Source organism: Rattus norvegicus, chromosome 5 (assembly GCF_036323735.1).
Source record: "Rattus norvegicus strain BN/NHsdMcwi chromosome 5, GRCr8, whole genome shotgun sequence".
NCBI classification, from domain to species: Eukaryota; Metazoa; Chordata; class Mammalia; order Rodentia; family Muridae; genus Rattus; species Rattus norvegicus.
Window position 1 is genome coordinate 120,209,316 of NC_086023.1, and position 144,179 is coordinate 120,353,494.

General features: G+C 41.4%; 1 protein-coding gene and 1 non-coding gene across 6 annotated transcripts; both read left to right on the forward strand.

Annotated features, from left to right (window-relative positions):
• Window positions 1–3,553: 3,553 nt before the first annotated feature.
• On the forward strand, window positions 3,554–3,656 carry LOC120103197 (U6 spliceosomal RNA). Its single transcript, XR_005505291.1, has one exon. It is a non-coding gene; the product is annotated as a U6 spliceosomal RNA (small nuclear RNA).
• Window positions 3,657–24,433: 20,777 nt separating this feature from the next.
• On the forward strand, window positions 24,434–92,199 carry Ube2u (ubiquitin conjugating enzyme E2 U). Of its 5 annotated transcripts, none has more exons than XM_006238443.5 (10): window positions 24,434–25,082; window positions 27,226–27,307; window positions 28,435–28,527; window positions 31,165–31,262; window positions 34,694–34,814; window positions 55,942–55,990; window positions 66,176–66,264; window positions 73,800–73,881; window positions 89,347–89,441; window positions 91,853–92,199. In XM_006238443.5, exons 1-10 carry the CDS (start codon window positions 24,987–24,989, stop codon window positions 92,059–92,061), a joined length of 1,014 nt encoding a protein of 337 aa, XP_006238505.1. In that variant the 5' UTR covers window positions 24,434–24,986; the 3' UTR covers window positions 92,062–92,199. The 5 variants fall into 5 exon arrangements, with proteins under 5 accessions (XP_006238505.1, XP_038967042.1, XP_063117384.1 ...); XM_039111114.2 differs by having other exon boundaries at window positions 24,493–24,860; XM_063261314.1 differs by lacking the exon at window positions 27,226–27,307 and having other exon boundaries at window positions 24,945–25,082.
• The last annotated feature ends 51,980 nt before the right edge of the window (window positions 92,200–144,179 follow it).

Consider the following 144,179-nt stretch of genomic DNA (forward strand, 5'->3'; position numbering starts at 1 on the left):
ATTCCCTTGGTGGTTCTTCCTCCCTTCCCAGTAGTTCTCTTCCCCCCAAATGGCTCCCTTTCTGATTTTAGACTTATGATAGTTGATAGATAATAGATTATGAATGGGTAGATAAATGATAGATAGATAGATAGATAGATAGATAGATAGATAGATAGATAGATGACACACATATACACATGCACACTTCTGAGAAGTATGTAGTGTTTGTAATCCTTTCTTCACATTTCCCTTTCATGTCTTCCCTCTATGCCTTCTATTTTAATGTACTAACAGGTTTTGTGTGTCAACTTGACACAAGCTGGAGTTATCACAGAGAAAGTAGCCTCCCTTGAGGAAATGCCTCCATGAGATCCAGCTGTAAGGCATTTTCTCAATTAGTGATCAAGGAGGGAGGACCCAGCCCACTGTAGGTAATGCTGTCCCTGGGCGGGTGGTCTTGGGTTCTATAAGAGAGCAAGCTGAACAAGCCAGGGGAAGCCGGCCAGTAAGTAACATCCCTCCGTGGCCTCTGCAACAGCTCCTGCTTCCTGACCTGCTTGAGTTCCAGTCCTGACTTCCTTTGGTGATGAACAGCAATGTGGAAGTTTAAGCTGAAAAAACCCTTTCCTCCTTCTCAACTTGTTTCTTGGTCATGATGTTTTGTGCAGGAATAGAAACCCTGACTAAGACACTTAATGTCATTAGTATGTCATATAATCATATATTTAAATCTAAATTTTACATATAAAGAAAGTTTGATATTTGTCTTTTTGGGTCTTTGTTTCACTTAGTGTGATGATAAATCCAATTCCTGCTAAGAACATAATTTCCCTTTTTAATGGCTAAATAAAACTCAATGGTATACATACACTACATTTTCTTTATACATTCCCTGTGGATGGGCATTTGGACTGATTGCATGTTTTTAGGAATTATGAACTGTGCAGCAATCAGCATGGCAGTGCAAACATCTCTGTGGCATGCTGATGCATATTCCTTTGGAGATACAAGTAGGAGTGCCATTTAGCTGGAGTGTAGGGTCACTCCATTTGTAGTTCTACAAGGAACCTCCATTTCAACTTCCACAGTAGAAGCGCTAGACTGCGCTCACACCAGCAAAGTCTGAGCGTTCCTCTTTCCCTAATTCTCACCAGCATTTGTCTTCTTAACAAGAGCCATTCTCACTAAGGTGAGGTGAAATTTCAGAGTAGTTTCATCTCCATTTCCCTGGTGGCCAAGGAAGCTGAACATTTTTCATTGGTTTATCGGCCATTTCTACTTCTCATATTTTTATTCCGTTTCTTCTTTGAACCACACATTTTATTTTCACTCGTTGATTGAGTCTTTGGTCTTTTTGTATTTAGTTTTTGGAAGTTTAATACAGTTAAGATACTAATCCCCTATCAGATGTATATGGTTAATAAAGATTTTCTCCCATTATGTAGGCTCTCTCTTCATAGGGTGAATATTTCCTGTATTGTGCAAAAGCTTTGTAATTTCATGAAATCCCATATCAATTCTTGTAATTTCTTGAGCTGTCTGAATCCTTCCAGAAAGTTCTTGCCTATGGTTATATTCTTTTAACTTTTGAGATTATAATTACATCATTTTCTTTCACTTTCCTTCCTCCAAACCCTTCACAGACCCACCTTGCTCTGTTTCTAATTCACAATCTCTTTTTTCATTAATTTGTGTTTTATACACACACACACACACACACACACACACACACACATTCCTAAGTACATAAGTACAACCTGTACAATATACATCACGGTAATTGACTGACCGTTTAGTATTAGTCCCTAGAGAAGATTATTTCTCCCATTCACAGCAGTCCTTAGTTGTCTGTAGTTCTTACATAGATTGAGGCTTCATGGGATTTTTTTATCCACTTTGGCATTTCTACTGCCCTTGTTCACCTTGTATGTAGGCAGTCACATTGGTAAGATTTTTATGGCTGTAACATCTGACACTCCTACAACACACAATCTCATAATAAACTCTCCAATCCTCTGGCTCTTAAAATTTTTATCCCCTAAATTTCTATATGTGTGGAAATTGGTTTATACACTGGGCTGAGCTGTACAACTCTGCATTTTGATTGGTTGTGGTTTCCTGTAGTAGTTAGTCTGTTTCAAGGAGAAGTTTCCTTGATGAGGGGACAAGACAACACTAGTCTGTGAGGATAAGAGTAACTAGCATGTAGGTAGGGATTGTGCTGATTTAGTATAGTGGCAGGTTTAGATTCTCCTCCAAGATCCGTGACATCTCTTGCCCTGAGTAGTTGGATAGATATGATTTTTCTCTTATTGAGTAGCTCTTTTAGTTCAGCTATTGGTTACTACCAGGATATGCATGCCACTGTTGCACACTTATGGCTATGGCGCCATGCTGATGGTAGTTGTGGTTTATGACTGTTGTAAGAGGGGAAGACTGTCAGTTGTTTCCTCCCTTTGGAAAGCTTGGACGGTGCTTCCTGGTATCATAAAAGCAAGTCATGAGGATGGAAGCTTTTGAGTTCAGCTCAGTGGCCTCTGGGTTCTGTTTCTGAAGTGCATAGTGTCTTCTGCAATAGAGACTTACCTTCTACCTGACACGGGGGACAGGCTACCAAGGAAAACCACCCGTGGCCTGTGATGTTTTAGGAATCTCTTCAACAACAATTGAAACAAGGGTTTCTCAAGCTCCATGGTGGGGAGTTTGTTAAACAGAAAACTTGAGAAAGAGGAGTGCTAGTTCTATTTTAAAGGTTGATAGAATTTATCTGTGAACTCATCTGGTCCTGGGCTTTTACTTACTGGAAGACTCTGTTACCACTCCCAACCTCATTGCCTGTTACAGAACTATATATGTTAAGTTATATCTTGATTTAAATTTTGATTGACTAGAGTTGTCTGGGAGGTTTTATCCATTTCTTCCAGATTTTTCATATTTTGGGAATATAAACATTAAAAGTACTCCCTGCTAAATCTCTATATTTCATTGGAATCTATAGTTCTGTCCCCTTTCACCTAATTTTATTAATTTAGATCTCTTTCTTTTGGTTAAGGGTCATTCGACCTTGTCTATTTTTTCCAAGCACTAAATATTCCGATTCCTTGTGTTACTCTTTTAGTGTGCATTTCACTAATTTCTATTCTTATACTTTTTTTTTCTGTCTACTGCTTTTAGGCCTCCCTTTTCTTATTTTCCTAACACCTCAAGGGACATGATTACAATATTTGAAACGGCCCTGGTTTTTTAACATAAATAGACATGCCTTTACTTTTCCCCTAGAATTACCTTCACTGTATCCTAAATGTTTTGATAAGTTGTACTTTTTGGTTTCATTTGATTCTAGGGTGCTTTCTAAAAATGTATCCCCCAAATTGAAATAATACCCTGCATCCTCCCTGACAATCATGAATTAAAGTTGGATTTCAACAACAACAGAAAAGGCATAAATATGCAAACTCATGGAAACTAAAGAACTCACTACTGGCTAAACAATGACAACAAAAATGTGTAAAAATAGAAAATAAGAAGGAAATTAAAACCTCTTTCAAGCAGAATGAAAATACAAATATCCATGCTCGCTTCGGCAGCACATATACTAAAATTGGAAAGATACAGAGATTAGCATGGCCCCTGCAAAAGGATGACACACAAAGCGTGAAGCGTTCCATATTTTTTAAACCACTACTGAAAGACTATACATGGACTGACCCAGGGCTCCAACTGCATAGGTAGCAGAGAATAGCCTTGTTGGGGCACCAATGGAAGGGGAAGCCCTTGGTGCTGCCAAGGTTGGACCCCCAATGCAGGAGAAGGGGGACCAGTAAGGAGGATGGATGGAGGAATACCCATATGTGGGAGGGGGAGGGGATGGGGGGAGTCTATGGACAGGAAACTGGGTAAGGGAATAACATTTGAAATAACATTGAGTAAAGAAATATATCTAATAAAAAAGAAAGAAAGAAAGAAAGAAAGAAAAATATTGATGTTAGCAGTGGGTTGAACTAAAAAAAAAAGAAGAAGAAGAAAGAAAAAGAAAAGAAAATACAAATATCCAAGCCAATGGAGCACAATGAAAGTGTTTCACTAAATGCCTATATAAAAAAAATTGGAGAGATCTCATATTAGCAACTTAATGGCACACCTGTAAGCTCCAGAACAAAAAGAAAATAGCGCACAAAAAGAATAGATGGCAAGAATTAATAAAACGGTGCTGAAATCAATAAATCAATAAAATCAATAAATCAAGAGTTGGTGCTTTGAGAAAATCAATAAGATTGATAAACCTTTAGACAAATGAATTAAAAGACACAGAATATCCAAGTTAATAAAATCAGAGATTAAAAAGAGGACATCGGACAAAGAGAACTCTACAGAATCATAAAGACATACTAAAAAAAGTCTGTATTCTACTAAACTGTAAGACCTAAAAGAAATGGATTAACTTCTTGATAACAACCTACCAAAGTTAAATCAGGGAGATGAGCTATTTAAGTAGTCTCATAACCCCTAGTAAAATAAAACCAGTCATTAAAATCTCTCAATCAGAAAAAAAGCCAGGGCCAGATGGATACAGTGCAGATTCCTGCTAAACCTTTGAAGAATTAACACCAGTACTGATGAACTTTCTCTATAAAATAAAACTGAAGAAATATTTTCTAATACTCTTTACATGGCAATAATTGATCTGATACCAAAACTACACAAAGGTCTAACAAAGAAAAAGAATTAAAGAACATTTTTATGCAAACAAGTTATATGGATGCAAAAATTCTCACTAAAATACTTGCAAAGTGAATCCAAGAACACATCAAAAAGATCAACTATGACCAAGTAGGCTTCATCCAGGAGATGTAGAGGTAGTTCAATATTCATAAGTCACTAAATGTAATCTACCAGGAAAAGGGGCTGACGAGACAAAGTCATAAGATAGTCTTGTTAAATAAAGAAATGTCCTTTGACAAAACCCAACAAACACCCTTTCATAATGAAATGAGAGATACAGAGAACAAGGGACATATCTCGACATAATAAAGATGATTTACAGCAAGCCTACATATAGCATTAACTTAAATGGAGAGAAACGCAAAGCATTTCAGTAAAAAAAGGAACAAAACAAGGCTTTTCACTCTCTCCATACCTAGTCAATATAATACTTGAGTCTTAGCTAGAGCAATAAGACAACTGAAGGAGATCAAGGGGAATCAAATAGGAAAGGAATAAGCCAATGTGTCTTATTTGCTGATGATATATAATATATGTGTGTATAATTTATACACATATGCATAAAAAACAGGGAACTTCTGCAGCTGATGAACACTTTTAGCAAAGTAGCAGAATATAAAATTAACACAAAAAAATCAGTAGCCTTCCTATGACAAATGACAGACTGAGAAATAAATCAGGGAAACAAAATACTTTTCAAAATAGCATCCAAAAAATTAAAATATCTTGGGATAACTCTAAGGAAGCAAGTGAAAGCCTTGTATAATAAAAATTGTAAGTCTCTGAAGAAAGAAACTGAAAAAGACATCATCGGAAGCTGTCAAGCTTTCCTATGCTCATGGATTGGTAGGACTAACAGTGAAAATGGCCATCCTATCAAAAGCAGTCTACAGGGTCAACACAGTACCCATCAAATTCCAACATAATTCTCTTCCCCAGACTTGAAAGAACGATTTTCAGTGTCATATGGAAAGACCAAAAAACAAACAAACAAACAAACAAACCAACCAACCAACCAACCCGGATAACTAAAATAATCCTGAATAATAAAAGAACCACCACCCCTCATTTCAAATTATACTACAGAACTATAGTAATAAAAACAGCAAGGAATTTTCATTAAAACATTTATCAGCAGAATCAAATTGAAGACCCATATATAAGTCTACACATCCATGAGCACCTGCTTTTTTGACAAGAAAGCCAAAAATATGCAGTTTTTTTTAAAAAAAGAAAAAACCCCAGCATCTTCAACAAATGGTATTAGTCAAGCTGGATGACTGCACACGGTAGAGTCCAAATGCATCTGTATTTATCACCTGCAAAAACTCAAGTCCAAATGAATCGAGCACCAACATAAAACCAGATACACTGAATCTAACGGAAGAGAAATTTGCAAATAGTCTTGAACTCTGACACAGGAAAAGACCTGATCAGGACACTGGACACAGGAATTAAGAACAACAAATAATAAATGGACTGTACGAAATGGAAAATCATTTTATGGCAAAGAATTCTGTTATTCAAAGAAAGCAGCAGGCTACAGAAGGGAAAATATTTTTTACCAGCTACATATCTCAGAGAGGGCTCATATGCAAAATATATAAAGACCCTTTAAAAACTGCAAATCAAGACAAATAACCTTATTTTAAAATGGGATGCAGACATAAAGTATTCTCAAAAGAGGAAACACAAAAATCTCTTAAAGAAATATTCAACATCCTCAGCCATCAGAGAAATGCCAATCAAAACTACCTTGAGATTTCATCCTACAGCAGTTATGACAGCCAAGATCAATAAAACACATGGCAGCTCTGCTGGCAAGGATGTGGGGGAAGGAGAATACTCAGCCATTGCTGGCGACAGTGCAAACTTGTATGTCGACTGTGGAAATGTGGTTGATTGCTTAGGAAGATGGGCACAGATTTACCTCAAAATCCAGCCATTCCACTCTTGAGCATATACCCAAATGATTCTATATTCGACTACAGAGATACTTTGTCATCCGTGTCCATTGCTGCTCTACTCACAATAGCTAGATATTGGACACAGCCTTGTGTCTATTAATGGATGAATAGATAATACAAATAGGCTACGTTTACATAATAGAGTATTATTTGGATGTTGAAAAATGAAATTCGCAGGTAAATGTATAGAAGTAGGAATAATCATCTAAGGTAACCCATCCCCAAAGGACAAATATTGTAATGTGCTCACTTATATGCGGACACTAGCTTTCAAGCTTTCAATAGGCATGCTACAATCCATGTTACCATAGAAGTTATGGGAATATAGGTATAGAGTTAGGTAGAGATTAAGAAACTGGTGTGGAAGAGAGGATCTCCCAAGGAGTTGGAAATAGAATACGTAGTTATGGAGACAGAGGAGAAGCTGGAGCAGGTACACAAAAGAAGGGAAAGTGGCGGAAGAGAGGGGAGGGAAAGGGAAATACAGAGAGGAGCAACTAATGCTAAGGGCCACTTAAGGGCTCATATGGAAACCTGCTGTAGTAGAAGCTTCTTAAAATATTTACATTTATGTAAGAAATATAAATGGAGTCACCAAATAATGGGGGAGACAATGCCTCAACTAGGCACCTTTTGCCACCAAGTGCAACCTCTAGTGACAGAAATAGATGACATCTTATTGAGTTGTTGGCTAAAGGGGATCCATGCAACACCCCCCCAATACCAACCAAAGCAAAGCTCTTGGTTGCTCTCTACAAACTGATGGTAAGGCCTTATTGCGGAAGACATCACATAAATATCTTCTCCGAATACAGAGAAGTCAAGCTGGTGCCTTCGTGGAGCCTTCATCCCTACTGTACTGCTCATGGTACTGGAAGGTCCTCGGAATGCTACCAGAGGAGAGAGGCAAACACCAGCCCATCTACAAAACCTGTGATCTGTAGTGGTGACCTGCCTTTGTGACATGCTGGGGCAATAGTGGCACTAATGTGAGAGTAACAAACTACTCTCCAGTTGGATTTAAGGCCAACTGCACAAGGTGGAACCCATGCCTGACACTGCCCGGATGGCCAAAAGCCTGAGATGGATAGGCCACGGGCCCAAGGAAAGAGCGAAAAGCTATTGTTCTGTTAAAGGATCATAACAATAAAACATCTCCCGATGACATAATCATAGGTGAGTATCTGACTCAGTCACCATCAGAGAAGCTTCTCCTTCCAGTAGACAGGAACTAACACAGAAGCCCACAACCAAACCAACGAATGTACAGAGAGAGAAGTTGAACACTCAGGCCTAAACCGGATGCCTTCATCAAACCGCTCCTCTAGGGGGCTATGCAGAAGAGGAGGCAACTGTGTGAGACAGATGGGAAGGATGCCAAACACGAACAAACAAAAACCCAGTGTCTTTCAGACCCAATGGGACAGACGTACATATGAACTGACAGAGACTGTGGCCTGCGCAGGGCTATGTAGGCTCAAGTCAGAGGAAGTCCCAGGGTGGAGATGAGCTCCCATCCCTGACCAAGAAGCTGTCTCCAACTGCCATGCACTTGCAAAGAAAAAATTAATTTTCCCCAATGGAGTCTCTCTGCGTTTATTAATCACACTTGGAAGAGTGAGCCCCAGGCCCAGCAGTAGATGGATGGAGAACACAAAATGAACTCGATGATATTTTTGTAGACTTTTGGTCTCATATTGCTCCATTTAGGTAATTTTTTGGGGGTCTCAGTGGTCTTTTATTTGTATGTTATGTTTCTTTTTTGTGTTTTGTTTTTGTGTGTGTGTGTGTGTGTGTGTGTGTTTCTTGTGTTATTTCTTTTTAAATTCTGATTTGCTTCCCCCCTTTTTTGCTGCTTGTTTTCTAAGTGGAGAGAGAAGTAAAGGACTTGGCATTGGGGAGGTGGGGAGGTGGGAAGGATCTGGGAGGGATTTAGGAGGGAAAACCATGATCAAAGTATATTTTATGCCAAAAACATCAATGAAAGTATTTTAAAATAAGTAATTTAAAAATAAAGAACTTCAGCGTACTAGACAGCCTGTAACTCAGTCAGGAAAGCCTAATGGTCAGGGGCACGTGATGGACGCGCCTGCGTATAGCAATCTTTGTTCAGTTTGGTTATCATCACAGTCACCTCAAAATTCCAGTCCATCACGACCTCTGCAGAATGTATCATCAAGGTGTCTGAGACTAAGTCCTCAGGTGTGGCATGGAGCACTGTATCCAGGCTTCCCTCTTCTTAATGAAAGAATAGAAGCCTATGCTTTTGACTACAGCAGCACAGGAGCTGCTCGCTGGTCCTGAATAGTTACGTCACCCTATTGCCTTACCTAAGAAATGGCCTAAGTACAGCATCGCGGCTAAAAGGATTCTGGGCTGAGAGTACAGCTGAGTGGTAAGGTGCATGCTTAGTGTGCTTAGGGACCTGGCTCAATCACCAATGCCACCAAAGAAAAACGAGGCTCGTGTTACCCTGTCACTCATTCACAGACTATGAACTTCCATTCGCTACTGAACCACTGCCTCTTTGCCTGAGCCTGTAATTGCATCACTGGGTCCTTAAAGTGAGCTAATCGTGACAATTGTAGAGAAAAGTCCTGGCATCAAATTCAGTCTATACAATTTTAGAGCCCTTCTCTTGTAATGATCTTCCAAAAACATTTAGTGAGAATTTATCTGCATATGCCCATGTATATATATATATATATATATATATATATATATATATATATGTATATATATGTATATATATATATATGTATATATGTATATATGTATATATGTATATATATACACACACACATATATATATATGAACAAAGGAGTGTCTGGGATGTGGTAGTTGCTCAAAAATAGTAATATCACACACAAATTCCTCGTGTTTTACAGTTTTATAAAGGGATACATTATCCTCAAGTAAAGTTAGTAGAGCTCTGTTGCGGTTTGCCCTGGAGTTATCTGTATGTTGATGCTAATTCCACTGCCCCAAGGATGGCTGCCTAGTCAAGTACTCAGGACTCAGGTGACTTCACCAGAACCTTCTCCCCATTGAATTTGTAAAATACAGGTGAGGGGCAGGTACAGGATAGGAGGAGGCCTGTCATTGGATGAGAAGGAAGGATGGGTGGGAGAGAAGTATGAATGAAGAGGAGGAGATGGGAACGGAAGAGAGGAGGAGACAGAGTAGCCTCGGGACAACACGCAAGCTGACGTTAAGATTCCATGCTGCACCTTTACAGGTTGTTATAAATGTTCTTAAGGGATGGGTGTGTACAGGGCTTTGCATGTTTATCTGGACAATTATATCTTATCAACTGGATCAAAGGTTATTGTGTTGTGTGTTCTTTCATGTAGCTATTTAAGTGCAATAAAGTGTGCAGTGGCAGGAGACACTGGGCCACCGTGGAGTTGGGACGTGTGTTTCTGGCATGGAAACCTGCCTTGGGAACTAGAGAGGTAGAGAGACTGCTGCCAGGCTCAGAGAGAGGCCTTCAGCAGTGTGATTTGGGATGGAGCAAAGTGGGTGAGAGGCTTTGCTGACTGAGACTTAAGATATCTAGCAGACAACTTGGGGCACCGTGGTGCCGGACCTAGTGGGGGATAAAAGACAGCAATTTAATTTTTATATTTATACAACAACAGAGCTCAAAATATTCTACTTATCCATGCTTATGTTATAATGTAGAACACCCAGCACTGACACTGGAGAGGTGGGGGTGGGCTTCACCCATCAATAGTCCTCACAAGCGCATAATAAGTAAAAACAGCTTTGAGAAGCACCGCTAAGCCATCCCTAAACCATATGCTATCCCTGGCTGCCCCCTCAAAGCCTCACCAAGGCTGAGTTTCTAGAACTACCCCTGGAGGGTGACTAAAAACACCAAGGAAAGGTATATTAAAGTGACACACATGAAGGAAGCCTGGAATAATTGTGCCTTTTAAATGCCCATCCACAGCGGCACTCAAACATTATAAATGCCGTGTCTCTCAACAGATGGTGTTTTCCGGTGGGAAAATGAAAGAAGACCGAGTTCTCCAAAAACACCTCAGCACATGTAGTGCTCCTGGCGGACCCTGCATACCTTCGTCACAGACACCTCCAGCATCTTTCCCGAACATGATTTTGAGCATGACTTTCATAACTTCCATTGTGGGGGTTTGAGTGCCAGCCTGTCATGGGAAACAAATTGGGTGCTTTTTTAATAGCCAAGTTCCAAAACAAGTGAATGGCTTTTATCGAGTTATTACACAATTCCCACTTTAAAAAATAAAAAAGAAAAAAAGACGGAAAAAGTACTTTGGTGCTGAAGAAGCCACCATGACAAGTTTGCAAGGGACTCTTCCAGCCTAGCACTGCCAAGTCCTTTGTCACATGCACACCAGGGCTGTTAGTCACACTAACCAAAGCAAAGATGGGAAAATAAAAGCCAGTGTGTACTGGTTCTGAGCAGCTCTAAATAAAGATTAGTGGCCTTGCATCTCAGGTGCCTCACAGGGAGAGATCAAATTATTTTGTTAAATAATTCTGAAATCCGGGGTCTCCCAACTTTGAGAGCAGGGACCAAGCGCATCTTCGACTGAGGCTTTTATTAGTGAAAATAAATTTTTTAAATGAGAAATTTCAGGAATTCAAGCCACTGAGCTCGTCTGCCCACCTCTTTCTTCCTGTTTGATCTTTGAAGATTAGCGTTTGGTACTTTTCGTGACATTTATATTGAGGAAGGAATATAAGATTATTAAAAGCAGAGAAACTCAATATTGGGAACGCACATCAAAAGGTCTTCAAGACAAAGAAGAGATCATGTGATTTGAAGCCCGTGACTAGAAGCATGTGTGCTGTGTGCTGCCCCGAGTTTTCTGGTTAACAGCGTAACGTACGTCAAAACATGATTTAAAACACTTCTCGCAGCTGAGCTGACACTTGGCGAGCGTCCACCTCCTTTTGCTCTTGAGGATGGGGGTTCAAATCCAAACGAGGTTAGCACTTTGTACTGGGACATATTCCTGGTGGATGAGGAAAACAGTCTTTTCGTTGGAGTAAAATGAAAACATCTGTTCAGGTCCCGAGGGAAAGAATTATTTTTAAAAAGAAGGGGGTGGGGAATGGGACGCCTGGTTTCAAAGTTGGAGACAGCTTCAGTAACATCGCATACGTCAAACAATTACACTGTCTGTTGCTCACCAAGGATGATGAGGATTTGTATGTGAGCTGCAGCTGATCTTGAATTTTAAAGATTTCTCATCCATATTTATCCCCCTTCCTTGTCTGAGGCCAAGTGGGAATAGCTACTCACAGGGTTTCAGGTTATTTTTGCAGTACAGCGGGATAAACACAGGTTTTTCATGATATGGTGTGTCTTAGTCAGCAGTTGTGATAGAAGCTGTGTTTGTTCCAGATATTTTATCCAGACAGCCTCTGGATAGAAGCTGTATTTGTTCGATATTGATACACTATGAAAGAAAGCTGAGTACCCTTAATACAAACACCCAAAATACGAAGGGCTTCAAAATCTGAAACTTTCTGAGTAACTAGCAGATCTGCTTCAGGTCTTGGTGCATTTTGGACTTCAGACTTGGGAGCTACGAGTGCTTACCCAGCAGAGGACATATAAGTGTGCCAATGTCAGGGAAACTTGGAAAACAGTTCTAGTCCTAAAAATTTCAGATGAAGCAAACTTGAAACTACATTTAACTTACCAGCTTAACATAGCATCCATTGAGCCAGACTCATGGAAGTGTGACAGAATTCCATGTCTTGCCGCTGGTGGGCGATGGCTCTGATTCTCTTGCTGCTCCCAGTTGCTCCCTGAGATTCTTGGATGCTGCCCACACCATCGCTCCGACCTCTTCCATTTCCAGTGCTAGCAATAGAGAATCTGTTGCGTGATTCCCCTGCGTCTTCTGGACCACTGATTTCTGGAAGACCCTAGTCCCATTAGGGCTGACTTGAGTCAATTATGGTCACACCACAAAAATTCTTCCTCTCAAAGGCAAGTGTTCCCTTTAACTTAACCACACAACAAAACCCATCATGTTCACAACCCTGAAAATAGCACAAGGATTGTGTGTGTGTGTGTGTGTGTGTGTGTGTGTGTCTATGCCTGTTATAAAAGTAAAATATAAACCTTACCTTTCAAACATGGAGGCTCATTTATAGGAGGATAAGAGAAGGTCCTACTTAAATCTCCTTTCCACACAATGGGATGAAAATACCAAAGTACAACATATGACGAACTATTTCCCAATGGCCAAGCATGCTGAGCAATATGTAAGATAATATATATGTATGGTTCTTAATGAATGGACAATGTGTAATCAGGACATACCTTTAGTACCAAGTTAGGGATGGACACTGTTCCACACGGTGAGGGTTTGTCTTTCCTGAATGGGCAATTTAACAATAAGCGAGAACTATGAAAGCTAACAGGCTGATTCTACCTGCTTTTCCTGCCCCCAGCCAACCTCTAGGCTTCTACCAAAGCCTGGCTCCAGACCTCCAACCACCCATAGGTCTCATTCAATACCCAAATTTCCTACATTCTCCTCCAGGGTCTAGCCTGACAAGTACCCCATACCACTAAAATCTCATTTTTCCACAGCCATTAGGATTTATCCTAGGTCCCATAGCCTTCCCTGCCTTCATTGCAGGAGAACTTCAGGCTTGGTCAGGATCTTCCCTGACTACCTGCCAAACCAGAAGACTCAACCTAGTCACCCTCATACTCCCATCTAAGAACAGGAAGCACATCCAGTACACCAGGCTGGTCAGTCCCTCTGTCCATCTGACTTCAATCCACCCAAGCCATTTCCAACCTCTGGACCCAGCACATTTTCTCTTTTTTTACAACATGCTTCATCCATAACAAACTCAGAACTAACAAAGGAAGTCTCCATGCCCAGATCTCACTGTAAGAATACAAAACGACATCAACTATCGAGCCAGCATCTTCTGTCCACATCCTACCAGCCCTGTAGAAATGCTTGCCAATGGTAATTACCTAGATGAATTCCAGGATATGGAATTTAAAAGAATCATAATCCTCATCAAAGAATTCACGGAGTTTAAAGAAAACAGAGAGCAGCAGCTCATGGAATCAAGGAGGAAGAGCTTAAGGAGAGTAACCGCCTGAGTGGAGCCCAAGAAAACATAAGCACGGGGCATGGAAATGACAAAACCAATCCAAGACTTGAGAATGGAATTCAGTTAGGAGAGGGAAGCACTGAAGGGGACTCAAACTGAACTGAACATAGAATTTAAAAACCCAACATCCCATCTAGGAAGTTCAAAGGAAAGCCTTACGAGTTGAAGAGATCACAGGAGAGACAGCATATCAAGTATCAGGGATAAAATACAGGGTCTAAACCAGGATTTCTCAACCTCTTTTGGGGGTCTGAATGGCCCTTTCCCAGGAGTCACCTGAGACTATCAGAAAACACATATTTTCGATAGTCGGAGCCGAGACACCAGTCCTCTATTGATCTCCAGGCAGGGTTACCCACATGCAGATACTCCCACATAAGAGTTCCTGGCATGACAGTCTCATCCCAGCAACCCATCTCATGCCGCTGAAACAAATACAGGTGTGTGCGACAGTGCTGGTGCCACAATGTACTTACGCAGACCAGTCACACATGTGTACAGCACAGCTACTGTGCTGAAGGCAGCAGCACTGGAGGTAAGAACAGCACCACGTGAATTATAAGTACTGTGTAGATGTAAAATCATGCACTGTAAAATCATCGACCACTGCAGTGTGCGTGTGTGTGTGTGTGTGTGTGTGTGTCTGTGTCTGTGTCTGTGTGTGTGTGTGTGTGTGTGCTCGTGCACATGTGTGCATGTGCATGTGAGTGTGTATACCAACCATTCTTACTTAATCTGGATGCTGCTTTTTGGTCTTTTTATAATTATCTGTGGTTGGTGTGAATACTGCCCTCATGTGATAGTAACAGGTATGTTTTTAAAAAAAAACATATCATTGGAAATGTTAATGAACAATGCTGACTGAACTCTGCCTTGTATCATCTGTCATTTTATTAAGGCTATTGTTAGATATTCTTTTCATTAGGAAAAAAATCCCGTGACAATAGATCAAGTAGGAAAAAATGTTAAGAAAAATATAGTAAGGTTTTACCTCAATAATTACAGGGGGGATTGAGAAACCACAATGTGTTCTTTGTTGTGAAATTCTGTCAGCCAAATATATGAAACCAAGCAAACTAAAACCCATTTTGATAACGAGCATCCACACTTTGCCAGCAAGGACATCAACGATTTTAGAAGCAAAACTGATGGACTCAAGAAAGCCAGATTGACACAGGTGGCCAGTACCACAAACAAAAAGTAGCAGCCATTTTTAGTGGCACTCAGAATCATTAGGGCTATGAAAACTCATATCATTGCTGAGGACTTATTATTGCCAGAAGCCAAAAACATTGTTTGAGTCATGATCAGAGATGAATTTGTTACAGAATTGAGTGCAGGTTTCTTATCTAACTGCACTTATCTAACCTTATCTAACTGTGTTCACAGAAGAATACATGACATGTCTGCTGATATTCTTGGTCAGGTAATCCAGGAAATTAGATTCACTCCACTTCCAATATTTAGTATCCAGCTCAATGAATCTGCAGACATTGCAAACTGTTCACAGTTACTGGCTTACATGGCTAACAACTTTAAAGATGAGTTTCTTTTTTTGCAAACCTCTTGAGACAACTACTGCCCATGATACACGTGATACAGTTGGTTCATTTCTGAAAGCATACGATCTCCTAGAAAAAGGTTTGTGGTGTTTATACAGACAATGCTCCAGCTATGCTAGGATGGCCATCTGGATTTCAAGGTCTGGTTGAGTCAATGAAAGTCATCAGAACTCACTGTATGAATCATCAGCAAATATTAGCAATGAAGACGCTGACACAAGTGTTACTGGAAGTACTGAAAAGTATTGTGATTTTGTAAAGGCAAGCACTTTAAACTGTCAACTCTTTCGAAACTGTACAATTAGTTGTGTTTGGCAAACAAGCATCTATTATTTCACAATCACAATCAAGTAAGCCTGTTGTCAAGAGGAAAAGTTTTAAAACATTCTTTGAGGTTTATGATGAACTCAAAACACCTTTTATTCTGAAAGCACAATCATAGGTTAGAAGTACTTTTCAGTGATGTGATGGTTTGTATATGCTCAGGCCAGGGGGTGGTACTATTAAGAGGTGTGGGCTTGTTGGAGTAAGTGTGTCACTGTGGGTGTGGGCTTAAGACCCTCATCCTAGCTGCCTGGAAGTCAGTATTCTGTTAGCAGCCTTTAGATGAAAATGTAGAACCGTCAGCTCCTCCTGCACCATGCCTGCCTGGATGCTGCCATGTTCCTGCCTTGATGATAATGGACTGAACCTCTGAACCTATAGGCCATCCCCAATTAAATGTTGTCCTTATGAGAGTTGTCTTGGTCATGATATCTGTTCACTGTAGTAAAATCCTAAGTGATAAAAGTAAGTTGCAGAAAATAGCTTACTTGTTTGATACCTTTGCTGTTTTGAATGAGTTAAATTTAAAGTTGCAAGGACTAAATGCAACATGCTTCGTTTTGTCTGAAAAGATCTGATCATTCTAAATGAAGCTTCAGCTTTAGAAAAAGGAGAGTTGGGGTACCTTATCTGCAATCTTTGAGGAACATGATCTTGGGCCAGACAAAAGGATTACAATGATAATTTCTGTGTTTGTTCACAGAAATTTCCTTACAGTCAAAATTTCATCAAACTTTTCAAGACTACCTGATGTCCCATTTGCACTTTCCAGAAACCCATTCACAGTCAAAGCTGGAGATGTTACCAAGACAATGCAAGAGGAGTCCTCTGGGCATACTAACAGTGATACAATGAGAGCTGATTTCTCCACAAAGTCAGTTACACAATTCTGGATCAGGAACTTGCATTCGGACCCTGTTGTGCCCAAGTCTATGTTGAACCTCTTTCTTCCATTTCCAACAGCATATCTCTGTGGAACAAGCTTTTCCAGCTTGCTGGTTATCAAATCAAAATACAGAAGTAAACATGTAGAAGATGATCTTTGTTGTGTCCTTGCAAAGGCTGCCCAGAGAATCCAATCTAGCGAGAAAGAAGCAATCTCATCCTTCTCAGTAATGTTGGCTTTTTACACATAATGTTGCAGAATGTAGCAATGCAATTTACTGTTTTATAGTGATACTGTTACCCATGCTACACCATGCTGCAAGACAAAATTTCATTTATTTGTAATTAGAAATAAATATTAAAATTCAAACTTACATATTGTTTTTGGAATCAATCACTATGCTTTAATTATATTCAATTTGTATCAATGAAGATACATTTTGCATATTAGATATTTATATTTATAATTCATGACAATAGCAAAATTGAAGTTACGAAGTAGCAACAAAAATAATTTTATGGTTAGCGTTCACAACATGAAGAACTGTATTAAAGGATCAGGAAGTTTGAGGTGTAGGAAGGTTGAAAACCACTGCTCTAGATCAAATAAGCTAGGAACAAGAAAAAAATAACACAGGAAAAGAACACACGAGAAATATGAGACAGCATGTGGGAGAGGGGTGACCAATCAAATTATAGGCTTAGATAAGGGAGAAGAATCCCAAATCAATGACATGGACCAGATCTTTAACAAGATCATAGAAATTTCCCCAAACTAATAAAAGATATACTCATACAAATACTAGCATATAGAACACCAAACAAACAAGACCAGAAAAGAAATTCCCTATGGTTTGTTATAGTTAAGATTCTAAGTATACAGAACAAAGACAGTGTATTGAAAACTACAAGAGAAAAAAAGCTAAACAAAAGAACAAATGAAACACAAGTCCCATATAAAAGAAAACCCATCAGAATAGCAATTGATTTTGCAATGAAAATCTAAAAGTCTGAGGAGCCTGGAGCAAGTCATTTTAAGTCCTAAAGACTGTGGCAATTAATCTCAAATACTATACCCAGCAAAACTATCTGCAATGATTAAAGGAGACAGAATTTTTTCGATGGCATAAACAGTCTAAAGAAAATTATGTTCAAACCTAAGGAAAATGAAAGCAGCATTATGTCATGCTTAAGAGGGGCAAGGGAAGCACAAGAGAGAGAGAGAGAGAGAGAGAGAGAGAGAGAGAGAGAGAGAGAGAGAGAGAGAGAAAGAGAGAGAGAGAGAGAATGGAAAAAATACAAAGCCATAATTATTAAAATGCAAATTACCACCAAGAGCAAAAACAACACACCATTCTAGTAATAATTCTAAATATTAATGGCCTCAATTCTTTAACCAAAGACATAGACTGACCAGATAGATTAAGAAACCAAATGCTGCTGGGCAATATGGTGTATGCCGTTAATCTTGGGTTTGGGAGTCAGAGCCCTGTGAGTCTCTGAGTTCAAGGTCAGCCTCCTCTACAGTGAGTTCCAGAGCAGCAGGGCTATGCAGAGTAACCCTGTCTCAAAATACAAAACAAAACAAAATAAACCAAGTCCATCTATCTGCTGCCTACAAGAAACACATCAAAGTTTTAGAGATAGGCACCACCTTAGAGCAAAAGAATACAAAAACAAAAACAAACAAACAAAAAAAAAAACCCCCACCTTATTGGATCTGGGAAGCAAGTACTTGTCACGCTTCTAATATCTAACAAAACAGACTTCACACTAGAACTAATCAGAACAGATAAAGAGGGATACAGGACACTTTACTCTAACCAGGGGAAAAATTAACCAAGACAACATTGCTTTCCTAAACATATATGCACAAAACTCCGGGGAGTCCAATTTCATAAAAAAAATCTACTACTGGAATTATAGACACAGATTAACATTAATCTATTAATAGTAAATGATTTCAACACCCTACTTTCTCCAATAGACAGATCATATGGACAAAACAACAACAACAAAAAATAACGAACAAAAAAAAAAGCAAAAAAACCCAGAAACACCAAAATTAATTGACATTCTACATCAAATCAACTTAATAGATGCCAAAAGTGTGCTGTATTCAAACACCAAAGACTATTCATTCTACCCAGCAGCACATGTGAGCTTTCCTAAAATAAACCACATCCTGGGACATGAAGCAAATCTTACAAATTCAAAAAGATTGAAATGACTCCTTGTATTCTACCTGACAATGTAATATAATTTCGAATTGAAAATAAATAAGAAACCTTCCAGTAAATACACAAACTCCTGGAGATTAAACAACTCATTACTAAATAATGAATTTCTCAAAGGGAAAATCAAGAAAATAAAAAATTTCCTGGAACTAAATAAAAAATGAAAACATAACACATTATAAGGAAAGGGACACATTGAAAGCAGTCCTACAAGAGGAACTTATAGTTCTAAATGTCTACATTTTAAAAAAAGCCCAAATAAATGGCTTAATGGTTCAACTAATAAAGCTGAAAAAAGCAATAACAGACAAAATTCAAGCCCAGTCAAAGGCAATAAGATAAAATAAAAAACAAAGAATAAATAAAATACAAAAAAAAACAAAAATAATACAAAGAATCAACAAATCTAAGAGCTGGTTCTTTGAGAAAATAAAGTTGAGAGGCCTGTGTGATCCAACTAACCTAACCAAAACAAAACAAAACAAACAAAATCAACAACAACAACAAAAACAGAATCAGAAAAGAACAGGGAAGCATTACAACAGGCACCAAATAAAATCAGAATATTGTAAGGCAATATTTTAAAAACCATCAAGCTGGAAAACACAAAAGAAATTAATGATTTTTCTAGAGTCAGCCAAATTAAACTAAGATGTCAACAACCTAAACAGATTCCTAACAAGTGAGGAGATTGAACAGTAATAGAAAAGCATTCTAGCTTTTTTTAAAAAAGCCCAAGAATAGATTGATTGACAGCAAAATATACTAGACTTTCAAAGAAGATCTATATTTAGTCTTTCTTAAATGAATCAAATAAAAAGAAAAGAAACAGAAAAGGAAGAGGAGAGAAGACAAGAATAGACAAGAGAAGCAAGAAAGGAAAGGAAAAAGGACTCCCAACTCCTTCTGTGAAGCCAGTGCCACTCAAATACCAAAACCAGGTAAAAGCACAGCAAAAAAGGCCGCAGACCAATATCTGATGAACATAAACTTAATATCTAGAATACACAAAGAACTCAGAAAACAAAGCTCAATAAAATTTTAAACAGAATACACATATACATCAAAAAGATTACGTATGCACCTTGACCAAGCTGGCTTTATCCCGGAAGTCCAGAGTTGGTTCAAGATACAGAAGTCAATAGACATAATAAACCAGATATTACAAAAATCACGCGGTCATTTCAATAAATGCAGGAAAGGCCTTTGACAAAATCCAATATGCTTTTATGATAAAAGTTCTAGAGAATATATTTAGGGCTAAAGGGGACATACCTCGGAACAATAAAAGCTATATCCAAGAAAGGCATATCTAATACTTTCCTAAAGAAGCAAACCTTGAAGTAATCCCACCGACATCAGAAGTAAGGCAGACATGTCCACTATCCTGCACTCCTTTTTCAACATTGTGCTCAAATTAGTAGCTGGAGCAAAAGGACAAGAGGAGAAAATTAAAGGGATACAAACAGGAAAAAAAAATAAGAAGTTTAATTATTCCTATTTGTAGGCGTCATGATACTATGCATTAGTGATCCCTAAAATTCTACCAGAAACCTTCAACAACTGACAAATTGAGCAATGTGGCAGGATTCAGAATCAAGTTTGGGAATCAATATCGCTTCTATACCTCAACAACAAACACACAGAGAAGGGATCATGGACACATTCCCAGTCATAATAGCCTCAAAGAAAATCAAATATCCAGGAATAAACCGGAACAAGGAAGGGAAGGACTCTACAATGAAGGCTTTACACCTCTAAAGAAAGAGATAAAGACACTAAAAATTGGAAAGATACCCCATGCTCATGAGTTGATAGAATTAACATTGCAAAAATGACTGTTCTACTAAAATCTATTTCCAGATTCAGTGCAATCTCAAACAAAACCCCCAACTCATTCTGCAGAAATAGAAAAAAAAACTACCCTAAAATTGACATGGATTACCATGCAGGGCACTGCTCAAGTTTTCTTCTAGTAGTTTCAGTATTTCAGGCTTAGGTCTTCGATCTGATTTGGAGTTAGTTTTTTACGTGAGAAGGTAGATCTAGGTCTAAAACCATCCTTTTGCACATGGACATTCAGTTTTCCTGACACCATTTGTTGAAGATCTTTCTTTTCTCTGGTGTATGTTTTTGATGTCCTTGTCAAATATTAAGTGGCTGAAGACACGTGTGCTTATGTTTGGGTCTTCAGCTTCGTTCCATTAGTCTATTTGTCTATTTTTGTGCCAATACCACATTTTTTTTACTGTGACTTAGTAATATATCTTAAGATCTGGAGTTGGAATCCCTCTAACATTGGTTTATTTTGTTTGTTTGTTTTGTTTTTGTTTCCCCCATCAAAATTGTTTTGGCTAGTTGTGTGTGTGCGTGTGTGTGTGTGTTTGTGTGTGCGTGTATGTGTGTGTGTGTTTGTGTGTGTGTATGTGTGTGTGTTTGTGTGTGTCTGTGCGTGTGTGTGTGTGCATGTGTGTGTGTGTGTGCGCACAGAAGCACAGCTAAAGGAACAGTCACTTTAGTAAATAATCGAACAAAATGGGAAGGAATCATTGCCAGCTATATATCCGACAAAGACAATATTTAGAATACACAAAGAACTCAAAAAACAAAGATTTAAAGGTTGGGCTAAGAAATATCCAATAAAAAAACCTTGCAATTTCATCTTGCCCCATTCAGAACAGCAAAGATCAATGGAACAACTGACAACAAATGCTGGACAGGGTGTAGACAAAAAGGGAACCCTCATTTACTGTTGGGATTACAAACTGATGCAGCCAGTGCTGAAAGCAGGGCAGTGGATTCTCTAAAATAAATGAACCTTGGGCTCCACCTCTCTGCCTCCTAGCATATGTCCCAAGGCCTTGAAACACCCTCCACAGACACTTGCTCAGCCATGCACATTATTGCTTTATTCCCAGCATCTAGGAATTAGAAACAACCTACAAGCCCTACCACCAGTGAACTGATAATGAAATGTCATATGTATACACTGTGGGATATTACTCAGCTGTAAAGGAAAATGAAATCATGAATGTCCCAGGTACATGGATAGAAGTAGAAAAGACTATATGATGTAAGGCAGTCCAAACTCAGAAAGACAAATGTCTCACGTTTTCTCTCATTGGAGGTTCCTAGTGTTAGCATGTCTGACCTGGCGACAGCCAGGTATGTCTGACTTGCTCTAAAAGGGGTCACTTGCCCCCTCCTCACTAGCTTCTCTTGCTCTCTTCCTGCTCTGTCCCTTCTCTCCCCATTCCCTTCCCCCTCCCTTTCTTCATGTGCTCATGGCCAGCCCCTACTCCTCTTCTCTCTCTCTCTCTCTCTCTCTCTCTCTCTCTCTCTCTCTCTCTCTCTCTCTCTACCTTACTCTCTCTGCCTTTCTCTGTCTCTACTACTCCCTCAACTTCCTTCCACATGCCCTAAATAAACTCTGTTCTACATTACACTGTCATGTGGCTGTCACCTGAGGGGGAAACAGACGCCTCAGCATGGGCCCACAGAGGCACCCCCTTCTCCTGCACCATATCTTGCCTCCACCAAACACATCCCTGGCTTCTTTTTCTTTTGTTAAAACACAACGCCTAGCTTCAAATCTTCAGGTATGAGTCCATAGATAGCGTGCAATTAACTACAAAAACCAGGTAAGTGGGACTGTTGCCAGGATAGGGTGGTTAGGAAGTAATAGAGGGGAAGACAAGTGATCTGGTCAGAGAATGGAAAAACAGGGGCTAATTGGTTGGTCTCATGTCCATCATCAGCCCTAAAAACATATATACAACTAACATCATATAGACTCGATAGGTTATAGTTAGGAATATGCATATATATATATATATATATATATATATATATATATATACACACACATATAGCAATTGGCCATGAATTTGGAAAGGAATGGGTGGGGAGGGGGTATATGGAAAGTTTCAGAGGGAGGATAGGGTGATAAATATTCTGCCTAAAAACAACTTGAGGTAGAAGGGGATATTTCATCTTACGGATCTTACAGTTTATAGTCTCCCACTGAGGGGATTCAGACCAGGAACTCAAGACAGGAATCTGGAGGCAAGAATAGATGCAGAAGTCATGGAGGAGTGCAGCTTACTTGGCCATTCATCAAGCAAACGCCCTACAGTCTTACCCACAGGCAATCTGATGGCAGCTGTTTTTTCAGATGAGGTTCCCTTCTCTCAGATGATCCTAGCTTGTGTCAGGTTGACAGAAACAAAATCAAACCTCTCGACTCAGGAAAAGCCCCACACAAAGCCACCTCAAGAAATCTGACGCATACAACAGAGAAGACCATAGCTTACGAGATGCAGCACAATCGTGACATCGATGATCCGTGTGAAACGTATATTAACACTACCATTTGGGGGCTGGAGATCTTTCTCAGTGGTTAAAAACACTGGCTGCCCTTCCCAAAGACCAGGGTTCGATTCCCAATATACACGCCGCAGCTCGCATGTAACTTAAGCTCCGGTAGATCCAACGCCGCCTTCTGGATGTGGGCACTGCACAAATACAGTGCACATGCCTACACACAGAAACGTATAAAATAATAATATTTAATAATAATAATAATTATTATTATTATTAAATACAAACATAGCAGTGTCATGTAGATGGGACTATCTTCAGATTGGCCTCTTCTAGTAAGTTTTCAATTTCAAGTGATTTGTGTGTATGAAGAGCCAATGTTAATTATTGTAGCAAACGTAGGTAATAGCTACAGCTTTATCAGCTGCTAAACACACAGGCTCACACACACACACACACACACACACACACACACACACACACGAACATAGGTGTATATACACATGCATATACTTTTTCTTACTGGCTCTCATCACTAAAGCCCCAGTCCTCTCTCCCATCAGAAGCCTTCATAACTAAAGCACATCTCCCAGAAGCCAGAAGCTAAGTGAGTTATAAAGCTGCTAGATGCCCTGCGTGACCAGTTAGTAGACCGTGGCTCGGCTGTAACAGCACCTCCAACGAAAATGTAAGAACTGGTCATCAGAAACTAGGAAGGAAATCTAGGTGGAGGGGATGGCTGGAGTCAGACAGACCGTAACACATGGGAAAACGGCATGGTAGCTTCGTAACCCGGGTGTGACGCAGGATGGGAAAAACACTAGCAAAGAAATTACTCGACCTTTAAAATGCTCAAGATGGAGGCAAAATGATCTTCAGTGGTAGTTGGGACCCGTTCAGTACCTAGAGCAGGAACCACATGCTCCCATACTAGTTTAAACCTATGACAGGCGATCCTATGAGAGCGAATAGTCTGTGTCTAGACAAGTGGCAAGGCTGTTAGCTTGAGTGAAGTTTGGTGAGTGCGTGTAAACTCTGAAGAGGAAGAGAGCCAGGGATGCTTTCAGCTATCCAGCCTGGAAAGAGGATGAATAAATTGGGGTAGAAGCCTAGTTGGGAAGCAAGAACGATTTTAGCTTTAGAAATTGGAATTCCAACTTCAGAAATTTGGAAGGGTTCTAAAAAAGGGCAGCCGGATGGTGGGCTTTGGGTACCAGTCATCATATTTTTATTACCTGACAGTCAAAGAGAAAGATTCATGGTGGTTAGGCACGCGTGAGAAGCTTCTGTGATTACAGTCCAAGTCCTGGAGCGCAGGGAAGACTCTCTATGCTAGCCCTTTGGGTGCACTGAGGGGTGGAGGATGTCGTCCTGAATGCTGACTTCCTTGGCCTTCCCCACTGAAACTGTTCACTGATTGGCTAAGAGGTCCTACAGTCCCGTTGCTGATTAGATGAGAATCAACCACCTCGCACTGCCTCTAGAGGACTGTTGCTTGGCAACGGGTTTGCTTTGTCTAGCTGAACTGACACAGCCTTCACTTGTCAGGTAGAGAGAACTTGGCAGTGCTGCTTCGGGATTTGCCTTTTCCTTTTGGCCTGTCAACAACACCGGCTTCTCTCAAGTGGTCCCCTAGTTTGTCTTGGGGTGGAAGCTGAGACAACACAGATAGGAAGGACCCCAGTCTTCCTTCAGGAGTTCCCTTCTGGAGGAGTCAGAGGTAGAAAAGAAAGTCATTATTAAATCCTAAACGTAGTAGTCATTTGACAGGGAGTGAGTAACCGTTAACCAGGGGTCAGAGGATAATCAGAGACCTCAGTCAAGAGCTCTGCCCTGAGTAAACGTGATGAGTTACAAGACAGATAGCAAGCTCGCTGGGTATTCCAAAGCTTATAGCTTGCTAGAAAGAGAGTTCAAGGAATTACAAAACAGCAGAAGCAAGGTAAGTACAGTTGCATGGGGGGAGGGGGGATCTGTTTCATCCAGTGACGCTGTTTAAGAAGCACATTAGTCTGTGTTTATTCTGTAAACCATGATTTAGTTACACCAACTTTTCAACTACTGTAGTCTAATAACTACTGTAGTTTAACAACTATTCTTTCAAATAATGATGGGTCACAATTTTAAATACATTGTGCAGGGCAATTTCTAGCTAGAGTATCAGAGTGTGTCAAGTGTTGACTGACAGGTTCAGGTTGTAATCATTACTATTGTAAACTAAGTTGTGTTTTGTTTTCTGACCAGTAAACTTTATGCTTAGAAAGATTCAGTATAAATGTGTCTCCAGGATCTTCCTCTCCCTCTTCTTCTTCCTCCTTCTCCTTCCCCTCTTCCTTGTTTGTTTTGTTTTTTCAAAACATGGTTTCTCTGAATAACCGCCCTGGCCCCTCCTGGAACTCCCTTTATAGATTAGGCTGACCTTGAACTCAGAGATCCTCTGCCTCCTGACACCACCACCCAGCACACTACATCATCTTCTGATCCTTTGTTTTTAATTTTTGTGTTCTAGTTCTACTGCATGTTCTCCTGTACCTTTTTTCTTATGTCTTTGGCTTCTAATTTTAATGCAGAAGAAAAAAAAACTACCATCTGTTCCAATGTCACTGGTGATGTTATTGGCATTCATTTGTGCTGTGGACTAATATTTGGAAAATGAAAACTAGAGAATGAGGCGAAAGGGAGAAGAACAGAAAAAAGCAAACTTAGGAACAAAGCCATTAATAGAGGAGGTGTGCAGAGGTGCTAACAAGAGCTCTGTTGGTGGTAGTTCATAGCACATGCTCTATTTCACTCCTTACTAGAAACACATTAAAAGAGAAAAAAGTCCCTCCTCGGAGATGCTTAGGATAGGCTCTATAAACATCGCAGATGCATGATCTCATGTCCAATAACACTTCTGTTCAGTCTAGACATTCTTGTTCTCTGGCATAATAGAATTCAGTGATGGGTTGAATCAGAACAGATAATGCATACAGATAAGTGCAGTGCTCGCCTTGACACTTACCTAGCATAGGTATTCACTATGCTGGCCCAGAAAGAAGTTGCTGAATTAAGTACACTCAGCATAGCTGTTTAAGGTTTTCTGTGAAGCTCGTTCTTGTCTCTCCATAGAGACAACACTTGAATGGAGGGAAAGTTTGTTTTTATGTACAAGAGTAATCTTGAAATTTTAATTTTATTTTCTTAAATAAGTTTTATTAAGTTTAATATGAAATGAATTTTTAAAACATTTTTTTAACATCACACATCAGAATCAACCAGACCGAAAGTAAATACAATGAACGTCCACACAGGTAGAATGGTGTTTGGGACAGGCCCTACAGAGCTTCAGGCTGGACTTTACCCTTTCACTATTGAGCATATATTTCTGCACTTATCCATTACCCAAACTGAGCAAAATCCATGCCAGAGTTAGAACTAGAAAAAGTTGGTTTTATATTCCCTTTCGTAGCACAAGAAAAAAATCCAGGGGCTGGGGATTTAGCTCAGTGGTAGAGCGCTTACCTAGGAAGTGCAAGGCCCTGGATTCGGTCCCCAGCTCCGAAAAAAAGAACCAAAAAAAAAAAAAAAAAAAAAAAGAAAAAAGGAAAAAAATCCAACTCATAAACATAGGTAATGGAGTTGAGTTCGGAAGGTTTTAAGGAAAATGTTCCTACATCGTGACCTCCGTGTGACAGCAAATCAACTTAAGAAACCTCCAGAAAACACACATGTTTTTTGAATTTCCAACTATTCCTTTCTTTTCTAATTGGGATCATAAATGGCCACCCCCTGCACACATACTGCATACGCATAGCCCAGCCTTCCTTCCCACCCCACCAGTGATTTCTACTCTTAGGGGTTTGCTTTTAACTTACTATTATTTCATGTGTTTCCTGACATCTAACTTAAGGCATACAGTACCTCCCTATTTCAAGAAATGAACTATTAATAAAACAGTCAAATTTTGAAACTCAGTGTAACCCAGTATCTGATTTTCAAAACTGTGATAAATATTCAGTCTGCTTATTTATTTATTTATTTATTTATTTATTTATTTATTTATTTATTATGTATTTATTTATTTTTATTTATTTATATGACAGGGCATTAATGCTTATCCTGTAAGTAGTGACCTGATGAGTTGGAAAGCTGAGATTGAAGGACTTAAGTATTCAGTTTGCGAAGGTTCGTGTTTTTAAAATCTATCTGTCTTATACAGAGAGCAAGAGAGAGGGAGGAGAGAGGAAGATAGGGGGAAGGATAGAGGGGAGAAGGAAAGAGATAGAGACAGAGAGTAGGGATCAAGTCCAGGGCCTCACTCCCATCCCTAATGTTAGTGTATTTTTAAGAAGCAAACACAATAAATACATTTATCAAGAATGTCTGCCAACAATCTCCAGGAGATCAGAGAACACCAATCAAAATTTCTGTTACTTCAGCTTTCCACGGTGATTTCTTGGTTTCCCCATTATGATTTCCCCCTATACTTCCAGAAGTCAAATCCTCAAGGAAATGGCCCACTATAAATTTTAATAGTCATGAGTTATTTTAGCTATTTATTTGAAAGAGATTCTTTGAGTGACGGGTGAGACAAGCACATAAAGCAACAATGACAACAATATGGATACTGCTATGGATTTTGGAGAGAATCCCAGAGGCAAGAGAAAGATCAGCAGTCCCACGCGCAGAAGTCAGGAAGGCTTTCTAAGAAGCAACTTCCGAGCGGATATGAGAGCATTTGCCAAGTTCAAAAGGAGAACAACACCCATGCTCCAGGCAGATTCTGGGAAAGGTGGGGTCAGCCAGTATGGGAGGAGGCAGTGTGAAGGAGACAGAGGTAGTGAATGGACAGAGCTGTGAGGAGACTGAAACTCAATCTGGTTGGATGGTAAAGGGTCTAGTCCACAACACACATGGATCTATGCACCGTGTAGGAATTTAAGAAAACCACGGGGAAACATCTGGTGAGACAGCTCAGCAAAAACACTTGCTGCCAGGCCTGATGACACGAGGGCCATCTCTGGACCCCGTGTAGTAGGAAGTGAGAGCTAACTCTAGCAAGTTAGTTCCCTACACACACACACACACACACACACACACACACACACACACACACACTCACACACACACACACAAACACACACATGCACGCACACACACACGCACAAGTACATGTGCCATAGAGAGAAATAAACATAAAGTAAAAATAAATTTAATGAAGAAAATGACATTTAAGAAAAATAAATTATGACTGGGTTTAATCATAGAAAGAACTCCCATGTTCAATAGCACCCTTCACTTCTGTATTACAGGGCTTGTTTTCCACCTGACAATAGATTTTTCACAAGACTACAACCTTGTTCCTCCAGTTGTGAAATTTGTAACAATTCCTTTTCATCCAAATGGTAAGGACTGAGAGTCTCCTTATTTTGCCTTTTTTGACTTTGTCTATGCAATCCTGTGCGTGTGTGTGTGTGTGTGTGTGTGTGTGTGTGTGTGTGTGTGTGTGTGTGTGTTTAACAACCATGTTCTTTCCCTATTGGCAACTTATAATTAAAGTAAGAATACTCATTGGGGGAAACTTTAAAAGGCAGAAAAACTGACACTCTCTTTGAATCCTAATAGTTACTAAATCCATTTTCAATATTTTACTTAATCCATTCTCATTTTTCTGTGCACACATTTCCCTACATAGTTGAGATGTAGTTTTGAATCCAGCTTTACTTTAAATGGTCTGGTCTTTTGCCTGCATTTCAACGTTTTTGTTTTCAATTAAGTATGTATGTGAAGAGGGGTGGTTGTGCACACCAGTGTGGTGCCTATGGAAACTAGAAGAGGGTTTTTGGATCCCCTGGCGCCAGAGTCGCATGTAGTTATGAGACGCTCTGTGTGATTGCTGGGAACTACACGCTGCAATGCTCTTCACTGAGGAGCCCAGCTCCCTGGCCCCTCTCCTGCATTTGTGTGCATTCTGTAAATGATCACTTTAAACAGCTGAAAAATGCATTTAGCCATGCATCATTTATTATTTTAGTTGAATGTAATTGTTCACATTATAAAAACGATACACCAGCCCACTTAACCTTTGAGAGTGAAAATGTGGTAGCTTGTTGTGCTGAATTATCTATACGTGAAACAATCTCCTGAAGCATTGTGTTGTTTTTAATTGGATTCTAAGGAAGGCAACAATGTAATTGTAGCTGTTTGTGGGTTTGCATGGACATCTTTCCATGAAACTACTGAAAACCACGACGTTTAAATGATATAAACTTAAAAAAACTCTGTAGCTACACCCATTATAAGCAAACTAAAAAAATAGCACTGCATTCTACAAACTTGGGGAACAGGTATGGTACACAGGACATACTAGCTATACCACATTTAAAAAACCTCTTGTGAACTAGCAGAAAATGGCATGGAATCTACAACAAAACAATCTCATTATGAAGAAAACATGAAAATTAAAACACAAAATATTGTGATTTGTCACGTTTGTTTATAAAATGTTAAAAGACATTAAAACTCAATTTTAGTAGACTCAGGCAGACTTGACATCAGGGTGACCTGTTAGGGAAATGATTTGACAATATCTAATCAGATATAACACATATATCCCTCTAGGCTAACATTCCAGGTTTATAGATTATTCATAGTCCATACATAGTAGCACAAGAGTCTGTTTTATTGAAGGATGCTTGTTCCCAGTACACTTAACCCATAGCCTTGTTGCAGCCTCTCCTATGTACTTCAAATCATCTCTGAATTATGGAACAATGAAAATGCTATGATTAACATGCCATATTGTTTCAAAGATAATGACAAGAAAATGCCTGTACGAGTCAGTATGAATGTATTTTTTAAATATTTTTAATCCTCAGTTGAACCCATGGGTTCTGAACCTATGTATACAGGGAGCACAGTGTAACCACACCGTCTATTAATGTAGGAATTTTTTTACATAGGAAAATATTAAGTGAAACTTCCTTCATACTTCGTCTTTCCCCTACAAAGAAAAAGTGAGACCTATGAAAGCTGGATCTTCTTGGTCACTGTAGTGTCCCTAGAATCATCATTGCTTTGCACATAGTAGGTACATAAATCTCTTTTTAGTAAGCATATCTGAAGGGTCAGTGTTGCTGACCAGCCTGACAGTCCCCAAAACCCACATGGTGGGAGGAGAAATCCAACTCCCACAAGTTATCTTCTGACCTCTGACCTCTGACCATGCATTGCACATGCATACACACACCAATAAATGAATGTAAGTAAACTTTGATAAATACATCTAGAAATATGTTATAAATTTATTTTAAATGAAAAAAAAACACCTTGAAAACAAAGTGTAAAAATATCACTTTATGGGGTAAGCGCAAGAGCACTTATGAGCATTTATACAGATGGACTCGAGTAGAATTATGAGGTTGGGAACATCCATATTTTACTTTGTATTTTCCTGTATACTTTTTTCCTCCCAAGTGTTATTTTTATAATGAAAATGTGGTTTTTGAAGCTAAGTAAACAGCCCATGCAAGCATCAGGACCTGACTTTGGCTCTGAGTACCAGTGTAAAGTTCCAGTCACAGTTACACATGCGTATTATACCATAGTTACACACGCGTATTACACCAGCACTGAGGGGGCTCCCAGCAAGAGGATTGCTGAGGTCTGCCAACCACCAGCCAACCACCAGGCTCAATGAGAGACCCTTCCTCACAGAAGTAAGATGAAGACAGGTTAGACAGGATACCTGGACTCCTCTTCTGGTTTCTGGGCATTCGCAGGCATGCATACCCATATGCGTGCACACACATGTACAATTGAATCACACACATACATATAAGTCTCACAAAACACCCTAAAGTTGAAATTTATAGTATGAAATTATTACACAGGAGCCTATAAGCTAAGCATAAATGCTGGTAGATCCTGAATATCATCCAGTGTTTATCATTGTAAGATATAGGAAAAAAGAAAGGAGAGTAGAAGCGCTAATTCTCTTGATGTGTTTTGAATAATAATATTAATATGTCATTTTAATACAGTACACCCGTATACCGGTCAACCCAGTCTAGGCATTTTGGACAAGCCAGACATGTGGGACACTAGTTATACAATACTCAGGATCTTATTTGATCTACAGGTAAGAATACAGTTATCATAAAGGCGTGTGTACATGTGTGTATGTATGTATACATGTGATTCTCTTTAATATGTACTCCCAGGCTGGCTTTGAACTCCTGATCCTGCTGCTTCCCCCCTCCTGTGGGCACCACCATGCCTAACTTAACACTCTAACATATTTACTTCTCCCACTTGCCCATCACATAAGGGTTAACACATACAGAGCATATTTAAATGCTCAAAGGATGGGAGCGAGTTGTGTCAATCAAACTTTCTCCATCAGGACCTAGAGAGTGGACCTTTGCCTGCAGACTTATTTTGAAATTGATAGTTAAAGCCCTTCGCAATCAAAGAATGCACATTTTATGAAAAAGGGGAGAAGCATCAAGATGTTTTCAATTGCGGAGAAACAGTCAGGCTTTATTTTGGCTTCTAACACTGAACATGGCTCCTCATGAGTGTTTCATAATTGTCTGACTTCCCCTGCCTCATAGGTGAGCCATTGGCTACACCGTAGCATATTCAACTTTCTTCTGTGGTCCACACAGTGCTAGCCGCTCTCTCCTGTATGATCACATCAAACCCGATGAACAATGAAACCAAATGTACCCTCTCCGTCAGGCCAATGTCTGGTTCTCAGATGTTATAACCACCATGGGGCCCACATCCTTAGAAGCATAGACCTCCATCTTCTGTTAGCCCCTCACACACCAGTTAATGAGAAAATACGAAATAACATTGGCCAGGCCTGCCCCGATGACTAAGATTCTCCCCGCAGCCTGAGACCAAGAGCTTGCTCCTGAGAAGAAGTTTCTTCTGCTTTCTACCCCCTTGGAAAGGTATGGTGGGATCCGCACTGAATCCTTACTTAGGCAATTATTATGATCCTGGAAATGTAGCTTGAATGTGCTTCCCAAAGAGAAAACTCCAGTAGTAACAGAATTCTTGCTGGTTTTGAAATATTGGATATCAAATGATTACTTTGTTTAGTGAAAGACTGCTATGAATTCCATATTTTTTTGTTTGTGCTTGTGGTTTTCTGTGTGTGTGTTTATTGTTTACTGTGTGAATGTGCTACAGTGTGCATGTGGAGGTCAAAAGACTACTTGCTGGAGAAGTTTCTTTCACTATGTGGGCCTGGGGATCAAACTCAAGTAGCTTGACAGCAAGCACCTTTACCCATGAGCCATCTCTGCTGCCCTATTTTTTGTTTGTTTGTTTGTTTGTTTTGAGGTAGGGGGTCTCACTATGGCCTCCAGTTCACTATCGCCTGGTTCCATCTCCTAAAGAGTGTGTGTGTATGCCACCACACATGACATCTTCGTAATTTTCTCTTTTAACTTTCTTACATTTGTCTCTTTATTTAGGGGTGACAGGCCATGAAATGCACGTGGAGGCCAGAGGACAACCTGTGGGAGTCAGTGCTCCTTCCACAATGTGGGTGCTAGGGGTGGAACTTGGGTAGCAGGGCTTGGCGGCAAGCACCCTTACCCACTGAACCTTCCTTGCTTGCCACCTGACTGTTTTCACAACCGTTTAGCCGCGATTGTTCGTTTTGCCCTGTGTCTACATTTCAGTATTGTAGCAGTGCCCTTGTCTGTTGCTCTGTTGCTGTGATAAACATTAACCGAAATTAACACAGAGATGAAAGGGTTATTTGACGTACATTTTCTGATCGCAGTCCATCCCTGAGGAAAGCCAAGGCAGGAACTCAAGGCAGGAACCTGGAGTCGGGGACTGAAGCAGAGGCCATGGAAGAGTGCCTGTTCCTCATGGCTTGCTCATCTTGATACAGCCCAGAAGCACCTACCCTGAGATGACACTACCCACCGTGGCCTGGACCTCCCACATTAGTCATTAATCAAGAAAATGTGCCAGTTGTGGTGGCGCACACTGGTAGGATTTGCTGAAGGAGGCAGAGGCAGGAGGATCACAAGTTCGAGGCAGCCTGGGCTACACATTTTAAAAACATTTGAAATGTAAATTTAAAAAATCCACTAAAAAAAGAAAAAGAAAGAAAACGTACCACCGGCTTGCCCACAGGAGAAGCTGATGGAAGCGGTTCCTCACCAAGGTTCCCTCTTCCCAGATGACTCCACTTTGGGTCAACTTGACCAACAAAACCAAACTGGTAAAAGCAGTAATGAGTGAAGACGTTCTTTTAACCATGTTTTATTAGCCTGCACATTATAACATTCAAAATATTAAATTATGAAATATATATTTGCAGATTAGGGTGAAGCAAAAAAAAATTGGAGGTTATCAATAAACAAATCATGGTCTAGCAGAGCAATTTTGGTCACCACTGGCCTTCCGTTTGGCCCAGGTTCATGGATTATGTGATATGCTGAATTTTAAAGGGGTTTCCCTAAGACACTAACCTATGTACTGCTGTGAATGGAATACATAGAGTTTTGTGGTTATCAGCCAGATAGCCTTAAGAGAAGAAGGTCATTTTATACTGTGCAAACTGTTCATGGTTTCTTAGTATTAGAAGGCAGAAAAGTAAAACCAGAAGAAAGGAAGTGACCAAAGAAGTCAGATTTCAAGCTCAAGGAGGTCCTCTCATACCATGGCTGGCCCCAAGGCACTAAACGTCAAAGGCAAGGACTGAAGATACTTCTGTAGGGGCAGATGGTAGCACACAGCTAACAGTGTGAACAATACTGAGTTCTGAATCCTACAGCTACAAGGAAATAAATTCCGCCAACCTCATCCAGAATCTTCTCACAGGATCCCAGCCTGCAGATGCTCTGCTTCTGACCTTTTAAATCTGGAAACTAGTCCTTCATCCTGGATTTTCCACCTAAATATACAGAGATTATAAGATTGAATCTTATAAGATGATAATTTGTGATAGTAACATCAATCATAGAAAATTACTACTGATGGTAAATCAATCAACTACTGACTTAGAAAGGGTATAGACATATGTGTAAGCCCTGGTACATGTGTGTTTAGCCATGATCTAATGTGGTCTCTTGTTAGTATGTAATGGGAGTTTTTTACAGTTCTCAAGAACAATGTTTACATAAAATCCACTTTAAATTTATGTGATAGGAATGAATGTTATAGTAAAAAATACTTTGGCTTTGATCCCAGTGTTTCATGAATACGCAGCAAAAAGTCAAGATAGAGTGATTTTCCTGAGGATATTTGTTGTTTCTTTTGTTCGTGTGTTTGTTTGTTTGTTTTTTCAAGACAGAGTTTCTCTGTGTAACCCTGGCTGTCCTGGAAGTCAGGAGCTCCACCTGCCTCTGCCTCCCAAGTGCTAGGAATAAAGGCGTGTGCCACCACCACCACCCGGCTCTTCTGTGTTTTATATCATCGCTATACCCATCTCCAGGGCTGTACATAGTAGGCACTTACTATGTTTGTTGAGTTTATATGCATGGGTTGGTATTATTATTCCAAGAAAATTTTAAACTTGTTTGTTGTGTTTTCTTTTAGATGTTGCTTTCTTACCCTATGGTAAAAAATCCATTGAACTTGGAAGCAGCCGAGCTGCTGGTTAAAGATGAGTCTTTGTACAGAACAGTAATCCGGGAACTTTTGCAGTCAGAACCACCAAGTAAGAACTGCTTCCGTACTTTTCCTCAGCAATTAGCATCTACACATGAAACATTTAAAGCAAGGAAATGACTGAGCAACGAAGTGGCCTGTAATGGCTACTTTCATATCTTCTGTATACATTTTCAGTAACGAAGTGACATCACATTGTCTCCCCTATAGCTATTTATCAAACCTATCAGTGTGATCCTTTCAATTTTTTTAATTTTATTTGTTTTTAGTGTGTGGCTTGCGTGAGTGGGCAGGCACAGTGGGTGTGTAGAGATCAGAGGAACATTTGAAGGAGTCAGCTTTCCTTCTGCTGTAATTCAGCTCTCGTGTGTGTGTGTGTGTGTGTGTGTGTGTGTGTGTGTGTCAGTGTGTGTCTGTGTGTATGTTTAACAGTGTAAGTGTGTGAATGTAGGTACCAAATGTTCACCCCATGTGTGGTCCTCACTCACTCTCCATCCTTCTCTATCAAAAGATACAGAAGATACCTGTGGAGCCATCTTGTGTACACAACGTGTTCCTTTTTTACAAAATCACCAACGATCTTAAACTCAGTGTATTTACATATTATGGTTATATAAGTGGTAGAGACGGATGCTGTCAATTAAGCGTTGTCTACCCATTATCTCACAGCATCTAACTTGAATTCTCACATCTGTAATGAATGTTTCCCAGACTCTACTTGTAGTACCCCAGATGTTGCTGACCTTGGCCTCCTTTCCTCTTGTTTAACAAAATATTCAGCATTTTCTTCCTGGGCATTTCTTTCCCAGATAGTCTTTCTAATAGTCCTGTGGGAAAGACAGTGGAAACCATCCAGTCTTCTACTTAGTTACTGATATCCTTGCATCCCTGCCAGCATCCTCCACTCTTTGTACCTGCTCCTTCCACCTTCGTGTGCCTGGGTTGTGCTCCAGTCAGCAGAACCCAGAGGGCTTTCCCACAAGCAAGCAGTGAGATATAATTCTTTCTTGTCTCTCTTGCCCCTCCTAGAATCATGCAGCAACCTTGCAAACTAGCGCAATCGCCTCTCCAACCAGCAGACTTTGATCACTCTGAATACTTTTTCTTTTCATGTTCTTTTCGGTTCCACCCTCATGTTCCTTCTAAGACTCCACATTTCCCAGTCCATTCAGAAGCTTCTACCACCACGGCCAAGTTCAAATTAAATAGTATTAATTGTAAGTCTCCTCCAATATCTGCACAGATATGCATTCTTGTCTTTTTCAAAGTCCTTCCAGCTTTGGCTGGCACTTTTGAAGTTGATTCATGCACAGAGGAATAGCATAGCTTCACTCTTAATATTCACTCCAGACCTAGCAGTATTCTGTACCATCCTGACACATTCTCTAGAACAGCACCCGCTCTCAGTAAACATCTATGACATGAATGAAGAGTATAAAGCACGTAACCTTTACTGAAACCTAGTATACCCTCATCACAAAGAAACACTCTCTATGGTGAGGTTATTTCCATATGCTATTGAGGGTTTAAAGAATTCCCTACAATAAATGACTCTATACAGTAGATTACCCTGCTGTGGGATAAACTTGAAATCAAGGCTAAGTATAGTGGTACATATTTGCCATTCCAGTACTTGGGAAACAAAGACCGAAAGATACTGAGTTCAAGGCTAGTCTCGGCTATGCAGCAAGATCTTGATTCAAATAAAAACAAACGACAACAAAAAAGAACACTGACTGTCTTACTTTCCCCATTTCTGTGATAAAATAATCTCACAAATACAATTTAAGGAAGGAAGGGCTTGTCCTAGATTATAGCAGAAGGTTACAATCCTTTTGTGTTGAGGATGTCATGGGAACAGAAGCATTAGACAGCTGGTCACATTGTTTGCACAGTCAAGAAGCAGAGAGCAACGAACACTTGCTTTCTCCCTTGTATGCAGTCTAGGACCCACCCCCAGAGAATGGTGCCACCCACAGTGGGTGGTTTTGTCCCCATCCATTACCCTAATCGAGAGACTATCTCATGGGTATGCCCAGCGGTCCATCTTCTAGGTGATTCTCAATCTCAACTTGACAACAAGATTAACCATTGCAGCTCTGCCCTTTGTTAATATAATGCCAATTACAACGCTTTAAACCAATACCTTCCACCGCTTGTCCCTAACCTCACATGTTCATCTCACAAAGCAAAATACGATCCAATTTCGAAAGTTCCCATGGTCACTAACACGCCCACCAATTAAAAAGTCCGAAGTTCTCACTTCGTCTGAGACTTGAGAAAACCACTCAGCTGTTAACGCCTATAAAATAAAAACAAGTTCAATACTTCTAAAACACAATGGTACAGAATAACTATCCATACTCCAAAAGGGAAGAATAGGGGGCATAAGGAGGATTGAACAGATCAAAGCAATACATAAATCAGGTAGAATAAAGCCAAATCCTGCAGCTCCATGTCTAGTATCTGGAGTTTGTGATTGTATCACCTGGGCTTCAGAAGCCAGACCTGAGCTTTATGACTCCTCTCACCCTGATTCCTGTAGCATATATATAAAAACTCTCATACCAGCTCCATTCTATATCTGTAGCTCACCTTTGTAGACATTCCATGGTCCTAAGATCCCCAACATCCTGACATCTCCCTTGTAGCTTAGGTTCCACAGTTAATGCCCACTTCAGGGTGTGTTTACAGGGTCTCCAACCCTGCCACACTGCCTTGCCTTATACACTGAAACTGTGGATCAGGACTTTGTGATTCCCTCAATCTTTCATCTCTTAAACTAGTGTCACATAAATCAGGGAACCCTTTGGTTTAGGCCTTCTTCCTTCAAATGAATTTGGATCGTCACAAGGCTCAGCCTCTGATGAGTGAGGTTTTATGCTTGGGGCATCTCCCCCACTGTCCCAGTGAAATACAAGCTCCTTCCAGTGATGCCCAACAATGACAGTTGTTTTCTCAGCACCTACTTAAATGCTCTCCTGTCTTAAAATTTTCCCCTGTCAAACAATTTAGTCCATTAACTTTAAATTCAACTTCAGTCAAGTTCTCAGGACACAGAAGAATGAATCCATATTCTAGGCCAAAATATCAGAGGAATAACTCATCCCAGTTCCTGATGGAGTCCTTGTTCCCTTCTGATACCTCAAGGGCTGATTCCGCACTGTCCATGTGTCTCTGGTCATTCTTGTTTTTCAAATTTCCATCAGAATAGCTCATTTAAACTCTGTTTGCTGCATCAAAGAGCTTTTCTGGCCCAAAGCTCCAAACTGTCATGTTTCTCCCTCAAACCAGTTCCAAAGGCCATGAACAATAGGTCAGGATCCTCACAGCAAAGGTTCCACTTAGCAGTACCAAATTTATGTATCATTTATTGTTCTGTGGCTGTGACAAAGTACTCTTACAAAAGCAACTTAAGGAAGGGTTTACATTGACTCAGAGATGAGGTTATCACCAGCCAGTCAAGGGGCAGAGAACAATGAATGTTGGTGCTCAGCTCTCTTTCTTTAGTTTATGCTGGAGGAGGAAAGCCTCAGCAATAGTGCTAACCATAGAGAGTGAGTCTCTCCACCTCGGTTAACTTAATCAGGAGAATCCCTCACAAACATGTCCAGAGGCTCACCTAGGTCTCATCAGGCTGACAATGGAGACTGGGGATCACCCTGACTCTAAAGTCAGTCTCCTTTGTTCTTCATGGGTAGACAGCATCCTTACAGTTGTCCAGCTACCAATACACCATTCAGAAAAGCCAGTCAAATCACCCAATGTCTGGCAAACAAGCAACAAGCCAAATAGGTTTTCGTTAGTTGTCACTATTTTATATGCACATGTTAGTGAAATGTGTAGAAATCAAACCCAGTTGGTACACATCAGCTGACTTGCTGTCTTGGCTGTTCTTGGAATAAAGTCTAGGATCGCATGAAAGGAATAACTTTCTGAGGTTGGTAGGGGAAGAGTGTGCTGATTTGCCTGTCTATACACCAGGAGGAGGAAGTAGCAGGAAGCCTGCTCAGCTCTGTTAGACAGAAGACCATCTATGTGGTCTTGTGTGAAAACTACATCCAGTGGGAACTGCTTGTTAACACTTATAAAATGGTCCCGTAAAGATTGTAAAAATCCTCCCTTTTATCTTAAACATTTAAAATATTACTAAGGAGATACAGGAAAACCATAGGAAGAATTGTTGTCATATTTTTTGACAATACAAATCTGGGTCAATAGGTGAGAAACATGAGGCAGCTCATTTTACTGTCTCTGGAGGCACTGACTTTAGCTTAGAACTGTGTCCTCAGTGTCCAGCATAGTAGCTGAATGAGTGAATGAAAAGGCAAGCATCCCCACAAACTTAGATCCAGATTTTACTTCATAGTTTACTTAGTGTGTGCAAGGAGTTTAATCATCTTGTCTTCACCACCTCATCCTTGGGGAGGAATCCAAGGACCGATTAACTAGTTGAAGACCACATTAGCACCAGGGAATCCACACAGGCCTTCCCAGTCTACCCTGCTTCCAAGTTTAATGGAGTAAATGCAATCACTTGTTTAGGGTCAACTCATCATAAGACTGTGCATGTGTAAAATGGATAGCCAAATTCAACTCAATGAAGGGCTCCTGCGGGAACTATTTACTTAATATAAACTAGCAGGAGGGCACGTGCTTCTACCAAAACGTATGTTCAGAACTTTACCCTCTCCTGGTGGAGGGCCCTCCTTTTTACCTGTGTGCTCCACAGGTACATTGCCTATGGCTAAAACTCTGCTTAGCTAATGCAAAATCAAAGGTGGTAAAAGCACTTTTCAGACATTTGAAGAGATGTCCTGCAAAAGAAAGGTCTCTTCCGTGTTGCTCCAGAAAACTGTGATCCTGTTGCTCACAGTCAGTCAGCCTGCCCTAGGCCCTTAGACAGAAGCCACTCACGCCCAATATTTACCGCTTTGGCCCTACCTTGTACCAGAATATTTCTTGACTACATTGGAGATGTTTTTCGCAATGGTCAGTGTCTGGAATTAGTTTATCTTAAGCCCTGCCTGCCTAGTTACATGTAGATAGATATGCTAATGTTGCTCATTCTCCAAACATTCCCAGAATAACTTCGGTGTTTGTCCAGCCTATACCAAGTGACCCAAGCTCTGAGCTCAAACTTGTTTGCTAGTGACACAGTGACTTTTTCATGCCCTACTAGGCTCCTGCCCTTGTAACCTATCTCCCTTTTCTACAGTGCTAACACACTCCCAGGCTGCCTGGTAACATCCTGGAAGAATTGTGCCAAGAAAAACCTTTTACTTGCAATGCTCTAGTTTGGACAATGAACTATCTATCAGTAGCTGACCATCCCTAGAACCAAATGCTGTTGAAGTTGTACCCTTAATGATAGACAGCATCCCACAAGTCCTAAATAACCAAGAATGAGAAACAACTCTAACTCAAGTTGTTTAAAAGGATGTATGAGACCAGTTGGCCAGGTATTAAACTCCCCATCAAAATCATGTTCTTTTATAACCACCAGGGTTGATTTAGTAGCATTAAATGTTCGTTTTCGATTGTTAGCAAAGAGCCTTGTTTCCTGGTTAAGGCAGAAATTGGACAAGAAACCATTCAAACTTTCCAAATTATACTTGTTAGTTATGAAATTTTGGAGAAAGAAAGGTCTGGAAGGAGCCAACGTGTAGCAGTGGTTGGCCTTCCAGACTGATCCCTGCTGCCTTCTAGCTTGTCATGACAGGATTTCATATTGGCTCAGTGACCTTTGCTGTTTCCCAAGCCTTCCTTGTGAAGTTCCCTCTCTTGAGTGCTCAGATGATCAAAAGGACGTTCATCTTCCGAGTACTGTGCTTGCCTTGACATTTTAAACATAAGGTTTATATCATTTTTAAAAACCCATGGTTGAAGGAAAAGTTTGAGTATAAAAATAGGAAAACTCTGTCGCTTGTCTCTGTCGCTTTAGATAAAGGAGGACCATCGTAAATCTCAGATGCTATTCTGAACAGACTGTAATATAAAAAGATGGCGGATGAGTTGATAAACTAGCATATATAACCGGCAGTTTAATTAACACCTGAATAAAGGGAATCACGAAAGTCAAGGGGATTATAATCCTTTTCTTACATAATATACTTCTCAAGCTTGTGTGCTGCCTCATCTTATGCCAACACAAACCAGAGTTATCTGAAAGGAGGGGACCTCAACTGAGAAAATGCCTCCATAAGATCTGGCTGTAGGGCATTTTCTTAATTAGTGATCCTTGGGGAGAGGCCCCACCCATTGTTGGTGTTTCCACCCTGTAGGTTGGTGGTCCTGGGTTCTATAAGAAAGCAGGCTGAGCAAGCCATAGGGAGCAAGCCAGCAAGCAGCACCCCTCCATGGCCTCTGCATCAGCTCCTGCCTCCAGGATCCTGCCGTTTGAGTTCCTGCCCTGGCTTCCTTCAGTGATGGACTTCAATGTGGAAGTGTAAGCTGAGTAAACGTTTTCCTCCCCAACTTGCTCTTTTATCATAGAAACTCTAAGACAACTTGGTTTTGAAATTAATCCCTACTGGGCGTAGTTTTTCACACAAGTTCACCTAAGTACGCTGTCTAAAATAGAGTGAGTGAGCTCCCTGCCAACCCCTCCTCCTGGTATATATTCTTCGAATACATTCTGTCTACTTCATAGTTAGGAAAATGCAGAAAGCATTTGATTTTTTAGTTCAAGCTTCCAATTAGTTCACTGATACTTTTTAAAATTGCTCTAACATAGAGTAACTTTGAGAAGTTTTTCTCTGGACAGATAGCTGATAAAGTCTCAGAGAATTGTGAGTTTCTATTTTATTTTATATATTTTCTATTTTTATATATGAAGAGGCATGGATTGGTTCGGGGGGTAGTTGTAGAAATTCTCTTTTCTCTGGATAATGTATTTTCTAGACACCAAGGGAAACAGAAATTTAGTCCAGTGGCACTGTTCATTTGTCACAGAACAGAGGCTTTAGAAGCATCCCTGAGACCCAGAGACCACAGCGTTTGCACACATCTGTCACAGAGGTGTGGGGAAGAGGCACTGTAACGGGTCTCTGTGTGCATCTTCTTGCTGAGGCCACATACCACATAGCTTCTTTGCCTCTTTTTGTGTTTGAGCATCTCACGTAGGCCAGGAACTTTTCAGCAAAGCGTCTAAGTTGTTAGTTTTAACTGAAATGTTGGGTTTATATTTTCATCAAAGAAACATATTTACAGCTTTGGAAGACAAAAAGTAGAACTCAGTTTTGAGTCCTTCAGCACCTTCCAAGCCTGGAGCAGTCATTCGTGAGTGCTGCCCCCTGGAGGCAGCAACACTCAGTGAACCTAACTCTGTTTTTTCTCTTTTTTTCTTACTTTTCTTCTTCCTTCCTTCCTTCCTTTCTTCCTTCCTTTCTTCCTTCCTTTCTTCCTTCCTTCCTTTCTTTCTTTCTTTCTTTCTTTCTTCCTTCCTTTCTTTCTTTCTTCCTTCATTTTTTCCTTTCTTTCTCTTTTTTCCATTAATTTATTTATTCATTTTACATCCCAATCACTGCCCCCCTCCCAGGACCCTCCTTCCAGAGGCCCTCTCCGTCCCCCATCCCCCATCCCCTTCTCCTCTGAGGGGGATAGGGGCTGCATATCCTCCCATCATGGCTCATCAAGTCTCTGCAGGCTTAGGTGCATGATCTCCCACTGAGGCCAGGCAAGGCAGCCCAGCTGGAAGAACACATCCCACAGACAGGCGACAGCTTTAGGGACAGCTCCAGCTCTAGTTGTTCAGGACCCACAGGAAGACCAAGCTGCACATCGGCTTTATGTGTGCAGGGAGGCCTAGGTCCAGCCCAGGTATGTTCTTTGGTTGGTGGTTCAGACTCTGAGAGCCCCAAAGGTCCAAGTTAATTGACTCTGTTGGTCTTCTGTGGAGCTCCTATCTCCTTCAGGTCCTTCAATCCTTTCCCCCAATTCTTCCATAAGAGGCCCCAAGCTCCACCCACTGCTCGGCTGTGGGTCTCTGCATCTGTTTCAGGCAGGTGTTAAGTGGAGGCCCTCAGAGGACAGTTATGCTAGGCTCCTACGGAATAACAATAGCATTGATAGCGTCAGGGATTGGTGCTTGCCCATGGAATGGGTCTCAAGTTGGGCCAGTTATTGGTTGGCCATTCCTTCGGTCTCTTCACCATCTTTGTCCATGCATTTTTTTTAGACATGACAAATTTGGGGTCGAAAGTTTTGTGGGTGGGTTGGTGTCCTTATACACTGGGTCCTGCCTGGCTATAGGAGGTGGCCTCTTCAGATTTCATATCCCTGATGACAAGCATCTCAGCTTATGTCACCCACACTTCCTAGGATGGAGCCTCCCCCATCCTACGTCTCTGGCACATCCAACACAGTACCCCAACCACCGCCCCCAACACATATGCATACGTACACGTCCAGCAGCTACAGATTGCTGTTCATTCTCCTGGCCCTCTGGCCCTCTCTCTGTCTCTCCCCACACCTTTTTTGGCCCCCATTCCCCTCCCATCCCCTTCCCTCCTTCCCTCTGCCTCCTATGAATATTTTTATTACCTCCTTTAAGTAAGATTCAAGCTTCCTCCCTTGGGCCTTCCTTCTTGTTTAGCTCCTTTGGGTCTGTGGAGTGTATCATGGATATCCTGTACTTTATGGCTAATATCTACTTATCAGTGAGTACGTACCATGCATGTCTTTGGGGGTCTGGGTTACCTCACTCAGGATGATATTTTCTAGTTTGCCTGCAAAATTCATGATATCCTTGTTTTAAATAGCTGAATAGCATTCCATTGCGTAAATGAATCATACTTTCTGTATCCATTCTTTGGTTGAGGGACATATGGGTTGTTTCCAATTTCTGGCTATTACAAATAAGGCTGCCATGAACATAGTGGAGCACACCTTCTTGTGGTATGATGGAATATTTTTTGGGTATATTCCTAGGAGGAGTATAGCTGGGTCTTCAGGTAGAACTATTCCAGATTTTCTGAGAAACTGCCAGGTTGATTTCCCAATTGGCTGTACAAGTTTGTACTCCCACCAGCCACGGTGGCATATTCCCCTTTCTCTGCATCCTTGCCAGCATGTGCTTTTGCTTCAGTTTGACCATTCTGATGGGTCTAAGATGGCATCTCAGGGTCGTTTTGATTTGTATTTCCCTGATGACTAAAGACTTTGAACATTTCTTTAAGTGCTTCTCAGCCATTCCAGATTCTTCGGTTAGGAATTCTCTGTCTAGATATGTACCCCATTTGTTAAATTGAGTTATTTGGTTTGCAGACATCTAACTTCTTGAGTTCTTTTATATATTTTGGATATCAGCCCTCTGTCAGATATATGGTTAGTGAAGATCTGTTCCCAATCTGTAGGTTGCCAATTTGTCCCATTGACAATGTCCTTTTCCTTACAGAAACTTTTCAGTTTCAAGAAGTCAATTGTTGATCTTAGCACCTGAGCCATTGAATGAATTTTGTTCAGGAAATTGTCTCCTGTACTAATGAGTCCAAGGCTATTTTCCACTTCTCTTTTATTAGATTTAGTGCAGTGATTTTTATGTTGATGTCCTTGATCCACTTGGACTTGAATTTTGTGCAGAGTGATATGGATCTAGTTGCATTCTTCTACACACAGAGATCCAGTGAGACCAGCACCATTTGTTGAAGATGCTTTGCTGTTTCCATTGAAAGGTTTTGGCTTCTTTGTCAAAAATCAAGTGCCCATAGGTATGTGGGTTTATTTCTGGGCCTTCAACTTGACTCCATTTGATCAACCTGTCTGTTTCTATACCAAAACCATACAGTTTTTATTACTGTTGCTCTGTAGTATAGCTTGAGATCAGGGGTAGTGGTTCTTCAAGAAGTTCTTTTAGTATTCACAATTGTTTTAGCTATCCTGGGCTTTTTGTTTTGCCATATGAAGTTGAGATTTGCTCTTTCAAGGTCTGCAAAAATGTGTTGGAATTTTAATGGGAATTGCATTGAACCTATAGATTGCTTTTGATAAGATGGTCATTTTCACTATGTTATGATAATGAGCATGAGAGATCTTTCCATCATCTGGTATCTTTTTCAATTTCTTTCTTCCTGGACTTGAAGTTCTGGTCATACAGATCTTTCACTTGCTTGGTTAGAGTTACACCAAGATATTTTATATGATTTGTGGCTATTGTAAAAGGTGTTGTTTCCCTAATTTCTTTCTCAGCACATTTATTGTTTGTATAAAGAATGGCTACTGGTTTCTTTGAGTTAATTTTCTATCAAGTTACTTTACTGGAGGTGTTTATCAGTGAAGGAGTTCTCTAGTAGCATTTTAGGGTCTCTTATGCATATTCTCATATCATCTATGAATATTGGTACTTAGACTTCTTCCTTTCACATGTGTATGCCCTTGATCTCCTTTAGTTGTCTTATTGCTCTGGCCAGGACTTCTGGTACTGAATAGACAGGGGGAGAGAGGGCAGCCTCGTCTTGTTTTCTTCTAGTGTAGACAGCCACATTCCTGACTAGCCTTCCAGCTAGTTATTTCTGAGTTTCAATTGTTATTTATAGACTTTATCTTATGAAACACACAAAAAATTGCCTCTTATATTGCTTTTCACATCTATACTTCTTCTGCCTCATAGATTTGGTTATATTCATATAGTTTTGTCAATATTCCCAACAGTTCAGACATGATGCTATCTTTCTTTTCTTGACTCAAATAGCCCCACCTAATTTTTTTTATTTATTGTATTTAATTTATTTACTTACTTATTTGTTGTGTGAAATATTAAAAAAACAAATCCACATTAACACCAGCTAGGCACAGGCCAGCAGCCTCGGTCTGTTTCTAGCCTAGCAATCAGGCTGAGACCACATTCTTCTTAGCTAAAGCCTGTCCCATCCAAGCTCCCTCTCTGACTCAGAGCTCCGAAATCGCTCTCTCCACCCAGCTCACAAAGTCCCCTTGTCTGGCTGCTGTCATGACTGCCCGCACTCACAAATTCCCATGCCCAGCCACAGTTACCTTTCTCCAGAACCCAGTGAGTCGCTGCATGAAGGAAAACACACAATCTTAGTTCAGAATCGACAGGTAACACAATCGCTGGGCACAGAATCTAGCATCCTAATTTCCCCTACTACTCTTAGAAATCTTGCAGTGGCAGATCTGGCCATTTGAACCAACTGCCTCCGACTTCCTACATTGTGTCTGCCTTGCTCCCACAGTCCAAATGCAAGTTTTCTTTCTTCTGGGTTTCCTCTTCCTCTCCCTGACCAGGAAGTCCAGCCTCCTCACCCAGCGATTGGTTTCTTGACTTTATTAGGGGAAAATTGCACTTCACTTACTTATTTGATCATAACTCCTGCCTCCCCCCCACCACCACCACCCCACCACCCCATACACATAGCATGAAGACCAAGCTGCAGATCTGCAGTGGTTCAGTCAATGGGTTCTCAAAATGGTTCAGGTCAGTTAATTCTGTTGGTCTTCTTGTAGAGTCCTTATCCCAGTCTGGTCTCTCAGTTCCCGTCCCCACCCCCACTCCCCTTCCCCTCACCGCCCCTCCCCCACTCCCCACCCTCGACTCTTCCGAAATGGCCAACCAATGACTGGCCAACTTGAGACTCATCCCTTGGACAAGAACCAATCCTTGACACTATTAATGATATTCTGTTATGCTTATAGGCAGAAGCCTAATGTAACTGATCTACTTTTCTTCCCCCTACCTCCATAAAACTATTCTATTCTCCCACTCAACTTCCTGGTCAAAACAGACTCTAGCTTTACAATAATAACTTTTTTCTTATTTTTGTTCTTGTTAATTTCTTAAATTAGTGTGCAAAATAACGTGTTTGATTTCATCGAGGTGTCCGCAAACATACTCGCTGTTAGCCAGTTTTCAGTCGTTCTTCTCTCCCAGTAAGCTCCCCACCTCCTTCCTCTTCTGTTTCCTAAGTTCTGCATTATCCTCTCCGTTTCCCACCTTCTTTAAGAGCCCTCCCCTAGCTCACAATCTGACTTGTAGTTTTGTAACCCACAGACATACACAAAAACGTACAAGTTTTAAATTAGATTTACTTACAAGAGAAAACATACAGTTTTTCTGAATGTGCCTTAGTTTGCTTGAGCCAGTGGTTTTCAGTTGTGAACATTTTCCTTTGCAGTTACATAAGAATCCATTGTATGGATAAACCACATTTTCTTTGTTTGCCCATCTATGGATAAGCATCCCAACTGACCCCATTTCCTGACTGCTATGAGAAGCACAGCTACAGGCATGAATTCTGTGGTACATTGACTGAGAGCCTTGAGAAATGTACTCAGCCTTTTAGTGAATCTTCATACTAATTTCCACAATGGTTATCTAAGCTTATATTCCTACCGGCAATGAAGACAAAATAAGATTCAACTTCTCCAGCATCCATACCAGCAGCATCTTTCTCATCCTGACTCCTTGATGGTTATTCTGACTGCGATGAAATGGAATCTAAGAGCAGCTTGAGTGTGCATTTCCCTGAACACTAAGAAGGTGGAACATATTTTGAATACTTAGATTTCTTCTTTCCAGGGTGTCCATCCAGTTCCTTAGCTGTTCCTTGATTGGACGAGCTGATTCGGAGTGTGTAATTTTTACAATTCTTAATGGATTCTGTGTATTAACCCCCTGTCTGACACGTGGCTGGCAGTTTCTCTACAGGCTATCTCTTTACTCCAGTGATCGTTTCTTTTGACATGATTAATCTTGTGTGCTCTCATTTGTCAATTTTGAGTATCATTCTCTGTACTATTATATACTATTGTACTGTACAGAATAATTCCGTACAAATCATTGCCCGTGCCTACATCTTAACTTGTTTTATCTGTTTTTGTCTAGCAATTTCAAAGTTTCCGGTCCTACATTACAGTCTTTAATCCATTTTGATTAATTTTTGCAAGATGAGAAATGAGCTTTTTACTCTTCTTCATATGGAAATCCAGTTAATCTAGCAGCATTTGTTTAAAGGGCTGTCTTTTGTCAATATGTGATTTTGTTGGCCTTTTTAAAAAAAGTCTGGTGTCTCTGTCTGTAGAGGGTTCTTTCTGGGTCCTCTGCTCTAGTCTGTTGTTCTACTCTTCTGTTTTGCACCAGTGCCATGTTATATTTGTAACCATGGTTTTATAATATATTTTAAGATTAGCTGTTACAATGTGTCCAACATTTCTCTTTTTACAAAGGATTGCTTTAGCTATTCAGAGCCTTTGTGTTGCTATGTGAATTTTAGAATAGAGTTTTCTAGTTCTGAAGAATATCATTGGAATTTTGGCAGAAATTGACATAAATATGTAGATTATTTTCAGTGACATCTGCATTTTTCACATTATTTAAGCCTATCCGTGGTCACAGGAGATCCTTCTATTTTCCTTCAGTTTTTTGTTTTTTTTTTTTAATTTAGTGTCTTAAATTTTTTATTGTGGAGAGCTTTTATCTCCTTGGTTAGGATTTTTTCTAGTTATTTTTTTTAACCAATCACAAGTGGGTTTTTTTCCAGATTTCTTTCTCAGCAAATTCACCATTATATATACAAAGGTTACCTCTGTACTTGCACGTGAACTTCCCCTCATACATAGGGCCTTGTGTTTGGATACTTGGTCCCCAGCTGGTGGCACTTACTAAGGTTATACGACTCTTTGGAAAGTAGCTTCTCGAATGAGGAAGTACTCCACTGGGGGTGAGATCTGAGATTACATGGCCTGGCTCCTCTTCCTGTTCTCTGCTCTCTGAGTATGGTACAAAGTAATGAGCCAGCTTCCTGCTCCTTGCCTGGCATTCCCTACCTGTCGCCGTGTCTTTCCCACCATACTGAGACTTTGTTGTTCTGGAACAAACAGTGAGCTTAAACAAGCCCTTCTGTCCTTTAAACAGCAACAGAACGGATACTGATATACTGACCCAATTATTGATTTTCTAGGTGCTTGTGCTCGCCGCTGTTTTGTTAAGATCTTTCTGGCAGTGTATTTGGGTCTTTAGCCAAGATTCAAGTTGTCTGAAAACAGGGATGACGTGGCTGCTTCCCGTTGTGTTTATTCCTTTTCTTTATAGTTGTTTCACTTTATGTGTACTAATGTTTTACCTGCATGTATGTCTGTGCACAGTGTGCATGCAGTGTGACCAAGGAGTCCAAAAGAAGGTATCAGAGCTCCTGGACTGGAGTTAAACGTAGATGTGAAATACCACGTGGGTGCTGGGATTCGAACCTGAGTCTTCTGGTAGAGCAGCCAGTGTTCTTCAGCCTCCTTTTACTTTTGTTGTCTTATTGCTCCAACCTAAGAATTTGAGAACTATATTGAATAAAAATATACATGGTTATGTATGTATGTATGTATGTATGTATGTATGTATGTATGTATGTGTGTATGTATGTATGTATATGTATAAAAATATATAGGGTAGGCATCCTTGCCTCATTTCAAGTTTTAAAGAAAACTCTGTTTTCCTGTTTAATGTTGGCGATAGGTTTTTCATATAACCTTATTATGTCTGCCTTGCAGAATGACTTTGGTAGGGTGCCTTCTCTTTCTTCATCGTGAAACAGTTTGAAGAGCATTGGTATTAACTTTCACTGAAAGCCTGGTAAAACCTAGCAGTGAATTTGTCTGGACCTGGGCTTTTCCTTATTTTGCGCTGTTCTTATGTTAACTACTGCCCACACCCTTGACTGTTATAGATAAATCTTCTTGACTCAAGGTGGGTAAGTCACATGCATGTAAGAGTTTCTATTTCTTCCAGATTTCCCAGATTTATTGTAAGTGTAAATTTCCTAAATACTCCTTAATAATTCTTTTTTTATTGGAACTTGTTTTAACCCATTTTATACCTCTAATTTTATTAATTCTGATGTTCTCTTTATTTTGGTTATCTGGCTACGGATCTGTCCATCTTGCATTTATTTTTCGAAGAGCTAACTCTGTCTTTCATTCTGTGCATTATTATTTTAGTTCCCATCTCATTAATTTCTGCCCCGATCTTTAATGTTTCTCTCTATTTGATGCTTCTGGATTAGGATGTGTTGTTTCTTCAATGAGTCACTGATCCTTTGGGGAGTGGATTGTTCAGTCTCTATTTAGTTTCTCTTGCTATTGATTTTCACTTTTATTGCACTATAATTTAATAATATATGAAATTATTTTGACTGCTTTGTATTTGGTAAAGCATGGTTTGTAGACTAGAATGTGATCTACTTACGTATAGAAAGTACAGTCGGCTGTTGACAAAGAAAGAGAGGAAGTCCTGTTTTCATTGAATGAAAGTTCTGTAGCAATCTGTTAAGTCCATCTGATCAATGATACAGATTAACTCTGGGATTTCTTTGGTGATTTTAAGTTTGGATGAATCAAGGGATGAGTGCAATAGTGAAGTGGGCTGTTACTGTTGCATCAGGACCATTCTATCCACTGGTGTTTCTTATAAACCACATTGCTTGGTGAACATATATATGATTGGTTTATATTCTTGGTAGGTTGTTTCCTTTGGTAATATGTAATGCCATTCTATTTCTCTTCTGGCTCAATGCATTGTAAATCAGTTTATCTGCCATCAGAATGTCTATGCAAGGTAATTCTAGTTTTCATTTGATAGATTATTTTTTACTCTTGATTTTCAGCCTGTGGGTGTCTTCCACTAAGATGTGTTTCTTAGAGACAACAAAAGTTTGCATCTAGCTTTTTAAATCCAGTCTATGTGTCTGTATCAATGATCTGAAGAAACTTACATTTCATTTTATTATATAGAGATTTCCTAACTTCTGTAAGTTGATGATTATTTTGCTGTTTGGCTAGATTATTGCTTGTTGTTTATATTCTCTTCTGCTGCCTTATTGTGGACCGTGATGAAGTCCCTCCTAGCTCTCCTTCAGTCCATTAATGTCTTCCTGAAATGTGTTCTTTCCATCCTCTCATGATAAAGAACGCCTTTCTCATCCCTCTGTGTGTGTGTGTAAAATTCTTGTAAGTGTCTTTGGCAGTGCTGACTTAGTGGCCAGAAACTGCTTTATTTGTTCTTATCCTCAAATGTATTAATTTCTCTAGCATTTTTTAAAAGCATTGGAGGATATAGGAGCCTTGGTAGGCAATTACTGTCTAGGATTGAATTATATCATCGACAGATCTGATCCTTGGCCTTTGAGGTGTCACTCTCTTATAGTTGTTGACAATGTGCCTTTGCGTTTTATTTTTGGCATCATGAATATATGTTATGAAGTTCTTTTCTGGTCATGCCTACTGAGGATTCTACATGCTTCCTGTGTTAGAATGTGTTTTTCTTCCTCTAGTTTTGGGAAATTTCATGTTATTATTTTTTGATGATTCTCTATGCTTTCTTTATTCTTTGTATTTTGTTTTTCTCGATTTCAACGTCATTTATTATTATTGTGGGGGTATGCAGTGTCACCATGCACATGCCACTAAATGCATGTGGAGGTCAGAGATCAACTTCATGGAGTTGCATCTCTTTGTCTACCTTTATGTGGGCTCTGGGCCTCAAACCCAGGTCACCAAGCTTGTGCAGAAGTGCCTTTACCTACTGAGCATCTCTCTGGCCTGGTCTATCTCTGTATCACTGAATGCCATGATCATGCTGTCCCATCTCTAGTTGATACTTTCCTTACAAGCACAGTGTTTTATCAACCTGTCCTGATATCCTTATTCTGCTCAGTTGGGTCTATTCACGTTTTCCACTGTGGTTTTTGTTTTGGGTTTGGTTTTTGTTGTTGTTGTTTTTGTTGTTGTTGTTGTTGTTGTTGTGTGTGTTTCATTTTCAAAACTTCCCTTTTTAAAAAAAATCTCAATTTCCTTGCTGAAATTTTCTTCTATGTTGCTGACTTTTTTTTTAACTCTATGGCTGGTTTATAATCCACAAGAACACTTCATTCTCTGTTGCTGAATTTCTTTTCTGGGTCTGGACTGAATTCATCTGCTTGTTTGTATCCTCTCTCAGGCCATTGTAGTTTTACTACAAAACCTGTAAGAAGGGACCAAACTGAAGCCATTTTGAGTAAAACTTCCATTTTGAATAAGGGTCAAATAAAGTTTAAGTTCCCAAGACCTCCCTAGGTAAGTGACATCCTGCTTGACAGAGAGACACCTGTAGGTGAATAACTGGCATCCTGGTTGGCAAGTTGAGACATGAATGCTAGGCAAGTCACCCTACCACAAGTCACCTCACCAACCAATGAGAACAGGATAAATGTGCCACATAGGGAAATGTTCGCAAGAAAGTCCCTTGTTTCTAGAACCTGATTGGTGGGAAAATGTAACTGTAACTTAGCACAGATGTTTGTGATTTTCAAGCTTTAAATCTCTGTAACATTCTGTCTCTGGGTCACAGTTCAGCCTCCAAGTCTGTTCTGTGTCCCTGATCTATTAGTAGTGGCTTGATTATATAAAGTTTTGTTTTCTGCCTTGACCTGGTGTTTGAGTCATGTTGAATCTAAGCAAATTCCATAACAAAACCTTTGAAATCTTTCTTACTTCAGCATCTTTCATTTTAGGAATTGAGGAGTTAAGAACTTTTGTAGGGGCCATGTTACCTTACCTTTTCTAGTCTCTTACATTTCTGGGTCACAGTAAATGCTTCTGGATTTTGACAGTAGACATGTAATCTCTTCAATAACATGCAACTAGGAAGAGATAAACTCCTGTGCCAGCAACATCAATAGACAACATACATTTATGGTGATGTATTTATATGTGTATGTGTGCCTGTGTATGTGTATGTACACACATCGGTGTCTATGTTTGTATGTGAGGGGTGTGTGTGTGTGTGTGTGTGTGTGTGTGGTCAGCTTGATGGGATCTAGAGTTACCTCAGACATAAATCTCTAGGCATATCTATGAGATATTTTTATAGATTAGGTTAATTGACCTGCCCTGGCTGCTGGACTGAACAACAGGAAGTGGGCTAAGTACCAGCATTCCTCACTCCCTCACTGTGCTTGCATATGACCTGCCGTCTCCAGCTTCTTCCATCATGTCCTCCTTGCCACTGTGAACTATATTCTCAAACTCTGAGCCAAACCAAAGCCTGCCTTCCTTAAGCTGCTTGTGGCATGTATTTGTTCAGAAGGAGATAAGCAACTGCATAACACTCAGAGTCAATTGCAATTCACTATTATGCACCAGTGACCACAGAACCCCAAATAACAAAACTCCTGTAGCTTGTGCTATGAAGTTACAAATCAGTCGAGTGTGGAAATAATGAATGAAATTTGAGAAGGAGAAAGAGAAAATTGGTGAGAAAGGAGGTTAAGCACAGGAAGTAGAGAGAATGTGGATAATGGGAAAGAGCATTAAAGACAGGGAGAGGATTATATCGGATGCAGTGATTTGAATGAAAATGACCCTCAGAGGCTCTTCTGTCTGAATGCTTGCTCACTAGTGGGAAGAACTGTCTGTTTGAGAAGGATTAGCAGGTATGTCATTGCTGGAAGAGGCATGCATGACCTTGCTGGGGGAGGTATGTTATTGGGACTGGGTTTTGAGGTTTCAAAGGTCCATGTCAGGTCTCCTCTCCTCTCCTCTCCTCTCCTCTCCTCTCCTCTCCTCTCCTCTCCTCTCCTCTCCTCTCCTCTCCTCTCTTCTCCTCTCCTCTCCTCTCCCCTTCCCTTTCCTTCCCTTCCCTTCTCCTCTCTCTCTCTCTCTCTCTCTCTCTCTCTCTCTCTCTCTCTCTCTCTCTCTGCACCATGGTTACTGTATCACCATGTAAATTTCAGCTACTGCTCCAGTGCCATGCCTGCCTATCTGCTGCCAACCCTCCACCACAATGGTCATCAAAAACAAAACTAGATAAATGTAAGGAGAATAATAATAAAACCATCAGTGTTTAAGGACAAATTTCAATAAGTCCAAGTCAAAATACTACTAAATGTAGATGATAGGGACAGAGGAAATACAGTGGGTTAAAAGAAAAATAGGGGAAAAAACTCAGTAATGGAAAAATAAACAGAATTAGATAAATATATGAAGGGGGAAACAAAAAGGTTAAAAATATAAACAATCCAACAAATTAAACTCCTTAAGAATGTTTAAGTAAAACTAAACAGAACAGAACAAGGCTGAGAGGAGGGAGCAGCCGATTGATTATTGGGTCCTAAAAAGCTGAAGCCTGCTAGTTCTGCGCAAAGGCTGGTCAGCTGACCTTGTGAGTGTGATGGCTCCTCTACCCTGCCTCCTACTTTGAGCTCCCCCAAGAGCCTCCTAGTGCATAGGAGGTGAGTCTTTTACGACTTCACGCCTAAAAGTGTAGCTGTCCTATGCCCCTGTGACTACAGTTTGGGCAACCTTCCGTTTGCAAACATTTCTCTTTAGGAAATAAAACCCACCATTGCCCAGTACGTCCCAGTGCTGCTTTTGCTTGACAGATACTCTTAGATTTCCAGTTCTTCACATGCAATTTATCCTTCTTTCCAGGGGTTTAAAAAATATCTCCTCATTCACTATGATCATTGATTTCTTACCAATATCTGTTTGGTATGTCTTATCTTTTCCTCTCTCACCGTATATTTAACAACCCACTGAAATATCAAACTAGAACCATTCTGGTTCTAGAGAATTCTCTTTATGTGGCTTGTTTTATGATCTCTCTCCTTTCTCTTTTCTCCTCTATATCTTCTATATTTGAATGTTGGCCCTTGGAGTGGAAGTTTCTGGTTTCTTTACAGGCTCAATTGTGTCGTGCTGTTTCTCTGGAGACTGTCTTGTGAGAGCATTTTTGCTGAAACAGATACGTGGTGCTTTCTGGAAGCTGCCTGGAAAGGGGGTATTTGGTGTTTTTGCTAAAGCAGATGCTTGAAAGGACTGTGATGTTTGGAAAGAGTGTAAGTCTAACCCAACAGACAGTGGATGATGTAGTGGCATTGGTTCACCTTGCCACTCTTTGCTGGTCTTCGTTGGGCTTTGCTGACTCTGGTTTTCACCAACTGTGGCATTGCTGCACCTTGCCTTCTTCCTCGGTCATTGTTGTGACCTCATAGAGAGAAATGCACCAAAGAACTTCTGATATTCTGGTGGCTTCCTGCCACTTCTGGGGACTCAGGCAGATTGGCAATGCCCACTGGTTTCTTCTGGATCAAACTGCTGTTGCTGATTGATAAATGGTGTTTGCAAGTAGATCGAGCCACCTATCACCACTGATGCATGTGAATGGAACTGCTGATATCCTGGCAACAAAGACTGAAATCAAGCAAAAACAAACAAACAAACAAACAAACAAACAATTTCTAAACAAGTCTACATTCCCTATTGTTCTATTAACATTTCCTTTTCACTACCTCTGGTGGTTGGTGGACTAGAAGGAAGGTGTTAAAAACCCTTATTAAAGTAGGCTTTGAAAAATCTAAGCCTACAAGTCCTACTGTTTAATCTACTGATTTAAAATAGATTTTTCTCTATTAATCATGGTTTATTGGTGTAATAATGATTTCATATTCTGAGAGGCTTCTTAGGAAAATGTATTCATGTTTTTCTTATTATTTGTTTACATTGTTGGTTTCTCTGAGATCAAATGTTGGTGGTCTTTAATTGTTTGTTCATGTGATGGAGATACAATGACCAATCTTATTAAAAAGGAGTGGATGTTCTGCATCAAGCTGAACCTCGTTGATGGCTTTGCTGTAGTGAGAACCTTCCTGGCCATGAGAAATAATAGCCTAGGGTTATAGCCCAGGAGATGGATTCTGGGATCCAGACAAGGGGAGGTCAGGAGTCTTACTATTTGAGGTGACTTTTTACTTATTTCCTGATTTTCAGTCCTCCACACCCCTGTGTTCTTCAGCCCCGAGTGTCCCTGACTCAGGCATCCTCCCTCCTCTCTGGGTGAGGATGGTTAAGTGCAAGCCCATACTCTGCCTCTGGTCCTTCCTCTGAGAGTTACCTGACACCCATGGTTTCTGAGTTTCTTCCCAAGTTCTGGAGTACGGCCCTGCTTGCTATCTATTGACCTTTCCTCTCTCTGCATTTAGGTTTCAGACTTCCAGGACCTACCAGGAGAGTTGCCCTTTGACCTCTGCTTTCCATCTTGATTTTTTTTGGGGGGGCACTTTTCTTTTATTTCCTCGATATTTTGCACTATAACTTTATCCCTTTGCTGGAATTTATTGAGGTTCTGGAAGAATGCATAGAGTAACACCTATTCAGACTGCAAGTCACCAGAGTTCTTTTCTCTTTTCTCCTTGCAGAAACAGAGGGCAGCCTGGTGTTGGCTGAAAAGCCACAGGAACACATCAGGTATGGTTTTCTTGATAGATAGCTCTGTCAGTTCTCAACCCAAACCAATACTAAATGATACTGCTCTTATGGTTTATAATGAAGACTTTTTAAAAGATTTATGTTTATCTTATTTATGTGTATGTGGGTGTCTGTAGAGGACAAAAGAGAGCACCAGATCCTCTGAGTCTGTGGTTTCAGGGGATTGAGTCAACTAATGTGGCTTCTGGGAAGTGAATTCTTAGTCTTTGCCAGACCAGCAAGTGCTCGTAACTGCTGAGCCTTCTCCCCAGCCCCACATGTTACATCTTTTAATTTAGAAAGGGAATTATTTGTTTCTCTTATAATAAATGTTTTTAGGAAGAATGTGGTAAATTGTTGAGCTCTTTCTATTAAATCTAACTTCAATGTATCTGTAATGAACTGGTCTATTTTTATTTGTATTTTTTAATGGAAATGTGCTGTTGATAAACCATTATAGATCACAAAAACCAAGTGTTTTAGGAGAACATAAAGTTAACTGTATTTAAGAAAACTAAATCAAGACCAGAGCCACTGTACCTTGTCTGCTGTCATCTGTCTGTCTGCCATTCTTTTTATAAGTTTTACATTTTGATTCTTAATCCTGTATACATGGGAGATGAGGAGCATATGAACATAGAGAGACCAGAAGAGGGTGTCAGATCCCTGTCCTCATTGGGGAATTGTAAGAGATTATGAGCTTTGCAGTGGTTTCTTGTTGGAAACCAACGCTGGTCCTCTGGAACAGCAGCAAGCCCTCTTGAGTTCTGAGACATTTCTCCAGCCCCCAGAGTACCTCTTAAGGGATAGCCTGGTGTTAGGTTGGCTTTGAGGGTCTCCTAAAATGTACATACTTGGTAAAAAAAATGTTCCAGCCCTTACTTTCTTGAACCCTAAACTTAAAGCCAATTAGCTAGTGTAGAAGTTGTCGAGCTTGATGTAGCCCAGGTTTCCTTGACTGGCAATTGTAGAAAAGGTAAGCAAACTTGAGCCACTTAAGAAGTTTCTGTTTATGACACTGTCCTGAAAACATGCAGGAAGATGGTGTATAGTCTAGAGAGCGGTCTGCTTGGCTGGGGCTCTGTGAAGGTGTTACTGTCTACTCAGCATGTCCTGAGCCTAGAGCCCCTTCCTCATCCTGTGGTTCAAGTATTTGCAGTATCCATCACAGAGTGCCAGCATTGACCAGCAAGTCCAGAGGACCTGGTCAGAAGGTTGGTTCTGATTTGGTTTCAGCAGTTCCTCTGAACCTAGGCAAGGATAAATGACCCAGAATCAGGTCTGGTTTACCAAGCTTGCTTTGTGCAACCCTGAATTCTCTAGAGAAGCCTTCAGATAGGACGCCCCTGGGATTTGAGAGTCAGAACTTCAGCAATAGTTTATGTTTATGGTATATATCGAATTAGATTGGTTGTGTGAGTTCCAGTGTTGTTCCTGATATGCTGAGTTCAATTGTCTCTTCTCTCTTTGGGTCACTAATTCTTTATTGGTGTTTGTCTGTTCAGATGATGATGATGATGGTGGAGGTGGTAATGGTGGTGATGGTGATGATGATGGTGTGTGTGTATGTGTGAGAGAGAGATGAGAGAGAGAGAGAGAGAGAGAGAGAGAGAGAGAGAGAGAGAGACATGCCATTCATTTGGAGTTAAGAAGGCAACTTTTGGAAGTCACTTCTCTCCTACCTTGATGAGACAGGGTTTAGGATCTCTTGTTTCTGCTGCTGAATGGTGTACTCAGGAAAGCTGACACACGACCTTCAGGGAAATTCTTCTGTCTGCTTCTCATTTGTCTTTAAGAGGGCCAGGGTCACAGATGCATATTACCCCCCTTCTCCCAGGATCCCCAGGGGTTAATCTCAGGTCCACTGAGCCACTATGCTGTGCCCTACGTTTTAGTCTGAAATAAGGCATCACAATGAGGTCTTGAAGAGGTTATTCAAAGAGATACACTGCTCTTAGCATTATACCATCCAATCCACTGGCTTGGAGATTTGCATTAACTTCATGAGCAGGAAGAAAAGTGTATGCATAGAAATGTATTCCCGAGGTTAAGCCTCTGAATACGAAAGGCAAGAGAAAACTCAAGCAGAGTATCATCAACTGCGGGCAATGTGGCACTGGTGGGGGTCTGTCGATGTTGAACTAGGGGTGTAAGGGCAGAGTTTACCTGTGAGCCCCTTGCCCAAAGGAGATGCTTCCCGAAGTGCAGGAGACTGTTGTTTATGGAAGATAGCAAGCCACGTGGTACAAGCCCCTAAATAAGTTTGTTTGACCCACAGCATGGGATATGATTGATCACATATGAGCAAGGAGGAAAGACTGTGGCCTTAGGATTTTGCCTTTTTAAGCCTCTGCAGGCTATGACTCACCACTAGTTTCTGGAACCTCAGAATGAACCCAACCAGAGTCCATCATCCTGGCCAGTATTGAATTAAAGTTTGTTTCAAATTTAGCTCAAAAACCGTGGGATTGGGCCTTCTCTCAAGAATCTCAGGTTTAACAAGGTTTCTGTTGCTGTTGAACTTGCACAGTCAGCGGGAGTTTTCCCATATTGTCTAGAACACCACTGACCAGTTGCTTGGCAGGCTTTTCCACCCACGGAAGGACAGGTACTTTATCTGTATCTTTAAAACTCATTCTCTGAACATACAATCCTATAGCAGGCACTGTACCCCAATGTTAGGGACACACCCTTCCAATACGTGATCCCTAAACTCATGAGCCTTGTATTCTAGAATGCAGAGCTCTTTTGCAAGAGAGACACCAGGGACAAGTACAGTGAAGAAACATCTTCCACCAGATGCCCAAGGCCACAGGGCAAATACTAGTAGTGTAGCTAAGAAGGAATTTGAAGAATGCTAAGGTCAGAGTGAGTTCTACTTAAATGTTTCACTTTGAGCAGAGGCTTCTTCCCCCACAGCCTTTTCTTTTCTTTCCTTTTCTTTCCTTTCTAGCTTCCTTTAGAATTCTGGATTTGTTTTGTTTTGTTTTTTGTTTTCTGTCTTTTTGAACCAAGTCCCTATACCCACATTGTGTACACGCAGTTTGGTGTCTTGTTGAGTTGTGACTATTTATTGTTGAGTTGCATTGATACAATACAATAAGCACAATGGCAGATTTTAGTCCAAGGCAATTTTGAGGAGAAATACCTTCCTTGACAGGACATAGAAAAGAACATATAGAACCCAGACTCAAGGTCTCTTTGGTTTGCTTGCTTGTTTGTTTGTTTGTTTTTGTTTTTTGAGGCAGGATTTTTCTATATAGCCCTGGCTATCCTGGAACTCACTTTGTAGACCAGGCTAGCTTCAAACTCACAGAGATCCACCTGCCTCTGCCTCCCATCAAAGCAGAACAGGAACTTCCCTATGGACTGGGGGACAGGGCTTTCTTTACAGAGAGTGATGCAAAATAACCTATGTCCCACCAACCATTAACCACAGTAGTCCCTGCTCATCCACAGGTAGAGTGAATTCCTATATATACATATACATATACATATACACATACACATACACATACACATACACACACACACATACACATACACATACACACACACATACACATACACATACACACACACATACACATACACATACACACACATACACATACACATACACACACATACACATATGTTGTAAAATATAAAAAATAAAAAAAGTTGGGAGACACCACAGCGGCCCAGTGTCTCCTGCCACCCCACACTTTCCTACACTCAGAGCGTCACATAAAAGAACACACAACACAATAATCTTTGACTCAATTGGTAAGATATAATTGCCCACCTAAACATACAAAGCCCGGTACCATCCATCCTTTAAGAACATTAATAACAACTTTTAAATACCCAGAGTAGAATCTTAACATCACCTGCCATGGCTTCTCGCCCTCTCTCTCCTGTCTCTTCTCCTCTCCATTCCAGTCTCCTCCTCTTCCTTCAAACTTCTCTCCCACCCATCCTTCCTTCTCCTCCAATGACAGGCCTCCTTCTATCCTGTACCTGCCCCTCACCTGTATTTTACAAATTCAATGGGGAGAAGGTTCTGGTGAAGTCACCTGATTCCTGAGCACGTGACTAGGCAGCTGTACTTAGGGCAGTGGAATTAGCATCAAAATACAGATAACTCCAGGGCAAACCACAACACATACACATACACATACACATACACATACACATACACATACACATACACATACACATACACATACACATACACATACACATACACATACACATACACATACACATACACATACAAGTATACAATTTCTCCTATACACCTGTTTTAGTCACTTGTCTTGTTGCTGTAACAATACACCTCACAAGAACAACTTAAGGAAGAAAGGTTTATTTTAGCTCACAGTCTGAAAGTAGAGACGTAATGGTCATGGTGGCTGCTGGTGGCATTGCTGACAAGAAGAGAGAGCAATGTGTTGCTGCCTGGTTCTCTTTTTCCTTTTAAAAGATGTTTTTGGACACAGGACTAGGGAGATGATGGCTCAGCAGTTTAGAGTACGTGTTGCTCTTGTCAGAGGACCTGGTACCATTTCAAGCACCTACATGGTAGCCCTCAGCCATCTCTAACTCCAGTTCCAGGGGATACAATGCCTTCTTCTGACTTCTGGAGACATAAAGCACACACATGGTATACAGTACACGAATGCAGGCAAAACCCTCATATTTGTAAAGTTAAATAAATAACCCTAAAAAATAAGTAATCTGAAACATAACAATTCTGACAACATACTGTAATAAAGTACTGTGAATGTAGTATCTGTGTCTTGAACTATTTTATTGACATTTCCAATAAAACACAGATTAACTCTCACTCTCCCTGTCATGATGGGAGTTGACAGATGTCTAAGAGAAAAGATGAAATGAGGTGAGTTTTCCAGGCGTCATGACATAGATTAACACTACAGCAGTCTGTCTGATGGTCTAAATGGCTATTGGGTGATAGATGGGCAGGAAGCGCATAGAGAGTGGATACACTGGATGAGAAGCTAAGTCTCCTTCCAGCTGATAGAGTAAAACAGCACAAGATTCATCCTGATGCTTAAACTGTGAGCAATTTAAAACTTAGGAAATGTTTTTGTTTTCCTGGAATTTTCCATTTAACATGTTTGTGCCATAGATAACTGCAGGTGACTAAAGTACAGAGAGCTAAACTGTGGCTAAGGAGGGAGGGGACTACACAGTATTTTCTCACCGACAGCCTGAGTATGTCCATGGTTAAACCTAAGTAAGTACAGAGAGAACTTGAGGACTGGAAGTGAATACAGATAGCAAAGACTCTGGGGACAGTAGGAATATCTTAAGATAAACTACATTTCTATATACTTACAACTAACTGAATAGAAAAAAAGTCGTCGAGACAACTCACCATCTGCTTGTCTTAATGTCCCCAGTGCTGAGTTTATAGGGATGTGCCACCAGCAAGAGAAAAAGAGTATCCCAATGTAACAAAAGATATGACACCTATACCGAGATCTTCAAAATATTTCTGAGATAAAACTTGGAAGACACAAGGAGGAGAAACAGCCAGTACTTGTTGCTTGAAAGACTCCATATTATATATGACAGGTGGTTTTACCCCCAGAGCCTTACAAACTACTTCTAACACTTTCCTAGGAGTGTTGAAGGGCGAGAATAGCAAGACAGGCAAGAAAGCAAACTTGGCTGACCTGATTGTATGCAAATGCATGCATGCTCATGTTGATATGCATGTGTGTGTGGGTATGTGTGCGTGCGTGTGTGTCTGTATGTGTGTGTGTGTGTGTGTGTGTGTGTGTGTGTGTGTGTGCATTGCTCTATCACTCTCTGTCTTATCACCTGGAGCCAAGGTCTCTCACTCAACCTGGGGCTTGCCACTTTTTGACTTGGCTAGCTAGCATGGAAGCCCTTGCCAGTATACTGTCTTAGACCCAAAACCATGTTGGGACTACAGTGCAAACAGCCATGCCAAGTTTTTACATCGATGCTAGGAACCGAACTCCATCCGGTCCTTGCATTTGTGTGGCTAATGTCCTTACATACAGAGCCATCACTCCAGTCCTGGTTCAATCTTTGTGGCTCCTGTTCCTATTCCTGAAATAAATGCCCTGGTCAGACAGTCTGAGCTCTCAACACTGCTCTCATTTAGAGCTGGGTCTCCACATGTGGGGAAGGCCATGAGAGGAGCTGAGGAGGCCAACCCCTGGGCATCCCCCATGGCAGCCATTATTTACAATTGTTTGATTTGACCCAGACTTTGATGAGTAAGAATATGGAATGAAGGAAAAGGACAGTGATCTCTAACTAGAAAAATTTCCAAGGAAACAGAAGTGCAATGATATAGGATATTCAAGGTTTACAGGAACTCCCACAAGATGGGAGCTCTAAGAGAGCAACTGAGACACTGTGAGAAGGAAGAACTGGGCGTGGCCAGCTGATGAAGAACCTTAGTTTTGTTTGAAAGTGTTGAGACTTCATCCTCTAGAACTATCAAATGTCACTTCGCAACAGAGGCATCACTCTTCCTGGCCTTAAGAGTAGAAGGTAGGAAAACAGTTTGCAGCCTGTGAGAAGCCATGAGACACACACTGTGGGAAGTCAACTGAGAATACCAGTGATTCTGCAGGATAACGATGTGCTAAACTTGGCTGTTTTCAAGTGTGATCTCACTGAATACCTATGACAACCTCTTGAGAAAAGCCCCCTCTCTTTTAGGGACAAGTATGGGAAGGTGACATAACTCACCCCATCCCACAGCCTATAACTAAGTGTGCCAGAGAGTTCACTCCAGTAATCCCAGACCCTGCAGTCTTAACCATGATGCTAAGAACTAGTTGGTGATACAGGGGAAGTTTTCAACCGAAGTCCAAGATGGACATTACTTTCACAAAAGAGCATCACTCTTAATTTCTTCTTGTAGGCAGTGAGCCCACCTTTTCCCAACACTGGCTCCCTTTAAGCTGCTGTCCGTTCTTCCTCTTCTAAACATTGTTTTGAAGATTGGTTTCCTTAATGGCTTCATCTGTCAATCTCTCTTTTTCCATTCCGAATTTTACCGTCAGATCCTCAAAAGTCATTTTGGCTTTTCTGTCATAGTGTCACCTAAAGCCATATCTAAAATTACTTTCACATTTTACTTTGGTCCCACACAATGTTTTCTATTAATAGAAAACTAGAAACGGGGGTGTGGGTGAGGGGGGCACAAAAACAAAGAAAAGAAAAGAGAAAAGAGAAGAAAAGAAAAGAGAAGAGAAAAGAGAAGAAAAGAAAAGAGAAGGGGAGAAAAGAAAAGAAGAGAAAAGGAAACTAGTCTTCTGGGTTGGGGAAAGTATTTGACCACAACATTTCTTCAGGGCTCCTGGTCAGGTAACCAATCAGCTCTTTCTTCAGTGTTATCTTGCTTTTGTCTCCACCTGCTCCTAACCCCAGCCCTGAATATGGCTGAGGCTTTTTCTGAGCCTAGGATGCCTCTCTCCTTTCTGCAGATATCACCCCAAATTTCTCCCTGATGACTTTCAAACAAACGTTTTATTACCTTCCTCCAAACAATGCAAGTGCTCCCACCCCTGTTAACTCTAAGGTAGCCCACACCCCATTACTATTTCTTAACTGAGCCTGCATTTAGTCTTATAAAACCCCCTCCACGAGTGAGACCCCTGGGGAAACCCCTGCTCAAGCCCCAGCTGCTTCTTCACTTTCTGAGTTGGAAACCACTGACAGCTCTTCATTCGGATAAACTGAGGTTGTCAGCCAGTTTCAACTACTCTCCACCTACATGCAAAGAGCCTGTACCACCAAGATTCAGCTCTTTGAACAGCCTCCAGCTGCTCGAATCAGAACTCTCCACTGAACTCAGCTTGCCCATCCCTATATCCCCTTCCTCCAAGATCCTCTGTGTGCACGTGAACACGCACGATACCCCACCCCACCCCCCAGCCCTGAATATGACTGAGGCTATTCCTGAGCCTGGGATGCCCCCCTCCTTTCTGCAGACACTGCACCCCAAATGACTCCCTGATGACTTTCAAACAAAAGTTTTATTACCCTCCTCCAAATTCTTTTGTTTATTGCCACTTCTAAAGAAGTATGCTCAACGTATCAAATTATCCGAACGTTGAGCCGAGTAGCACCTTATTATGGGAGTAGAGAAAGCTGTTCTCTTCCCTTGCCCAGGGATATGTCTTATTTCAACAGAAAAATCAGCTCCAGTGTCCGGTTTAAACTTACAGATTTATATTTCCTCCGTTTTTCAGTCGGAGGCGGTATTCAGTATGCTCTTGGTATTGGTGGGAACTGCAAACACTTTTATGCCATTCATCTGCTCATTAGCTTCATGGGCTATTGAATGATAGCGAACACAGTTACTGCCCTTTTATTTTAAAGGACTGTTTGCTTTATAGAATTGGAAATGCAAAGATTTAAGATATTCTCCTCTGTGTAGTCAAGCTAACCATAGTTACACCTTTTAGGGTAATATTTTTAATTATTCTTGGAGAAAGAAAAGAAATCCCCAGAGGGCTAACAGTTTGAAACTGAACAGGACACCCCTGGGAAGGGAGAGGGTCATGGGTCATCCGCAAACAGACAAAAGACAATGGAGACCATTGTGCCTTAGGATGGTATATTTTTTTTTCCGTGAGACGGTGTGTTGACAGTTTCCTTCCTTTTGGATCATTGTTGTCTGCTAAGTGAACTGTGATTGCAAATTGATCTCAAGATTTTCATACAGCAGATATAGGGTAGCCTTTCATTTCTTTACCCCCACCACCCCCACCCCACCCCACCCCCACCCCCACCCCGCTTCAAATTGCTGAAACATTTCAGGGGCAAATTCATGCAAATTTACATTTGGCATTTAGCAAATGCAACATTACCAAAGGAAATTTAGCATTTCCTTTGGAAGTGTGAGGCTTGGCTAGAAGCAGTAATAGTGACAGTTAATCGATTTTCACCGAGTTTCAGAATTCTAGTTATGAGTGATTGGAAAAGTAATAACACACTTGAAAACTGTTCGTCTTAAAATTGGGTGTCACAAACTGCAGCAGGCGAAGGCACTGGTTCATTTGAAGATTGCCCCGTTAATTTCAGAATTGAGTCAAATATTTACCTTAAGGAACTTAAAGCTGACCCATACCAAAAAAAATGTACCAATATATTTGTTTTAACTGAAAATGTGTTTCTTTGTCCAAAGAACGGAGAAGTTAAATCGGAAAACAGACATATAAGGGCTATTACACCTGCCCCTTAAGCATCTGCCCGCACCAGTTAGCTGGTGATTCCACACGGCTGAACACTATCTCTGAGTAATATTTTATTTACGGAGCTGTAATTTTCTGTACTCAACAAGTTCATAGTAAAAATATGTAAAGATGCAGTTATCCTAGAGTGTTTCACGGTTGCCATTTACTGCTTTACGTACACAACCTTCACTCCCCTGTTAGGGCCCTAATGACACTAACAGAGAGAAGTGTGGAGGGGGATAAGAAGGGAGAATCTCTCCATGTCAACAGTGGCTAGACGCTGGGTAAAACGAATCTGCAGTCTGATGCTTTTACTCTCCCTACATAGAGGAAATAAAAACAATCATAATACATCTGACATGACACTTAAGAAAACTTTATTATAGAATAAAAATACAAATATAATGCTTCCCTTAAAGCTCCTTTTATATATCGGCATGAAAGGCAGATGTCTTAAAGCTATCGTTTCTTTTTACAGTATAGATAAATGCATACATAGGTAAACATCTACTTTCGTTATACTTACCTGTCAGTGGTGAAATCAATGTGTTTGATTCATTTATTAAGTGTAGGAGTCTTAGAGATGTGTGTCTAAAGCCCGGCACTGTGTCATGTGCCTGTAATCCCAGCACACAAGAGGCTGAAAAGCAGGAAAATTGTGAGTCTCAGGCCAGTCTGGGATACACAGAGATCAAAGACCTGCCAGGGACACAAATTTCTGGTCTCAAAAAGATTGAAAAGAAATTTTAAAAAGAAGAAGAAGAAGAAGAAGAAGAAGAAGAAGAAGAAGAAGAAGAAGAAGAAGAAGAAGAAGAAGAAGAAGAAGAAGAGAAGAAAGTGTCCTAAATTTTGTATCAGTCTAATTTGATATCGTTGAATTGTGTGCTCTGATCTATCATTTTAAGGACAAATTTACAAATTAAATAAGGTCTCTTGTTTATATTTTCAGAATAATCAAAACAATCTCATTTAATGATTACTACAAGACATGGTCCCAGATAGCCACGACAAAAGTCGCAGAACACTCCAAAAACCAATGTGAGTTGATGCTGCCTTTTTTATTGTGTCTTTCTAATCTTTTAATCTGTTGATTTTTTCCCAGTTTGTCTTGCTCTCATCTCAAGACTAATTGACACATATCTGCTCTGCGAGAGAGTAAACTGTCCTACTGGCTGTCTGTACCATACCCCTCACTCAACAACTAGTAATTTAGTTCTTCTTTTGTGCAGAGCCCTGACCTGAAGTGTGTTTAAAAGCCAGGAGGAAGGGTAGGCAATTGACCGAGTTCTTAATCTGATGAGGTTTAACTTTAGGCCTTTAACCCAGAAAGAAGAGTTCACAGCAGGGTGGACCTTTCCATTTCAAACACAGTTATCCTCTAAGCCAGAGCTAGCACACAACAGTCAGAAAACGCGAGAGCTGAGGGTTTTTTCAGTTACATCGATGTAAGAAAATATTTTCTGGGGACCACAAGACAGACTCTGAGAGATAGACAACCGGTTCCTTTTAACTGGACGTTTAGAGTATATGTCATTGTTTGTCACAAAGGAGGCTATCCAGTTTCCACACACAAGAGAGAATGTGGCTTTGCCCCAGCCCTCCTGCCAAAGCGGCAGTGGACATTGTGAGATTAGAAGGGGCTGCAGATCCCAGAGTCTGCACTGACTTGTTATAGCCCTTTTCTTTCTTAGCTGTTACTGCCTATGTTCTCCTTGATGGGTACCATACCCCAAACCCGTGATGTTTCTTCTTTCTTCCTAAGTATTCTTCTGCCTCTTTCTTCAGTGATGACATTTTTTTCTATCCTCCTCCCACTCTCTGAGAGGCCCTACCACGTTCTTCCTTAGCCATTGCCAAAACCACATCTCTAGGCAAAGCCTCTTCAGCAGCCGCGCGCACATGCGCAGCCATGAGACTCACCTGTGTATCGCACGGGTTTGCCATTTAAGATATCCTGAACCCAGGTCACACTCCCATGCCCAAACCTGTCCCTCCTTCCTTTTCTGACTTGGGTACTGGTAGCTCACTATTTTTGCATTTTCTTCAACCTAAGAATTCATAAAACTATGCTATGCCTCTCAATCTTTCTGGTTTGGTATTCTTGTTTTATCTCTTGCAACATTATACTCCTCTCCTCCCTTGTATCACCGCTTTGATTGGGTCTCATTGCTCATCGTCTCATTGTAATGATTTCCTAACTACAGCAAAAGCTTCTACTTATTTTTTTAGGCATAAGTTAAGGCACAAGCTTTGTACTACTTAGCTCAGTAGTTGCAAGACGAAATAAGATAGCGTTTAAGAAGTCACATGCTCTCTCAGGACGTTGATTATTGAGTATTTTCTGATTAGATGTTATCATCCTCATACACTAGTGGTTGTAAAAAAAATCAAAGTGCATTAATGATACATAGATTTTAGCAACGCTGTCAGTTCCGAGAATTTTTATTTCTGATATTAGAGTCCATGGGTATTTAATTCTAAAAGTCTGGTGGCCTGATGCACCTTTGGCCAATCAGTTCACTTCAAGCCCTTACTGTGTGCAACAATATGGAGGGACACAGATGGATCTGGAGAAAATAAATATTTGTTTTAAAAACCTGGTGTTGAGAGATATAAACAAACAGAACAGAACAGACAGACAGACAAACAGATTTTTGAAGGATGGTAGCATGTAAATACATAGGGGGCCTTAGAAACTTAACTCCTAGGCAAAAGATACAATCATGTGCCAAAATTTGAGAAAGTGTGGGAATGATTGCTCCTTAATAAAAAAGAAATGATTTTAAAATGGAAGGAATTATGGTGATCGCCCTGATACTAGCTCCTCCCTCCAAAGTGTCTGACTCCAGTTTGCTGAATTATGTTGTTTCTTCCTCTGCCTGTCACTAAGCCAGCCTGTAAGTCATCCTCTGGGGAAGCAGGAGCCTGGGAACAGTTATCTGTAGCCCAGAAGAATTTCTGAGACTTTGAATCTAACTCTGGATGGCAGCTTTCACAAGCCCACTGCCCTCTTCTTCCCATGGAGTCATAAAAATGCTCCAACAATCTCCCTTCAAAAAGAGCCAGCACCTAATTTAAAAACATAAACGTGAACCTGACAGACTCTGCTGGCCATGCTGTCTTTTGATAGTTCAGCTGGACGAGAGCCAACATGCTCTTTTTTTTTTTAATGGCCTAATTTCCTGGCAGTAATGAAGATAAAGCTTTTAGATAGTAGAATGCTTCTCCAGTGACTCAGAAATACAAAGGAAACCTCTCTTAACCTTCATTTATACATCTACATTCTTATCACTGCCGAGATTATTAGAATCTCATGCAGCTTTTCTAAGGAGCTTTGTATTTTATGGGTAGGAGGCTGCTGAATTTTGATTTAGGTGTTAATGCTTTTTCATAGTTTTGAGCCACAAAAGCTATGTCTAGATACCAATGCCATAACAACACGGGAGCATCTTTTCACAGTCAGCATATACTTTGCTTTTAACCACCCCAGTTCATGATCATCTGACTTATTCAAATAATATTTATTTGATGAACACCTTAATATATGTCACAAATAGCCATACATCCGCCGGAGGGACCACACATTCTCCTAACCCCCTTTCTTCAGATAAGAAAATAAGAGTAGGGGGTTGGGGATTTGGCTCAGTGGTAGAGCGCTTACCTAGGAAGCGCAAGGTCCTGGGTTCGGTCCCCAGCCCCAGAAAAAAAAAATAAGAGTAGGAGAAACCAAGCAATTTAGGTCATCTACGTAGGAGGAAATACCATAAAAAGGTAAAGGCAGAAAATTCTGCATGCAGATTCCCGGGTTTTATATTTGCTCTCATCAACCAACTGTGAGACACTGGTAAGTCTATGGCTGTCCTTGGCCCAGCACCTTGTTTATAAAATGAGAATGACCACACACATCCCAGGGCCGAACACACTGAGTGTGCATCACGCACAGCATTCAGTACCCGTGCCTACTCTCGGTTATTAGCACTGTGGTCCACAGACTTGGACTAGACCTCGGGCTCTACATTTCCTTCCTGTGATATCGTTCTGCCTTTATAATACGACAACACATTATCACAGCATAGTGTGAGATTTACATTCAAACACTGAAGGATAAGCAGAATTTCTGAAATGCACGTCACTTTCATTCACTATCACAGGAAATCAGATAGAAAAATGTACCAGTGACCCCACTGTTCTCTGCCCATCACTATAAAATGTCAAATAAAGGGTTTGGCAGAGAGAAAACCCATGCATATGGTTGTAGGAACAGCTCTTTAACGACAGAATATGATCCCCACACGGAAATGCTTACGTTCCAGGAAAGGAATTCCTGCGAGCAGCGTGCTGTGCAGCGCTGAGTGGAGGCTTCCTGGTACTTGTTGCTGTCAGCAGGCAAACCAAACAGCCTCTGGCATCAGGGGGGTGCTTGCTTTCACCCCAGGAGACTTTCATTCTTTGAGTCTTCCAAGGCCCTTCCTTCCAGGCAAGAGGCAGTGTGCCTGCTTGCAGAGCCGAGCCTCTCAGCTACAACTGCTCATTAGAGCCACCTGAAGAACTTGTAAAAATTCCAGCATAAAGGGCACACCCATGCCAATTCCATCAGGGTTGGCAGTGGGACTGGGTAGTGATAGTTTTTAAAAGCTCCCCGGGTGACCATAACGTGCAGCCACAGGTGGGCTCACCATGACGTCAGAAGTTAGCAACTCCTTAGCCCCATGCTAGTTTTGCAATATACAGGTAAGTAAATTGAAGTGAGTGCTTACCTAATGGAACACCATCTTTCATTCCTATCAAGAGAAGATGGGCAACTTTTAAGTCAACTTCTGCATAGATAGTGGTAAGTACATCATTGTCAGTGGTAGAGGGACAAATTGACACACGACAACCTGAATTTTTTCCTAGATCTTTAGAGACCTAAATCAGGCCAAACCGAGATGCCTGTTGTCAATGCCAAAGATGAGGCAACGTTGGAAAGTTTGTTAAAAACATTTTAACAGATTTAAGCATGAGAGTTACAAGACAGCCCCCCCCCCCAATCCCTACCTCCTGAGTAGGTTACATGTTTCTCAAGAGAGAGCAGGAAAAATAAGAAGGCACAGGCTTTTCAAAGGAGCATGGCCCTTGTCTCTGTATTATCCATGGGTACCATTTTGGTGACTCTCAAGTTACATCTCAAAAGGTTGCTCAGAGGATCCAACCCCCTTTTGTTCTAGTTTGGTAAGTGAGATTGTCAAATGGTTCAGGAGGAAGACTAGATGAAATTATAATGTGATAAAGGGAAATCAGAGTCTCTAGGGTAGTACTAGGTACACACGTGTCCTTTCCCTGAAAATGGGTTTCTGGTGAGATTCCTCAAAAATTATAGGTTTACAGCTGGGAAGGGAGAAAGGCTTTAAGCAGTTGTTAATTGGGCATTCTTATTTTCCTGTTGGCAGGGGGCTTCAACGGATTCCAAGGAGAGGAGTATTTCTCTCTTTTCATCCCCCCCACCACCACATCCCTACACACAAGCACACACACACTTTCTCTGTCCCACCTCATTGTGAAAAAAAAATGTAGGGAGGCACCAGGTCCTGGGTTCTATCCCCACTATTGAAAAAGCAAACAAATCCCACAATGGAAGCAACGCTGTAATTTTCAAGAGAACCTATTACATTATGGAAGGGTGAGAATTATGTGATGAAAGCTGTGGAGGGGATGGATGCTTTTCTGCCATAGCTTACAAAACTGCAATTTCACCCTCTAGAACTTAAGGTGCAAATCTCAACCCCCAACCCCTTTGTCTCTTTCCTGCCCCCATCCTTCCTGGGTTTCCTCTTGTCATCCTGAGTCATTGAACAGTTGACTGTGTCCTGGAGACAAGAAGATAGGCATTGTGGGTAAGCTTTCTATGGAGGTTACAGGCAGGTGGTGCAAGGCAGCTGAGCAAAACAAACAAAGAAACAACAAAAATATAGATGTGAAATAGGAAAAGTGTAAAAGTCTGTAGAAAAGAACTGTGGTATCCTCACCTCTGCGATAAAACAGAGAAGCCAGAGTCAATACAACATGAGTGGACTTCCTGGAGAGGTAACATGGTCACTCTGGGTTTGTAAGATGTAAGGCAGAGACTGCCTGCCACACAGACTCACATAATGCAGGAAAATCTGTTTCAAAAACTGTACAGAAAGATATGTTATCTTTAAACAGAACCCTAGCAAATTTTTAAATTTTGTCCTTGTTAAGTTGAAGATGGTTGATAAGAAAACACTCTTGAATGCTCCTAGTCTGTTTGTCTGGGTAGCATAAGGGTTCCCCTCCACACATACTTCACATGCATATGCCTATAGTAAGAATTCCAAGCCAGAGGTGGTGATGAATGCCTTTAATCCCAACACTCGGGAGGCTGAGGCAGGTAAATCTCTGTGAGTTCAAGGCCATCCTTGACTATGAAGTGAGTTCCAGGATAGCCAGGACTATACAGAGAAAGAGAAACTGTCTCGGGAAAAATTCCAGTAATGTTACTTATAATAATCATCTAAAAGAAAGACAATTCTTCACCAAGAATTCTTAGAAAGCTGAGATTCGCTTCTTTAATGGAAAAGATGTTTTCCTCAAATGCCAGCAGAAAGGGTCTAATAGGGCCTGGAAGACAGTGTGTTGTGTGTGCTCACTTGGATCTGAGGAAGAAAAAACTGTTAGAGTCTATAGGAGTGTTGATGGTGAGAATCATGCCGTTTATCTCCCAAAAGCAAATGGCATTGCATTACAAAGGAAGAGTAAAAGAGTCCAAATACCGAGACTAACAGAGAGCATCTAGATAGTTAAGTGGTTCATCTACAAACTCAGTCTCAAGGAGGAGAGAAACAGAGAAGGGAAAGGAACATGGGGGAGGGAAGAGGGAGGAGAGACTGTGATGTAGGGTTCAGTACATTTTGTGTGAATTTGATTGACAGCGTGAACTTGTAACTAACCACAAACTTGTGAGCCAGTAAGGTAACATGATTTCAAAATGCCCTAATGAAGACATGAGCTGGGTAGATGGAACTGCCACACACAGGAGGCCAGCAAGTCCACTCACGCCTGTACGGTTCAAACTGAATAAAATTCTTGATGATCAGGTTGCTAGGGATGGAACACCAGTGCTCTGCTACTGAACTGAATACCCTGCCTTGGACATAAAGGATTTTGTTCTGTTTTACTTATGTACAGTCACTCGTGTCTACTAATGGAAGCCAGAGGTGTTAGCTGCCCTGGGGTTGGAACTACAGGCAGTTGTGAGCTCCGTGCGGGTGCTGGGAATTGAACCCAGATCCTCTGCAAGTGCTCTTAACCACAGATCCATTTCTCCAGCTTCTGCGCAGAAATTCTAACAGGAGCATCAACTACAGTTCTCAAGGGAACGGTGAAGATGATTGTCTAGAAATACCAGATTCTAAGAAAATAATTAAAGGAGCTGGGGCTTCCTTAAGATCTGTTTCCCAGGAGTAGAGGCTTGCTCCTCAGAAGAGGGATCAACTGGACTGGCATGGATCCCAAAAGATGAACTGAGCCAGAGGCAACTCCCGGTGCTCAGATCAAGGGAGGCCACCGGAACCCTTGTCATCAGCCAGGGGAGTGACAGTGAGGTGGTCAAAGGGCTCCCTCAGGCCAGCAGAACCATCTGTTTGATAGTCTTTCTCTGTGGATGACCAAGATTGGAAATGTCTCTGGGATATAGAAGTTCTGCATTGACCTGGTTGGCACAGGCCCTGGAGTTTCCCAGAACTGGAAACAAAACAAGGCAACAGTTTTCAGAGTAGAGATGGAAAGATTCATACTTCCAACCCCAAGACTTAATTTTTTTACTTGAATAGCTAAATTAGAAAACTTGTTAAATTATTAAGGCTGTTGTCTCCATGAGCTACTTAAATACTTTATTACCATTGCTGGGATACAAAGTTTCGGCAAGTTTAAAGATAGAATCAGCTTTTATTAGTGAATCATGAATTAGGTAGCATTTTAACTAAGGAGTGGGAACCAGGAAAGAACCAGAAGCAGGGAGCAGAGGACACTTGCTCATTTATTGACCCTTCCAGTTGCTTGCCATAAGTTGGGTTTGTTTGGGGAGTCTTCTGCTTGCTCCGAGGAAGCACGACATTGTAAGCATAAAACTCCACTTTTTATCGCTCTGTAGATCAGGCCAGCCTCAGACTCCGAGGTGTGCTCTCCATAGTGCTGGGATTAAAGACCTGTACCCCCACTACCTGGCTTGAGGGGTCCCATCTTACATTAGTACTGGGGCCTAGTGCAGGACATCTGTCTAAAGCAATGGTCTCTCATAAATGTTATTTAACTGCATAAATGATATATCAACGAATGTCATTATAATGAAAACAATTTTGAAGTCACAATCTACTTATTTCAAACAATATCGAGTATTACACAGTTCCAATAAAAAGGAAACATTTGCAAAGTCCCTGAGCATTGTAACATGAACTATATGGTGTGTGCAGTTGCCACATATCGGCTTACTGAGAAGTGAGCATGAGCAACTCTCCACTCCAAGCGATGTTAAAAAGTGTATATGAATACTTCTTTCTTTAATCACTTTATTTCAGTTGTTGGAGATCCACATTTCATGGCACAGTACTACAAATGGAAGGAGCAGGATCGGCAGTATCAAAGGCAATGGGAATCAAAGTAAGCCATTTCAAGTGCTGACCCATTAGCAGATGTCCTGGCAACAGCAGCCTGTAACTCCCCTAAGCACAGGAACAATGATAAGAAAGTACCATTTCCTCCCACAGGAACTCAGGTAGGAAAACTGGCACACATGGAGCTAGGGCAGGAGCCACAGTGAAGAGTCCAGTCTGTCCTCTTCCAAGCGAGTTATCACCAGCTACCTTTTCATCTTTCTCATAGCTCTGACTTTGTTTTCCCAAAGATTTCTCATTCAAGAATCACACATGCATGCCGATGTGCATGCGTGGATGCATGCGTGCCTTCGTGTCTGTGTTTGGATCTGTGTTTGTGCATGTATCACATACTGTTGTGTGATGTACACCATGTAAATGCCAGGTAGACCTACTGTCCCTCCTGTAATCCCTGTACTCAGAAGACAGAGATGAAGGGTTCTATCAAGCTGGATTATTTTCTCTACTAACCAAATTGGAGAGCTCCAGGTTAAGCAAGGGACTTTACCTTAGTGGAACAATCAAGAAGGACATTAGAAGTTAGCCACTAGCCCCCAAACACATGTGCACCCCCACATGTGTAAACACAGGTATGCATGCGCTCCTGCCACGCAACAAAGTAAATGTGCATTTACTGTACAGAGTGATGGGCTTTATAACAATGTTTTCATTCAAATATAACATATACTCAAACTATATTAAATAAACACTTACTTTCTCTCCCTGCCCATCTCTCTGCTAGGTCCCTTCCTCTTCCCAGTCTCCCTTCTAATTTCCCCCGTGTGTGTGTGTGTGTGTGTGTGTGTGTGTGCACGCACGCATGCGCGCGAGTGCTCACACTATGGATTCCACATAGGAGAGATAGAATGTAAGCAGTGTGCTTTCTTTACGGTTCTCAGCAGCTATGCTGAGGACTTGGGAAGGGAAGACCTTGCCACCGTTCCCATTTTCACCTCACACTCCAGCTCCTGCCTGTAGTTTTCTGACGGGAATAAACGATCATTAAGCAATGTGCCACTTTATAAATCTGAGTAAAAGTCAAATAGGTTCTTCTGGCCTTTTGTTCCCCAACCTCAGCAACAACTCCTCTTTGGGCCAAAGTGAAGAAAAGCTGTATTACTTTTGGGCCCTTCAGCATAAATTAGAGTCAGGAGAAAACTGTATTACACTGAGTTTGAAGGAGGGCAAACATGTTTTTTCTTGAAGGCATGTGTCAAGATTTTCTTGCAGTCGAAAAACTTACTCAGAATCTAAGATGGCCATTGCTTTGACGTGACTTCTTCTCCAATTTCCTGTAACAGAGCTGCTTTCTTTCCCTTGTTTGTGTTGTTTCCTTCTGGAGTGCCAGCATCATAGAACCCCAAGATTTAGAAAAACAAGGACCAGGTCAATTTCAACTTAGTCACTCACTCCTACATGTGGCTAAAACAACTGAACTGCCTGAGTGCTAGAACACTCCAAAATACATTATTTAGAGTTTATAGGGCCAAGTTATGTGCTGTGACCCTATCAGAATAAAATGCCCACACACCTTTCGCCATCTGGTGGCTGAGGAGAATACATACAGATCGGATGCTATTTGCATCTTATTAATTGTGAGACTGAGTAGTCAGAGGGGAAATCTCTTTAAGTAAAGTTTTGAAAAGTCGTCACATTTATGTGCATGTGCATTTCATAGTACCATAAATATTTGAACATGCAAACGAATGCAAGTAAGATCTAGAGGCCTAAGGAATAGTGAAATTCAGCTTCTATTCAAATAACCATCAACAATTCTTGATGTTCATCAAGATGCAGAATATGTGATAAAGTGCATGTTAGACAAGCCCTCCTTCTCTGAGCTAAATGCCCAGCCCCTGATTTCCTGAGACAAGGCTGGCTTTGAACTAACTTTGTAACTCAGTCTAACCTCAAACTCACTGTCCTCCTGCCTCAGCCTCTTGAGTGAACCACTGTGCCTCTGTGTTTTAAATAAATGTTTGAAAATGTCTTCCTTACACTGATATTTCCTGGTTTAAAAAAATAGAGTTGGAGATGTGGCTCAGTGATAGAATCCCTTACTCACCACATGTTAGGACAGTGGCTCCATCCTTATTAATTATTCATTTATTAATTCATTAAAAAGAAAAATGCAAATTGAGATGGTTATTTGCATAGTGTTGAAGAAAGACTTTCTTTCTCACCTTCCTCTGCTTTCTCCTGTTTTTCCCGCTGCTCACTGCCCTCATCCAGCAATACCATACTTAATTATGTCTCACTTCCACATGGAGGCCTAAGATTTCTTCTCCGCTGATGCCTTCTATTTGGAGTATCTCTCCCCGCAAAGCAGAACCTTTACTAGTACCCTGAGTTCAGTCTTGGCCTGAGTCAAAAGGATGCCTGTGAGGTAGGTACTTAAGCTCAGGTCCCTGGAGCTGAGTCCTGCCCTGTCTGGACAGCACCTCTGGAACCTTGAGCATCATGACTGGACCCCTTTGTATACCAGTTGTATCTGTTCAATAGCAGCTGCCTCCCAAAGAGGTCTGGAGTCACTCGTGAGTTCAGACACTCTGTCAATATGTGTAAATGCTTCTAATGCCTCCTAGCACACAGACATGCCCATAAGACTTGGAATTGCCCTTTCTGCTTAAGGCTTGGGTTCCTTTCACAGATGGAAAACCTCTCCTTGGAACCAGCAGGGGGAGGAGTCGGGAAGATCTTGATGGGGTTCTTCCCCTCTCAGAATGTGTTGCTCTGGTCATAACACTACCTTCCTTGCAAAGCTGTTTTCCATTGAGTTTCTTGAATGATACCACATATTTAAAAGTTTAGCGTATGAACATTCAAAAAACATTAGTTCCTGAAGAGTGGGGAATATGCCCTGCCCCAGCATTCCACAGGATGAAAATAATATCTGGCAGAAATATGTAAGAAATGTAAATTTATCTCAAGTTAGAAAATAACACATAGCTGGCCACATGTATCTAGTATCATTTATCTGCAGTTTGCTCTCTCTACCTGTCTTTAGCCTAGCACGGTATCCCACAAGGATGGCATGAATCCAGCATACATATGAACTGTCCCTTCTGTGCCATCACCTGTGTTCTACATGTTGATTCTGTCTCTGTCCCATGCTGTTCAGATTTATCTGATCATGGGGAAGTACCCAAGATAAGGGCATTGGAATAGGCATCCCTGATGCTTAATGTAGTGCACAGCACGTAGTAGGTACTCAGTTAATTTCGCTGAAAAAATGCATGTGTATTTTGTCTCCCTGTTTCATATTAGAATTAAATAAAATTAATTTTAGAAAAAAATGAAATTTGAGGTCTATTATATAGATAGAGACCATGGTTCTGTTTGGGGGGATTCTAGAGTATAGTCTATAAACAGGGATTTAAAACTGAAAATATGACTGTCATAAATATTTTATGCAAATTCTAAACTCTTACATGTATTTGGTTACTGTTAATATATACTCAGTATCGTAATCAGCTCACAAATATTCACTAATTAATCATGTGATTTGGTGTTCACTTCTAAAGCCTTTTTACCACTACCTTGACTGTTTAGTGGCATATTCATAAATGCCTTATTTCTAAGACATGGGAAAGCAAATGAATCTAGCATCCAATCTGTAGTTTGTAGTTATTTTCTCAAGAGAGATGGTGAGCACAAAAAGTCAAAAGTGACAAAGACTGTTCTTAAGGTGCTCTTAGTATGTACATGTAAAACTACTGTACACTAGACCGAATGGTTATGTACCTCACAATGGAAACAATCTCTACCCAGAGTCTAAGCTCTGACAGCCAGCAAGCTATCTAAGCTATTAATTCTGGTCGAGCTTTACCTTCAATATATAGTCTCCTAAAAGTATGTGGCTCGTGTGCACACACAGCAGATGCTACAGTTCGAATCTTACCTGTTCCCCAAAGATCAGGTATCCCACTTGGTTTTCATAAGCATGATACAAACTAGAGTTATCTGGGAAGAGAAACCTTCACTGGAAAATGTCCCCATCAGATTGCCCATCGGTACATCTGTGGGCAACCTACCTTCTTGACAGTTAATTGTTAGAGGAGGGCCTGTGGAGCGGTACCAACCCTGGTCAGGTGGCCCTTGGTGAGAAAAGAAAGCAGCTTAACAAACCATGAGGAGCAAGCCAGTAAGCAGCACTTCTCCATGGCTTCTGCCTCAGTTCCTGTCTCCAGGTTCCGGCCTTGAGTCCCTGCTTTCCCTTCCCCTGATGACAGACCATAATTTATAAGCCAAATAAACCCTCTCCTCTGCAAGTTGCTTTTGGTCCTGGTATTTTATCACAGCAACAGTAAAGCACGGTAGACCATGCTAAGGGCTTGGTCTGAGATGCTGCCAGGATTTGGTGGAATCTTCAGGAGGTGGGGCCTCATGAAAGGAAGAATATCATTGGGGCATGCTTTTGGAAAGAACTGTGAGACCCCAGTCCATTCTTCTTTTTGTTCTCTGACTACCATGAAGTAGGCAGCTTTGTTTACTGCTATAATGTCCTGCCTGGTCAAAGACTCAAAGTGATAGGTCCAAACAACCATAGACTAAAACCATGATTCACAAAGAAACCTTTTCCCCCCATCTTTATTAAATTGTATATTTCTTATTTAAATTTCAAGTGTTATTCCATTTCCTGGTTTCCAGTTCAACATCCCCCTAAACTCTCGCCTCCCCTTCTATATGGGTGTTCCCCTTTCCATCCTCTCCCCATTACTGCCCTCCTTCCAAGAATCCCATTCACTGGGGGTCCACCTTCGTAGGACCAAGGGTTTCCCCTTCCACTGGTGCCCTTACTAGGCTATTCATTGCTATCTATGCAGTTGGAGCCCAGGGTCAGTCCATATATACTCTTTGGGTAGTGGCTTAGTCCCTGGAAGCTCTGGTTGCTTGGCATTGTTGTACATATGGAGTCTTGAGCCCCTTCAGCTCTTTCAGTCCTTTCTAAGATTCCTTCAACAGGGGTCCCGTTCTCAGTTCAGTGGTCTGCTGCTGGCATTCGCCTATGTATTTGCCATATTCGGGCTGTGTCTCTCAGGAAAGATCTACATCCAGTTCCTGTCAGCCTGCACTTCTTTGCTTCATCTATCTTATCTAGTTTGGTGGTGGTATATGTATGGGCCACATGTGGGGCAGAATCTGAATGGGCGTTCCTTCAGCCTCAGTTCTAAACTTTGCCTCCCTATCCCCTCCTAAAGGTATTCTTGTTTCCCTTTTAAAGAAGGAGTGAAGCATCTGCATTTTGGTCATCCTTCTTGAGTTTCATGTGTTCTGTGCATCTAGGGTAATTCAAGCGTTTGGGCTAATATCTACTTATCAATGAGTGCATACCATGTGTGTTTTTCTGTGATTGGGTTACCTCACTCAGGGTGATATTTTCCAGTTCCAACCATTTGCCTACGAATTTCATAAAGTCGTTGTTTTTGATAGCTGAGTAATATTCCATTGTGTAGATGTACCACATTTTCTGTATCGATTCCTATGTTGAAGGGCATCTGGGTTCTTTCCAGCTTCTGGCTACTATAAATAAAGTTGCTATGAACATAGTGGAGCACGTGTCTTTGTTATATGTTGGGGCATCTTTTGGGTATATGCCCAGGAGTGGTATAGCTGGGTCCTCAGGTAGTTCAATGTCCAATTTTCTGAGGAACCTCCAGACTGATTTCCAGAATGGTTGTACCAGTCTGCAATCCCACCAACAATGGAGGAGTGTTCCTCTTTCTCCACATCCTTGCCAGCGTCTGCTGTCGCCGGACTTTTTGATCTTAGCCATTCTGACTGGTGTGAGGTGGAATCTCAGGGTTGTTTTGATTTGCATTTCCCTAATGTCTAAAGATGTTGAACATTTCTTTAGGTGCTTCTCAGCCATTCCACGTTCCTCAGCTGTGAATTCTTTGTTTAGCTCTGAACCCCATTTTAATAGGGTCATTTGTCTCCCTGCAGTCTAACTTCGTGAGTTCTTTGTATATTTTGGATATAAACCCTCTATCAGTTGTAGGATTCATAAAGATGTTTTCCCAATCTGTTGGTTGTCGTTTTGTCCTAACAACAGTGTCCTTTGCCTTACAGAAGCTTTGCAGTTTTATGAGATCCCATTTGTCAATTCTTGTTCTCAGAGCATATGCCATTGGTGTTTTGTTCAGGAAATTTTCTCCAGTGCCCATGTGTTCAAGATTCTTCCCCATTTTTTCTTCTATTAGTTTGAGTGTACCTGGTTCGGTGTGGAGGTCTTCATCCACTTGGACTTAAGCTTTGTACAGGGTGATAAGAATGGATCGATCTGCATTCTTCTACATGCTGACCTCCAGTTGAACCAGCACCATTTGCTGAAAGTGCTACCTTTTTTTCCATTGGATGGTTTTGGCTCCTTTGTCAAAAATCAAGTGACCATAGGTGTGTGGGTTCATTTCTGGGTCTTCAATTCTATTCCACTGATCTATCTGCCTGTCTCTGTACCAATATCATACAGTTTTTATCACTATTGCTCTGTAATACTGCTTTAGTTCAGGGATAGTGATTTCCCCCAGAAGTCCTTTTATTGTTGAGGATAGTTTTAGCTATCCCAGGTTTTTTGTTATTCCAGATGAATTTGCAAATTGTTCTAACTCTATGAAGAATTGGATTGGAATTTTGATGGGGATTGCATTGAATCTGTAGATTGCTTTTGGTAAAATGGCCATTTTTACTATATTAATCCTGCCAATCCGTGAGCATGGAAGATCTTTCCATCTTCTGAGATCTTCTTCAATTTCTTTCTTCAGAGGCTTGAAGTTCTTATCATACAGATCTTTCACTTGCTTGGTTATAGTCACACCGAGGTATTTTATATTATTTGGGACTATTATGAAGGGTGTCATTTCCCTAATTTCTTTCTCAGCTTGTTTCTCTTTTGTGTAGAGGAAGGCAACTGATTTATTTGAGTTAATTTTATACCCAGCCACTTTTTATCAGGTTTAGTAGTTCTCTGGTGGAACTTTTGGGATCATTTAAATATACTATCATATCATCTGCAAATAGTAATATTTTGACTTCTTCCTTTCCAATCTATATCCCTTTGATCTCCTTTTGCTGTCTGATTGCTCTGGCTACTTATTGAATAAGTAGGGAGAGAGTGGGCAGCCTTGTCTAGTCCCTGATTTTAGTGGATTGCTTCAAGTTTCTGTCCATTTAGTTTAATGTTAGCTACTGGTTTTCTGTATATGGCTTTTACTATGCTTAGGTATGTGTCTTGAATTCCTGTTATTTCCAAGACTTTTATAATAAAGGGGTGTTGAATTTTGTCAAATGCTTTCTCAGCATCTAATGAAATGATCATGTGGTTTTGTTCTTTCAGTTTGTTTATATAATGGATGACGTTGATGGTTTTCCGTATATTAAACCATCCCTGCATGCCTGGGATGAAGCCTACTTGATCATGGTGGATGATTGTTTTGATGTGCTCTTGGATTCGGTTTGCCAGAATTTTATTGAGTATTTTTGTGTCGATATTCATAAGGGAAATTGGTCTGAAGTTGTCTTTCTTTGTTGGGTCTTTGTGTGGTTTAGGTGTAAGAGTAATTGTGGCTTCATAGAAGGTATACGGTAGTGATCCATCTGTTTCAATTTTGTGGAATAGTTTGGATAGTATTGGTATGAGGTCTTCTATGAAGGTCTGATAGAATTCTGCACTAAACCGGTCTGGACCTGGGCTCTTTTTGGTTTGGAGACCTTTAATGACTGCTTCTATTTCTTTAGGAGTTATGGGGTTGTTTAACTGGTTTATCTGTTCCTGATTTAACTTTGGTACCTGGTATCTGTCTAGGAAATTGTTCATTTCCTCCAGATTTTCAAGTTTTGTTGAATATAGGCTTTTGTAGTAGGATCTGATGATTTTTTTTAAATTTCCTGTGACTCTGTTGTTATGTCTCCCTTTTCATTTCTGATTTTGTTAATTTGGACACACTCTCTGTGCCCTCTGGTAAGTCTGGCTAAGGGTTTATCTATCTTGTTGATTTTCTCAAAGAACCAGCTTTTGGTTCTGTTGATTCTTTGTATAATCCTTTTTGTTTCTACTTGGTTGATTTCCAACACTGATTTTGATTATTTCCTGCCTTCTACTACTCCTGGGTGTATTTGCTTCTTTTTGTTCTAGAGCTTTTAGGTATGTTGTCAAGCTGCTGACATTTCTGACAGTGGCTTGTCCATCCTATAGGCCTGTGTGTCAGGAGTGCTATAGACCTGTTTTCCTGTTTTCTTTCAGCCAGTTATCAGAACAGAGTGTTCTGCTTTCAGGAGTGCAGTCTTTCAGTTGTTCTGTGGGCATGTGTCTTGAGTCTACCAGGCAGGTCACTTGGAGCAGAAAAATTGGTCTTACCTCTGATCTCGGGCCTGAAGTTGTTCCTCAGGGCTAGGTTTCAGCTCTCCATGAGGGCAGCAACCAGAAGGGCCTGCCCTCCTTCTGGGTCCCTTAGCGCATGGGCCCTGATGGATCTAGATGTTTTCCTCTAGAGTCAGAAATGTGGGCATAGAGTAGTCTCCTCTGGTTTCCCAGGTGTGTCTGCTCCTCTGAATGTCTAGCTCTCCCCTCCATGGGATTTGGGTGCAGGGAGCTGTTGACCAGTTCCGTTCAGATCGGGGCACAGTCTGGACCCCTGTTTTGATTACCTCAGGTATTTTGTTTCTGACAGAAGCTAAGAAAGACGTACAGAAGGGACAGGAAGTAGCTTGGAGGATTAGTATTCTCTCACTAGGCATTCCCCCTTATTCCTGATGTGCATTGGATCTGGCAGGCAGAACTGCAAGTGTAGCACAGAATGATATGGATCAGCATCCTACAGAGCCGCAGCTTACTTGATCCACATCTATCCCCCAGCCCACCCCCATGCACAGCATCGAGCCTAAGCTCCTCACCTCCACTTTCCACTGGGTTACCACTTCTGACACTCTCATCTAGAGAACGCTATAGAAGCGTTTTTTCTAATTTACCTGTTTAAAAAAAATAAGCCACAGAGATCAACCAAATTGTGTTGATAAGCTCAAACCTTATCTGAAAATTAAAACATCTAGTTCTACTTGCCTACCAGCATGTACTTCCTGAAGATTTAAAGTTTCGGTCAGGGCACATATCCTGTCTGCGTACAGGCAAGAGCATATTCCATCCACCTTGAAGGAAAGGGATTTGCAAGTGTGTGCATCATCAAGACTGACTTTTCATTTCACTTCAGTCTATTGAAAAGGAGAGGGACCCCTGTGTCCTGCCAAGTATCACTGTGAACCTTTCTTGTACTTACAGAGCACACTGTGGACTCAGCTGTCTTGTATTTTGATGTATGAAGTTAGTATGTATTGTGCTTACATATGATTTTAACTGTTTTGGGAGTTCCCCCCCTTTTGTTTTTGGTTGTGTGTATTTAAACACATAAACCACACATCATCTTTGTCTTGAAATAGCTGGTTCCTTTTTCCTCCAGTTACATAGAAACACATTCATTTAACACACATAGAGTGTGTATGTTTGTGCTGTTGTTTTGGAGTGATTTGATTTAAATATCATTCTTATAGGTTTACTTAATTACACAGTGATGTATTTTTAAGGAAATGTAGCCTTTTTATTCCCTAAAGATTAGACCTCGAGTGCCATCTTGTGTTTAAAGAGGGAATTGGCATTGGTGTAGACAATTGCTCAGATTCTAAAATATAGATAAGGAAATAAAAGAAAAAAGAAAGAAAAAAAAGGAAAAAAAAAACAGAATCAAGAAAGGGAGAAAAAACCTTTTTAAAAAATTAGTTCTTCCAGGCATAGTGGCACACATACACAGTTCCTGCCCTTGGGATGTGGGGACCAGAGAGTCAAGAATTCAAGGCCAGTGTCAGCTTCTTCATGAGTTGGAGTCATGTGCTGCAAAATCCAAGTGTCAGGACACTTGCCTAGCTTTTCCAAGGCCCTGGGTGTGACTTACAGCCCACAAAACAGAGAGAGGCAAGGAAAGTTGAAGAGGAAAACCTTTCCTTCAGGCCAGCATATCTCTCTCTCTCTCTCTCTCTCTCTCTCTCTCTCTCTCTCTCTCTCTCTCTTCTTTCTTTCTTTCTTTCTTTCTTTCTTTCTTTCTTTCTTTCTTTTTTTTCAGAGCTGGGGACCGAACCCAGGGCCTTGTGCTTGCTAGGCAAGCCAGCATCTCTCTCTTTAGATGCTCTTCGAGACCTGGGGAACTACGTACGGTATGATGCATCCACTCAACTCTAATCCTCTTTCCCTTGATTTCCTTCTGACACCTGATGGCATTCAGTCACCCCTAACGCCTTCCATTGATCTGTGAAACTGTCCCAGGAATTGGAAAGTATCAGCATGTTCTAAAACTGTAGAAAAAGGATTTTAAGACAATGATAAAGTTTAAGCTCTCTAAGGTTACAGATTTCATAACAGCTGAGATTTGAATCTTGGCCTGCAGCATCCCAGCCAGGCACCAGTGCAGACTCTGAGGGCCCAGGGCAGGGCCGGAGCTGGAAGAAGGTATGATTCCAAAAAGGTGGAGGCAGAAGTGGATTGCAGCTCATTCTCTAACTCACCTCTTAGAGCAGGCTTTTCCTGTCATGTGACAGAGCTCCATCTCAGAAGAGGGTTGCGATTCTCCTCTGTGCCCTGTGCCCCCTTCAAGATAAAGATATCCAGTTCTGTAAACGCCTTCTAATAGATTCTTAATTTCTTTCTGGTCTTCTTGTGGAGGTAACTGCTTTCACCAGTGCCCTGTGGCTCGGTGGTTGTGGCAGAGGATTTGGTAGACCCTGACCCAAACAACATAGCTCCTCTTAGAGCCGCAAAGGAGTCCCTTCTGTCCCTGTGTGATTCTGCTCCCAGTCTGAAGAGCTCTGGCCTGCTCTGGTCTCTCTCCTTTTCTTTCCCCCCTCCTTCACAACTTCTTTTTCTCCCTCCTACTCCTTGAGATTCAAGGAAGGAAGATTCTGTTCCCTTAAGCATATTAAACTGTATTTTAGTAGGAGAATGAGAAAGAACATGAGAAATCTCATTAAAGCACGTTGCCAAAGTTGGGGTTTTCATGGAAGGACAAAAATAATTTCATGATTCTCACTATGTGCATAAGCCTACTTTTCAGGAGCTTGTTGCAATTTACGGTGATCATGAAATTATGTAAGAATTCCTAAATAAGCAAGTGTTAAGGGTTTTTTCTTTTATGTTATTTTTTGTCATTATGACCTAATTTGCATTTCTTTAGTGACGGCAAACATTTCGTTATATAATTAGGCTTGGAAACACTGTGTCATTGCGCAGGCTGCCCTTGACCTATCTGGGTCTGACCTTGCTCCCTTGTCTCTCCTGTCTCTGCTTCCCAAGTGCTGCCCCAAAATATAGCTGCAGATGGTCAAATCAAAGAGCAATGGCAGCCAATGGGAAAAGCACTCAGTAGACAAACCCGATGACTTCAGTTCCATCCCAGGACTCCATGAAAGCAGCTGTTGCTGCGGTGTGCGACTGTAATCCCAGCACTCCTTCAGGGAGCCTGCAGGCAGAGATGGGAGGATTGTCCAGGTTTTAGGACAGTTAATTTGGAGCAGCAGAAACAAGAATCAACAAGGTAGAAGGTAGAAGGTGTTGTTGTCTGACCTGTACCTCTGTTGTGTACGTTATATATACCTCATGCACACATGTGCACATGAATCATAAACTAGAGGCTTATCAGGAAGAAGAAAAGGTATATATCAATTTTTAGAGTTTTCTGAAGTCATATTTACCCTAAAGAAAGTGAAATCCCAAAGGTTTTCTATGACTCTTGACCAACACAGTGCTGCCTGTTATTTTCATTCACATGACCTTGAGTGGAGAGACCTTATGATACAAGAGACCCTGGATGGCTGGGTCGGTTAGCACAAGCCTATGATCCCAGAATTTGAGAAGTGGAGGCACAAAGATCAGGAATTTCAGGACATTCACAGCTACATAAAGTTCAAAGCCAGCCTGGGCTCCATCAATCAGACCTTGTCAGAGAGAGAGAATGAACATTGGCTAGACTTAAGAAAGGTCGTGTCTATTCCCCAGGAAGCAGCTATCCCGGAACCATGGAAACCTAAAACGAGCCATGGAAGCTTAAGCTGAGTCAAAGGTACCAAATTACATGTCATAACAAAGCACAACCACATCTGAAGGAAAATAAGAAAGTCCAGAAAGCTCCTCCCATACAAAAGGACTTACTATGAACATGAGCAGGAGATTTGAACCTAGAGCAGCCGTCAATGGCGTTACTGATGCAGTTAACACATAGGAAGCAGCAATATCCACATCAGTCACAGGTGCCAACTCAAAACGGACTTAGTAACAATCCTGTGGAGGTTCTCTTTGTCTCATAATGCCTTGCCTGGGCTTTTTCTAACTTCACTGATCTGTTGCTTACAAATTATGGTTTCTGGTATTGTGGTTTTATGAGTTTTCTGTGCATGTGTACAGACTTCTCATGTTATTTCTTTGTTTTGTTTTCCCCTCTGCTTGTTTTGTTCCCTTCTGGTTTGTTTTCTTATTTGCCTGTTTGTTTTCTAGAGGGAGAAAGGGAGAGGGAGAGGGAGAAAGGGAGAAAGGGAGAAAGGGAGAAAGGGAGAGAGACAGGGAGAGAGACATGGAGAGAGACAGGGAGAGACAGGGAGGAGGGAGAGAGGGGGAGAGAGGGAGAGAGAGAGAGAGATAGAGAGAGAGAGAGAGAGAGAGAGAGAGAGAGAGAGAGAGAGAGAGGTGAAACTAAATAGATGGGAAAGCGAGGAGGACTTGGGAAGGGAAAACCATAAAAAATATGTTGTATGAGGTGAAATTTTATTTTCAATTAAAATAAAACCATGAGATGATGAGGAAATAAATAGATGTGCAAAAGAACAGAGACTACCTATACATAAACATAAATCAACATGGTAAAAATGCACACTGTATGCAGTGTATATTTGAAATCCCAGCAGTTGGGAGGCTGAGGCAGGGAATTCTGAGTTTAAAATTAAGATGGATTAAATAAATCTTGTCTCCAAAAAATTTACATGTTACATATTAAACTTTATTGATACATTAAAATGCATATATAATCGTGTATTTATAACTTGAAATTCCATTAAAATTCATATTTTATACATACCCACACCCACTCTTCTATGGGAAGACTAGAAAATCATTGCAGAAGAAATCTTCAGCCCGGTCAACAGAATGAATTCCAGGAAAACCTAGACCACAGAAAAACCCTGCCTCAAAAAAACCAAAATAGACAAAGGCTTGTGGGGCAGCTCGATGGCAGAGCACAAATGCAACATCCAGGAGGCACTGGGTTTGAGCCTCAGTACCACAGGGAAAAAAGGAAAGAAAACAAATGGATCACCTAAATAATTACATACCCAATAAACTGAACATAGGCCTAAAAATAAAATCTGTACAATGCACTAAGCTCAGATTGTTTCCGGGGAGAATGGTGTTCTACACACTTAGGACAACAATTGCAATGTGCACAAAATCTTTCAGAGAGCAGATTAGGAAGGAGTAGCTCCTGGCACCTGTAAGGTGTTAGCTGAGTGCAAAGGGGAGTTCAGTATGACTCCTACATCAATACAGCTAAAAGGAGCAAAGAGTCGGGCTTGATGGCACTCCCCTGTGATCTCAGGACTTGGGAGACTGAGCTAGGAGGCCAGCCTGGGCTACAGAGTACATAAAAAAAAATCGATGTCAAAAAGAAACGAACAAAACAAAACAAAGGACAGAGGTGTGGAGACCTTCCTCAACTTAATAAAGCACATCCATAAAGAATCAGCATCAAACACAAGGGTGAAGCCCAAATGCCTCATGTCTGTGCAGCTTGATTTTCATTAACAACTTTTCCACTAAAAGTTGCTTTCTGTGATTGTTGTTGTTGTTGTTGTCGTTGTTTAACATGGTTCATTCCAAAATGTGATCATCGCCAAACTTTTTATCAAGAATTTCCCCTCTGTACTGATCCCTCAGATATTCTTGGTACCTTGACTCAGGCTCTCCATCATCATTCCCAGCTCGTTCCGTGTATTTCCAGAAGTTGAGAATTTTCTGTTAAAACCTCTCCCCTGATGTCGTGGGTTGAATGGAGACCCCCCCTTTCTCTATTCTCATCCTTCCCCTGGCTGCATCTCAGCCAAAGACCTTGTTTCAGATTGTTTCAGAAGCAATGTCTGCTGATGTAGCTAGTTACAGCAAACCCACAACAAACTGAGGGGTGTCCTACATCCAATACTCTGGTCTCGTGAGAAGGGAGTCGGACACAGTGGTGTACACCTGGAATCCCGGCATTCAGGAGACTGACGAAGGACTAGATGGAATTTGAGGCATGCCTGAAACTTGCTGAGAGAGAGAGAGAGAGAGAGAGAGAGAGAGAGAGAGAGAGAGAGAGAGAGAGGAGAGAGAGAGCAGAGACATGTCAGGGAAAGTTGTGTAACAGAGTGGACACAGAGGTTGGAATGAGTTATGAGTCAAAGGACACCAAGGGTTGCTAGAAGCCAGTGGAAGCTGACCAGAAGCAAAAGAGGATTCTTTTGGATTCTTGCCTGGAACCTTCAGGGTTCGAACCCAGACCTCCACCCCCTCAAGCTGTATGAGGATAAATATCTGCCGTAGAAGTCCTTTTAGCCATGGTTCAGTTATCCAAAGTCAACCACAGTCTAAAAATGTTAAGTAGAAAAAATAACACTTCTTCAAATACATGCGCTCTGAGCAGATGAGTAGATGGTAGAATCTGATAGCCTGCCTTCCCATCCAGAGTGAGACCTGGCCCTTAGGCCACCACTTCACGCACAATCCAATGTCACTCAGTAGCTGGGTCGTCAGTCACTGTTAGAGTATTTCAGGAAGTCCTTGTCTTCTTTAATAGTAACTTCCAAAGCACACAGATAATGGTGTGGTAATTTGGACATGCCAAAGAAGCATTAGACTGCTTCCTATAAGGATGGTTTCTGGCTTAATCAGCACGGGAAAACCATGTGGAGGTTACCAGGGTTGGATCTTGTATTTGTGAAGAGAGGAAAGAAGTGTGTCTTAGTGTCATTGCTCCTCGCTGTACAAGTCAGGGTGACAAGTCAAGACACAAATGTATTGAATGTAGAAGCTGTACATGTAGGGCCTGGCCCTGGCCTTGGTTTCAGGCATCCACTGGGGGTCCAGGACATATGTAGGATCAGGGCAAAGGGGACATTTCTAGACACCAAGCTTGTGGTCATTTCTCATAGTGGCCCTTGCTATGCTATGCAGGATGCTGTTTTTACCTTTATAATATGACAGCATTTACCATGTTATTTACTCCTGCTCCTCTAGAAAGCACACATTGAAGTAATATCATTGCTGGTCAGCGCTGAGCGATGCCACGTCCCAAGACCATCCTTCCCGGCCCATGTTCTGTATTTCTGCTCCATTCAACCTATTCGGTTTATTGTCCTCAAATGAAATGCTCTTTCCACAATCTATAGATGTCTCTCTTCTTCTATTTTGCAGGTTTGTGCTCTCAAAGTGGCAGAACATTAGAAAGAAAATGACTCAGGAGAGCAAGGAGCCCTCCGACAAAGAGGAGGTTCTCTACCCATCTCCAAGTAAGTTGATTCAGTTTTTTTTTCTTTTATATACAAGCAGTTATTTATAGTAATAAACTTAAATTATTGCTCAGCTCAAATAAGTTTGAGTACATGAGGTACAAGTGTGCTTCAACTCTACCAAAAACAGTTCAATAAGCCAATTACAGAGGAATTGAAGACTTCTAAATTGAACTACTTTTTATATTTCCAAGCTTACTGTGCTTCTTGATATATTAATACACAACTTGAAAAGTTAAGACTAAAGTTTTAAACTGTGAGAAAAGTAGCCAGAACCAAAAATGCTTGGATACTGACTCCTGGTATTCATTGTAGATGCAGACATACAGGCAACACGGTTGAAAGGGAAAACACTGTTAGCCATAAGTTTAGGTGTTTACAAATTAGTGTTTGTCAGTGAAAATGTGTGTAGTGGGGAAAATGAAAGGCCACGAGAGGTAAGAGAGCTGGTGACTAAAACATAAGTCACCTAGGAAGGAGGAGACAGCTGGGCAGGTAAGGTCACAGGGCTTAGGACCAGACTCCACACTGTCAGCTCAGCAGTGAGCTCCTTCCTCTCAGCTAGGGCTGTGTCCCCAGAGGCTTCCTTCTATTGACTGCTCCGCCCCACAGGAGTCCCATGATTATGTGCTCAATGTATGTCAGGATTGTGTGTAGACTGGAAGGCACTGAAAAGCACAATCCAAGTTGCTGCTGCCAAGTGTTTGTTAAACAGTCTCAGTATATGGATGCCAGACACAACAGCAAGCTTCACTCCCCAGTTCTCCAAGGACCCCACACCACCTCCCATTCTCCCCCACTGCCTCTCACTGTCCTCACTTCCTTTGTCTTGAGTCAGTACCTCCTCCTCCTCCTCCTCCTCCTCCTCCTCCTCTTCCTCCTCCTCCTCCTCCTCTTACTCCTCCTCCTCCTCTCAGTACACTCAGAGTTTCTCCTTTGAGTGACCCTCCATCCTGTCACCTCCTTTTATGACTGCCCACATACTAAAGGACTCATAAGGGCTGAGAAGACGGGAAGACACAGTCCCTCCAGCCTTCTCTGCTTTTTTCCTGAGGTCTCTAACTCTTCTCTCAGTCTCCGCCTTCCAGCAGTGCCACCATTTTGGAGTGGAGATGAGTTCACTTGTTGAAGTCAGTAGGTATCGTGTCTGTCCTGTGGTGTCTGCCTGTCCATATGGTCATACCTTGTCAGACTGGCCCCTGCAGCTCACATCTACTGCTGTGAGCAGATTTCAAAGCCTTTTATCACTTTCTCATTTCCTTTGCAGTGAAACTGAGGCTCTTTGGTTTTCCCATATCTGTCTATCATTTTTTTAATGACACCTCTTACCCTTGTCCCTCCATCTAATGGGTCACATCTCTTTGTTCTCTGCATTATTTTAATGTTTAGAAAAGCACATTGTTTCTTCACATTCCACTCCAAACACAATTCCCTCCTCTTAACACTCCAGCATAGAGGCATCTTTTTCCATACAATTCAGATACAGGATGAGCATCCCTAAAGCTAGAAAAGCTCCAGAACTTTTGAGTGTCAATATGTCGTCAGATATAAAAGTGTTTAACACATTGAATGAAATTACCTTTATGTACTCATCCTCCCCCCAAGTACAAGTAAGTTTTGTGTTTAAACTTGGGCCATCACAAGATATTTCATGATGTATAGGTAGATATTCCAAAAATCCAAAAACCTCTGGAAGTTCTCCAAGAGCTCTCACAGCATGTCTCTCTTGGCCTTGCAATCCTAGAGTTTCCGTTGCTGCATAACAAACAAATTATCACAACACACACTTAACTATTTCACAGTTTCTGCGTGCCAGGACTTTCAGAATATCTTAGCCAATCTCCTGCTCGCAGTGTCATAAGGCTTGTGATAGATAACCTTGAAGCTAAAGCTGGGAAAAATGGACCTTCGGTCTCAGCAAGGTTGCTGGCAGAATATCTCTTCCTATAACGCAACTGTAAGTCAGCACATGTGTTATAAATGTTGGTCAGCTGGACAAGCTAACGAGTAATGAAAAAGTTGAGAGAGAAGGAAAAGTGAGTTTGACAAAGACGGCTGTGAAATGTGTCATTTACAACGTTTTAAATGGGAGGAGGGCTGGAGAGATGACTCCACAGTCAGGAGATCTCACCACTGTTACTATGGCCCTTGTTAGGAGCACCCATGTAAAGCAGCTCACCACCATCTGTAACTCCGACTCCAGGGGATCCAACGTGCTCTTCTGGTTGTACAGCCACTGCATTCACATTCATAAACATAAACACACACATACATGCACGTACACAAAATATTTTCTGCAAAAGGAATGTTTAAAAGGTTGCGTGCCATCATTCAGATGATTGTTAGCATTAGATCTCTCGTTTTTCCCACTAAGTCTCATACATTTCTGTTTTTCATGTTTCCTACCATAGCTGAACTTTCTTCTGAACCTAATGTAGAAGATGAGTCAGGGTTTTATAATGTACCTCAGGAGTGGTCAGAGGAAAGCTTTTCGGAAGAACATGACTCAGAAGAATCCTGGGAAGAGGAAGTGGACAACCTGGTTGCCTGGACCGATGGTCTTGATGAAGAATCTTTGAACTATGAGAACTATGAAAACTTTGAGAACATTGACAACTAACACACAAGGACTTCACATGCTGCCCAGTTACAGTGCAACCTCATGGGGCAGTTTTGGGGGAGGCTCAGAACCTATCTTCTGCTCTCTACCCCGGTTAATCTCATCTTTCTGGAAACACAAAATACAAATATAAGTCAATGAATGTGTTCTTGCTCTGCGTTTCTCAAAACTGAGTGCTTACTGCAATGTTCTGTCAATGCTATTCTGCACATTCCCATAATTCACCGGGTACTGGAACTAAGTTCATTTTTTTTCTTCTCTTTAATTCACATGAGCACACTGTAGCCGTCTTCAGACACACCAGAAGATGGCATCAGACTGCATTGCATATGGTTGTGAGCCACCACATGGTTGCTGAGAATTGAATTCAGTACTGAACTATCTCTCTATTAAGCACGGAGCTATCTCTCTGGCCCTGGAACTAAGTTCTTAACCAGCAACAGTTAGACCAGGAAAAATGCTGAAGGAAGGACAGACATTTCAGAGACTGGAATAACCCAAGTAGAGGGATCTGTGACATTGCCTGTACCTGCCTGGGTTCTTGTGTCTTCTGTAATCAAGGAAGGAGACACCACAACCACTCCAGGTTTCTTACACTCGTATCTAACCATCTCCTTTGTTCTCTGTCTTTTTACTGCTTCAGCTTGTACATAAGCCATGACTATTCTATGACACATGGCTCACAGCCCTCCTTCCTACAGCTTACTCTCTAAGACAGACTTACCAATGGCAGCTGTAACTGCATTATCTATTCCTTTGGTCCATGTCACAATTTACATGCTGCACAATAGAGCCTATCCTTTGCTTATAATCCACCAAATTTAAGAAGACCAAAAATCACATACTGTATAAACCCAACAATGCTTATTGAGCCTCTCAGCTACATCTTTTCTTAAAATACTGGTTTTTCTTTAATTGTATACATAAATGTTTGTATATGGTATGTACATGTGTGTGTAGTCCCCAGGGAGGCCAAAAGAGAAAGTTGGATCTCCTGGAACTGGAGTTAGAGGCTGCCTGATGTGGGTACTGGGAACTGTTTTCCTGTCCTTTGGAAGAGCACTACATGCACTTCAGGCATCTCTCCAGGCCCTGGGCTATAACTTTCAAAACAATATTCATTGCTATGCCTTCACAGAGACTTATCTAGTGCCTATCTACCAACACATAGCCACACATGCATATAAGTCCAACTCAGAGTCTAACTACAAGGCAATCACCTTTATTTCTACAAAAACTTTACCTTTATTGTTTGGGACACTAATGAGGTAGCTGTGTTCCAGCCAGAGGGATTAAAAGTATGTGCTAAGGCTGAGCCACAACTAGAAAAAACATTTTTTTCAGTAAATAACACAGTCTCAGGGTTCACAGTTGGAGCAAATATCCTGCAACACTATAAATGTATCGGTTAGGGCTGAATACTGTACAGTCAGTTCTGTTCTTTTCATTTTCACTACTTAGAGCTTTCTGTAATGGACTCTGTCAACTGCAAAGAGATAATTTTTGATGAGGGATGAAAGCTACACTTCTCTTTGAGAATAAGGGTAAGTATTTGTATGCAGTTAGGGCATTACAATGGTTCAGGAAAGTGGTTTGTACATACTCTTCTCCAAGTCCCATGATCTCACTAGTTAAAAGGTAGCTGGCTACTTTTTTCTTTTTTTTATTGGATATTTTATGTATTTACATCTCAAATGTAAATACATCTCAAACCTTTCCCGGTTGTCCCCTTCCCCTGCTTCTATGAGGAAGCTCTCCCTCCCACCCACCCACTCCAATCTCACTACCCTGGCATTCCCCTACACTGGGGAATTGAGTCTTCACAGGACCAAGGACTTCTCTTCATACTGATGCCAGACAAGGCCACCCTCTGCTACATATGCAGCTGGAGCCATGGGTCCCCCCATGTGTACTCTTTGGTTGGTGGTTTAGTCCCTGGGAGCTCTGGGGCTTCTGGTTGGTTGATATTGTTGTTCTTCCTATGGGGTTGCAAACATTCAGCTCCTTCAGTCCTTTCTCTACTCCAGTGGGGTCCCTGTGCTCAGTCAGATGGTTAGCTGTAAGCATCCTCATCTGTATTGGTAAGGCTCAGCCAGAGCCTCTCAGGAGACATCTGTATCAGGTTCCTGTCAGCAAGCACTTTTTGGCATCAGCAATAGTGACTGAATTTGATGGCTACATAAGGAATAAATCCCCAGGTAGGGCAGTCTCTGGATGACCTTTCCTTCAGTATCTGCTCCACTCTTTGTTCCTGCATTTCCTTTAGACAGGAGCAATTATGGGTTAAAATTCTGAGAAGGGTGGGTGTCCCCATTCCCCAACTGGGGGCCTTGCCTAACCTCTGGATATGGTCCCAACAGGTTCTCCCTCACTTTTATTGAACATTCCAGCTAATCTCAACCCTATTGGGTCCTGGGTACCTCTGGCTTTCCTGGCATCTGAGACTTGCTGGTGGCTATCCTCAGTTCCCCATTCCCCCATTGCTACACACCTCTGTTCAAATTCCTGAACCTCTGTATATCATCCCTGTCTCCTCTCATACCTAATCCTTCTCCCCCTGCGCCCCTCCTCCTTTCTTCCTCCCAAGTCCTTCTCACCCTCTACCTCTCATGAATATTTTGTTCCCCCTTCTAAGAAGGACTGAAGTATCCACAGTTTGATCTTCCTTTTTCTTGAACTTCATGTGATCTGTGAGTTGTATTTTGAGTGTTCTGAGTTTTTGGGCTAATATCCACTTATCAGCGAGTGCATACCATGTGTGTTTTTCTGTGATTGGGTTACCTCACTCAGGATGATATTTTCTAGTTCCATCCATTTGCCTTTGAATTTCATGAAGTCATTGTTTTTAATAGCTGAATAGTACTCCATTGTGTAAATGTACACATTTTCTGTATCCATTCCTCTCTTGAACAACATTCGGGTACTTTCCAGCTTCTGGCAATTGTAAATAAGGCTGCTATGAACATAGTGGAGCATGTGTCTTTGTTATATGTTGGAGCATCTTTTGGGTATATGCTCAGGAATGGTATAGCTAAGTCCTCCGGTACTACTATGTCCAATTTTCTGAGGAACAGTCATATTGATTTCCACAGTGGCTATACCAGCTTGCAATCCCACCAATAATGGAGGAGTGTTCCTCTTTCTCCACATCCTCCCCAGTATCTACTGTCACCTGAGTTTTTGATCTTAGCCTTTCTGACTGATGAGAGGTGGAATCTCACGGTTGTTTTGATTTGCATTTCCCTGATGACTAAGGATGTTGAACATTTCTTTAGGCGCTTCTTAGCCATTCAATATTCCTTAGTTGAGAAATCTTTGGTTAGCTCTGTATCCCATTTAATAGGGTTAGTTGATTCTCTGGAGTCTAACTTTCTGAGTTCTTTGTATGTATTAGATATTATCCCTCTATCAGATGTAGGATTGGTAAAGATCTTTTCCTAATCTGTTGGTCGCTGTAGTGGCTATTCCTGGTTGTCAGCTTGACTATATCTGGAATGAACTACAATCCAGAATTGGAAGGCTCACCTTTGACCCTGATCTTGAGGCTGGGAGATCCAAGTTTCTGACCTGGATCTTGGTATGGAGATCTTGAGGCAAAGTGGCTATGAACCCCAAGAACTTATGGCAAGGAGATCTCTGAGGTCAAGGTCACCTGGGACAAAAGTCCCAGACCCAGGTGTGGTGGTACATATCTTCAATCTGGAACACACCTTCTGCTGGAGATTTACATAAGAACACTGAAAGAAGGAAGAGTCTTTCTCTCTTTTGTCTGCCTGCCTGCCTCATGGGACTGAGACCACTAGATCCTTGGATTTCCATTCACAGCTGTTGTTGATCAGTGTTGGAGAGTTGGACTATAGACTGTAAGTCATCAACCAATTCGTTTACTATATAGAGACCACCCATAAGTTCTGTGACTCTAGAAAACCCTAAGACAGTTGCTGTTTTGTCCTAATAACAGTGTCCCTTTCCTTATAGAAGCTTTGCAATTTTATGAGGTACCATTTGTAGATTCTTGATCTTAGAGCATAAGCCATTGGTGTTTTGTTCAGGACATTTTCCCCCCTGTGCCTATGTGTTTGAGGCTCTTTCCCACTTGCCTATTAGTTTCAGTGTATCTGGTTTTATGTGGAGGTTCTTGATCCACTTGGACTTGAGCTTTGCACAAGGACATAAGAATGGATCGATTTGGATTCTCCTACATGCTGATTACCACTTGAACCAGCAACATTTATGGAAAATGCTATCTCTTTTCCACTGGATGATTTTGGCTCCTTTGTCAAAGATCAAGTGACCATAGGTATGTGGGTTCGTTTCTGGGTCTTCAATTCTATTCCATTGATCTACCTGCCTGTCTCTGTATCAATACCATACAGTTTTTATCACTGTTGCTCTGTAATACAGCTTGAGGTCAGGGATGGTGATTCCTTCAGAAGTTCTTTTAGTATTGAGAATTGTTTTCACTATCCTAGATTTTTGCTTATTCCAAATGAATTTGAGAATTGCTCTTTCAAAGTCTATGAAGAATTGAGTTGGAATTTTGATGGAGATTGCATTGAATCTGTAGATTGCTTTCAGCAAGATGGCCATTTTGACTATATTAATTCTGTCCATTCATGAGCATGGGAGATCTTTCCATCTTCTGAGATCTTCTTCAATATCTTTATTCAGAGACTTGAAGTTTTTGTCATACAGATCTTTCACTTGCTTGGTTATAGTCACACCAAGCTATTAATATTATTTGTGATTATTGTGCAGGGTGTTGTTTCCCTCATTTCTTTGTCAGCCTGTTTATTCTTTGAGTAAAGAAAGGCTACTACTGATTTGTTTAAGTTAATTTTATATCCAGCCACTTTGCTGAAGTTGTTTATCAGGTTTAGGAGTTCTCTGGTGGAATTTTTGAGGCCACTTATGTATACTATCATATCAAATATCATATGCAAATAGTGATATTTTGATTTCTTCCTTTCCAATTTGTATCTCTTTGACCTCTTTTTGTTGTCTAATTGTTCTGGCTAGGACTTCAAATACTATATTGAATAGGTAAAGAGAGAGTGGGTAGCCTTGTCTAGTCCCTGATTTTAGTGGGATTGCTTCAAGTTTCTTTCCATTTAGTTTGATGTTGGCTCTTGGTTTACTGCATATTGCTTTTACTGTGTTTAGATATGGACTTTGAATTCCTAATCTTTCCAAGATTTTTATCATGAAGGTGTGATAAATTTTGTCAAATGCTTCCTCAGCATCTAGTGAGATGATTATGTGATTTTCTTTCTTTGAGTTTGTTTATATAGTGGATTACATTGATGGATTTCTGTATATTGAGCCATCCCTGCATGCCTGGGATGAAGCCTACTTGATCATGGTGAATGATCGTTTTCATGTGTTCTTGGATTTGGTTTGCAAGAATTTTATTGAGTATTTTTGCATTGATATTCATAAGGGAAATTGGTCTGAAGTTCTGTTTCTTTGTAGGATCTTTGTGCTGGCTACATTTCAAATTTGGGCCTATGTCGGGTTATACAGTTCTTGGTTACTGCCAAGAAATGAGTGCTGCTATTGTACTTTAAGTACATCTTGCTGCACATTGTACATTGGTATGGTTCATAGGCGTCACATCTGGGTAGATTGCTTCCCTCCCTTTGCAGACTGCCTAGCACCTTCCAGTGCTATGGAAAATATTCCTCAGTAAGGAAGCTTTGGGGGTTCTATCTAACTGATGAAACTCCTTTGATGACATCTCTCTCCTTTCTGAACGTCCTTCATGAGTCAGACCTTAAGCATCTTCTCCACTACAACTACCCCTCCTCCTTTGTGTCTTGGTCCATTTGGACTGCTGTACAAAATGCTACAAACTTGGTATGTAAGAAACAGTGGAAATTCATTTATCTCAGCTTTAGAGATGGATAAGTGTTGAGGTCTAGGAGTTGCCTCATAACCATAAATATTGATCTCAGCCAAACAGGAATAATTTCTTGATCAGGGCCATGGTACAGGCTCAGGAGCTGAACCATGGCATTGAGTTAAAATCCTACAGGGTTTTTAAGCCTAAAGTCCACAAACATCTGTGCCAAGTATTTATACTAATCAGGATTTAGGAATAGAGATAGGTAATTTCCTTAGAAATATGTCTTTGTTGTACAATTCTCCTCTCATTGGTTGTGATATTCAACTGTGGCAAAGGACTTGCCTTGTCTAAAATTCATGTCTTAACTCATCAACCAGGATGGGACTTGTCTATCATTCTTGTCTTAATTTGCCAATCAGGATGTCCACTACCCACACACATGTCTCTCTCTGCCGAGTAGGATGTCAGTTCCCAGGCAGGTCTTGGGAACTTAAGCTTTACTTGACCACTGTTCAAAATGGAAGTCTTATTCCAAATAGTTTCTTATATTGGTACAGATGTCTCTCATATTGGGGTCCATCCCAGGGGCTGCTTATAAAAGCAAATATCATAAAGGTTTATGCACAGATACAGGAAGAATTATCGGGTGGTTGGTTTGGCTCCAAGCTTATTGTGGGTAACTATCCAAAACAGTTCTACTGACTTCTATCATGCTTTGTTTCCAAGAGCACAGAACACAACAGAATATGTAATCAACTTGGGCATGAGAAAGTTTCCTAGTAATAGCAGACAGCATATGAGAAAGTTTCCTTATATCAGTAACAGCACAAAATGGCAGGCTAGTCAGGTAACAGTCATCTAGGCCTTAACATTCCATTTAGGCCTTAATATTTTACCTGCCTTAACAGTAAGTGTTGAGTTGTTATGCAGCATTTGAATGTTTGTTAGAATAAACATTCTAGTTAAGACTACAGATGGACTCTGGAGTCTTTTCCAGTTTGATTGTATGCCTATAAAAGGTACTGTGGCAAATCTGTCCTATGAGCAGTCACTCATCATTTAATCTCTTCTGGTAGACTGAGCCTGTGCCTTGATGATAGATAACAGGCTATGTATTAAGGATGATGGTATTGCCACCCCTGTCACTATGTTGGGTTATGGAAGATTCCATCTTAACCAATTAAGAGGGTCTCCTGGTGGCTTTGAAGAGAGCTATGATGTTGGGAAAAGGCCATGAGGCAAGGAACTGCCAGCTGCTTCTAGGAGCTGAGAGTAGGACATGGCTGATAGTCAGCAAAATAAGAGACCCCAGTCCTACCATCTCATTTAAAAACTCGATAAAGTCTATTTCCTTTTTTCTCTTATAATTTCTGATCTTGGTGTTGTTTATGATAACTGCTTATTTAACCCAGTCAACAAGATTTTCCTTTGTTCCTTGTTGAAATTTTATAATTGTGTGATTTGTATTATATCTGTAGGTATTAAAAGCTAATTTTAATGTATGATCACAAAGAAATGGATCAAAATTTATGAACTCTCCTTTCTTCCTTCCTTCCTCCCCCCTTCCCTGTTGATGGTATCTCCCTGTACCAATAACACTTCTTCTATCTCTAATGAGCTTCCTCAGTCCTTTTTTGGCAGTTGTATGACGGGTTTATTCCCAGGTTCCTTGGGCTATCCCACCATCTGTCTCTCTCTTTGTACCAACACAGTGTTGCCTCCATTATCACTCTCCTATGGAACATAGAATAAGGTTAGCCTTCAATTTTGCTTTTCTTTTGCAAACTTATTATGACTCTTCTAGGTCCTTTACATTTCCAAATAGATTAATATGAGCCCATTATTGCCTACATAAAGTTATCTGAGGGTTTTGGTTTGGAATACATTGACTCCATAGGTCAGCTGGTGGAAGGTTGACATCTGAACTTCCATTTTTTTTCCTAAGACCTAATATCTCATAACAATGCTTTGTAATTTTTCTATTGTTCAATTGTATATCTTTTGTCAGATATTTCTTCTGAATGTTTTGGTTTTATTGTAAACAGTGGAATTTTTTTGTTTTGTTTTTAGTTTGCGGTTTTCCTTGCTAGGATGTAGATACAGCTTTTTTAAAAAGTATATGCTTTAAAGCAATATTTTAAATGAAAATATAATAAGTATTTTCCAACTTCTATAATAATTTTATTTGTAAAGGTCTTGTTTCGGAATTATTCTCTTTTCTCTCTAGCTCACTTTATATTAATATGTGATTCATATTACATATCATATAATCCCATCAACCTCTGACCAAAATTCTGATGAACTACTATTGTTTGTTTTTGTCACTTCTTGCTTATATTGAAAGGCATTAGATTTGGAGTTCAAGGAGGGACACTGGGCTAGATTGTCCTTTAAGATGCAACATACATTAAGGGAGTTATTGATGCTGCAAATAGACAGAAAACATGGTGGGAGCTGTGGGAGTCTCAGCGAACTCTACTCCCCACAGAGAAATGATCTGCAAGATGCAAGTAAGAAATCAGGTTCAACATAATTGAGTTAGGTGAGCTGTTTCAAACTTCTAGAGTCTGACCCAGAGTAGATTACTTTTGACCTGTGTAAGTAGCAATACAACTTTGGCAAAAGGTTTTCTCCTAACAATTATCACAATAAAGCATTGACACTTCTTTTCGAAGTACATCTCCTTTGCAGAGCACCTGTGAGCTCTTTCATAAGGATGAGTTCCAGGTCTGAGAAACAGTAAGGATCTGGGGAAGAAGGGTTTAGAATAAGCAGAATCGCTGTCTTGGTTTGGACTTCTGTTGCTGTGAAGAGAAACCAAGACCAATGTAACTCTTAGAAAAGACATTTAATTGGGGCTGGCTTACAAGTTCAGAGGTTCAGTCCATTAGCAAGGTTGGAGCATAGCAACATCCAGGCAGGCATGGTGCAGGAGGAGCTGAGAGTTCTACTTCTTCATCCAAAGGCAGCAGGAGGAGACAGATCTGGATCAGACTGGCCAGAATTATGTACATGAGACCTCAAAGCCCTGCCTCCACAATGACACACTTCCTCTAACAAGGCCACACCTCCCAATAGTGCCAGCCACTTCCCATGGCCCAAGCGCATTCAAACTACCATAATTACAAAGTACATGGAACCTCTCTCATAAGAATGGATTCTATTGTCTAAGAATTAATGCTCAGGAGTTTGCAGGATTAGGGTAAAGCCAAGCTCTATAGAGTAGCAAAAATCTCCAGGCTATTAACAACATCACTGGGATTGTGAGAATGCTGCCTATCATTCTGGACACCTGCAGGTATGGTTCAAGGGTTAGAGAGTCACAAACAAGGTTTTCCATTTCCTTCACAGCAGCCACAACTGGGTATCTTGGTTAGCCCATGGCCCAAAGCTTAATGTGCACTAGTATTCATAATATTCTTTAACTTCATTACTTTTCTTCGTTTCCTATGTTTTTATTGATTAATTGTGTTCTTTGACAAATGTATACATTTCAGATTGCTCTTACCTGCCTCCCATCCTACCAATCTGTTTTTAGATTGTTAGATACCTAGGGCCAAGGTGTGCTGCTAAGAGATCAAGATACACAACAGATTTAATACACAAGGTTTATTGGGGGAGGGAGAAAGAGCAAAAGCCATCTTGGAATAGGGATATGAGAGAAAGGGATATGAGAGACAGGCAGAGAAAACAAGAATAGATAAGACACAGAGAGCTGTGAGGCCTTTTTTAAGGGTTCGTGTGTTGCTAAGCAATTCAGTTTGTAGAAACAGTAAAAAATGCACTGCAACTGTGGCGGTGTATGATGATGTCAACTCTTGGTGCTGAGTTTCTGAAAGGCAGGAAGTCAGGGTGCTTGATTCACAACATTAATGACATTGGGTTTGCTTTGCAACCCATTAGTTTAACTAAGACTGTGTGAGCATTGGATAGGAACTACCCATGGGAGAATATCAGCCTCTAATCTCCATTGGGTCTGTTGATGGTTTTTCTTAGTCTTAGCTCTAAAGGTTACCTGGGAATCCCATACACTCCCATAAATTTTATTCCTTTTAGAGTCTCTGTTTCCACTCTCTTAGGCAAGTACAATGAGTCTGACCCTCTTATGGTCTATGTGGTGGTCACAGTGGTCAGGAGCATTTAGAAGCAGCCTTCCTAGCTTAGCTGAGGCTTCTCATTTCCCCAAGACTTGTATCACTAAGTTGCTAGGTTGAGATGGATAGACTGCAAATTCCAAGAATAGAGTCTGGCAAAGAAGTCCCTTGGACTCGAGTGAAGACCTTGGACCTGAGTGAAGACAAAGTGGAAGATATTTCAGCTTATGGTTTTTATTCAAAAAATGGTCTTGAGTTTTCAGAGTAGGGAGGTCCATGAACCCACTAAGATTTGGGAAAACAGGCAACATTTTATATGGAGTCAAGCCCTTGTCCCTTCTTGACTCTTTTCTCCTCGATTACCAGAGCTCTCCCATCTGTAAACCTAACCTTGTCATATAGGGGAGTTTCTCACAGGCTCTGCCTGACCTTTGTAGCTTCCTGTGGCCACATAGGCACCATGTCCCACTCCATTTGGTTTTCCCCTCTACAAGAATATACCTCTTCACAGAATCCAAATACATGCTATGCCACTGATGCACGTCTGTCTTATGAGTCACCGTGTGGTGTCAGGGTTGGACTGCAGATGACCGTCGAGGATTTTTGAGCAGATATGACAAATACATCTGAAAAGATTTTATTTAAACAGGACGCAAACCAAAAAGACACAGTTAAATCTAGACTTGCATAAGAGGAGGATAACAGAAGACTGGACTCCCTGAGTCCTTAGCCAAGAACAAAAGGAAGAAGAAGCGTGTGTTTAGAGTCATTAAACCCATTCTCTCATGGTTCTGACCCACCTGCCATTTCTCTGGGCTGGCACCAGACCTTACAAGACCATAAAATAAAATGCCTCCCTTTAGCTACTTAGAGTCTGCAGTGCTTATTATTATGAAATGGAGTCACTCAGTTTTCTCTACAACAGTGGTTCTCAACCTGTGGCTCTACAACCTGCATATCAGATATTTACATTATGACTCATAACAGCAAAATTACAGTGATGAAGTAGCAGTAAAAATTATCTTGTGGTGGGTCACCACAACATAAAGAACTGTATCAAGTACAAATAGTCACAGCTAAAAAGGTTAAGAACCACTGCTGTACAGTATGTGTGCCAGTTAGAGTCCAATATCCAGTCTCTCTGACTAAGAGGACAGGTGACTTACAGATAGATCTCATCATTCTCTGGGTTTGGGGCCAAAATTTTAGCTGGTCTCCTTTTTTTTATTTTAAATCTGATCTGCTTTGGTGTTGTAACAGGCCAACAGTCCTTAGTACACGAACACCATATTGGAGACACCATTCTCACCTTAAAACCCAACATATGGGCCTCAACACCAGCCGAAGTAAAGCAAAGACTAAATCTATTAGAGACTTGGTCCATAGTTACAGGTTACAAAAAACGTCCCTAAATGTAACCTTGCTTTTTGGGTTTCTGTAGTTTCTCTTTTTGTTCTTGTTAACTGAAGTGTGTCAATCAGAATGTGGTTTTTGTGAATAAAAGACAAAGAACTGTGAGGCTCAGGGCTGCATGATTTGGGCAAACCCCCTGTGCAGCTGCTGGCCAGCCATAAGGCTTTCCTTTCAGCTTTAAGAGTGTCCGTGTGATCACTGGAGGACTTAACTCACAACAGTGTAGGCGTCTAAGCTTTCGTTGTTGAATATCCAGAATGACAGTTTTACCAGTCGTATCATTTTAACTTTTGTGTAATGTTTACAAAAAGTTAAAAAAAAAAGCTTTAAATCAATCCTAATTCTATTATGATTTAGTTCCCCCAAGTGGTTAAACAAAAGAAAATACAGTAGTTATTGTGATTAGACATACATTCCTTGCTCTTTGGAGCCAGTTCTTGTGAATCTTACCATCATGATAATCATAACAACTGTTAGCATTTGGCCAGTGAATACACACCATCCTTACGTCCCATCCTTTGTAAACCTTGACAACTTACTCGTAAGCTTTATAAATATTTCTCACCTATTAACTATGTCTTTGTCTTTCGTATTTCATTTTCCTAAACAAGAGTTAAGCCCAAATTACATACATGGTACACTGTAGCAAATTTTATAGTCATATAAAATTACACATGCATACATATACATACCAGACTGTCGTTGTTGTTGCAAGTGTCGGGCCAACTTTGTCAGCACTCAGGTTTTCACACACACCCCCACCATGGTCTCACAGAGCCCAAATTAGAGAAAACTGTAGCAGAGCCTACAGAAACAATATCTGATCCGTTTTTGGTTTTCCTTTCCTTTGGTTTGTGAATTAATTACCTTTCTAGAACTTCAGCATTTTCCCTAATGGGTCATCCGGGAGGAATGTCAGAGGGAAAATCCTTATTTCTCCCTTTCGTTGCCTTTCTAGGTCTAGAATTTTCATTGGCAAACTTCAGCAAGTTCCTGTGTCTGAAGTTCCCCATGAACTCAACCTGTTAGAGATGTCAGGCCTCTCAGAGTCGGTACAGGACACACCCAGACACCAAACTCTCAGCACAATGGAGATTTATTACCTCAGAGTGCAAACCTGGGGGAGGGGTAGGGAGTGCACAGGCAACAGCAGCAAACAAGTACAAACAAGAAAGAGCAGGTGTTTTTTGTAGACATGGGTTTTTAAGGAGAAAAAGGGAGTCTCACTAGGGGGAATTGGTAAGTCCCAATTGGACTTATTAGCCAAATAATAAATTTTGATTTTTGGACCTTGGTGCTTAGTCTCAGGGATAAGCCAGTGGCCAAATGGAATGGACCTTGGGGGCGAGCTTTGGGAATGTAATCTAATGGTTTAGCAAAGTGCCTGTGTTTGCCATACTGAGACCTCTAGAACTCTTCAAGATCTCTATACATGCTGGAGATTCCTTGAGTCCTTACAGTTGGCTTCAGCCATCTCCACATCTTTGCAGAATCATGAAACCACAGAGGGAGACACTACCTTGACTCCATATCTAGGATACATCTCAGCTGTATATTCTTGACCTCTGAAAATGTCCAGTCACCAAAACAATAGTGTAGTCCAATTGATTTACCTTGGTTCATACATGTAGTTGCTTGGATGGCCCTGTTGAAGGGTCCCTTGATTCTTGAACTCTCTCCAGTTCCCTACACATCATATTTGAAGCTCTCAAAATTGTCTTGGGTCTTCTCTGAGGTATTGGAGAAAGACAAAGTTTTGATACAGCAGGTCTTGAACCCTGCTGGCTAACTTTTATGTCAACTTGACACAGGCTAGTCATTTTAGAAGAGAGAACCTTAATTGAGAAAATGCCTATGGGCAAGCCTGTGGCACATTTTCTTTATTAATGATGGATGTGAGTTGGATCATCCCACAGGGGTCATGCTACCCATGGCTGGATGGCTCTGGATGACATTGAAAGCCGGCTGAGAAAGCCAGTAAACATAACTGCATTGTGGCCTCTGCATCAGCCCTTACCTCCCAGTTCCTGCCCTGTTTGGGTTCCTGCCCTGACTTCCCTCAGTGACAGCCTAATGTGAAAGTTGAAGATGAAATAAAGTCTTTCCTCCCCAAGTTGCTCTTGGTCATGGTGCTTTATCACAGCAATAGAGATCTAGACAAGAGAGGCAATAGACACCTCAGACAAATCCCCCCAAATAGGAGGAACAAGGATACCCACTTCATAATAATGAGCACTGGAGACTCAAAACAGCAAAAGTAAGCAGTTTATTTTATGCTTCCTCAAGGTCAGGTGCCAGCCCAGACAAATGGCAGGCACACTGATAGAACACAGAAAATGGTTGTTAAAACCACCATCACAGGTCCTTCCATCTTGTCCTCACTGGCTGACTCAGGGGGTCACAATCTGATGGATCTATTGTGCATCCTTGTCTATTTCTCAATGGAAACCATGTGTGAAGTTATTCTACATTTTATACCCCATATATTTTAAAGCCTTTTAGGTTAACTTTGTCATGGCATTAAAAGGTCATTAGGCAGACAAGTTTAGCTGTTATTAATTTTCTAAGCTTTCAGTGTGTGTGTGTGTGTGTGTGTGTGTGTGTGTGTGTGTGTGTGTGTGTTTATGCAGCAGAATGATGGATCCTGTTTTCACATCCATTCTGATAGTCTGTGTCTTTTTATTGGAGAATTGAGTCTATTGATATTGAGAGATATTAAAGACCAATGATTGCTAATTCTTGTTGTTTTGATATTGGTGGTGGTAGTGTGTGTGTGTGTGTGTGTGTGTGTGTGTGTGTGTGTGTGTGTGTGTGTGTGCGCGCGCGCGCTCACAGCTAGACTAGCAAATCCCAGCAGGGTCCAGTGTTTTTCCATTCATCTAAGGCTGATCCTAAGCTGACTCAAGGTATTTTTGTCTTGAAAACGGACCTTTAAAAATTCTTACATGTTTGGCTTGGAGGCACATGCCCTTAATCCCAGCACTCCAGAGGGAGAAGTAATTGGCTAGCCTGGTGAACAGAGCGAGTTCCAGGACAGCCAGCACTACACAGGTTTGTCTTGAAAACACAAACAAGCAAACAAACAAAAATTCTTATATCTGCTCCATCCATGCCTGATTGTTGACAGGGCCATTTCTGTGCAATAGAGGGGCCCCTAGTTACTGTGAGTGTGAGTTTGTGAGTGCAATGACTGCGTTGCTCAGAGGGTAGCACCGCTCAGGCCTCCCCATATCTTCTCCCTCTTACATTCTTCTTTTTTCATTTATTGGAAGCACTTTCTTTTTCATATGGTATATCCTGGTTATAGTTCCCCTTTCCTCTCCTCTTCCCAGTTCCTTTCCACCTCCCCTCCCATCCAGATGTAAGGTATAATAATAAAATATTGTAAGATTTAAAAAAAACAAGCAAATTAGGATATAATAAAACAGAAAGAAAAAAAGCCCAAGAAAAGCACAAGGAAAAGATGTAGATACATTTAGGAATCCCATAAAAACACAAAACCGGAAGCCATGATATAGCCACAAAGGAACATTAGATTTAAAAGGGAGAGGGGCTGACATGACATTGAGACAAGTAACTCCCAAAGACCCTGCTGTTTGTTTTCTGTTAGCATCTACCACTGGGCATGCAGCCCACCCTTAAGAGTCATTTGTTTCTCCAGTGAAACTCCCTTGTAGAAAACCAAATTTTCATTCGCACGTAGTCATCAATCGAAGATTGCGTCGGGGTTAGGGACTGGAGAACGCGTCCGCTTCTTTCAGCTCTAGGACTTCCATCTGGTGCAGACCTGTGCAGACCCACCTAGGCCCTGTGCGTGCTGCCTCAGTCTCTATGAGTTTATGTGAGCATTGGTCCTGTTGAGTCTGGAAGACCTTGCTTCCTTGGTGTTCTCCATCCCCTCTGGCTTTTACACTCTTTTTGTCTCCTTTTCCACAGGGTTCCCTGAAGCCTGAGAGGAGGAAATTGGTGGAAATATCACATTTAGGGTTGGGTACTCCAAAGTCTCTCGCTTTCTGCACGCCATTTTGTTGCTTGAGTATTTGGTTCCCCCAAGATCCCTGACCTGGCTAGTCTCAGGTTCTTGGTCACCCAAACATCGAGTATGGGCTCCAACTCATAGAGTATTTGTAAGTCAAATCAGATATTGCGCCACAAGTTTTGTGCCACTGTTGCACTAGCATATCTCGCAACCAGAATATCACTGTAGAACAAAGAGTTTGTAGCTGGGATGGTTTTAACGTTTCTCCTTTAGTAGCTTGCAGGGTACCTTCTAGCACCAAGAACTCTGTCTATAGCGATAAAAGCTCTAGATAAGGCACCAGCTCAACTTCTCCGTGTTCAGTGGGTTATAGGGGTGTTGTCTCCAGCAATAGGTCCTATCTGTCATTCTATAGAGAGCAACCCATAGCCTTAGCAACAGCCTAAGGTGTTTGGGCATCTCATGGGACCCCATTAGCCAACTATTTAGATAGATGTAACCTATTTCGGGTAAAGAAAAGTTTCATTTGATGACAAGAGATATCAGGCTGGGTCTCTGTCTCCCTGGTATTTGCCGATTTCATTTAAGTCACCTTCATCTGTATATATATATTTAGGATGTTTCTATTATGTTAGGTTTCCTTAGGCTCCCTCAAATGGCCTTTAATTGTATCTGTTTCTCACCATATTTTTTCCCGTTTCCCTGTTTGATTCTCTCACTCCATTGCCTTCCCACACTACCCTCCCCAACTCTGCTCATCTATAACTATTCTATTTTCCTTTCCTAGGGAGATCTACCCATCCGCCCCATTCCCTTACTCTATACCTAACCTCTGGGCTTCAATGGACTGTAGCTTGCTTATCATTGACCTAACACTAATATCCACATACAAGTGAATATATAACACATCTGTATTTCTGTGTGTGGTTTACCACACATTGGATAGTTTTTTTTCTAGTTCCATCCATTTACATTTGAATTTCATGATGTCATTTTAACAGCTGAGTAATATTGTTATGTAAATGTACCCCATTTTCTTTACCCTGTCATCTGTTGGTGAACATCTAGGTTGTTTTCAATTTCTGATTATTATGAATAGAGCAACAATGAACACCAGTTGAACAGGTTGTCTGTGTGGTAGGATGAAGTGCCATTTCAGTATATGCCCAGGAGTGGTATAGATAGATCTTAAGGTAGATCCATTCAGTTCTTCCTGAGGAATGGCCACACTGATTTCCACAGTTACTGAATAAGTTCGTCCTCCCACCAGCAATGGATGAGCGTTCTCCTTGCTCCATATCTTCACCAGCATGTGCTGTCACTTGTATTACTTACTGATCTTTGACATTTTGATGAGTATAAATAAAATCTCAAATTAGTTTTAATTTCCATTCCCTAGAGACTAAGGATGTTGAACATTTCGTTAAGTGTTTCTTGGGCATTTGAGTTTCCTCTTCTCAGAATACTCTGTTTGAATCTGTAGCCATTTTTAATTGTTTTTCTTTTTCATGATGCCAGTTTTTTGAGTTCTTTATATATTTGGATATTAGTTCACTTTCTAGTTGATAAAACTATTTTTCCCATTCTTTAGCCTGCTGCTTTGTTCAAATAACAGTGTCGGGGTTGGGGATTTAGCTCAGTGGTAGAGCGCTTGCCTAGGAAGCGCAAGGCCCTGGGTTCAGTCCCCAGCTCCGAAGGGGAAAAAAAAAGAATCAAATAACAGTGTCCTTTGTTGGGCAGCAGCTTTCTAGTTTCACGAGATCCCATGTGTTAGCTGTTGATCTTAATACCCATGCTAATAGCATAGGAACTCTTCCTATGTTGATGAGCTCAAGACAATTTCTTACTTTCTCTTTTATCAGAGATTGTATCTGGTTTTATGTTGAGGTCTTTGATCAATTTGGAGTTGAATTTTATATAGTGTGATAAGTATGGATCTATTTGGATCCTTCTACACACAGCCATCCGGTTTGATCATCACCATCTTTTTAAAGATACTGCCTTTTTTCCAATGTGTGTTTCTGGCTTCTTTGTTTAAAAAAAAGCAGGTATCCATAGATATGTGGACCTTATGTCTGGGTCTTCAACCTGATCCCACTGATCAACATGTCTGCTTATCTATCTTTCAATACCTGGCTCTTTTTAATTACTATAGTATAACTTAAGATCAGGGATGATAATAATTCCAGCAGTTCTTTTATTATTCAGGATTGTTTCAGCTCTCATCGAGGAGGGGATTGTCTTTTCATATGACACTGAAAATTGTCCTTTCAAGATTGCAGAGGAAAAATTGTGCTGAAATTTTGATGGGAGTTGCATTGACTCTGTAGATTGCTTTTGGTAGCGTGGACATCTTTGTGTATTAATCCTACTAATTCATGGGCTTGGGAAATCTTTCCATTTTCTGATGATGTCTTCTTCAGTTTCTTTCTTTGGAGTCTCAAACTTTTTATTACAGAAGACTTTCACTTGCTTGCTTAGAACTATTCCAAGATATTTTACTTTTGGGAATCTATTTTGAAAATAATTATTTCCATGATCTGGTTCCCAGTCTGTTTGTCATTTGTATATAAGAAGGTACTGATTTTTGATCATTTTAAATCCTGCTACTTTGCTGAAAGTGTTTATCAGCTGCAACAGTTTCCTAGTGGAGTTTTCAGCATCTTTTATGTATACTATCATATCACCTGCGAATGGAATACTTTGATTTCTTTCTTTCCTATTTGTATCCCCTTGATCTCTTTTAGCTGTGTAATTGCTCTAGCTAAGGCTTCAATTACTGTATTGAATAGGCATAGAGAATAGACAACCTTATCTTGTTCCAAATTTTACAAGAAATGCTTTGAGTTTCTCTTCATTTAAGTTGATGTTAGATGTAGGTTTGCTGTGAATTGCCTTATTATCTTGAAATATGTCCCTTGTGTTCCACAGCACTTTGACTTTCATTATGAAATGGTGATGAATTTTGTCAAAGGCCTTTTCTGCATCTAATGAGATGACCGTGTGGGCATTTTTGGTTTTTTTTGTTTGTTTGTTTGTTTTGTTGTTGTTTTTTGCTTTGGTTTTGTGTTTGTTGCTGTTGTTTTTGTTAGTGGTGGTTTTGTTGTTGTTTAAATTTTTTGTTTGCTTTTGTCTTTTCACCTATTTATGTGGTAGATTACATTTATTTGATTCTATTTGATTTATGTATGTTGAACCATCTCGCCATCTCTGGAATAAAAACTACTTGATCATGGTGGATGATCTTTTTGATATGCTCTTGGATTAGTTTTGCAAGCATTTTATTGAGTTTTGCATCTATGTTTGTAAGGGAAATTGGTATAAAATTCTGTTTCTTTGTTGGGTATTTATGTGGTTTAGGTATCAAGGTAAGCGTGGAATTGTAAAATGAATTGAGCAAAGTTCCTTCAGTTTTCTATTTTGTGTAATAATTTGAAGAGTATTGGCATCAACTCTTCTTTGAAAGTCTGGTAAAATTCTTCAGTAAAACCATCTAGCCCTGGGCTTTTTAGGGGAAAAACTTAATTGCAGTTTTTATTTCACTGGAGGCTATAGGTCTGTTTAAATGGCCTATCTGGTCTTGATTTCACTTTGACAAGTGGTGTGTATTAAGAAAATTATCCAATTCTTTTAAATTTTCCAATTTGGTTGATATAGGTTTTTAAAGTATGTCCTTACCAAGTACCAAAGTATTTCTTTGGTGTCCATTCTTATGACCCCCTTTGTGTCTAATTTTGTTAATTTGGACCTTCTTTCCACCTTGTTGTTAATTTGGCTTAGAGTTTGTCAATCTTATTCATTTTTTTTCAAAAAAACAGCTCTTTGTTTTATCGTTGTAGTTTTTTATTTCTGTTTGTTTCTATTTCATTGATTTCAACCTTGAGTTGATTGTTTCCTGCTGGCTACTCCCTTTGGGTGTTTGTGTGCGTGTGTGCGTGCATGTGTGCGTGTGTGCGTGCGTGTGTGTGTGTGTGTGTGTGTGTGTGTGTTTGTGTTTAATTATTATTCTTGAGATTTCAGGTATGTTGTTGAGTTGCAAGGATGAGACCTCTCTGATTTTTTTATGTAGGCAATTTGGGTTATGAACTTGCCTCTTAGAACTACCTGCATTGTGTCCCTTAAGTTTGGAGTATGTTGTATCTTAATTTTCATTCAATTTGAAAAGTTTTTAATTTCTTAATTTCTGTTTTGACTCATTTTTTCATTTAGTGGTGAGTAATTCACTATGAGTTTGTAAGCTCACTATTGTTTCTGTTGTTAATATCCAGCTTTAATTGTGGTGGTTAGATAAGACGCAGGGTCTTAACTTCTGTAGTTTTGCATCTGTTGATATTTGCTTTGTGTCTCAGTATACGGTCAGTTTAGAGAACATTCCTGACGAGCTGCTGAGAAGAAGGTTTATTCTTTTGTGTTTGGGTAAAATGTTCTGTAAATATCTGTTATGTCCATTTGGTGTATGATGCCAATCCCCTCCAGCATTTTACTATTTTTGTCTTGATAAACTGTCTCTTGGTGAGAGTGGGATATTAAATTCACCCACTATAACTGTGGGAGGGTGAGCAGTTTTATTCATTTCCTCCCACTGTTTATGTTTCCATCGATTTCTTTAATGGGTTTTTAAGACCTTTGGTGCTTTTTCTTCCCCCACAGCTTTCACAGCACTCATGGAAACTAACTATCAGAGAGGGAGCTTCTTGTTCATCTCCAGCTTGATTTCTCTATGTCATACAACCAATATGTATGCGTCTTTAGCGATGAGGTCTTATTGCCTCATTATGGTAGGCAACCAAGGGTAGTGTCAAGAACTTGTATTGTTCTGGGAGGTCTCTGGGATCTACCTAACTACTAGTTAGAAGGTACATCCCTTTTTGCTTAGCAAATAGTATTCCAAACCAGGATTTCTGCTTAATAAATCTCAGCTTCTAGGACAAAACATTTTTTCCAGCCTTTTTTGCAGTGTCTCTCCCTTCCAAATCTTTTCTTTTTTATGTATATATAATTTGATTGCAAGATAGTAATGATAGACATGACTCTTCCATACCCTATTGTTTCAGTCAGCCCTACCTCCCAGCCCTAATAGTCTCATCCCTTCCCCATCTCTTTTAAACCTTTTCACTCCCTTTCTACTTTCCTGTTACCTCCACAAAACCATGGACTCTGCATAAGAGACATCTCATTCAATGGCCTGTCTATCTCAGCTTCCACAGGCATCCCCAGTTTAACAAGGTTGGAGATCTGAAGCTAGGATCCAGAGGTGAGGGAGAATATGCATCATTTGACTTTCTGGGACTAAGTTACATGGTTCACTTTAATATGCTCTAGTTCTATTCATTTACCCCAAAATTTAATCTTTTCATTTATTTTTATACTATTGCTACTATGTAGAGATGGAATTTTTATTAGGACTTTTAAAAATTGACTTACAAAGTTACGAATTTCCAGATAAGATTTTCATACATATTTTATTTTAATTGGTTGGCAGTTTTGAGGATTAAAAAATATCTATAGTTCTTCAAATATTGTGGATGCTAAAATATTATCTGAAATATAATAGCAAAGATCTTTCTCCCTGTTGTGTGTCTGTCTATATGTATGTACATATCTATATGCATGTATATATGTTTTTGTGTGTGAAAGAAAGTTTGAGAAAGAGACAGAGTACAAGTCTGGGGAATTGGCTTTCTCCTACCATCACGTTGGATCCAAGCATCAGAGTCAACTAATGTCCATGCACAAGTGACTCCACACACTGAGCCTCTCAGCAACTCGGCTGTCTGTTCATTCTATTGATAATCTTTATCACTGTACAGAGCCTTTTAACTTCATCTAGTCGATTTGTCAGATCTTGGAATGTTTCCTTACTGGGCTTCTATTCACCAGCATGTCGCTTACCCCTGTGTCCTTCAGTAGTTTCAATGTTTGTTGTTGTTGCTATTGTTGTTGTTGCTATTGTTGTTGTTGCTTTGTTTTAAATAGAAGACTTTGATCCGGATTAATGTTTTTTAAGCTGGGTAAGAGATGTAGATCTATTTCTTCTACATTTGATATTGATTTAATGAAAAGGCTGTCTGCTTTCCGATGTATGTCTTCAACAGCTTTGGCAAAATGAGTCGTCCATAGCTGTGTGAGTTTACATCTGGTTTCCTGTTGTGATCCACTTGTCTCCCTGTCTGTTTTGTGTCAGTTCCTGCTGTCTTCATCGTTACGTCTTCGCAGGATAGTTTGAGGTCAATGATTACTATGGCTCTTCTCTTTCTACATGAAATTATTTCTACTCTCTGTGGTCTTTTGTATTTTCATGTGAGTCTTAGCATTGCTTTTTCCTAACCCTGAGAAAAATGTCATGGAGATTTTTATGAGACTGCGTTGAACCCCTAGGCTGCTTTGGTAATATAACCATTTCCACAGTATTCATCTTGCCAATCTGGAGAATGGGCATTCTTTCCATCATCTCATGTCCTTTTCAGCTTCTTGTTGCAGTGCCTCAAGTTCCTTTATAGAACTCTTTCACGTCTTAGATTGGATTTGTCCCTAGATATTTTATTTTTCATTCTCAAACTCAAGTGAATCAAGTATTTTTTCCTGAATTCTTTCTCAGCAAATTCATTATTGATGTAAACTGAAGATTTGTTAATATGTTGATTCTGTGTCCTGACACCTCACTGAAAGTGTCTATCAAGATCCAGGAGGTCTGGGTGAAGTCTGTGAGGGTCTTACAAGTGTAGACTCATGTTGAGGCAGATAGGGATGTTTAACCTATAACTTTCCTATTTTTTTCTTTTTTTTTCTTTTTTTATTAACTTGAGTATTTCTTATATACATTTCTTTTTTTTAAATTTATTTAATACTTAATAATAATTCTTTGGTTTCCGGGAAAACATCCTCCTCCCCCCTCCCCTTCCTTATGGGTGTTCTCCTCCCAACCCTCCCCCCATTGCCGCCCTGCCCCCAACAGTCTAGTTCACTGGGGGTTCAGTCTTAGCAGGACCCAGGGCTTCCCCTTCCACTGGTGCTCTTACTAGGATATTCATTGCTACCTATGAGGTCAGAGTCCAGGGTCAGTCCATGTATAGTCCTTAGGTAGTGGCTTAGTCCCTGGAAGCTCTGGTTGCTTGGCATTGTTGTACATATGGGGTCTCGAGCCCCTTCAAGCTCTTCCAGTTCTTTCTCTGATTCCTTCAACGGGGGTCCTATTCTCAGTTCAGTGGTTTGCTGCTGGCATTTGCCTCTGTATTTGCTGTATTCTGGCTGTGTCTCTCAGGAGCGATCTACATCCGGCTCCTGTCGGTCTGCACTTCTTTGCTTCATCCATCTTGTCTAATTGGGTGGCTGTATATGTATGGGCCACATGTGGGGCAGGCTCTGAATGGGTGTTCCTTCAGTCTCTGTTTTAATCTTTGCCTCTCTCTTCCCTGCCAAGGGTATTCTTGTTCCCCTTTTAGAGAAGGAGTGAAGCATTCACATTTTGATCATCCGTCTTGAGTTTCATTTGTTCTAGGCATCTAGGGTAATTCAAGCATTTGGACTAATAGCCACTTATCAGTGAGTGCATACCATGTATGTCTTTCTGTGATTGGGTTAGCTCACTCAGGATGATATTTTCCAGTTCCAACCATTTGCCTATGAATTTCATAAAGCCGTTGTTTTTGATAGCTGAGTAATATTCCATTGTGTAGATGTACCACATTTTCTGTATCCATTCCTCTGTTGAAGGGCATCTGGGTTCTTTCCAGTTTCTGGCTATTATAAATAAGGCTGCGATGAACATAGTGGAGCCCGTGTCTTTTTTATATGTTGGGGAATCTTTTGGGTATATGCCCAAGAGAGGTATAGCTGGATCCTCAGGCAGTTCAATGTCCAATTTTCTGAGGAACCTCCAGACTGATTTCCAGAACGGTTGTACCAGTTTGCAATCCCACCAACAATGGAGGAGTGTTCCTCTTTCTCCGCATCCTCGCCAGCATCTGCTGTCACCTGAGTTTTTGATCTTAGCCATTCTCACTGGTGTGAGGTGAAATCTCAGGGTTGTTTTGATTTGCATTTCCCTTATGACTAAAGATGTTGAACATTTCTTTAGGTGTTTTTCAGCCATTCGGCATTCCTCAGCTGTGAATTCTTTGTTTAGCTCTGAACCCCATTTTTTAATAGGGTTATTTATCTCCCTGCAGTCTAACTTCTTGAGTTCTTTGTATATTTTGGATATAAGGCCTCTATCTGTTGTAGGATTGGTAAAGATCTTTTCCCAATCTGTTGGTTGCCGATTTGTCCTAAACAAAGTGTCCTTTGACTTACAGAAGCTTTGCAGTTTTATGAGATCCCATTTGTCGATTCTTGATCTTAGAACATAAGCCATTGGTGTTTTGTTCAGGAAATTTTTTCCAGTGCCCATGTGTTCCAGATGCTTCCCTAGTTTTTCTTCTATTAGTTTGAGTGTGTCTGGTTTGAAGTGGAGGTCCTTGATCCACTTGGACTTAAGCTTTGTACAGGGTGATAAGCATGGATCAATCTGCATTCTTCTACATGTTGACCTCCAGTTGAACCAGCACCATTTGCTGAAAATGCTATCTTTTTTTCCATTGGATGGTTTTGGCTCCTTTGTCAAAAATCAAGTGACCATAGGTGTGTGGGTTCATTTCTGGGTCTTCAATTCTATTCCATTGGTCTATCTGTCTGTCTCTGTACCAATACCATGCAGTTTTTATCACTATTACTCTGTAATACTGCTTGAGTTCAGGGATAGTGACTCCCCCTGAAGTCCTTTTATTGTTGAGGATAGTTTTAGCTATCCTGGGTTTTTTGTTATTCCAGATGAATTTGCAAATTGTTCTGTCTAACTCTTTGAAGAATTGGATTGGTATTTTGATGGAGATTGCATTGAATCTGTAGATCACTATTGGTAAAATGGCCATTTTTACTATATTAATCCTGCCAATCCATGAGCATGGGAGATCTTTCCATCTTCTGAGGTCTTCTTCAATTTCTTTCTTCAGTGTCTTGAAGTTCTTATTGTACAGATCTTTTACTTGCTTGGTTAAAGTCACACCGAGGTACTTTATATTATTTGGGTCTATTATGAAGGGTGTCGTTTCCCTAATTTCTTTCTCGGCTTGTTTCTCTTTTGTGTAGAGGAAGGCTACTGATTTATTTGAGTTAATTTTATACCCAGCCACTTTGCTGAAGTTGTTTATCAGCTTTAGTAGTTCTCTGGTGGAACTTTTGGGATCACTTAAATAAACTATCATATCATCTGCAAATAGTGATATTTTGACTTCTTCTTTTCCGATCTGTATCCCCTTGACCTCCTTTTGTTGTCTGATTTCTATGGCTAGAACTTCAAGAACTATATTGAATAAGTAGGGAGAGAGTGGGCAGCCTTGTCTAGTCCCTGATTTTAGTGGGATTGCTTCAAGTTTCTCTCCATTTAGTTTAATGTTAGCAACTGGTTTGCTGTATATGGCTTTTACTATGTTTAGGTATGGGCCTTGAATTCCTATTCTTTCCAGGACTTTTATCATGAAGGGGTGTTGAATTCTGTCAAATGCTTTCTCAGCATCTAATGAAATGATCATGTGGTTTTGTTCTTTCAGTTTTTTTATATAATGGATCACGTTGATGGTTTTCCGTATATTAAACCATCCCTGCATGCCTGGGATGAAGCCTACTTGATCATGGTGGATGATTGTTTTGATGTGCTCTTGGATTCGGTTTGCCAGAATTTTATTGAGTATTTTTGCGTCGATATTCATAAGGGAAATTGGTCTGAAGTTCTCTTTCTTTGTTGGGTCTTTGTGTGGTTTAGGTATAAGAGTAATTGTGGCTTCATAGAAGGAATTCGGGAGTGATCCATCTGTTTCAATTTTCTGGAATAGTTTGGATAATATTGGTATGAGGTCTTCTATGAAGGTCTGATAGAATTCTGCACTAAACCCGTCTGGACCTGGGCTCTTTTTGGTTGGGAGACCTTTAATGACTGCTTCTATTTCCTTAGGAGTTATGGGGTTGTTTAACTGGTTTATCTGTTCCTGATTTAACTTCGGTACCTGGTATTTGTCTAGGAAATTGTCCATTTCCTGTAGATTTTCAAGTTTTGTTGAATATAGGCTTTTATAGTAAGATCTGATGATTTTTTGAATTTCCTCTGAATCTGTAGTTATGTCTCCCTTTTCATTTCTGATTTTGTTAATTTGGACACACTCTCTGGGTCCTCTCGTTAGTCTTGCCAAGGGTTTATCTATCTTGTTGATTTTCTCAAAGAACCAACTTTTGGTTCTGTTGATTCTTTCTATGGTCCTTTTTGTTTCTACTTGGTTGATTTCAGCTCTGAGTTTGATTATTTCCTGCCTTCTACTCCTCCTGGGTGTATTTGCTTCTTTTTGCTCTAGAGCTTTTAGGTGTGCTGTCAAGCTGCTGACATATGCTCTTTCCTGTTTCTTTCTGCAGGCACTCAGCGCTATGAGTTTTCCTCTTAGCACTGCTTTCATTGTGTCCCATAAGTTTGGGTATGTTGTACCTTCATTTTCATTAAATTCTAAAAAGTTTTTAATTTCTTTCTTTATTTCTTCCTTGACTAGGTTATCATTGAGTAGAGCATTGTTCAATTTCCACGTATATGTGGGCAATCTTCCCTTATTGTTATTGAAGAGCAGTTTTAGGCCGTGGTGGTCTAATAGCACGCATGGGATTATTTCTATCTTTCTGTACCTGTTGAGGCCCGTTTTTTGACCAACTATATGGTCAATTTTGGAGAAAGTACCATGAGGAGCTGAGAAGAAGGTATATCCTTTTGCTTTAGGATAGAATGTTCTATAAATATCTGTTAAGTCCATTTGGCTCATGACTTTTCTTAGTCTGTCTATGTCTCTGTTTAATTTCTGTTTCCATGATCTGTCCATTAATGAGAGTGGGGTGTTGAAATCTCCCACTATTATTGTGTGAGGTCCAATGTGTGTTTTGAGCTTTAGTAAGGTTTCTTTTACGTATGTAGGTGCCCTTGTATTTGGGGCATAGATATTTAGGATTGAGAGTTCATCTTGGTGGATTTTTCCTTTGATGAATATGAAGTGTCCTTCCTTATCTTTTTTGATGACTTTTAATTGAAAATTGATTTTATTTGATATTAGAATGGCTACTCCAGCTTGCTTCTTCTGACCATTTGCTTGGAAAGTTGTTTTCCAGCCTTTCACTCTGAGGTAGTGTCTGTCTTTGTCTCTGAGGTGTGTTTCCTGTAGGCAGCAGAATGCAGGGTCCTCGTTGCGTATCCAGTTTGTTAATCTATGTCTTTTTATTGGGGAGTTGAGGCCATTGATGTTGAGAGATATTAAGGAATAGTGATTATTGCTTCCTGTTATATTCATATTTGGATGTGAGGTTATGTTTGTGTGCTTTTCTTCTCTTTGTTTTGTTGCCAAGATGATTAGTTTCTTGCTTCTTCTAGGGTATAGCTTGCCTCCTTATGTTGGGCTTTACCCTTTATTATCCTTTGTAGTGCTGGATTTGTAGAAAGATATTGTGTAAATTTGGTTTTGTCATGGAATATCTTGGTTTCTCCATCTATGTTAATTGAGAGTTTTGCAGGATACAGTAACCTGGGCTGGCATTTGTGTTCTCTTAGGGTCTGTATGACATCTGTCCAGGATCTTCTGGCCTTCATAGTTTCTGGCGAGAAGTCTGGTGTGATTCTGATAGGTCTGCCTTTATATGTTACTTGACCTTTTTCCCTTACTGCTTTTAATATTCTTTCTTTATTTTGTGAATTTGGTGTGTTGACTATTATGTGACGGGAGGTGTTTCTTTTCTGGTCCAATCTATTTGGAGTTCTGTAGGCTTCTTGTATGCCTATGGGTATCTCTTTTTTTAGGTTAGGGAAGTTTTCTTCTATGATTTTGTTGAAGATATTTACTGGTCCTTTGAGCTGGGAGTCTTCACTCTCTTCTATACCTATTATCCTTAGGTTTGATCTTCTCATTGAGTCCTGGATTTCCTGTATGTTTTAGATCAGTAGCTTTTTCTGCTTTACATTATCTTTGACAGTTGAGTCAATGATTTCTATGGAATCTTCTGCTCCCGAGATTCTCTCTTCCATCTCTTGTATTCTGTTGGTGAAGCTTGTATCTACAGCTCCTTGTCTCTTCTTTTGATTTTCTATATCCAGGGTTGTTTCCATGTGTTCTTTCTTGATTGCTTCTATTTCCATTTTTAATTCCTTCAACTGTTTGATTGTGTTTTCCTGGAATTCTTTCAGGGATTTTTGTGTTTCCTCTCTATGGGTTTCTACTTGTTTATTTATGTTTTCCTGGAATTCTTTCAGGCATTTTTGCGATTCCTCTCTGTAGGCTTCTACTTGTTCTCTAAGGGAGTTCTTCACGTCTTTCTTGAAGTCCTCCAGCATCATGATCAAATATGATTTTGAAACTAGATCTTGCTTTTCTGGTGTGTTTGGATATTCCATGTTTATTTTGGTTTGAGAATTGGGCTCCGATGATGCCATGTAGTCTTGGTTTCTGTTGCTTGGGTTCCTGTGCTTGCCTCTCGCCATCAGATTATCTCTAGTGTTACTTTGTTCTGCTATTTCTGACAGTGGCTAGAATGTCCTATAAGCCTGTGTGTCAGGAGTGCTGTAGACCTGTTTTCCTGTTTTCTTTCAGCCAGTTATGGGGACAGAGTGTTCTGCTTTCGGGCGTGTAGTTTTTCCTCTCTACAGGTCTTCAGCTGTTCCTGTGGGCCTGTGTCTTGAGTTCACCAGGCAGGTCACTTGCAGCAGAAAAGTTGGTCTTACCTGTGGTCCCGAGGCTCAAGTTTGCTCTCGGGGTGCTGCCCATGAGCTCTCTGCGGCGGCAGCAACCAGGAAGATATGCGCCGCCCTTTCCGGCAGCTTCCGTGCACTAGGGTTCCAGATGGCGTTTGGTGTTTTCCTCTGGCGTCCGAGATGTGTGCACAGAGTGCAGTCTCTTCTGGTTTCCCAGGCGTGTCTGCCTCTCTGAAGGTTTAGCTCTCCCTCCCACGGGATTTGGGTGCAGAGAACTGTTTATCCTGTCTGTTTCCTTCAGGTTCTGGCGGTGTCTCAGGCGCAGGGGTCCTGCCGCTCCTGGGCCCTCCCCTACGGGAGCCCAGAGGCCTTATACAGTTTCCTCTTGGGCCAGGGATGTGGGCAGGGGTGGGCAGTGTTGGTGGTCTCCTCCACTCTGCAGCCTCGGGAGTGCCCACCTGATCAGGCGGTGAGATCTCTCTCCCACGGGGTTTGGGAGCAGAGAGCTGCTGCGGGCCGGGATCCAAGGGTGTGGGACTTCCGGTAAACACAGGAAGTGCCCGGTCCTAGAGGAATTTTGCCTCTGTGTGTCCTGAGTTCACCAGGCAGGTTTCTTGCAGCGGAAAAGTTGGTCTTACCTGTGGTTCCGAGGCTCAAGTTTGTTCGTGGGGTACTGCCTAAGTCCTCTCTGCGGCGGCAGCAACCGGGAAGATCTGCGCCGCTCTTTCCGGGAGCCTCCGTGCACCAGGGTTCCAGATGGCGTTTGGTGTTTTCCCCTGGCGTCTGGATGTGTGCAGAGTGCAGTCTATTCTGGTTTCCCAGGCGTGTCTGCCTCTCTGTAGGTTTAGCTCTCCCTCCCACGGGATTTGGGTGCAGAGAACTGTTTATCCTGTCTGTTTCCTTCAGGTTCTGGCGGTGTCTCAGGCGCAGGGGTCCTGCCGCTCCTGGGCCCTCCCCTACGGGAACCCAGAGGCCTTATACAGTTTCCTCTTGGGCCAGGGATGTGGGCAGGGGTGGGCAGTGTTGGTGGTCTCCTCCGCTCTGCAGCCTCAGGAGTGCCCACCTGACCAGGCGGTGAGGTCTCTCTCCCACGGGGTTTGGGAGCAGAGAGCTGCTGCGGGCCAGGATCCGCGGGTGTGGGACTAACTTTCCTATTTTTATCCCTTGTATATCTGTCTCCTATCTTACTGCTATAGCTAAAATTTTAAGCACTATATTGTATACAATATTCAATATATTCTCTCAAGGCAAGAGTGGATACTTTGTTTCATGCAATATTTTAGAAGAAACACTCTCCCAGCTAGTTTAATGTTGATTGCAGGTTTATCATATATAGCCTTTATTATGTGTAAGTATAATCTAGCTACTCCTGGTTTTATTATGAAGATATGTTGCACTTTGTCAAATATCTTTTCTGAGTTCATGAAGGGGTTCATGTGATCCATGCCTTTAAATCATTAATAAAGAACAACACCTCAATGGATTCACATATACTGACCAAGTAGTGCATTCCTGGGGTGCAACCAACTTGTCACACTGTATGCACTTCTAGGTATGATTTTGAACTCAGTTTGCAATGTTTTGTCGAGGCTTCTGCTTTTGATGCTCGTCAGGAAGACAGCTCTGTACTTTTTCTTTTTGCTGTGTTTCTGGAGTCTTGGGATCAGATTACATTGGCCTCCTAGAGTGAATTGGGTAGTGTCCATCCCTTTGCTGTGCGATGGAGAAGCCTGAGAACTATCAGTTTGTATTAGATTGTCTATGAAAGTTTGGTATAATTCAGCAAGAAGTCTGTACAGTCCTGGACTTATCTTTCAAAGGAGACTTTAAATTACTGCCCTGTTTTTTTGTTTTGTTTTGTTGTTTTATTTTGTTTTTTGGTTTTGGGTTTTTTTTTTTTTTTGGCTTATTATGAGTTTGTTTACACTGTTTATATCTCTAGCTTTTATTTTGATAAGTCGTATGTATTCAGAAATTTGTTCATTTCTTTTAGACTTTCCAATTTCTTGGAACTTACATTTTTATTATATTCATTGAATATCTTCTGAATTTTGCTATAGTCTGTTCTAACAGCTCATATGTCACTTCTAATTATTACTTTGAGCTTTCTCTTTATCTTGGTTAGTTTAATTATGAATCAATTGATCTTGTCAATCATTTCAAATAACCAACTCTTTCTGACTCATTCTATACATTGCTTTTTTGCTCTGCTTCATTAATTTCTTTATTATTTCTTGCCATCTGCTACATTTGATTTTGGAGTCTTCTTGCTTTTCTAAAGATAAAAAATATAGGTTATTTATTAGAGAGCTCTTTGGACATGTGTAACTGTGGGACCATGAAAGGCACCCTGACTCCCAGTTGAGCTAAGGCTTGAAACCCCAGTGACCCTCAAGGGACAGTAGGTGCTTCACCTGACTTCCAGGAAACCGGGCCCATCACTAACTGAAGCCCTCTATAGATTTGTGGCCCCAAGCCCCTCCACAGGTAGAGGACATGGCCAGAGGTCACATAGGCTCAAGACAGATCTCCATTATAATGAGGTAGTTAAAGGCCTGGAGGCTTGGCCAATGAATTTCCCTTCCAGACACCCATCTCTGCAAAAGGTATTTAATCTCAGGTCCACCCTGAAAGGTGGGGTATGGTTTTACTCTACTTTCTGCCATGACAATAAATGCCTTAAAACTATGGAGTGTCTCTTTTCATCAGGATCCACCGTGGGCAGTCACAGAGAAGGCCTTCGCCTACAGAGCCACAGACTAATCTCCAGTAGAAGGCGTCCCTGCACTCCCAGCCACAATCAAGTCAAGCCTGCAGCTGGCCACCATCAAGTCAAAGACTCTCCCCCCAGCGGGACCAGCCGTAGCCTTCCTCTTCCCCCTCTACACTGGGCTAGATCCAGCTCGAGGGCCCTACTCTCTTCTCAGCTTGTCTGCAGCTTCCAGAGGTGCTTATATGCCCAAGAGCTTGAGAACCCGACGGCCCTAGCCTCCTTGCAGGCCTGGGGACCCCTGAGATAGCTCTAGCTGTGTACTGTGCCTCAAACTGTGCTTCCCGGACCCCTGGAGCGGTGTCCTGTGGCTTCCCTAGAGTCCAATACCTGAGAGATGACATGGGGTAAGCAAGGTCACATTTCCCACGTCCTGCCTCCCCAGAAGCCGAGCCCTGGGATGGAGTGGACATGGGACCCCAATAACACTACAGTAGCTATAAAAATTCCTCTTAGGATTCCCTTGGCCATATCCTAAATTTTCTCATTTTCGTTTGACTCTAAGAATTTCTTCATTTAATCCCTGATTTCCTCAGTGACTCACTTCCTAAAAGATACTGTTCTCTCAAAAGTGTGTTGTTCTTGGTTGGGTCAGCGAAATGGCTCAGAGGTAAAAGCACTGGCTGCCTGAGGAGATACAGCCCTGACAGCCTGAGTTCGATCCCCAGAACTCATGCAAAGGTAAGAGGAGAGAACTTGCTCCACAAACTAAACCTCTGGCCTCCACATTATTGCTGGGATACAGGTACCCACCAACACACACACACACACACACACACACACACACACACACACACACACTCACACTCACACACGGTGGTGGGGGGAGACAGAGACAGAGAGAGAGAAAGAGAGAGAGAGAGAGAGAGAGAGAGAGAGAGAGAGAGACTAAAATAATAAACAAATTTTAATTTTAAAAAATGTACTGTTGTGCTGCGAAGATCAAGTGTTTGTCATTCAAGTGTGAGAACCAGAGTTCAGCTATCCAAAGCCCACATAAGAGCTGAGCAGGCATGGCGTCCGCCAGTAACCACAGGGAAGCCTAAAGTGAACTGACAAGCTAGACTAGCCGGAATGGGTAAGTTCCAGATTCCGTAAAATTCCCACCTCAGTCAATGAAGAGAAATCCAGAAAGACATGAAGCCCCCATACACAAACGCCCATGTGTACATGCTTTTATACACATGCACGTGCATTCATACGTGTATAAATACACGTGTGGATGCATCACACATGATGCTCACATAAATAAAAGTGTATCATTCAATGTTTGCTCTATGTATTTTCTGAGCTTTACTAACTTTATTTCGTTTGGTTTTTGTTAGTTTTGTTTGTTTGTTCTTTGTCTTTTATGCTTTGGGGTTTTTTATTTTCTCAAAAAAATTTTTTCATGGTTAAATTATTAGCAAGGATTGATGAGGTGTCTGAGAAAGTATTTGTACTTCTGCCAAGCCTGAAAACCTGAGCTCCATCCCTAAGAATTATGTACTAGGGAAAAGAAGAGTCCCAAGAATTGTTCTCTGGGGATTGGGGATTTAGCTCAGTGGTAAAGCACTTGCCTAGCAAGCACAAGGCCCTGGGTTCGGTCCCCAGCTCCGAAAAAAAGAATAAAAAAAAAAAAAGAATTGTTCTCTGACCTCCATGGGTTCTTTGCAGTATGTGGATATGTGCACATACACACACACGCGCGCGCGCGCACACACACACACACACACACACACAAGCACACACACATGCTCACACACACATACACATGCTCACATGCACACATGCACGTACACATGCGCACAAAGAAGCAAATGTAATTTAAAGTTTCCGCTGCACTATTCTTCATATACCTTTGCTGCCTCCTCTGAGTTCAGCTCACTCCTGTTTTCAGTGTTTTGTGGGGATGCTTGTTTGGGAGGATCCTTGAGTTCAGCTCTCACTGTTTGGTCTACTTGCATGGACTTGACCTCACCCTCTTGCAACTGGGATCACAGATGCACACCACTGTGCTTGGCTTAGCATACTCCCCAACCCCAATTCCTCACACTGGAAGCTGATACCTTAAGTTGAAGATTTCCCCCCCCAAACCCAAGAATTTAATACAACAGACTGACTCTCTTTAAAAATCCTCCCACCCCAACCCCCAAATTGAGAGCTGACATGCAAAATGTTTCCAGTTTTAGGGTATTTTAGATTTCAGAGTGTCTCGGATTTGGGGTTTCCTGGTTAGGTGTACTGAATTTGTAATGTCTAAGCAAGCATTCTGAGACACTTCTGGCCTCCACATTTTTGGAAAGGAGACCAACCCTGAGCAAATCCCCTCAGCCCCTCTTGCTTCCCTGGCATTCCGAGGAATTGTTATGTTTCAAATTTTCACTAAAGCCAAAAGTCCTAATTGTGTTTGTATTCTTTGATCCATGTATTATTTAGAAGTTGTTTTTAGTAAATATTTGGAGACTGCCCAGAGATCTTTCTGCTTTTGATTTCTAAAATAATCCATGTGGAACGAGAACGTTTCCTAAAATATCACAGGAGTTCTTTCATTACCAAGCTATGGATATATTTTCTATTTTGAGGTGCCAACGGAAAAAAATATGTCAAAAATACGTGCAAGCTGAAATAGAAACAAAACACTAAGTTCCAGTTTGAGAGAATTTCTCACTCTTTACCCCACAGGCAACAGCAGCGGTGGCTGGTGAGGAAATTCCAAATTTGGAGCCAAACATCAAGAGTCAGTCACATGCTTGCAAACTGTGTGGACATGGGGAGAGGCTTCGACCCACTTTTACTCTGGTTTCTGTAGCCTAGTAGGACAGGCAATAATGACACCTCAGTTGCCATGGTTTCTGAGAAGACCAAACAAATGCACAAATGCATTATAAAATACTACAAGCCGTGCAGACCCGCAGTGAGCCCTGTGCGTGTATCTGATAAAAGAAACTGTACTTCTGATAATTCATCTGATAGAATATGATAGAAACTCGGTTTCCAGAGACCTGAATCCAAACCCATCAATTCCACGGTTGGCTTTGAAGAACGTTCATACACAGGACGTTGAGATGCATTTTGGTGGGAGATTTTTCTTAAATCTATCCCCTGGGTGTGACAAGCCGTTCAGTTAGGACACCTATTGCTGAAAGGGACCGCTTAGCCACGCGAGGCGAATCCGAAGCTGAAGTCTGCGTAAACGTGAGCCAGATCTCTGTGACACACAGACTTCCGAGAAGAAAGTAGGGAAGAAGATGGGAAATTTAATTTCGAACCATTCCCCAAAATATTGGTATTGCTATCATTACAGCCTAAGGCAGTTTTAGAAAATCTGCCTTATTGTTTCGACTCCTCTCTCCCTGCAGGTGGCGCCCGTTAGCCGCTGTGGCCCGTGTTCAGGCTTTGAGGTTTCCAGAAGCCAAGCCCCTTGAAAGGCTGGCAGGGTCCAAGAGCATTTATGAGTAGGACCACAGTGCTTCCCTGGGGAAGACGTTTCCACACCATGGGAAAAGATTTCTTAGAGGGAATTACCCTAGCTTAACGATAGTGATCCTCGCTAAAAAGTCAGAGCTAACCTGGAGAAGTCAGTCAATCCTGCCTGTCAAATGCCAGAGCCCCTGTGCTCCTGCTCAATGACTTCCAGTGCCTAGTGCCTGCCCTGGGACAGGGCGTGCCCTAGGTACCAGCAGGAAAGCTCCAGAGCCTGATCTCCAGAGCACCTTTGCTTCCTTCTTATTACAGATTAGGAGACCCTGTGAACACTGAGTTACCTTTCCCTTCCTCGTCCCTTCCCCCTGTTCATCTCTTCTCTTCTCTCCCTATCGTCTTTCTTTCTTCCCTTATTCCCTTCCCTTCCTTCCCCTCCCTTCTCCCCTTTTCTACCCTTTCTCTTTTCTCCCCAGGGGGAACAGGGAGGAGGGAGAGACGCTCAAATCTTGCACTAAACAGTCCCACTGCTTAACCACCCTTCCAAACCTGTGTTCTTTCCGACTAATCTGATTTCCAGATGCCAGAGCAAAGCCCACGTGGTTTGGGGTTTTTATCAGGCACGCAAAGAAAGGCTAGTGCTTGCTCGCTGCACACTGCCCTGCAGTACAGCTGCAGGCCCCGTTTTGCTTTTATTTGTGGCCTCAAAGTCCAGACCCTCTCCCCTGTTCTTCGTCTCATTTTTGAGTTCTGGAGACCACACTGGAATCCAAACGGAAAGCGATCCCCCTAAAAGCCAAGGATAATTAAATTTACTAATTGAATTTTGTTTCAGCAAATACAATTACAACATCCAATATCATCTCCTGGGGCTTTTTACATGTCTCGGTGAGGAGCCCTTGGTAGGAATGCTCCACTGATAGAGAAAAGTGCTTTCTGCAGAGGAGAAAACGGTGTGTGCCAGGCAGGGGTGCTCACAAGTTGCTACCCATCTCTAAGGGACCCTACACTTAATATTGTCCTGGCTAACTCTACATGTGTCAGACAGTTGCATTACAGCAAGTCTAAAATAAACCCAGTGTCACTAGGGAAGGTTATTAAAAGGATATTACTTTAATGTTCACCGAGTGTTTCTGGATCCCCAGACTCTGTAGCTGATAGGAACATACACACATACACAGAGAGAGAAAGGTGCAAGTCGCAGTCCAATAGAGACTTAAAGGGACAGAGACGCGTTTTCCTCTCAAAATAAGAAGCTCTGAGTTAGTAGGGACCACTCCATGCCATTAGTGGTGGGATAACACTACCAAGGGTCAAGCTTGCTTCTTCTCCACACTTCTGCATATGGAGCGCCGACTTCTGTTCCAGTGCCTTTCATAATAGGGCTGCAAGAGCTCCAGACTTCACCTCGTTCAAGACTGAGGGGCTGGGTAAGCAGAGAGGGTGATGATGTTGGTCCCTATTTCCATGTAAAGCAAAGGGGTATCTCATAAGATGACTCCATGTATTTAATGATAGAAAGCAAACTTTCCAGGAAATGTCCACTTCTCTGTAAATATGTCCTATTCACTCATTCAGATTTTTACTTACTTGCGATTCAGGGAGTAGTTTACACACTGTGCTACAGAGCAAATTCAAGGCTGTCCTGAGCAAATTATCAAGGCCCTATCTCAAAATAGTAAGGACAAAGGAAAGGCTGGGGGTGGAGTGCAGTGGTAGCGTGCTTACCTAGCATTAGGCAATGCCTAGTACTACCTAAAAACTAGGGTGTCAGACTAAGTCACTGAGGAACGGACTGCAGAAGCTGAGGGTGTAAGACCAAAATCCAACCTGTCCTGGCATTCTGGGAGTTGTAGTTCTTGGAAAATAAAACCATATGGGAAAATAAATTGGCAAAATGGTTTTGTCTTAAAAAGCCCCTACAACACATGTCTCTGGGAATTCCAGAGGGTGGTCTTTGGTTAAGTATTTAATTAAAGCTTGGTTTGAATTTGGCTCAAAATGGTGGGACTGATTTTTCCTCTTGCAAATCTAAGGATTAACACTGGGACTGACCAAGCCCTGTGGTCCCAAACAGGAATGGCAGCATTCCTGGACAAGCTACCATCTAAAATTCAGATACCTTGTTCTGGGGTGGGAACGGGCACAACAGATGGACGTGATTCCTAGTAAAGTAAAAGTTTTGAAAACAAAGAGAAAGAATTAATCCAAGAAGCCTTAGAAACCTAGATCTAAATAGATATGACCTTCCAAATTCAATTTGTCTTCTGTTGTGAAAAGAGATTGGGTGGCTAAGTGTATATCAAAATATTAATAATAATAATAATAATAATAATCCTCAGCATGTTGAAGACACATCTGCATCTATATGCTTACTGCAGCACCGTTTATTGAAGGTAGGGAACCCATGTGACTGTACAAGGATGAATAAAGAAAGCTTGCCAGGTGCACTACGGCCTCCCATAGATACTATACAGCCACAAGGAAGGCTGAAGTCCTTTGCAGCAACGTGGACTGAAGAAGGTGAGAGGTGAAATAAGCCGGAAACGGCAAATGCTGCACTTTCTTATGAATAAGCGGCTGCTAACAAGTTAATCTCACAGGAGACAATTGGACAATGGTCGCTTGGTACCAGCGAGGGTGTGAGAGAGGGAAGCGTGGCAAAAACAACGGGTAAAGGGTGGCAGGTGCAGTTGGATAGGGAAACACAGACTCCAGCATTCTACAGCACAGCAAAACAGTGGCTTAGCGATCATTGACAGAATGCTCGGAATCAGCAAAAACCCTTAGGTGGTAGACACACAATTACCCTACCTGACATTCATTCCATGATGTAACTGTAATGAAATGTCAGACCATGCCCAGGAATGATCCACAATTACTGTGTGTCTGAAAATGTATTTTAAATGAAGAAAAGATTTACGAAATCAAAGAACGGGGTTAATATGTGCACATTGAACTAGCTTACAGTTTTTTCAAAGGTTTTAGGTAATTTATCTTGAAGTAAAGTCACATGCGCTGTCTCCCTGTAGACCAGCTGTGGTTGGTAACTCTGGTTGTTATCTGGACTGGATTGAGAAACACTTACTAACTTGGATAAACGTCCTTCTCAACCTGTGTATAAGGACATCCCCAAGATGATTGACATGTGGGTCAATGAGCTAAGTGGGGAAGGGCTGCTCTCAATATAGTGCACTGTCCAGTAGGATGGGGGCCCAGGTGGAACAAAAAGCAGCAGAATGGAGAAGCTTGCCCACACTATCAGCTCAGCCCTTCTCAATTTGTGTGTTCTGACCGCTGCCATCAACCCATGTACCTCACTCTCATCGGAAGGCTTGTTAAGGTCGTGGACTGAGCTGTTATTGGTAATCTGGCTCTTCGGCCTGCGGATGGCCACAGTGGGACTACTATCTCTCATCGCTTCACAAATCACCTTACAATTCTATGTGCACTCTATTGTTTATTTTCTCCTCTATAAAATCCTTGATAATATACCAGAGTTCTCTATTTGAGGGCACAGACCTCAATCTAAACATCTACAACAGTATGGCGCTAAGTGTCTCCTTGATTACCAAAGTGTATCAGCTACCTTTGCTATGTAACAAATGGCCCTTCAACTTTGTGGTCTGCGGTGGTTTGAACCAGTAATCAACCTCTTCCTCCTCCTCCTCCTCCTCCACCTCCTCATCCTCCTCCTCCTCTTCCTCCCCATCATAGGCTCCAGTGTTTGAATGCTTACCATAGGGAGTGGCATTATTAGGAGGTGTGGCTTTATTGGAGGAAGTGTGGCCTTGTCAGCGGAAGTTTGAGACTGTGCAGGCAGGCTCTGAGGTCATGTGGGCTCAAACTATGCCCAATGTGATTCACAGTCTGCTTCTACTCCCTGAAGATCAAGAGGTAGAACTCTCTCAGTTCTTTCTCCAGCACCATGTCCACCTGCATGCCACCAGGCTTCCCACCATGATGATGATGGACTAAACCTCTGAAACTGTAAGGCAGCCCCAATTCAATGTCTTCTTTTAGAGGAGCTGTCGTGGTCATGGTGTCTCTTCACAGCAGTGAAACTCCTGAGACATAGTTCAAACGACTTCATACTTGTCTCCCAATCCTTCCTCTGAATTTGTGTGAGGCTCCGCTTTCCCACTCCTCTGGCTACTTCTACAGTCAGCGCCCAGCTCCATTGCTGCCTGGTCTGGGAGGCAGCAAGTCTGGCAGCTTATCTTCTTTGTTCTCTTGGTTCTTTTATCCGTGCACAGGTCTATACAGACTTGGTCCCAGGACTGCAGACTAGGTTTCCAGAGAAAGAAAATAGAGGTCCCTTGGGGCTCCCGTCCAGACCTGGCACTTCTGCTGAATTCTACTATGCAAAAACATCTCACAGGCACAGATGAAACTTGAGGGAGGCAAACTGACTCTATCCCTACTGGAAGGGTTGCAAGGGCATATTCCAAAGGGACGAGTGCAGGGAGGAGACTTGCAATCTACCACTGAAAGCATAGATAAGTCAATAGTGACTTCTTCTCCCTTCCCAGAGAAAGGCCTCATCTGTTCATGCTCATGTGCCAGGCATGGTACTGGGGACTAGGATAGTTCAGTGGTAGATGCTCAGCACTTATATGAAATATGAAAGATAAACTTGGGCTGGACAGATAGCTCTGTGGTTAAGAGAGCATACTACTCTTGCAAAGGACCCAAATTCGAGTCTCAGCTCCAATATATGTCAGCTCACAACTGTTTGTAACTCCAGCTCTGGGAGATCAAATGACTCGGACCTCTATGGGTACTTACTCTGGTGTACAAACCCACACACCAAGACATAATTAGAGATAGACTTCTCCTAAATAGGCTAGAGCAACTTAGCTCAAGGTTTTAGAGCAAGAACAAACTCTCTTTGTTGTTTAGTGAAAGTAAAGATGTTTCCATCTTACAATGTGAATATATTTAAGTCATCCAGAATAATCCAATTTGGGGTCTACCCCCATTCCTCTTGTCTGCAAAGCAGGGGTTCTCAACCTTCCTAATGCTTCAACCATCTAATGCAGTTCCTCATGTTGTGGTGACCCCACAACCAGAAAAGTATTTCATTGCTACCTCATAATGGTAATTTTGCTGCTGTTATGAATTGTTATGTAGCTATTTGATATGCAAGATACCTAATATGCGATCCCCAAAGAGGTTGCGATGCACAGGTTGAAAAACACTGCTCTAGATACTGTGTTCCATGAGGACAAGAATATTGCTGATTCTCCTCCACGCTGTGTCTCTTGTGCCCGACACCAGCAGGCATGCACTAGTCACTCAAACCAGATTCGAATGCTGATGAAAAAAATCCTTGGATCATGTGACTCGTGGGCAGAAGAGACAGATGAGAGGATGCTCTGTAGATGCTCTCTCTCACTTTTTCCTTTTTCATTGTTTATTTCTTCTTTTTCTGGTATTACTTAAGGAGAGGAAATGCGTGAGAGTGGACTGATACAATGATCACGTGCCCAGCCACATCTGCCAGCCGGTGAGACTGGTTAGGGATGGGGGACGCCTCAGATGCTTTGGTATTCGAATAAATGAGTTAACAAGTGAGAGACTGTGGCAGTCACAACTGAGAACAGAGAGAAGCACCCTCTGCATTTTCTTCTTCAGGAACTAAAAGCCTAGGTCTTCTATTCCAGCTGACCAAGGCAGTGACTTTGAAGTTGCTCTGGGGGGAAATCGCTTTGCAGTAGCTGAGGAGGAGCAGAGAACATGGAGTCCTAGGCTTGCTCTTATGTTTGTTCCAAGTGATAGTGTCACAGAGTTGGTGCGTACCTGGCAAGGAAAATGAGGCAAGAGAGAAAAGCAGGTGCCAGGGGATGAATGAGCAGACACACAGAATGGGCTGAGGATTGTGTAGAAGCCTATGCTGGCAAGACTTGATGGGGAACTGAACTCACCACAGCAAGGCCAGACACATCCTCTGCTGGGCACGCATTACCGACAAGGCTACTTATTTAAATGGTGGCTTGAAAGATTTAGGTGAGAGAAATAGGTCAATGGGTAAAGGTTCTTGCTACCAAGGCTGGACTCAATACCCAGAAGCCACATGGTGGAAGGAGAGGACCTACTCCCAAAAGTTGTACTCCTATGTATACACAGGCACCATGGCACACACATCACTGCACACACACACACACACACACACACACACACACACACACACACACACAAGTAAACAGATGTAAAAAGAATAAAAGAAAGAAATCCAGGAAGAGATAAAAGGTGTTTAACTAGGAAATCCTACAGGCAAACTGGCTGTTCCTTTTTGGATCAAATAATATCCCAATATTTAACTTGATCTCTAGTGGAGAATCAACCAGACTTAGTTCAAAAGTGCACTACACTAACTCTTGGATGTGTGATGCTGCCTTAGGAAAATTAAATCAGAGAAATAATAGCATTGCTCACTAAGGTGTTGGAATTAGATGATCATAAAGAATCATCTGTTGGTGGTTCCAGAAAATGCCAACCAAAAGGGCAGGAGGGAACACTCCAGAGGCCTGGGGGATGGGGGATAGGAGGGGGTGGGAGGTGAGAAGTAGAGAGCTGAAGCTTGGGGGTCAGCTGTGTTGGAAGATGGTAGTTATGAGGTTAGAACTTGGTGGGGGGACAAGCAAGAAAATAAAACCCCAAATTACCCAGAACACTCACCAGGAACAAGGACGAGAATGTAGGGATAAAGTGGGGTTGAAGGAACCCCTTTTACCTCTGTTCCTGCCAGCACTCTACTCTTCACCCCATTGAGAAACCAATATTACTTCTCTGAACAACAGTGTGAGCTGCCCCTCCCCCTGCTTCAATGTCTGTCCTTCGAGTTTACCAAATTCACACCACGGCATTAACACTAAGGTTCCGGGAAGCACACGGCCAAGCCTTCTGCCCATTCACAAGGAAGAGCCCAGTTCCACCGTGCTGTTCCACAGCGCACAACCGGAGCTAAGTTCTGGGATTCGCTCACCCACCGTTGACCTTGGACGTACACTAAACCTCTCTGTACCCAGGCTCCTCCCCTGGTAGCTAAAAATAAGAATAGTAACAACTTCAGAGAGGCCTGTGAGGATTAACTGACGTAATTCACAATTCTTGTGGCGAGAGCCAATACAGTATGGTCCAAGTAGACCCTAGTAGGGGGCTGTGTCATCGTACAGCCTCTTCTGCTCTTGGGCCCCGCCTGAAGCTTCAGACAGACAGAGGTATCTCCTCCTCCTGTGGGCTCTCACACTGGACGGGAGGAGGCAACAATAACCACACTTGCCATTTGTCAGTTAGCCTTGGTTACTTTTGTCTGGAACTCCGGGATGTAGGATGCTGAGTCAGAAGGATTACTACAGGTTTGCTAGTGAGTTCCAGGCCAGGTTAGGTTATAGAGTAACACCCTGTTTCCAACAAACAGCAACTTGCCCAAAGAGGTTTCTGTTGCAGACATTGGATAGCTAACAGGAGCCCTTAAGAACCTCTGTTAAGATTAGAGCCCAAGCTTTGTGGAGATTCGCCTGCCTGACAACTGCCTCCACTGGGCCCTGTGGTGTCCCAACCCCAACCCCCAGCCCTGGCTTGGGATGTGGGACCTCGCATCTGTTCACCTCCTCCTCTGCCAGCCTAGTGACCTGGCAGACTGCCAGCCTATCAGCCAGGGTATTCGGGGAGGCCTGATTTTAATCAATTTCTATTTCCTGTAGAAACAGGTTTTTTCAGTCGTTTTGTAAGGCAAGCGCTTTTGATCACATTAGGACTAGTCATGGCAGCCAACTTGGCAGCTTGTGTGCAGATTGCCTACAATGGCAGATTGTTTAGCCTTTATTGCAATTCAAAGCCACCTAAGGAAGAGGGAGGGAGGAGAAGAAAAAAAAGGGAAGAGAAAAAAATTAATAACCCAAGCCCCATGTTATATAATTGCATAGCATGGTGCCAATTCTCTTTAAGGAAAATCGCTTCACCTCTTCATATCTCTCACCCTCCCTGTCTCTTTGTCTCTCTCCTGAAATGCAATGTCTCTCTCACAAGCACTAGCGAGAACACACACACACACACACACACACACACACACACACACACACCACGACTCAGTGAATACAGTGCGAGAACCTGCCAGCAATGAGGTATAACTTGGAATCTTTTTGCCTTGTCTCCCTCACCCCAACCCCCATCACTTCTCAAATTTGAAGAGATAAATCAAGAAAACCCTAAAGGAAATTTAAATTGGAAGTTCTCAGAGCCAGGAAGAGAAAAATGGCTGTTTTTGAGTAAATAAGAAGACGAAAAATCAAATGAGTCGCACTAAGAACCAGAGTACTGACTGAGCTGACCAGACGGCTAAGACTGTGGAACCTGATGACGTGAGTTAAATTCCCAGCATCCTCATGGTAGAAGGAGAGAACTGACTTCCGTAAGCTGTCCTCTGACTTCCACGGGTACATTGTGGCACAAGTGTGCACACAAGCACATACATACACACATACACATACATACATACATACATACATACATACATACACAGATAAATAAACACAGAAGAATACAGACAAATAAATTAAAAGTGACTTTTAAAAGAATCAGTATATTAAAATACTTGAGTTAAAAGAGGGTATGGAATTTGAAATGAAATGGGTTTAATGATCAGATCATATCTAGTTCAGTCATTCATCCCTAGAAAAGCCTGGTGGTTCTCTGTTTCCCAGCTTGATCAAACATTTCTGTGCTGCCTACACCCTTCATGCTGTGAATGCACTAATCTCACAGTGCCCTTAGAGAGCCCCTGCAGGCCATCCATTTGGTTCCCAGGATGTCTTACTAGCTATCCAAACTTGATTGACACATGTCCTACTCTCAGGGCTATCTGAGCTAACTGGATAAACTAGTGTGTGCTTATAGACCGTCATGTGACCACCCTATGCTTGCATTTTTCTGGAAGGAAAAAAATGTGTCCATCTCAAATCAGGAGCTAGGGGTGCCTATGCAAGCATGTTGGGGAGGAGTTCTCTGAAAGAATGGTCCTCCTGAGTTCAGTCACATGAGCCTCACTTGCTTTGGAACTGGATAGAGGATAGCACAAGGATAAGCACGGAGGTTTATGGCACCTACAGGAAACCTCAGTATTCTCAGTAGCTAAGAGCCAAGGGACTGAAATGCTCTGGGAGCCCAGGGAGGGTATGTTTTAAAGTCATCAGCTTTAGATTCCAGCAGGGAGAAACTGCTGGGAAGGTAAGACACTAAGTAACACGAAAAGTGTGAGCTTGGCTATGCTGTGGGGCCAAAGGGTTGGAATGGAAACGGAGAAGAGAACAGAAGCTTTAAGTCAACAGAATAACATTCTTTGCACTCCATCATGACCTTAGCACTGCTTTGCACTTGAACCTATAAGATGTTCTCCTTGTGCTCCATATTTCAGTTTCTCTCAGGGAGCAAGAGAGGGTGGTCAGGGGTCATTTATGGAGCTGTGAGAAATGGCTCTTAAGCTGAGGCAAAGGAGGAAAAAGGCACAGAAAGCAGTGTTACTAAAGCTCAGGTATAGAAAATCGGCATTGAACTCTATGAGTGAGGATCTGAGTGCAGTGGAGAGGAAAGTATGCTTGCCTGGCTTGAAAGCTCCCAAAAACTTCAGGAGTGTGTGCTGGTCTGGATATGGATCAGTACTTCTCAACATTACTGATCACATATTTATTAAACTATAGGCTCCTCCACCCCAACTACCTCCAGAGTTGTTGATTCAGGAGTTAGAGGTCACTGAAATGCATATTTTCATTTATCTCTTTTAATTCACAAATACAATGTATGTTTGCATTGTACAGTATGATGCTTTGCTACATTTATATATCCTGAACTATGTGCCCCAAGCTACTTAATGCACCCACTCCCTCACCCATTGGTCACTTTTTGTGATGAAGATACTTAACCTGTACTCCCAGTCACTTGAGCATGTGTAGTGTGCTGTTATTAACTACAGTTCCCTGAGGATATGCAATCTCTCAAACTTAGCCTTCTATCTGATGGAAATTTTACATCCTTCAACTAATTCCTCCAAAACTTTCTGACACCCCTGTGCTGTCTCTACTTTCTGCTTCTATGAACAGTTTTAGACTCTGCATGTGGGAGAGTCCATGACATTTCTGTCTGTGTGCTAGCTTATCTCACCCAGCACAGTGACCTCCAGGCTCATCCATGCTGTCATAAATGATGGGATTCTTTTCTCGGCAGTAGTATCCCATTTCGTCTGTCTACCGCATTGTGTCCATTCACTAGCAGATAGATGTGTGTGCTGCTGTGTGTTGGCTGTTATGATAAATGCCTCTATGAACATGGCAGGTTAACTTGTCTTAAAGCTCCCCAAGACATTGGTTACTGGATCACATGGCAGTACTGTCTGGGGCGTTTGGGAACCTCTATACTACCGTCCATCATCATTCCACAAACTTACACAACCAACAATAGTGTACAAAGGCTCCCTTTTCTACACTTCCTTGCCAAGACTTACTTTCCCTCCTTCTGGTAGCTGCTATTCTGATGGAATGAGGTGGCATCTAAGTGAGGTTTGAATTTGCAAGAAATGTATACTGCAATTCACCACTCCAAATAATTCTTAAGCAAATATTTTTAAAGAGTACTAAGTTAATTTTTAAAGTACTAAAGTAGATACTATCCATTTATTCAAAAAACTATTGGGGGGCTGGAGAGAAGGCTCTGAGGTTAAGAACACTTGATGTTCTTGCAGAGAACCGGGGTTTGGTTCCCAGGTCTCTGACCAGGTGTCTTACAGCTGCCTGTAACTCCAGCTGTAGGGAAGCTGATGCCCTTCTTCTGCCCTCTCCAGACAGCTGATTACATGTGATGCACACACATGCACACACACAAACACATAAAATTAAAAAATAAAATCTATTTTTAAAAGACCCATTGTTAATCTCTTTCCATTAGTCTGAACTCCGAGGAAAGAGGACTCAGAGGATCCTTCTGGCCTGTAAGAGAGGAGGATGCTATACCTGGTAGTCGCAGTTAGTGGTACGGTGAGAGCTGCAGATGAGAGGGGAACCCGAGTTAGACTAGGGACTGTGGGCAAGGGTTATCTGTGGTCAGAAGTGGGAGCTGAACGAAGCTGCTAGAACTTGACACTACAGAAAAAAATAGAAGGACTGGCTGTCAGAACAGGAGGTACGAAGTGTAGCACATTCTAAAGCACTGAGAGCAGGAAGCTGGTGTGGAAGCCTGAGTGGCTGCCTTTTGGTTAGGGTTGCATGACTACGGTGTCCCACAGAAAGCTCAGACTTTGGTTTCTGGAGAAATCCAGTCTTTGGATCTGCCACCATCTCAGTAAAACACATGAGTAAAGCCACGTATGTCTCAGTTCCTGAAAGGAGAATGGCAACAGGTCTCCTCAGTCATGGTCAGGCTCCATCCGCAGAATTACTCCGTAAATGTTAGTGTTACTGGCATACTTTACAGTGCCCAGTGCTTAGCGAGCTCTCACAGCACTGAGTCACTTGAGTCTCTCAATAACCTTGAGAGGCAGCCATGATGTCTAATCCCATGTTACCAAAGAGAAAATCGAAACTGAAGAAGTTAAGAAATCCAAACAAGCTGATCACAGTTTAAACTTGAACCCAACTCTCTTAAACTCTAACACAATCTGCCCTTTCTCTTACAGAAAAACAAAGGAATCGAATTTCACAAGCTTCTGAACATGGCATTCATGAGTCATCCTGAATTCTGCATACAAGAGGGGCTATTGCAACAGAGAATGGACAAGCTGGAGTAAGTGTTGCCGAAGGATGGGGCTCCTGAATTAAGTGGGAAATGAACTCCCTAGATCTTCAGAAGAAGGACATGAGTCGGTAACAGCATTTGGGGGAGTGTTGGCTAACTTTCTACCAACTTGATACAGCTGGAGTCATTTGGGAAGAGAGACTCTTCACTAGAAAATACCTGTAGGCAAGTCTGCAGTGCATTTTCTTGATCAAAGATTGATGTGGCTCGGTCCAGTACACAGAGGTAATGCCATCTCTGAGCAGAGGGTCTGAGGTTGTATAAGAAAGCAGGCAGGGTAAGCCATGAAGAGCAAGCCAGAAAGCCATGTTCCTCCATGGCCTCTGCTTCAGTTCCTGCCTCCAGGTTCCTGCTTTGAGTGAAATTCCTGTCTTCCCTCAAGACGGAAAAGTGATCTGAGAGTTGTAAGCTGAAATAAGCCATTTTTGGTAATGGTGCTTTATTACAGCAATAGACCTGTAAAACAGATCTGTAGCAGAGGAAACAGAGGAACCATGGATGGAAAAAGAATCAGAATGAGTCTTAACAAGCAATGAGAGTTGTTGTGCAAAAATGCTTGGATTAGGGTAATTTGTAGCCATTGTTTTCACTCTAGCTGTTGGGATCAAAGGCTGGTAGGATTACTTTCTGTCACTTTCTTAATTCTTCATGGTCTCCACCCCCATTTTTTCTGCAACTTTCTATTTCACAAGCGTTGTGGCCATCGTTATTTATGGTTTTGCAGAGCATGGCCTATGGTCTTAGCACTTAATTCTGAAGAGTAGCATCCAGGTCTGACCCTCAGGGACTTGACTGGGGGAAAGCTTTTCAGCATTTAAAACACTAATAGCTTCGAATAAAAGCATTGATTGGGAAGACTGGGTAGATAGAGTTAATTGTGGCAATCTCAGAGACTCCTGGGTATAAATCTCGTATCCTGGGTATAAAGAGGGAGAGATTTTATGGAGTCCATTAATGTCAATATTAAATGTCACAAAACTGCATTCTGGGAGTCACCAGTCCAGGATCCTCCCTCTTTCACAATCTGCTACCCTTTCGTGTGTACAGTATGGAGGAGATAGGTTTCCATTGCACAGCCAGGTGGGCGTTAGATCTACAAGGGATGTATGTGAGTTCCATAGAGAAGAAACGGTTATGGTGTGTCACTAACACACCACAAAGCTAATATTCAAACCAAATCTTCATATCTATCTTTGTTGCTTTTAAGCTTGCTGAGAAACAGGGCCGTTAAGGGTAATTTTTGGTTGTGAGCCTAGCCTTTAATGGCTGAGCCATCTCTCCAGCCCTGGCAGATGCTGGCGAGGATGTGGAGAAAGATGAACACTCATCCATTGTTGGTGGAATTGCAAGCTGGTACAACCACTGTGTAAATCAGTCTGGTGGTTCCTCAGAAAGTTGGACCTGTGGACCCAGCTATACCACTCCTGGGCATATACCCGAAAGATTCTCTAACAGATAACAAGAACACATGCTCCACTATGTTCACAGCAGCCTTATTTATAATAGCCAGAACCTGGAAACAACCCAGATGTCCCTCAACAGAAGAATGAATACAGAAAGTGTGGTACATTTACACAACAGAGTACTACTCAGCTCTTAAAAATAATGACTTCATGAAATTTGCAAGCAAATGGATGGAACTAGAAAATATCATCCTGAGTGAGGTAACATAGTCACAACAAAGCATACTTGGTATGGACTCACTGATAACTGGATATTAGACAAAAAGCTTGAATCCCAAGATACAACCACAGACCACATGAAGCTCGAGAGGAAGGAAGACCAAAGTGTGGACGCTTCAGTCCTTCTTAGAAGGGGAAACAAAATACTCATAGGAGGTAGAGGGTGGAAAAGGACTTGGGAGGAAGAGAGAAAGGGAAGGGAAAAGAAGAAAAAGGGGGTGTACTAGCTGGTTTTGTGTGTCAACTTGACACAAGCTGGAGTTATCACAGAGAAAGGAGCCTCCCTTGAGGAAGTGCCTCCATGAGATCCAGTTGTAAGGCATTTTCTCAATTAGTGATCAAGGAGGGAAGGGCTTTTTGTGGGTGGTGCCATCCCTGGTCTGGGTTCTATAAGAAAGCAAGCTGAGCAAGCCAGGGGAAGCAAGCCAGTAAGTAACATCCCTCCATGGCCTCTGCATCAGCTCCTGCTTCCTGGCCCACTTGAGTTCCAGTCCTGATTTCCTTCAGTGATGAACAGCAATGTGGAAGTGTAAGCTTAATAAACCCTTTCCTCTCCAACTTACTTCTTGGTCATGATGTTTGTGCAGGAATAGAAACCCTAAGACAAGGGGGCAGGATCAGGTGTCAGAGGAGATGAGGGAGATGTACAAAGGGTCAGGAAATTGAATGGAGGTGTGTAGCAGTGGGGGATAGGGAACTGGGGGATGCCACTGAAAGTCCCAGATGCCATGAAAGTAAGAGTCTCTAGGACCCAACAAGGATGACATTAGCTGAAATACCCAACGAAGGGAGGGAGAACCTTTCGATACCATATCCAGAGGTTAGGCACAGCCCCAAGTTGGGGGATAGGGCCACTTACCCATATCAAAAATTTTAACCCAGAATTGCTCCTGTCTAAAGGAAATACAGGGACAAAGAGTGGAGCAGACACTGAAGGAAAGGCCAACCAGAGACTGCCCCACCCAGGGATCCATCCCATATGCAGACACCAAACCCAGACGCTATTGCTGATGCCAAGAAGTGCTTGCTGACAGAAGCCTGATATAGCTGTCTCCTGGGAGGCTCTGCCAGAGCCTTACAAATACAGATGTGATGCTCACAGCCAACCGTTGGACTGAACACAGGGATCCCAATGGAGGAGTTAGGGGAAGGACTGAAAGAGGCCCATAGGAAGAACAATATTAATCAACCAGACCCCCTGGGGCTCCCAGGAACTAAACCACCAACCAAAGAGTACACATGGAGGTACCCATGGCCCAGCTGCATATGTAGCAGAGGATGGCCTTATCTGGCATCAATGGGAAGGGAGGCCCTTGGTCCTGTAAAGGCTCAATGCCCCAGGGTAGGGGAATGCTAGGACGGTGAGGCAGGAATGGGTGGGTGGGTAGGGGAACACCCTCATAGAAGCAGGGGGCAGGGGCATGGGATAGAGGGTTTGTGGAGGGAAAGCCAGGAAGGGGGATAACATTTGAAATGTAAATAAATAAAATAGCCAATAAAAAAGTAAGGGTAATTTTTAGGTAATTTATTATAGAAATGTGCAAACATCATGGAGGTGACTGGGTCAGAAAGGAAAGTCACCTTCACATAATGAGTCAAAGCTCATCAGCAAATCAAGTGTGATGGTGAGTGCAGGCATGGGTCCCTGTAACTCTATACGAAGTTACTTGAGATAAACTCCAAAGGACTTCCCAGCCACACACTGTGCATTCTATGTATCCCTCCCGCAACAGCATACAGCAGACTGAACTGACAAAGATCTGCTCCATTGGCTTTCAAGGGTCTTTTCCAAGGCATGGGGTTTATTTAACCATATGGGAGAGATCTAACCATATCTTCAATGGTGGAGATTATTGTTGTTTTGATTTATTTTGCTCTTAGTAAATACTTCCAGGAAAAGATGTAGCTCAGACGGTAGAGCGCTTGTTCAACGTGCGTACACTGGTTTTATTCCAGTTCTGCAGAATCCTGGTATAGTGGCGCACACCTATAATCCTAGAACTCGGAGGTAGAGGTAGACGGATCAGGAGCAAAACTATGCTCAGCACAGAGCCTGCTTGAAGCCAAGCTGAACTGTACGAAATCCTGTCTCAAAAATAAAAATTAGTAGTCATGGCTGTATTCTTGTGAAATAGGATTGCTATAAGAAACTAGAAACTGAGACGCTTGGACAAAGAGATATTTATCTTTTACTTTAGGGACTTTTAGAAGTCCCAGGGAGCACTCTGAAGTGGCATCTCAATGTATCCTTCTACATACTTTGATGCACTTCTCAAATCCCTACCATCACTAAGTAATTGCTAATTTTTAATTTTTTCCAGTGGGATCAATTCATTGATCCATTCAATATATAGGAACTATAATGTCGCTCATATGCAGACACCATTCCAGCTCCAGGGGATTCTTCAATGTGAAAAAGGAAGCCTCTAGTCACACAAGAAGTAACTTTGCTTTCATGGTAAAATATTACATCTTTTATATAGTATTTATATTTATATATAATACATAATTTATAATAAATAAATAAAAATGTATGGGCATATAATAGGAAGGCAGTAATATGTATTGTGTAGAAAAAAGTATAGTTAGGTAATAACGTGCCTTGTAGCTTCCTCTTTCTCCTGGTCTTGAGGTAGGGATTATGGCTTCCTGAGAATGTACTTTACCACTGAGCTCTGCCCAGTCCTGTTATACGGCTTTGAAATGAGTCCAGATGCTAACAGAGTTTGCCCTGCAGATGACTGGTGTGTGTTTCTGTAATAATAATAACTTGATGTAGCCTACCCCTTTCCATGAGAATGTTACATCATACCTTTCGGGACTCACGTGGGAGGGGCTGATCTCAGCCACCAGACTCCAAACCACTACAAGGAAACGCTACAAGCTTGACAGACACCAATAGTTCAGGCCCTGACAGGTTGAGAGTCCATTCAGCCTGCCACAGGCCATGCCTATCGTGTTTAGAATGTTGAAGCCCCACCCACCAACAATGCCACCGCCTGGAGTATGAAACACGCCATGCCTCTGCAGACGTGGTGTTAGGTCCCCTCTCCAGACAACCTTTAGCAGTGAGCACAACATCCCCTTCCTCCACAAAGTAGAAAAAAAAACACAGAAAGATTGCCAATTAGCTGGGCACAGAGTGTAAGAATTTGGGGAAGACAGAGGCTTATTCCTTACTATGTGCATTTCACAGAGTAACAAATGCAGCTGCACAACAGGACAAGGACACTTTAGGACTGCCCCTAGATAAGGTGCCTGTTCCTCAGGATATCATCACACTCTTTTAGTAAAAGCACAATTCACCTTAGGACAGACAGAGGATAGATATTGGGCAATGTTGGAAAAGCATGGCATTGCACATCAGGAACGTCGAGTGCACTGTGTCATGGAAATTCAAGGTTAGAATCGGCAAACATGAGGTAAGACAGTGAGAGAGAGCCTCAAATACCATGACCAAGAAGTTTACTTTAGTCATAGCTTGAGAAGGCTGCATATGCAGGCTAACCTCCCCTGACTGACAGGCCAAATCCACCTGTTGATGGGCTTAATGTTTGTCTTAATCAACTCTGACTATTGTAACAAAAATGTGCATTAATTCTCAGCTCTTTCACGTTATATATGAAAAGAGTCACGTCGACAACCCTTTGATTTTGAGCCTACCTCCTGTTATTTGCTATACAAACTTGCTCTGGTCTACAACACTGACCCGCCATTTACTCATTTGTAAAATCAAGACAATAGTATCTATACACTGTTTGGAATTTTTTTTTGTAGAATCCAAATAGACAAACATTTTGTAGACCCCAAGGCATAGTTCACATAAAGATTACATTTTTTGAATGCATCCTATCATTACAATATAGTAGCAACCTTCATGGGACTCCGTCTGTATTTGTGTTTTCTGTGGGATTCTGGAAACACTCATCTAACTCACAGCCTGTAGCATCTAGTTTCGCCCTGGTGACACAGGTGCTTGAATGATTATTAAACTGAACCAACATTAGTGGTCATCCGCCCTACTTGTTAACTCTTACCATATGCATATGAGAGAACCACCTCTCTTTGAAAATGCTAAGTCTTTATTACTGGTGTCTAGGAAAACACTCGTGTACTCAGGGAAAGCAAAGTTTGTGCACTGGTTTGTTTGGCTTCCTCTCCTTTCAAGACATATGTGGACATCTTGCATGATTAAACAAGATGTTAAAGGACAATTAACATCAAAACAAAATTAGCCCCATTAAGATGAACAAAGAGCCCACAGAGCAGCGGGGTAGCATTAAGCACCTGGAATGGGTTAGTTGCTGCATTTAAGGCAATTAGTGCTGAGAGCGGCCATATTTTTCTTTGTTTTATTTCTTCCTCAGTGAACAGTAGTTTTCCGAGAAAGGGGATTGCTGT

Bases quoted from the DNA above. Each gene is read 5' to 3' on its own strand.
- Ube2u (XM_006238443.5), top strand. From the start codon at position 24,987: ATGAGTTACAAGACAGATAGCAAGCTCGCTGGGTATTCCAAAGCTTAT. The intron at 31,263-34,693 runs GTAAGAATACAG...GTTTTCTTTTAG, and splicing joins GGATCTTATTTGATCTACAG to ATGTTGCTTTCTTACCCTAT. The intron at 55,991-66,175 runs GTATGGTTTTCT...TTATATTTTCAG, and splicing joins AAGCCACAGGAACACATCAG to AATAATCAAAACAATCTCAT.